General features: G+C 34.7%; 2 long non-coding RNA genes across 2 annotated transcripts in view; both read right to left on the bottom strand.

Annotated features, from left to right (window-relative positions):
- LOC127173969 (uncharacterized) overlaps positions 1-36,481 on the bottom strand; it is a 46,207-nt gene extending 9,726 nt beyond the window's left edge. Inside the window, exons 1-3 of the long non-coding RNA XR_007828823.1 lie at positions 36,390-36,481; positions 34,905-35,018; positions 4,151-4,305 (exon numbers count right to left, since the gene is read on the bottom strand). This is a non-coding gene — a long non-coding RNA (uncharacterized LOC127173969). The remainder of the gene's footprint in view (positions 1-4,150; positions 4,306-34,904; positions 35,019-36,389) is intronic.
- A 22,737-nt stretch (positions 36,482-59,218) lies between these two features.
- Positions 59,219-143,487, bottom strand: LOC127173968 (uncharacterized). Its single transcript, XR_007828822.1, has 3 exons — positions 143,040-143,487; positions 63,324-63,397; positions 59,219-59,852 (listed from the first exon to the last, which is right to left on the bottom strand). It is a non-coding gene; the product is annotated as an uncharacterized LOC127173968 (long non-coding RNA).
- Positions 143,488-144,179: the final 692 nt, after the last annotated feature.

Genomic DNA, 144,179 nt, shown 5'->3' with positions numbered 1-144,179 from the left:
TAGCACTGGGTTTCTGAGCCCACTGAAAATCCAAAGGACAGCAGGAGAGAAAGCGATTGAGAAGTTAGGGGGTTTATCTTCACACCATCTTTACTACTAAATCTGGCAGCCCACTGATTTTTACTTATTTTTAGTTTTTATCTTCATTCATTTCAAAATCATTAATAGATTAGGCAAGCAACTGTGACTGAGAGTGTTAACAACCCTAAAAACTCATCTGTCTTTCTGGGCACAAAGAACAGTTGGGAACTGCATGGTGGCAAACATAGGTTCACTCTAATGCCCTTGGCAAACAAGCTTGCTGGTATGAGCACGTACGTCTATCTCAGATTCATGCTGAGGAAATGACTGTGTGCAAAGCAACAAATGTGATCTAGGCTGAAGTTTTACTGTGCCTAATCTTTTTTTTTTTTTTTTAGAGGAACAGAGAGTCTTGATTCCCTGCTCCTGTCATTTCATTTCACAATATGAAACTTTCTGGTCAATAAAAATGATGAATTAAAGCTAGATTTTAATATTTTTAAAGAAAATTTGGACAGTGCTTAGCTATGCAAATTGTGGGCATACCCTCAGTGGAATTACGGCCCTTTTGCAATGTTCACTTCAGTGTTTCTGCATGTTTTACTGTCCATAAAACGTTAGAAAAGTTTTAAACAAAGACTGTTTTCACAAATATATTTGGCGGCACAACTGTTTTCAACATTGATAACCAGATAAGTAAATTTTGCAGACGAATTTGGCTTGAAAAAGCCTTGTCTTAAAGTTTGACATAGCTTTGAGAAGCTTAAAGTTTGAATTTAATTGTTAACATTTCTAAAGTTTCTGGTAGCATGGTAGCATAATTTAAGTTTAGCCACGCTGCTAGCATGATTTAGCCTAAATTATTATGTTGCTAAAATCATTTAATGTGAATTAACGTCATTAACACAATTTAACATTAATTAACATGTCGCTAGCACAGTTTAACACAAATTAGCTTATCGCTAGCATAATTTAGCTTGCATGTTTCTAGCATGATTAGCATGTTACTAGCATGTTGTTAACATGATTAGCATTGTACTAGGATGTTGCTAGCATGATTTTAATTCACTATTTAACATGAATAGCAAGCTACTAGCATTTTGTTAGCATGTTTCTAGCATGATTAGCATGTTACTAACATGTTTCTAGCATGCTTAGCATGTTACTAACATGTTCCTAACATGTTTCTAGCATGATTTTAGCAGGATTAACAAGTTACTAGCATGTCAACATGTTTCTTACATAATTAGCATGTTGTTAACATGTTTCTAGCATGATTAGTAAGTAGCTACCATGTTGCTAGCATGTTTCTAGCATGATTAGCAAGCTACTAGCATGTTACTAACATGTTTCTAACATGATTAGCATGTTAGTAGCATGTTGCTAGCATGATTTTTGCATGATTAACAAGTTGCTAGCATGTTGCTAGCATGACTAGCATGTTATTAACATTATTTTACCATGATGCTTACATGTTGTTAGCATGATTAGCATGTTACTAGCATGTTGTTAGCATGTTTCTAGCATCATTAGCATGTTACTAACATGTTTCTAGCATGATTTTAGTAGGACTAACAAATTACTAGCATGTTAACATGATTGGCATGTTGTTAACATATTTCTAGCATGAGTACAGTACTAACATGTTGCTAGCATGTTTCTAGCATGATTAGCAAGCTACTAGCATGTTACTAGCATGTTTCTAACACGATTAGCATGTTACTAACATGCTGCTAGCATGATTTTCGCATGATTAACAAGTTACTAGCATGTTGTTAGCATGACTGGCATGTTATTAGCATGCTTTTACCATGATGCTTGCATGTTGTTAGCATGATTAGCATGTTACTAGAATGATTTTCAAGTTACTAGCATGATTTTAGTATGATTTTAGCGTGATTAGCAAATTACTAGCATGTTGTTAGCATGTTTCTATGCCAACCCAGTTAAAACTGGCTGAAACCAGTTGATTCAGTAAAAAAGCAGCTAAAAACAGCTTAGGTTGGCTGTCTAGTCTTAGCTGGTTTAAGCTTGGCTGTTCTTTTAGTAGGTCTTCCAGGTTGACTAGCGAAGACCAGCCTGACCAGCTAAAAATGAGTCAAAACCACTTTAAAACCAGCCTGGGAGACCAGCCAAAGCAGCCATTCATCTTAGGCTGGTTTAGGCTGGCTTAGATGCACCACAGGTCTCTTCGTATAAAAGTTTTCACCCCCTTAATGAAATTCTGTGGGATTTTTGGTGGATTTGATAGTCTGGTTTTCAAAAACTGTCAGCCGAATCAGTTAGAAAAGATATAGCAACTAACTTCAGACCAGTCTGAAGATTCTCCATTGGCATTGCAAATATGTATTTAATTGCTATTACCCAGGTCTGAGATAAATCAATTAATAATCCCAAGGAGCACTGCAAATGACAATATAAAATCAGAAGTAGTTATGTAGTATAAAACTATAATTAATGTAATTGCATACAATATTTTTCAAGAGTCAAATACATTTGCAATGTTTTATTGGTTCCTGTTACCATGGTAACAATGACTCAACTTAATACATCTCACTTGAGGATTATGGGTAGTGTAGTTCTTTACTGTGAATTTGGCTACTAAACATTAAAAGAAAAAAAAACAATTATTAGGTCTGCTTGGAAAAATGCATACATTATTTCCTCAAAAAATCAATTCTCTATGGAGAAAATAAAAAGGATTTTACTTCCAGAACCCCACTGCTGAGTTCTATAGCTTTGAATCATCTCAATGAACTCCTTTTCCCATCCTTCTCTTTTCTTGCTGCTTTCAATCTCATTTTCGCTCAGACCAACGGACTCCCATTTCTGACCTCAGTCTTGCTTTCTTATGTTTGTAATTTCACCTCTTTACAAGCACAACAAGACCAAAACAACATTTGGTCTCCAGATTTACCTCCCTTACGATTTTCTCATCCAACCCGTGGCGAGCCAACGTCAGAGCGCCTCCTTGATTATCTCGTCCATGCTTGAACACCACAGAAAAAAACAGCAAGCGAAGAAACGGCCGAGAAATTGGAGAGAAGACGATTACTCAACCAACAAGTAGTTGCGCATGGAAAGGGATATCCTTTCACAGGTCAGTGCTTTAAAGCTGGCAAAATCTGCTCTGTTATTAAATCTCATTTAAGAACAGACACCATAATCAGAAAGCATCTGATAGTAATAAAGGAGCAGTGGAAAAAAGCTGAACGTGTTGGAGACCCAGATAATAACAACATCTTGTGCTTCACCAACAGAAAGTTGACCCGCTCTGTATAGAAAAAAGTATTCTAATCAACGACCGTAACTTGATAATTTTGATTGCTTCAATGATGACAAGCGTGACAGAATAATATTTAAGAACTAACTCTCTGATTGATTCAACAGAGTCGTTAATTCTGAGGACAGCAGAGGACATTAGCGTTGTCATATTTCGCTCCTGTGTGAAATGTACTGAAGATGGATTTCCTTTGCAGTAATTCATACTCTTGTTATGCAATTGCATTTTTATTTCAATGGTCAAAGTATGATATCACATTCAATAGTTTCATTTTCAAACGCTGAAAAGAAGGTCAACCAGACTGGTTGCAAATGATACATCAAACTCTAGATGTCAAATACTAGCAACTATAGGAAAAGTGTGGAAAATGCACAAAAAGTGTCAAGTAGCTAAATGTTATTGATGAAGTTTTTTAAGACTAAATGAAAAATGATCATTTTGACCATAATCAGACAAACTTAATGTAACATTGTGCATGTATATAATGGCAGTAGCTATTTGCACTATGTAAGAATAGGAATATTTTCCTTGCAATATTTAACTAATATTTGCAAAATTAGTTAGATGCTATTTATACCACTTAGTGCAATTAGATACTTGCACCTCAGTATCGTAGTACATTATAAAACAGCATGCAATAATAACGTTTTGAGTGTAAATTATTATTTTTATTAAAATTATTACATGAATGCTGCCTTGTTGCGATAATAAAGCCCTCCTTACACCTACCCTAACCGATAAACCTTTTTTGCACTTTTGGATTATTTTTTTAATTTCATTGAAATTAAATGCCTTTCACATCTTATATGTGATGTTATATGTATTAATTATAGCAGTCTATAATACCTGTAGAAAGTTTTTCATTCATAGCTTTCCTGTTCATCTCAGTGGCAGTTGCTTGGCTGGTGCAAAACCCCCCAGATGTTTGAGATACAAATTTGCCATCTTCGCTCACTTTTTGAGCCAATCACTTGAACGTCACGTGACCAGTCACTATGGAGCTGCAGGAAAAAAAAAAAAAAAAAATGCAACACTGATTAGCTGATGACACTGATTGACACAAGAACGTACAAATTCCAAACCATTCACTAGCACTGCTGCGCTGTGACATCAAAGTAAGCATACAGAGAGAATTATACAGTAAAAACATTTTCACTTTAAGAGTTTTGCAACGATCTTAGGAAACTGGTAAAAGAACTACGACACTGTATACTGTGTAGAAAAACTTCTTATTGGCACCAAAGGGGTGTAGTTACAACATCAACCTCTAGGGTAAACATACGGCCAAACACATGCATATGCATGTGAGTCCGTGGTACCCCCAAGTATCCCCTCCCTCAAGACGCCTAATGATGTAATTCTCATTTGTCATAATGATTGACAGGTAAGAGGGAGTTTGGGATGAGTGACAATCTCTCATTTAGCCCGGTTGAGTTTCGCCCCACGTGTACAAACCCCCCTCCCAACCCTTCTAACAGGACATCGCCCATCTGGGTAGGGGGGTGAATGCCAGTCCCAATTCATCCATCAGTCAGTGAAAGGGGTGTCTGATGGAGAGTTAGGGGGTCCTTTCAGTCCAGTGAGAGAGGGTGAGAAAAAGGTCATCTGCTTCTGACTTACAAAATGAGACATGATCCAAAAGCCTGACATGTGGCTGACAGAAGACCGGGGAAGGATGAATACAACGCAGAGCATGAAATATCTTCCTAAATATTTTGAAACGAATGTAAAGGGATATTCTGTTGCGTCTGGTTGACCGACAAACCGTTACTTTGAGGAAAGTGTTTCTGATATTTGAAGAAATAATGCAATCCAGAACTTTCTATGCCCCCTGTGTTCTGCACAGAATTGTCATGCATACAATTCCCATTGTACAGAAAAGATGAAGCATGTTCCCAAATTGACTTTTACAGATCCCGTGTTTGCATGGACTAGTCATCCATTTTCATTACAGATGGACTAACTGGTAGGAAGATGATGGACATAGTGAGGACCTGGCAAACAGACTGCTGTGAGACCCAGCAAGACTCTTTCTTTCACTCATGCACATATGCACATGCATCTGTTCCACATTAACACATTAAATGCCTCAAAGGTGTTTGAAAACACTGTGGTGATCAATTTCATCTTGAAATAATCTGTGGTTTCGACTGTGCCAAATTTAAATTTATAGTGTGTATGCAACACAGAGATTTAATTCAGAAAAGATACCATGCTGATGACATGATAGAAAGCATCTACAGGTTGGAACGCCTCATGAATCAGATGCATCTCGAATGTAAACTCATACAGTGTGTGAATGTCCTTACAGATTGTTTCACACATCACAGTTTGACAGGTAGTGTTCCCCGAAGAGCCTGCGACACCATTTGTCAAACGTCAGCTTCTAGCATGAGTTATGAAGGCCACCTAAAGCTATGTGACATTCGGTGCTTGTGGCCCTTTATGGTTGCTATGGCGAGGAGGACGAACAATGCAACCGGACGACAGCGATCTGTCATAGGGGTTAACATAAAGGACCAGAAAGAGGACCTGAAGATTTCACACCCATCATCAGTTATAAGAAAGATCAAGTGCCATGAGTGGTCATTAATCAAAATCACATTTCCGTCAATCCGTCCATTCCACGTCCATCAAACTCACTGTCTCCAAAACTTCTCATCCCTCATGTGTTGCACTGTCCACAAATAGTGATTGAATTTGACAGAATGTTAGGCACAATGCTGTATCACCTCCCACTGATCTCACATTCATCATTGTCAGCTTTGCTAAATGTACGCGCTTGTCAATGATGTGATAGTGGAACTCCTACACGCTAAGAAAAAAAACATTTGGACGAAATGAGTGACAATTTCACATGTCAAAAGACATTACAAGACAGACCTCAGATAATTTTCCTGTGTGTGTTTGCGAAATGGTGTTCCCGTGATGAATGAGGAGCTGCCTTGGGAGTTGATCCATCAGGGCCCCAGACAGTCCAGACAGGCCCACATGCTGAGGCCCACATTCTCACTGACCACCCTCAGAGAGGCAGGCCACAGTATTGACAGGAAATGACCTCAGCAGCAACCCTCTCAATTATGGTCATATCCATTATAATTGGCTTTTATAGCATGGCATCATCATTCCAGACATAACAACAGATGCACTTTAGCCAGATTAGCTACCGTCGTTGAAACAGATGGTGTAAGATGTGTACAGAACTATTAAAGTCGATGCATACTGTACATAAACCTAACATATTAAAATCATTCTTTAAGAGCATGCATGCTTTCAGAATATGTTACAAAAAGTTCTGAAAATGCACTGCTGGGTTAAAGCATCAGAGATGCTCCAATGCCCTTTTTTTCTCTCACAAATAAACTATTCAAACAATCAGTGAGATGATCAGAAAACAATTGGAAAACCATTAGAGAGAAAATGAGGTCAATACCCTACTGTTTTTTCTCTGTCTTAATGATGATGGCAATATGATTATGGTATGTGGGTTTTTTATAGCTTAATAGTGAGGCCGGATGACAGTATACCCCATTCAGTCAAGCATGAGCACTCCCATCTGCTAGTATGTGATTACTGCTTTACGCTGTGCCCTGACACTTCCACATTATCTCATTTTCAAAACAGCCCTGCAAATCTCTCACACACCCGTGATTGTTGCAGATTACGTGCCTTGTTTGAATACTGTACTGTAACTTTAGGAGAGGAAATCTGGGGCTGGAGTTCTTCCTCGACTCTGGCATCCCGTTGTCTCTTCATATTGCTGTTCTCCTGTCACTTTCTTCATAACCTCTTGAGCAGTGCCTTTGTTCATAAGTGGGCCTCCTTCAGCACTCCTGCAGGGGATTACCGCGGGGAACTACCGGGAGCGAACACTGATCGCTTCCTCCACTCTCCCAGAATTCCATTCCCATCTAATTGAGTCGGGTTCAGAAACCATCACAGGCCGCGCAGGATATGTGTACCCCCAACTCCATCACTTCTTCAAAAATGCCCCTGTGCGGGAGACGTCATGCCAGCCAACAGCTAACTGATCACTTCCATATGCTCTTGTTGTCAGGTTGGACCCAGACGTGCCCCTTTCCTCCTGACTTACGCACATGGATACTTCCACACACACGTACGCACTCCTTATCCCCCTTTCACCACACACCAGTGGAAATAAGAGGACTCTGGGAGCTCCCCGTGCACTTCGTATTCTCCTACTGCAGATGAAGGCTATTTAGGAGAGCCCCAACAGTTAAGGGCTGCCTCGTGGCTGAGGTCATTATCGTGGATGTTTTGTTTCCATTATTGAGATTATCAGGTATGTACAGTGGATATTAACCAAAAGAAACTTTAGCTGCCACCTCAGCCCCAAGTCTTAATCCAGGACGGTCTCCTAGGCTGTGCTTTCCCACGACAAAACACCAATATTCCCTGTGCAAACAAACGGAGAGGCCTTCCCCCGCTTCTGCTCAAGCTCCCCTTGACGGCAAATAATCACCACCATACACCTCACCCTTAATCAAAACACCCATACAGACTGACAATGGTAGGTCCTTGCTTGCTTTGAGGACACCCCACTACTCTCCAGGCTTTGAGAAAAAGGTTAGCGGTGGGGGGAGCAGGACTGAGGATTATCAAAGGAGACTGAGAGAATTCCACGTGTTGGTTTTAGAGAGGGACTGGCGACTCATCTGTATTAAGAAACCAGGCCGCACCCTCTGGATGTTTCCAGCATTTTCTGCATTCAGATGAAACAGAGATGGAGGGCATGGAAACAAAGACACGTACCCACCAGTTCCAGGCCAACAAATCCACCTGTAATTATGAAGATTTGATGAAGAAACCTGCCACCCAATAGTTCATTCTTTTCTCAAGCATATCTGCAAAGCAGCACCTCTTTTGGCCTCTTGATTTTGCTCTTACGCAGCAGACATAAATTTCAAGGTTTATCACTGTCAGATTATGATTACGAGGAAATCTTGGGAAGCAGCCACCACCTCAGCCTTTCATCTAACCATCTGACCATGTCGTGCTCGAGTTACTCCAATGGTTAAGTCACATTCTGATCGAGTGAAGCTGGGAAAAGACCCTTTTATTTTGAGCTCTTGCGTCAGCAGTCGCAAAGTATCCTGGCATGATTTGTGAAGCTTCGCCTGGCAACAAGCAAAGACGTTGCTGGCTCACAGACGGCACAGATTAAGTTTAGAGTCTAAAATTATGCTGGAGCACACCCAACGCTACCTTATCAAACCAAAAAGTCTGAAACTAAGTATACAAACTGTGTAAAGTCGTAAAGTCAACTGTGCTCCAATAAAAATGACTGACCTGGATTATGCCCTAACGATGAATCATCTCAGTTTGAAGGAACCTCGTATCATGTTGAGATTTCGTACTATGGAGATCTTTCAAATTGGCTCAGAGTATCAGAGGTGAAAGCCAGTCACTTGTTACGGTCCTTAATACCAGACCTTCACCACAGTTCAGTGGTCTGGCAATCGCCTCCATATTGGGGAATCAACTCATCTGGACTTACTCTGCATACAGTGATACAACATCTTTGAATCCAGTGGGGGATAAGGTTTCACAGAGCTCATTTGCAAGAGGGGTTCCACTGCCAAGAGAGAAAGTAGTTCGGATGCTGAAGCCAACAATGATTTTAATAGGAAACATCCGCATATGCCAGCCGTTCACCAACATTACACTAATTGCCCTGTTTTGAAATCATTGTCTTGAGCAATACTGCGATTAGGAAGGTAGAGGAAGAGAGTGCGGGAGCTCGTGCAGAATCGCAAATGCGAATTCTTAGTAGGGGAGGGCTGCTGTGTTTCCGAAGCATGCGGGATGATGTGGGAGAGAAATAAACTGACTGGAGGGGTGCTGAAAGCAGCAGAGGGGAAAAAAGTTAGGGAAAGCTGACGGAGACCTCATAGATAAACAAAGGCCAAACTCGCGCTTGGGCCGGTTAGTGTACCTTTGTGGCTTTGGATGCTCTGTGCGACCCAGTCTGCACTCCCTAGCTAGGTTCCAAGTCCCCTAAATCAGTCGGCGGTTTGGGATCTCACATCATTACCATTTTGAACAGCCTATAAAAGAATCTGAAATGGACGTCTTGAGAATAATAAAGAGCAAAGGGAAACAAATGCCATCAAGGAAAAAAGCTGTGAAAGAGTCCAACATATAAAAGCCCTTTTACATGAAGATGTGAAAAAGATGTGAGGACTAGGTTGGATGGAGACTTGTGAGATTAAGTAGTCCACCAAAGACAAGGTTAAGACCCCAAAAACCATCTCAGATGATGTCATTCTCCAGTGTCCTCTCACCCTGCGAAGTTTCAAGGTCCAGAAATGGCGCTTTGACATTCTGGATGTGGGGATCTGTTAGCCATGACTCCAAGCAGAGTCCTCACTTCTCCCCAGGTGTGTGGCAGAAGAACTGAGGGTTCTGGGCCCGTCATATGGTTCTTATCCTTCTATTTGCCATTAGCGTTGGACTGCAGCCCTGACACTTACTCTCTGATCTGCAGTTGATCCGACTCCAAAGGCCGTAGGGGCTTAAGAGCAGAATATGGGCTCTGCCTGGTAATGAGTTTGATAGCGTGGGGGGTCCACTATAACAGTTCCTCCTTACCTGCAAGCCCCTCATAATAAAGGTGCAAATGAGGAAACGTTGCAGATCACCACGCACATATCCATGTCATATGGAAGAATGCACTCCTTTTCTTCGGTACTATCACCTGATCTTCTCTGAAACCACTTCTGCTCAGACCTACTGTAGGGTTCTCAGAAAACCATTTAGAACTACTGAGAATCTCTGATTCAAAAGAACATTTTGTTCACAAAACTGGACATGGGTAAAATGAATAGCTGCAAGTGCACAAAGAGGGCTGAGCAACACTGGGTTGAAAAGAAAGAAAATGTGAATTACTTCAGATTGTGGTACACCAGCAGATGTCTGAATATCAGCATGGTAGAGAGTTCTTGGAGTGTTCAGGGTTAAGGGGCAGTCCCCCAAGGCCTGGGGCTGATAAAGCCATCTGACAGCGTCTTGGATAAGGGGAGTCTGCTTCACATTTCCACCATGTCAGAACCCATACTATCTTTGCTTTGGCTTGTTTGCAACTCATTGGCTCAATCATATCTCTATTGTTGTAATGACATTTAATGGCATGTTACTACATCTGCGCTAATGCTATGACTAGTCATACTGGTGTCATCAATTCTTCTGCTGAGACCACCATTCACTTGAAGCCAGTAAAACAGCATGAATACGATACACTTGAGGTTTAACATCTAAAATACAGATAATTACACTAAGGTCTGAACACCCTGCATGCCTTTCAGGGTGATTCATCATTCACTTACATCTCTTTGGAGACAATTATTTTTTGGCTCCCTTCTTGTGCTGAATGTTACTTTTAAAGGCACTTAACAATAGTGAGTGTATTGACAAACTGACCAATAGCAACAGTGTGTTTTGTTATTTTCCCAACCCCTCTGTGTTTCAGGCTCTTCAGTATGTAATTGCTAAAATAGTGTAGACTGCCCCTCGCTGCTGTTGTGCGTCAGACTGCCTCTGCAACCTCAATGGTTTTGGACGCTGTTGGCTCAGCCCATATGGAGCCACTTCACACAAGGGTTGGCCTAAGCCAGATCTATGCTCAGAAGACACAGCACCACCCCAGCCACAGACAGTAACTGAGTTGGCGTCCTAGTAATGGTCTGCTGGCTACCGCCACACCGCTGCCAAGAAGTCATTGTAAAGCACTACGACTCAGAAAATACGACAGGCCATGTTTTGGGTCCTTTATTAATCATTTCCAAACTCCTGGGAGATTTCCTGTTGCGGTGCTAGCAATCCCGTGTGAAAAAGTAGTGTGCTTAATTGTATTAAAAGCGCACTTTTTGTGCACTTCAAATCTTAAAAGTATACTTTTTAAAAGTGCACTTGCAGATTATATAATATAATTTAAATTAAAGGCCACTAAGTGTACTTAAAAAGAGTGCATTTTAATGACAATAGATCTTAACATACTTAAATGCACTTTTTAAAAATGCACTTTATGATAATGTCTAATTAAGTACATAATTATAATTTTATTGCGTTTTAAATAAGTACACTTATTTTAATATATTTATCAATATACTAAAGCACATGTAAAATAATTGATTTTAATTTCAACTTAAGTGTGTTCTCCAAAATTACATTTGTTAATGTATTTTAAATGTATTTAGTCTATAATATATACTATGTGCATTAATGCACTTGAAAGTTTTATTATATTTATTCTAAACTTCAATACACTTTTTTACTATACAGTGTACTCTGAGTATTGTATTTGTATGTAATAGTACTGTACTTCACATCTGTGTACAGAATACTTTCAATATCATTATGTTATTTTAAGTCATTTAAACACACATTGAATTGCATTAATTGCAAGCAAAAGTTTAACAAATCTAAACACAGTGAATTTGCATTCAGATATATTTGATTCTAATTAGACTAGGTTACACTGCACTGTAAAAAATAACTGACATTTAGTTAGGTGAATGAGTCACGAATGAGTCTGTGGTCTTTGGTCTAACTACACAATGAAGTAGAACAACTTGAACTTGAAGAAATGAAAAGCTTTAAATAACTACGTCAGTTTGAAAAATGCGCTGTGTGCACCATATTTGTGTAATCGCAATGCATGAGGAAACAAACAAGAAGAGAACAAAAGAGCGCCACATTTGGATGATTACAGAATCAAGTATATCTTGATATGAGCTTTCTTTATTCTTAATTTAGTTTTGCCATTCGTGTGGCTTTTTACTGTAATGCGACAGTTCTTGCTATATGGACTCGGTAAGTGAATTAATTATTAATTGTGTCCTATAATTTATCTATGACTCATCAACGAAGACAACGATGAAAAATATTCGTTAACATTTTTTCTGTGATGAAGCCAAGATGTTGATGAGCTAAATCTAAGATCTGATGATAAAAAGTATGACGAAACTTATGCCACCTCTTCGTGAACAAGACGAGACGGGACGAGAATGTTATTTGAGGACTACTGGACATTGAAAATACATCCTGTACTGTCCTCTTTCAAAATGTGTGTCTCTGTCATTAGATTGCAATCGGATAAGGGGCGTTTGCATGTCTAGTCTCAACATGGCAGCCGTAATGGAAAGATATGCTAACAAAACGTGAACTTGCAATCTGAAACAATGGCCTCAGCACCTGAAGGGTTAGGGACAGAATCACCAGATGTCCCGTTTTCCCTGGTAGTCACAATTTGTTGTCGAGTAACTTTAAGTTAGCAGTGGCGGATTAAGACTCTTTGGTACCCCTGGGCAATGGGAAATGTGAAGGAACATCTTCCAGCTTTCTACTATGATGTTGCCCTGATGATTGAGGTAATTCACCTTTTAGGCGATTCAGATGTGGTCACAAGTTTACATGCACCTTGCAGAATAAACTGCTTCATCAGAGCAGAAATTGCAATTTTTTTTTTTATTATCCTACTCCTCTACCCCTATTTACTGCTTAAATTATTAACATTAACATTACTTTGGACTGTAACAGTCTATTGCTTTCACTCAACTGAACCATTTTCATATGACTGGATATGTTTTATAACAATTGTCCTTCTGTTTTTGTTTTGTTTTGTTTTGTTTTTCTTCTTTCTTTCCTCAAGGATTTTATTTTCGGACTTTGCTGCCTCTTTGGAGCATTTCTGTTCACACATACTGTGGAGAGAGAGATGGTGTTCTGACATTCATGACATTTGAAGTTTACTTTAGCTTCTGGGACATTCACAGACAGCACTTCCCAGCAAGTTCATCTGAAGTTCTTTATTATTATTATTAATTTATTTATTTATATCAAACTTGCATTCAAGATTTTAGAAGAAAACTTTCAGTCCTGTTTAATGTTGGTGCTAGTAAAGGTTTGAGAACTTATGGCCTGGTTTCACAGACAGGGTTTAGACTAAGCCAGGATTAGGCCATAGTTTAATAAGGACATTTAAGTAATGTTCATTAACATGCCTTAGAAAAAAACATTACTGAGGTTCATCTTGAAACAAAACAAAGGCACTGATATTTGTAAGGTTCAGTTTCTTTCAGTTGAAACAGTTTAGAATTACATTTTAGTCTGGGACTAAGCTTAAGCCTTGTCTGTAAAACCGGGTGTACAATACAGTTTGGTCATTTTTTTTACAATAAGGTCTCATTTATTGTACATGGACTGATCATTTTCTAGATTTTTTTTTGTTTTAAGTCAAGCGTCACCTCTTCTGTGACTTCCGGGTCCAAACGCTATATCAGATGACATGGGAAAACAACAAACGGTACTAATTATAAACTCACAATGAGATATAATACTACCAAAAAATTATAACCCTACCCTTTAACTCCATACTGAAATCCCAGATAGCCATACAATGAAAATATAAATATAAATAAATAAATGTATAATTAGTGTGTTTGGGACGCTGTGAGCACGGAGACTATAGTGTACACCGTAAATTTAAAAACGTTTAGCTTAAAGGTTTAATATGATAAACTGTGCTCATAAACAGCTGCTAAGATAGTATTCTCAAGTGAGTGTAACTACTGAAATTATTAAGATTTTTCTTTTATATACAATTTTAAATGCACTGCATTTCAACTTCATTGTCAGAGATATATGACACTGAAGTACACTGAAATGACCTTGAAATATATTTTAGTTTACATTAATTGCTTATTCAGACGTACATATTTACCATATTTCAAAGTACATATAAATATACTAAAGTCCCAATTAAGTGGTTCAAAAATATCACTCAAAAGCTACAACTAATTGCATTTAATGTAATTTTAAACTGTAATATATTTGAAATCAATTACAAATAATATGCATTTAGGTGGTGGGAAACATTACATTTAATTCACACTAAGGTGTATTGTTAACTGACATCAAAGTATATTTTAGTTAACGTTAATTGCTTGTCAGTACATTAGTAGTACACTTTAACCACATTTTAAAAACACTAGAAGCAATTACGAAAGTACATTTAAAGATGTACTAAAAAAAGTCCCACTTAAGTGGTTTAAAAAAAAAATTAAAAAATCACTCAAAAGTTCAACTTAGTGCATTTAATATAACTTTAAAATGTGATGCATTTTAAATTAATAACAAATACAATGTACTTAAGCGGCGATTGTCGAACAGTTTAGACAGTGTTTCAGTACTACCACGCCCCTTGTCCAAGCAGTTAGCACAAGCTAGATTAATAGTGAATCTTACGTTGTAAATATGGATATTTTTCTTACAAAAACGCACCGATTCACTACAGGAGACCCCCAGGAGCCATGTGAGGCACTTTTCATTATGGATGGATGCACTTTATTAGACTTTATTAGACTCTGATTGCATTCACCTGAAAGAAGGAAGTCATATACACCTAGGATGCATGGAGGGTGAGTAAATAATACGCTGTGTTGAGTCCTATCATCAGCCTGCGAGATCACCGATAGGTGATATTACCATGCTAATTTATTTAATTATATCACATACTTAGTTTCATTGCCCGAAACCAGCTCCAGCATAAGGCTAAAAGCAGCCTAGCATTATCAAAAAACATTGTCACTGATCAGCCTAGCCTATTCTAGTGCAAGTTTATGCATTTTAAAAAACACTCACGTTATAAGTGAAGCTGTATGATGAATAAATCTCTTACCACACACTGCACACTTCCGCGCCGCGTTACGGCTCCGACGTGGCAACCAGAGTAGACCGCGGCTTTGGCATGTGTTTCGACCCCCTGTACTGCACACGTCTGTGGCGCGTTACTGCTCTGAAGCAGCCACTCAATGCTTGTGTTTATACCCGCCATGCTGCGGCTCGTTGAAGCGGTTCTCTGCGCTGCATCGCTAAAGTTTAAACCTCGTCCCTACCCACCCCCTAACAATTCGAATTTCCATAGGTGGGATTTAATTTAATAATATTCTAATGGACCACACTGTGACGTCATTGCATGCCAAAAAACAAACGCTGTAGTCCAAAGGAGCCGTACATTGTAGTTCTTGGAAAGAGATTTTTTAAAAACGAAATATCTCCCTTTGGAGTGGACTTTGAGGTTTGTAACTTTGTAGATCTTTTTAATGCCCAAAGATACACAACACACACTGACTAAAGTTCAAAAAGTGAAAAAGCATAATAGCACCCCTTTAAAGTATATTAATTCTGCAATAAGTACACTTCATAAAAGTATGCTTAAGTGCACTTCTTTTTCACAAGAGATTGGAGTAACAGAGCAGATGGGACAGGCGTTGTGAAACATTAACTATTCCAGTTTCTCAGTTCAGTCAAATTTGTGAATGTACAAAGTCACATCTTAAAATAGAACATGATATCATGCAAGTCTGAGGCACTCCCTTAATGTGTCATTTATTTCTGATGTTGTCTGCCTTAAGAGGAAGTGACTTTGTGAAAATTATTAACAGGCATTTTTGCGTGAACACCTGAATTTGCAACAAATTTGTATGCACATGCTGATAAGCCTAGTATTCCAACAGCATTGCATAAAGACGCATACTTCCTGTTCACCTGAGCTTCTCTTATGTGCAGCACCCCTCCCACCTTCTCCCATCTCAGAACATCAAATCATTTCTTAAAGGTACAGTTCACCTCAAAATGAAAAATCTGTCATCAGTGAAGATATCTAAACGACACTGGACCCCACTGACTTTGATTGTATGGACCAGTCGTTTTTTGGGTGAACTATCCCTTTAAGTCCCTCCATTATGAATAATCAATATTTGTCAATAACTTTTTCCATCCCCCATGTTTACAGCTCTAGCATGTAGCAAAGCGGTGAACGGCGAGGCTCTTGGCTGAATCCAGTGTCTTGGCCACTGTCTCTGTTTTTATAGGCTGATTAAGTCATGCCTTTGTTTCCAGGGTCACCGAGACATTTCCCATAATCCCAACACGAGGCTGAGCTAACCAGCTAACGAGGTAACGACGGAAACACTCTGACGCTCGCGCTTAGTATGCGTCCAGACCGAGCAAAGGTTCGTTGTGCAAGAATCAAGCAAATCCGGCTCTCTTGGGGTGTGTTCTCGCCACCTCGGTCTCTGCAGTGTGCTTAAGGAAGCATGTGTGTCCGCTCGAGTGGAGAACGTCGTAAAACATGGCTAAAGTGGTGTAAGAACAGTGGAAAGCATCGGTGTCCCTTACCAATAGCTAAACACCAAAGTAAAGCGACCCAAAGTGCTCCACCCCAAAAATGGGTTCCATATTTTTGCAAAACATCTAATTTCATGGGTGGGTGGGTGGGAAGGGGGTGTGTGCGCTCGCATGTGTGCGAGAGCGCGCGCATGCCAGTTTAGATGCATTAGCTGTCATATTTTCCTCTCTTGAAGAAAACAACTCTATTTGTGCGACGAGGCGAGAGCAAAGTGTACCTTTTCTTCAGGAGCCTGCTTGGTGTGACGCTCCACAAACCACATGGTTGTCATCACTTCCTGGCACTTCACCTAGAGCGCTTCCAAGCCCACTTTCCCAACACGCCTTGTCCAATGCCCGCCGCTGCCCTTGATTGAACGCAAAAACCATTATGGCCAGGCTTTGGCAGAAAGACTTCAGAATAGGGAGTCTTGGGAAATGGCAAATCAAATCAGCCTGGCAGCTACCACTCTGCCACTTCCCATACAGTAAGCATGCGCCCCTTCACCCAACACATACCCAGTCAAAACAGTGAGCTCAGTGCTTGGCGTAGGTGCCCGTGGGTACGGGACTCCCTTAGAACTGTCAGGTTTGTCCACTGGGCTCAAGCAGCAGAACTGAAACCCAGAGTATGGCCAGGGCCCGGCCCACTCTTTCCATTGCCACCACTCAACACAGAGGATGTTAAAAACAAGTTGATCGCTGGAGAAAACAAACTGCACAGAGACGCATTGTTCACAGGCCCGTTCTGTCATGAAGGAAAGGTCTGGGAAATAGGAGCTGTCTCCATTGAGGTTCCACTGCAAGCACGCATGATGCAAGCGGGCCAGATTCCGCAGCATTGATAACATCATTGATTAAGAGCACTATAGGAGAACCTGAGGCAAAACAAGCGGTCATTATACTAACTAGGCAGCTTTTCTATTTGCTCGAGCTGATGATGCACTTTCTGCAACAAAACACTTCATTTAATCACATCTGTTGTATAAACCCAGTTTAACAAAGTACAGGTACCTCAAATTTAGGTCAACTCAGTGTTTACAAAAGATGACAAAATATATATATTTTTTAATTAAATTTTTTAAGAGGTGTTGTTGCTAAGTGTGTACCTATATACAAAATACCTAAAGAACATGTGGGCTCAAAATTGGGTTCAAAATAGTTTTTTGCAAGGTTCTAGTAACTGCTTATTTAAACCATATTTCATTTGCACTTTTGATTTATGCTGCTCTATGGCTTTGATTTTTTCTTCTCGATTCATTCTGTATACATGTCATATGCTCAACTCTTAAATCTTATAGCCAACCTACGATGTAATACACTAATTAGAGTTGAACAATCTCTAAATTTGCAGGCCAAAGACAAATTACTAGTTTGCTGATGACAAGTGATCTCTTTACATGAATGCTACATTAGTACTGCCTCTTAAAAAAATATGTCAAAAGTTATAGTACATGCAATTTTTTATAACTGGGATTGGGAATCAACACTTCAATGCATTTTCTAAATGCGGTAGTATATCAGAGTGATAGATAGACTAAGAAATGGCAGCAAGTTACACACCCAAACATTCATATGCAACCGCATTATTCATATAATATACACTACATATAACGTAAGGCGAATTTGTGGTGAGCTGTATCACATGTAACTCAGACGCTGGTGGCTTCATTCGCCATAATAAGCTTCTCTTATAATTTTTTATTTTTTTTCCCTCTGTTACTCTATTATTACCCAATGATGCCAATTATTCCCCTCCCAAAAATGACAACCAATGTAACCACTACTGCGTAAATCCCTAGCAAATTCTTTATACCACTCCTTTGATTCGGTTTGATCTCCAGTTTTGACATTTTACAAAACCATTGGTTTGCATATGGATTTTCACAGAGGTCTTGTGGAAATTCCCCTTTCTGTCTGTCAGACTGGGTGTACAAATGATTGAGCGGTATGACGGCCAATGGGAAATTCAAATGTAGACGTATGTATGTGTGGGTGGATGGCAGTGCAGATGGATAAATTTTTAATGTTCTCCTTTTTCCATGCAATATCACCATTGTGGGTACAAAACGCAGTGGGATACTGTATCTCACTTTCTCACACTTCAGTTGTCAAACCTGTCTATAATGAAAACAAAACAGGTGACATCACAGGGCTGCAAGGTTCATTTATCTCTTTACAGACAGGTTTATGGGCTTTATGCAAAATCACTGTCCTCGTAAACACCGATACATCTGCAGCTTACTTAAGCAGTTTAAAAGAAAATCTGCAGCTAAAATGCATTTATATTTATACTTATATTATTTATATATTCAGCACCGGAAATAAATACATTTACTTATTTAATAAACTTTAGATATTAAAAATGCAATCAAATGTTACCTGACTTATCAAAAAGCATGAAATCCAGCATACAGTATGTCAGTAAGATAAAGCATACAGTGGTTTGCATCATATGTACATGTGAAAGAGTAGGGGATTATATGATGTGGTTGTGATGTGACATTATAGGTCCTGGGCTGTTTTTCACTCTCAGTCCGTCTCTTTTGCCAAACCACACTTACCGAGATCAGGCAGCACAGAATGAGTAAGTGAGATGTGACGCAACAGCCAAAGACGTCAGTCTGCAAGAGTACACAGACGACAACTAAACAAAATCACAAAACACATCAGACAGGCAGATAAACTCAAAAATGATTGCTGTGGATTGTAGACGTCCTGTACTGAGGTCACGGGTTCGATTCCCATGTCTGGATAAAAGCGTCAGCCATTGTTATGTTCAAACCTGATTTGAAAATAAATCAATGAATTTACTTATTGTATATTAAATGGTTACATTTTCCATAATAATGTAATATCTTTGATTTATCTTCATTTGAGTGCAATGGATTTGCATGTAGTGCAACATTCCTAATTAATCAAACATCAATAAGCACTAAAGTTCAACAGTGGGGCTTATTAAATAGCCGATAAAAGCAACAAGCAGAGACTTTAACATGCATTTTCAGTGACTGGATCACAAATAGCATCAGATTTGACCACCAAGTTGAAATGCTGATGTGTTTCATTATCTATATACACTACATACACGTGTCAGCAAATCATATGCTACAAATATTGCTACTATAACGGACCACGTCGTAAATTTCCCAGCGTCACCCGATTTACTGAACACGAACGTTCCGTGGATTATCCGACTGGAATACACCCGGAATCTCTCGTTTCTCTCCCCAAATCCTCACTGGCGTCTCTCTCCTAGTCTGTATTCGCAGGGGAGCTTTAAAACCTCTTTTTCTCCCTTTCAATTCTAATCTGCATTAGCATCCTTCGCTGTGGGAAACGCGGTCGACCAGATACCTTATTTTTATCTGTCAAAATGATGGAAAACATTCAGAACAGTTTTAAAATTTGATAAATGACGGAAATGTTAGGTTAGAGCAACCTCTGAAGTAATAGGTACGTGCTGTTTTCCATTTTGCATGTTCGCATGTCAGTGCCAGATGTAAAGAGGGCCGTTGAGACAAGTTTGAGTTTGGAGTTTTTGACTACCAACAGAATTAACTGGGGCTTTTATTGTTGTACTTGCACACACGGTATTGCCAAGAGGTTCTTTCTGCGCTGCTGTCAATAAACAAAGTCAATCGTAACTGATTATGAACTTAAGCACTCCACTTCTTCATGCTGTCTTTTTCCCCTCTCTCTGCTGCTTTTTCTCTTGGACGAAGACGAGGGACAGAAGGCAGATGGAAAAGTGCCCCCTTTTAAAGTGTATTCTCAAATTGGTTTTCTTGGACTGGGCTTCCCAGCGCATGTGTGAACATTAAACATCAGTGGCAGGCCGGCTCTGATCCACTGGCACCGCTTGTCACTCGCAGCACTGGCAGGCCCGAGCGTCCCAATCAAGACGCGGTTCTTTTGGAGCGCTCTCCCGTGTGCGGTTAACCCAACGTTCCCTGGGCAACGCTCTTCTTAGCGGACAGACTGCCAATCTCCCATGCCATTGCATAAGCTTTCCAATGCTCTGACGCAGACATGAACGCTAAATATGCAGCTCTGCTCTCACTTCCTCCGTCATACATCCCTGCACTGTCATTCATGCACTCCTAAACACAGGCCTGGTTTGTTCGCTGCCTAACTGCATTAAGCTAATAAGTTTGGGTGAAGATTTAGAAGAGTATGTAATTACATATGAGGCCTACCAAAATTTAGTCAGTTAAACTAAGTAGCCAAAACAATAACTCATCAAGACAGCCGTAATATATAAATCAGCAAACAAAATGGAAAAATTGTTTCCCAAAACGAAACATTCTGTCATTATTTACTTGATGCAACTCCAGATCCATATTTCTTTCCAACTTGCATGGAAAACACAGAAATTCTTATTTGAATTTTCAAATCATAGAAAAAAATTAAAAGGTTCAGAATGACATGTGGGTTGATAAATGATGAATTTTCAATTTTAGGTGAACTGTTTCTTTAAGGAAAGCCAAAGCTACAGATTTTAGGCAGGAGCCTTGAAAAGAAGATGCTAATCAGTCCCGCAGAGAGAAAGAGAGAGAGACAGGAAAAGAGGGAGGATATGGAGCGCTAAAACGAGAACGGATAAAGCCATACAAACCCGCAGAGCGGTCGGGGTTAAAAGAGTTACAAAAACACTGCGCTGACTCTAGGTGAGTGGCTTTATTAAAGGCTGAGCGTCTGTAGAAAGATCCTGGCAGTCGTCCATCACGACGACACGTATTCTGACGCTCACTGACAAAAAGACATGAGTGGGAATGCAATTACAGCAGGAATTTTTCAATTCTTTCACTGTCTGGGATTCGGGATTCTGCTGTGGAGCATGATATTAACAGTAGTGCTAGTGTTTGCGAGCTTAAGGCTTCTATACAACAAGAAATCTAATGGTTAGCATATCCATTTATCTCAGTTAATGATTAAATCAATGACAATCAATGCTGAAAATGACTGACAGTGAATTTAAACATCGTTTAGTAGTGCCTGCACAGAAAATATCCTGCTGTAATGTCACTTTACAGTAGTGAATAACCCATTTCTATGAACAAAACACATCTGAAATATAGCAGAGGACACAGAGTGAGCTGTTGCAGGAAGTGCATGAGCCAATTTGCCCTAAACATGAGAATGTTTTATATTAAACACTTCAAACAAAAGCATATAGTTTACAGTGGCTGTCAGGTGCTTTAATAGATGCGTGTACTGTTTAATGCATTTGAGATGTGTTTTCCTCAGTGCATAACTTACATTTTACATTGTATCTTTATATGTAAATGTCTGAAAGTCATGTGAATTGTTCCATTTTGCACAGCTTGTCCTGAAAGAAAGCTAAGCTCCTTTAAACAAACTTGCATCAAACAAATGGTAAAAAAGGAGACTTTGCTGTTAAATATGAATGACGCAAGTGATCTACTGTAACATTTTCAGCAGGTAAGCAGTGATGCTTACTACCTAATCAACTAATCAATTACTCTTTCCTGGGTAACATAATTAGGTTATAAAACATTGTGGGAACTTTTATTAGAAATGTTTCTAAAACGCTGAAATGTCCCATTTTCTTGATATGATTAGAATGTTATTTAAAGGTTTCTTACAACATTTTACTAACTCTATTTTCACCCCAAATGTAACATTTGAATGTTAATATTCTAAGAATGCCAAAACAAATGTCTTGCTGTGATTATAACATTATTTAAAGGTTACAAAAATGTTTTATAGAATGTTGAAGTACAAATAATATCACAGAGTGATATGAGAATGCTGAAATGAGAATGTTCTCTCAATTTTACAAGCATGTGTATTATATAAGCAATATCACGGCACGGCAAGGCTGTGATTCAGCCGTAAAGTGTGATTTTGCATTTATACAACAGTTTGGCGGCACGAGTGTGTAAATACATAAACTAACAACGGAGTGTCTTTAAAAGCCCTCTTTTGTGTGAACCACTTCCTTCTGCTGCTGAGCCCAAGCCTCCGTTACTAATTACAAAATGTCACTTTAGAACTAATAACAAAGGAACATTGAGTTCCTTCACTGAAAGCTTATTGTATTACTGTATTACTATATTAAAAGCTGTTTGTTATGTTTAGTATTGAGAGACAGATGGACTGAGCGATCTTGATTACTGAGCATTCATTCTTCAGATCAATCTCATATCGCAATAAATCAATGTCCGATAGGCTTGTACTATCCTTTTATCTGTTTTGGGTGATTCCTGATGACAGCGCTGCTTGGTGCATTTGTTGGCTGCGTACAAGCTGGTTTTGAAAGAAAAAAATACTTCCTTGTAAACTGCTTATTTTTCAATTTAAAAGTCCTTACTGCTGACTCGCAAAACAGTCTTTTGTCACGTCTAATGGCGGAACAATGCAATTAAAATCACCATCACGGGAAAAACACACACTAATACTAAATGCTACTATTATTTATATAAAATATTATTTATTGAATAATACAATTGAATAAACAACAACAACAGTCATCATTAAAAAGTTCTGAGGCAATTCAGTCAAAAGTACACAGGCTGCGATCTTATTTACAGCACTGAATTTACATAAATATGATAAGAGCTTGCCAAAACAAATCGTTCTGGAACAAATAATAGATAAATGAGATCAAAGACTGCCCGTTAGAACAAATTATATCTCATGTTTGACTACTATAGCGACATCTGAGCCAGCTGTACATTTCCGGAGACCCCGGAGTTGAGGCGCTCTCAGGCGAGTTCTTGAGCGCTAAACGGCCACGGACGCTCTGGAGCTCACATGTCCGAAAATGTGGACGCAAATTTTCAAATAAACATTTCTGGACAAAATCTGAGTCCATAATCCATAAAAGTTCATCCCCTGTTGTCTCTCACATCAAAATCCAGCCGCATATTTGTTTAGAGCGCTATTTGTAAACGGTGCTTGATCTGTGCATATTTTTCTCCCGATTCAGACCAGACCACTTTTTCCACTTTTATTATGGACTGAAACACATCTTAATAATGGGTTTGTTTCTTATAAACATGCAGCTTTTCGCTTCACGTGACGCTAACTGATGGACTGGAGAGGTGTGGATTACTTGTGGATTATTGTGATGTTTTTTATCAGCTGTTTGGACTCTCATTCTGACAGCACCCATTCACTTTAGAGGTTCCATTGGTGAGCAAGTAATGCAATACACCATTCTGAAGGTAGAAAGTTCAACAAACTGTATATTTTAAGTTCAAACAAGTACATTCTCACCTAAAAAGCTCTTAAAACTACATTCCGTGACACAAAACAGTATTATTTTTAACACTGTAGTAGATTTGGGCTTCCGCCATGACACACTGTGAGAAATACAGCAACTTCAGCAAGCAGAGTGATACAAACGGTGAAACGGCTGTTGCAGTTCTGTTGGACTGTAATATCAACATTCTTATCAGCCAATCAGATTCGAGGACCAGAAAGTGTTGTATAAATATTAATAATGTTATAAGAACATTCCATAAACATTGCTTTAAGAATGTTTTGTTCTTTAAAAAATGTAAATAAATTTAAAAACGTAGCTGGCTTGTCTGTCAGGCAGCATTTACACGGGGCAGGTGCAAATTAGCACAATGCTAATTCTCACAATACGCACAAAAAAATTCCCTCACTTGTAAATGGAGCATAATCCACTTTATTAGCTTTTTTTCACTTTCTAAGGGGATCCAAGCAGTCTGCAGGGACACTAGAGTGGGGCGGAAGATAGCCGACCATTTAGTGCGCTGGCTGAACCTCACATGGTGTTTTGGTTACAGCAAACGTGCCTGCCCCATGGAAACTCTCAGATGAGGAGCCATTGGGCCGAGCTCCAATCATGCCTGAACCACAGCTCCCACTTTTCACAGCAAATGAGGAGAAAACCATGCGTGCAGCTGTTCCCCAGGAATGGACAGAGGGAAATGGAGGGAGACAGCACTTGTCTTGCCGTAATATAGGGCAGATAAAGCTCTTCTCGCTCCCCTCTCTCCGGCGCACATCTAAAAGTTTCCGAAAGTGCCTACCCTCACCGTTGCACAGAAATGTCATGTTATTTATCCGCAGGTGAAGCTATGCCAAGGATAAAGCCCAAGTGCCTATAGCACATGGAACACGAGGACTCCGAACAAGTTTCCATTTCTTGACTTGGTCTTCACCTCAACTACTGCACATGACTTGGGAGAACTCATAAGTAAGCGCTGGCACGGTTTCCACTCCGTTGTGTATATTTGGGCGCTCATCTGAAAATATACATAGCGACCCTTGGCATGTCATTTCTGACCACATATTGACATATTATGGCATGACTGAGGTCAGCGCCTAATCAGATACGAAGACGAAGGTTTCTGATTACACCTGATAGTCTTTTCCTCCAAACGAGGGACTAATTAGCGAGCGTGTGGCTTTATCGTTCCTTTCCCTGGGTGTGTTTATTTCTCTGCACGGAGGCATGACTTTGCGCCGGTTTTCAGTCTCTCCGTTCTTCTATATCTCACTGTCTTGTTTAGGAATCGGATGAAAGCGAGGCGTTCCATTTCATCACGCTCCAAGTCAGACTAAAGCAAACAAACGGACGGCTCGTGCTTGTATAAACTACTGCCACCACTTTCTGTAGGGGTCTGGGTAGGGTTGCACCAGTCATAAAGAAAATGAAAATTTGTTGAAAATGTACTCGGCCTCAAGCCTTCCAAGATGTAGATGAGCTTGTTTCTTATAGGGAAATAGGAAAAGATTTGGAGAACTTTAGCATTGCAGCATTGTCTCACCAACGGATCCACTCCAGTAACATCAGTTAACGTCTTGTGAAATGAAACTGAGCGTTGAGCTGAGCATTTGTAAGAAATTAATCCATCATTAAGGCATTTTTAACTTTAAACTGTCTCTTCTAGCCAAAATCTAAGTCTATAATCCATAATAAAAGTCTCTCACATCAAAATCCAGCCACTTATTTGTTTAGAGCTGTTTTAGCTTGTAAACGGTGCTTGATCTGTGCATATTTTTCTCCTGATTCAGACCAGACCTCTTTTTCCACTGGGGGAACTGTTATTATAGACATAAAAATGTCTTAATGATGGGTTTCTTTCTTACAAACTTGATGTTAACTGATGGACTGTAGTGGTGTGGATAACTTGTGGATTATTGTGATGCTTTTATCAGCTGTTTGGACTCTTATTCTGACGGCACCCATTCACTGCAGAGGATCCAATGGTGAGCAAGTGATGCAATGCTGTAACTACACCATTCTGAAGGTAGAAAGTTCAACAGCGAGTCTAGCGTCTAACATTGTGAGCAATAGGAATGCGTTTAGGATTCAAGCACATACCTGAAACCCTCGCAATCCAGAGTCGGTACAATTTGTGCCGCTCTAACCGCAGGAAGTCATAGAAATTCCTTGGCCAACATCGAGGCCAGAGTCACCTAAGCCACCTCACCCATAATAATCATGAAAACACTCCCATTAAGCAGCACCAGACCACATTCAATCCTCCGTTTCTTACACAGACTAGACAGAGAAGTGTAATATCAGAAAGGGAGATAGGATCTCTGGATCTTTGCTGTGTTTTGACTCCACTCTAAACACTGGCTCGGATTTGCATGCTTCTCACTGGACTTCCTCACACTGTTTGTTTGGTCAGTGCAGCACCCTACATACCTGTTGCAAAACACACAGGCTCACATGCCATCTTTAAGAAGGGGAGCTGTGAGACCTTTCATGAATTTATGAGAAAAGGGTGTATATATGTACCTTAAAGATACATGTTAGAACCTAAGATGTACATATTAGGACCTAAATGGTATATATTTGTAACTTTTGAAAAGGTACAGCCCCAATGACAGTTTTTATGAAAGCAAAAAAGAAAGAGATTTAGGATTATGTGATCTTTAAATAATATCAGTTTTTAAATGCAAAATATTTAAAGTGCACCTGACATATACTTGCAATAGTTCCACTTTAGCACAATCAGATATATTTAAGTATATCTTTAGTTGGACTTCAGCACTATTTCCATACAATTAAAGTGCGTTAAGCACAAAATAAGTTTAGCAGATTTTAATTATACCATTTTAGTATACTAAATGTATATTTGCAGTGTATTTGAGTGTGTATATTAATAATATAATATGTAAATGTATTTGTAGAATACTTAGCATGAAATAAATGTATTTTAAATACATTTTAGTATTTTTTTTTTTTTTTTTTTTTTTTTTTTTTTTTTTTTTACCAGGGAGTACATGATGTCAATTACACTGGGGAAAAATGGTGTAGGATTTACTTTAAAACCATTTCACTCAAAGACTGCTAGTAAATTTCACAAGTAATTAAAGAGAAATGTGTGGAGCCCGTTTCCACCATGGAATAACAAATAAAAAAAGGTAACTGACTTATCTAACAATTTAATTTTATTTCAACAATTCTAAGTTTATACTGTTTTCTATTTTCTAGCCATTTTGAATTGTAAGACACAAACCCCTGGATTTATATAAATGTCTGGCTTTTTTCTCACAATTGTGAGTTTATATGTTGCAATTCTGTTTTGTTTTTTTTTCTGTTTTTTTTTTTTTTTTTTCAGAATTATGAGTTTATATCCCAATGTATAAATATCCCAATATTATTTATTTATTTATTACATAGAATAAAAAAATAAAACGGGTAATTGTCAGTCTTTCTCTCACAAAAAAAAAAAAAAAAAATCTAAATTATGAGATATAAACCCAGAATTAGAAAAAAAGGTCTGAATTAGAATGAGATAAACACACTATTACCTTTTTTTTTTTTCATTTCATGGTAGAAATAAGCTTCCATAAAAATGGAAAATAATACAAAGAATTAAAAATAAAAATTAGAAGTAGAAAGACTGAAATAGTATTTTCTTGTAAAACATACCAATAATCTTTGTTTCATTTATTTAAAGTGAACCACAGATTTTATTTATTTATTTATTTTTATTTTTTAGGGTTAGGGTTGTTAGGGTTAGGGCATGTAAAGTCACTAATCCTTGTACATGTTTGCACGATGAACGGGCAAATCCACTGGAATTGTATATTTAAGTGCACAGCAAACAAAAGCAATGTTTAAGACATGCAAGTCTTTTTTTCCCCTGTTTTTAACAGAAGAAAGTGCTTTAACAAAAAATGACATTTGCATTTTGGCCTCCTGGCACTATTTTCTTCCACTGTAAATTAGTAACTTTCTAAACAGGAAAGAAACAAAAATTGCGAAAGGACAACTCAAACTCTTTTCTGTGGAAATCAACTTCTGTCAGAAATGCTGTCGATGGAGCTTAAACCCGGAAGCCAGAACATTCCTCTGAAGCACTAATCATAGTAAGAATGCTGTAAACGGGTAAGATGGCTTCAGATTACACACTCAGCCCTGAGCCGCAGCACACAGACCGTAAAACACTCAGAGCACCAGTGTCTTTCTATATGAGCTTTCCCACAATCCTGCTTAATCTCACACCCACTGTGCCAATCCATCATGAACGTCAGCCCAGTGCATTACCTTCGACAATAACACCTACAACACTGCCAAACAGACTGTTGAGTCTGATGAAAGAGAGCAGCAATAATCATTCAGCTCCAAAAAGTACACTCATTTGTGCTATTTATCACGTTGTAAGAAAAACAGGAAATCGTGCTCAAAAGCACTCTGCCTTTTAAAAGTTTGAGGTCAGCAAGTTTTTTTTTTTTTTTTTTTTTTTAAAAAAAGCAAATCAATACTTTCATTCAGCAGGGATGCAGTAAATTGATCAAAAGTGACAGCAAAGACATTTATAATATTTAAACAAATGATGTTTTATGAATTTGTCAACAAATCCTGAAAAATACAAATGCATCATGTTTTCAACTGTTTTCAACATTGGTAATATTTAGAAAAAAATTCTTGAGCAGCAAATCAGCATATTAGAATGATTTCTGAAAGATCATGTGACACTGAAGACTGCAGTAATGATGCTGAAAATTCAGCTTTGATCACAGAAATAAATTATATTTTAACGTATATATACACAGAAAACAGTTTTTTTTTAATTGTAATAATATTCCACAATTTTACAGTAAATTTGATTAAACAAATACAGCCTTGGTGAGCAGAAGAGACGTCTTACAAAACTTTAAAAAATCGTACCCAAACAGCAGTGTGGATAAAAAAGCCAATCAGAATAGTTTCCTTTTAAGGAGCAGATTTTTCAACCAATGAGATTTCAAAGTGGGCAGGGCTAACAAGTAGAAAACAAAATGTCCTGCCATTTTTCTATCACATCTGGTTAGTAACTCTATTACCATAGAAACAAGCAGCTAAGTGCAAATTGTTACTCATTAAAAGCAGCAAGGTCATAATTATTCTAATCGCATCCATAACTCGTCACCAAACCCTAGCAATCTGTTATGGCTTTTTCTGAAGGATAAGTGTCATTTTATCCTTAACGTGAGAATAGAGATGTTTTACAGTCAATCACACCAGTTTGCGTTACCAGAACGGATTGCAGATCTGAAAAGCAGAATGTCTGGAAAAACGTCCAGAGTATCACAGACATAACTCACTATGTACTTCGGCCTGAAGTATTTGGACTCCAAATGCATCCAAAAAATCCCAGTCTGCCTTTGAAGACTCGCACCATCCAAACAAGCACCACGGCTCTCCAACCTTTCCCATAAAACAATGGCAAACCCATAAACTGTCATGTGTTTTAGGAGGCATCGGGAAGTTATTGAGGCTTCGGAAACCCAAAGACACTGATTTCATCTTCCCGATCGTCTCACGCAGTCGATCGCCGGCCAACTCTCATTAATCGCTATGCAAATCTCCAGTCCAATTACCACCCAGGCCGCACGAGTGTGTTTGTCACATAAAAAGCCTCATTATGAGAGAATTTTCCAGTGAAGTGAGAGCATTTGATTACAGCTTTGTTTTATGGCTGAACTGAAGTATAAGAAAACACTGCTGGCCCAGCTCAATTCCTCAACCTCTTTTTAGTTTCCTTTAAATGTACGATCTGGCAAAGGGTTAACGGGCTGCTGATCATATGAACATCACTTCTCATTTCCTTCTGTCATTCAAACTTCCCGACACGGTGGAGGACGGGTTTGCGGTCAGATGCTGTGAACAGAAGGACATCTAAGAAAATACAAACGACATGTGAGTTTGGCTGAAAAGATGTATTGATGACCCTGGCCAGTGCTTTAGTGATGTGGTTATGAAACACATCCTTTACTGAGGCCTAGAAACAAGGCAAGTTCCCTTTTGTAAAATTTATGGGGGGAAAACAAAAGCTAGCGATGCCACGCTCTGCTGGTTTAAAGCCGTAATGAAAAATGCACATAAAAGGCTAAGATTTGAAGTTCAGCACAATGATTAAGCCAAATCGGCTTTCGCATTCTTATTACATCATGAGCAAAACATCTTCGGACTGCTACATCATATAAAGGTGCACAAAATAATCCTAAATGTCAATTAATGATATATGAACAATTTTATGCATGCGTGTGTGTGTGTGTGTACTTGTTTTTGCTACAAGGATAGTTAAACCTGAAATTTTTGACAATGTTAAAAAATTATTAAAAATAGTAAATGATGTTTATCTGCAAGTGTAACGATGCAAACATGTTTTCTGTGAGGGCTAGGTTTAGGGTTAGGGTTGGGTTAGGGGATAGACAATATCGTTTGGTCAGTATAAAATCTATAGAAGTCTATGGAAAGTCCCCACAATTCACAAAAACAAACGTGTGTGTGTGTATGTGTGTGTGTGTAATGCATAAAAAAAAAAAAAAAAAAAATCAATTTTATGTAAATATATTTCTTTAGATTTAAAACAAAGAAATAGTTAAATGGTTCAGAAATATAATCAAAAGTTGTATAAATATAACAAAACTACATACAAAACTATGTAACTGTAATAAATAATTATATATGTAAATATATTTCTAAAGGATTAATAACAAATAACTAACTTAACATCATAAATATGCGAATTCACACATAAAGCATGCTTTTATCTATCTATCTATCTATCTATCTATCTATCTATCTATCTATCTATCATTATATTTTGGGTAAATACATTTAAAAAAAAAATCCTGTTTTATATGACTATATTTATTTAAGGGCTATCAAACAATTACTCGTGATTAATCGCATACAAAATAAAAGTTTGAGTTTGCCTAATATATGTGTGTGTACTGTGTGTAATTATTATGTATATATAAATACAAACACATTCATGTATATATTTAAGAAATATTTACAAATATATGTATGTATTATAATTTTTATATAATTTATATTATATATAAATAAAATATTTTGTACATAACATATTTCTCTTAAATATATACATTAATTTGTGTATATTTATACATACATAATTACACACAGTACACACACACATATTAGGCAAACTCAAACTTTTATTTTGAACGCAAATAATCACGATATATATATATATATATATATATATATATATATATATTATTGTTGTTGTTATTGTTATCATTATTATTATTATTATTACATTTTGTTTTTCGGATAAATGCATTACTTTTTTTTTTTTTTACTTTTTCTGTTTTATATAAATATATTTATTTTGATTTAAAATAAAGAAATAGTGAAATGGTTCAGAAATATAATCAAAAGTTGTATAAATATAATAAAACTATATACAAAACTATATAAATATAATAAATAATTATGTACATACATATTTCTAAAGTATTAATAACAAATAACTATAAAATACAGTTTTTTAATTATTTTAATGTCATAAATATATGCATATTCACACATAAAGCATGCTTTTATATAAATATCTTCATGTCCGTTTCTGCCTGTAAATCTAGATTTAATCCTCATCAAATCCATTGAATTTAGGCTCAAATCTGATTATTTTCATAGTGCATTTTTAAATGAGGCCTCAGATCTAAACTAACCAACAGAGCAAAACGACTGTGATTGTTCAGTACAAAGGGAAAGGAAACTTGAAAGCATCATCTGACCACTGTCTCACAGGTACGAAAGCTCTGAAAAAAAAAAGCACATGACAATAGCAGGCATTGTTTTCAAGAGAAACATGACACCTTTGTTCTGGAAAGTTTGTTTTCTTCAAATCATGAAGAACCAAAACCCAGAAACGTGCAAAGGGGAAGAGGGTTCACCTGGCACCATCCAGCCAGAGGAACGTCCTGCTGACGCTGTTAACGGCCCACAGTAAGCTGGAGGTTAACAGGTACTGCTCTCTCACTGCAGTCTGCTTTTTATAGTTTTCATAAATGTCCCCCTCACTCCTTAGCTAATGCTTTTATTCTGTTTGGTAACAATAGTACACATAATTGCTCTCTGCCTCCTGCCCTCTCTCTGCGGTGGCTCTGCAGTAAAACTCCTCTTTGCTGTTTTATTTTCTCATTTAAATTTCTTTCAGCAATAACACGACCCCCAGCCCTCTCTTTGCTTTCTCTGCTCAGTGGCACACTAATAAAACTCAAGGCAAATGCACTTTGCGCAGTTTGAGAGTACTAGCCTCTTCAATGAGTGTTTATGAGCACAGATCTGAACAAAAATACAGTTGCACAATTCATGACATTTGCCAAGTTCAATACACAAATAAACCAGCTATAAACTAATTTTAAAATCAAGTGCACTTGCACTCTGAGCAGTAATATATATATATATATATATATATATATATGCAAAACAAAACATTTTCAAAAATGATGTTTTTTATTATGCTATCATGTTTTTGTGTTTTATTGTGTTAGCTGTAATTTGTTTTTGTTATTTTTTACTTAATCAAATTAACCTAACTGCAGTTTGATTGAGATTAATTGGAATGCACAATGAAAAAACATGATTTTTGAAAACTGAAAAAAAAATATCTGTTTTTGCAAATGAACTCTTCATACACTGCCACTCAAAAGTTTTAGATTTGTAATAGTTCTTATAGACGTTTCTTGTGCATTTATTTGATCAAAAATACAGAAAAAACACTAGTATTCCAAAATGTTATTACAATATAAAATTATTAGTTTTTATTTTAATATATTATAAAATTAAAATTATTCATGTGATGCAAAGCTGATATATATATATATATTTTTTTTTTTTTTTTTTAATCAGCTGTTACTCCGATCCTAAGGGTTCAGAAATCATTCTAAAAAAAAAATCCAAAAAAAATATTTGGCAGCACGACTGTTTCTAACATTGATAATTCTAATAATAATTCAGCACATTAGAATGATTTCTGAAGGAGTAACAGCTGATAAAAATTCAGCTTTGCATCACAGGAATAAATTATATTTTAAAGTATATTAAAATAAAAACCATTATTTTATATTGTAATCACTTTCTGTATTTTTAATCAAATAAATGCAGCTTTGATGAGCATAAGAGACTTCTTAAAAAAAAAAAAAAAAAAAACATTACAAGTCTTACTGAAAAAAATACGTTTTGGACAAATACTGTATATTAAATATTTAAATATATTTAGATTTAAAATAAAAAAGGAATAAATATTTATTTATGAATTTATTTATTTGTTTATTTATTGTGTGTTTGACTGCAAAAATATTTGAAATACATTTTTAAACATCTTTTAAATACATTTTAAAATTAATTTTAAATACTTTTTTTAAAAACAGCACAGCTTAAGAAAATATAAATATACTTTTCAAAAAAAAATTGAGATAGACACAAGATAACATCAGATGCAAAATAAATAAATAAATAAAAATAAAAATGTACATATTTTATTTTGAAATAAAAAGAAAAAAGTTTGACCATAAATATTTATGTAAATTTAGTCCTGAAGGATGAATTGATGAAAAAAATTTCCCTCAATTTTTCCATATCAAATAGGATACGCATAATGAAAAGATAGAATTCAGGATAAAAGATAAAACAAACTTACAGAAGTTTTAAAAGATCTCAAACACTTTGCAAACACTCTAGAAAGATCACTGTGAGCAACCACTGGGTTTAATATGCTGGAAATCTGCTCTCAGTAGGAGGAGGTGAAGTGATTCAGGGGTTAAAACACAAAACGACCTCAAATACACAACACAATCACTTTTCCACTCTTGCTGATAGTTAAGTAAACTCTCTTATCGCTGCTCTGAGTCATTATGCCATTATCATTGACTGGAGTCAAGGCATTGCCTCATAATGTAGGCAGGTCAGTCTAAGGAAACAGTGCTGTTTGTGCGCTGTGAGCGTTCATATAACTTACTGATGCTGTATTTTGGTCATTTCATGATATATTTCAGTAAAACATAACTAAATGTACCCGAAATAAGCAACTTTGTTACCTGGTCTAACTCAGTTTGTTTATTTAATGTTCATTTCCAGAAAATAGTGACAATATGTATTCAAATATGTCCCAAATTTTCACAAAAATATTGCATATGTATATGCACTAAATGGACCATGCATACTTTTAAATGTGAATAAGCATATATTTGTTGACATATTTTTTCATCAATTCATCCTTCCAGAATTATATTTTTCCAGAATTATTATATTTATACAATGCATTTTATATTTTAATTATATTTTGACATTGTAATTATATTTTTGAAACCTATTTTTAATGAAATATATATGAATGAGCTTAAGGGAAGCTTTAGAAAAGGGAAGTTATTGATCAAACCTGTGCTGCTGAGTTGGTCTAAACACAGCAAAACTTACATCTGCACCTCAACACAAACATATCTGAGTCATTCTGATGTGAAAATGGCACTCCTCACTTTAGCCTGATTTGGGAACAATAAAAAAAATTAGGCTGGTAAGTTGTGGTTGCTAAAAAAAACCCCATGTTCCTCATTGGGACTGAATTTATAAGGCTGGAAGTGCTTTCACCGAAAGTGATTTCAGAGCCGGCGGCAGGAACAATATCGTTCTGTTTGTCCCTGTTGAATAACCATTACTCTTCCTGCCGCAGCGCTACCCAATGAAAATACGGGCCAGTGACGTCTTCCCGACCCTCATGATGTCACCTCATTACAGAGCTTGATTGGCTTTTATAGATGTTTGCTGCGACTTCAGCAGACGTTTCTTTTATAGACAACCGTCGTCTATGACGTCATAGCTTACGTGATCTCGGAATGATAACTGAGCTTTCTGGAGGGAGAGAATGTGCAGGAAATTGGAAAAGCAGTGTAAAACGTATAATGCGTAATTAAAGACGATAATTGGGAATGATGAAATAAAAGAGCAACGAGATCCAAAGTCTCAGACCACCGCAGCAACACATGCGTAAACAAGTCTGAAAGCGCACACACACAGACTGGCGTATTCAAAGAAAATGCATAATCCCACATCCTACTTTCAAAAGGCATCAAAAATCCCAGCCAAATTCAAGTTGACTAAACTCCAACAGTTTGTTTTTTCACCAAACGAGCACAAAAAATGGCTGCTTACCATTGTCCTTAAGAGCTAAATAAAGACAGTCTGGTACTGAGTGAGTCGCTTCCCTCCGGCGGCGCTGGGCCGACATGCCATCACCGGCGTGACGTTTGATAGTGCGCCTTCAGTCTAAACAAATCAAACGAACAAATGAGATACTGCCTAAAATGACATTGATTTGCAAGATAAAAATATCAAACCTGTGGGAATGACTGATGCTCAAATATGGTGGGAATTTATATCAAGGAGTTCAAACAGAGTTCTGTCCGTCTACGACTACAGGTCAAACGTTCGAAGAGACGCTCTCAAGGTTGCATGTATTTGACTATAAAAATACAGTAAAAACAGTAAAAAAGGTGAAATATTATTACAATTTAAAGTAGCCATTTTCTATGTGAATATATTGTAAAATGTAATTTATTCCAGTGATCAAAGCTGAATTTTCAGCATCATTACTGCAGTCTTCAGCATCACATGATCCTTCAGAAATCATTCTAATATGCTGATTTGCATTGAATTTATCATTTCTTATTATTACCAATAAAAACAGTCATAAATGATCAAAAACAGTAAAGATATTTACAATGTTGCAATAAAAATCTACATTAATTAAATGTTGTTCTTTTGAACTTTCTATTCATCAAAGAATCTGAAAAATAAAAATGTATCACAGTTTCCATAAAAAAGATGAAGCTTTACAACTGTTTTCATCTGTTTTCATCATTAATAATAATCAGAAATGTTTCATGAGCAGCAAATCAGCATATTAGAATGATTTCTGAAGGATCATGTGACATTGAAGACTGGAGCAATGATGCTGAAAATTCAGCTTTGATTACAGAAATAAATTACACTTTGCAATATATTCACATAGAACACAGCTATTTTAAATTGTAAACATTTTTCACATTTTTACTGTTTTACTGTATTTTTGTAATTGAACAAATGCAGCCTTGAGAGCATTAAATACTCTTTCGTAAAAAAAAACAACTAACATTTGACCTGTAGTTGTAGATGAACACAAAACTCCTTGAGGTAAAATTACATTTTACAAAATATTGACATAGAAAACATTCATTTCAAATTGTAATATATTTCACATTTGTACTGTATTTTTGCTCAAATAAATACAGCTTTTGAGAGCAGAATAGAATAGTACATATATACATACATACATACATATATATACATATATATATGCACATACATATATATATATATATATATATATATATATATATATATACAGTATTTAACATATGAAGTGGATCAAAAAAAAGTGATCAAAGTTGTATATATATATATTATTATATATTGTAATAATATATAATATATTATATATATATATATATATTATATATTATATTTTTTTATATTATATTATATATATATATATATATATTACATATATTACACACACACACACACACACACACACACACATACATATATATATATATATATATATATATATATCACTTAAGACCTATTGCTGCTAACCTGGTTAGTTGTTCCTCAGAAGCTGCACTTTTGGAAAACTTCTACTTATGCATCAGAAATTCTGCGAAGGGTCCGTGGGCGTCCCGTTGGAGGGTGCAAACCGGCTTGTGCAGATTCCTGGCAGAAACCCTGCTTGAAAAAAAAACACACAAGAAGGATATTTCACATTAGATTAGCTAGCAGTGCCCCTAAAGAAATGTTTTCTAGCATAAACTCCCACATAAACTCACATGCAGATGCAGTGAGGTGTGTCTCCACTCAGCTTAACATGCACATACAAACCAGCTTCCTCCAGCTGTGTGACCCTCGCGCAAAAAAGGTCAACGTCTTGTCCTTGCGGTCACCTGTTATTTCAGTTTCCGTCAACATAATGATGCAATTGGCCCACTGACCCCAAAATTAACCTTTAACCCGTGTTGCCTGACACAACGGAACCATCACCTGAAATCCCATGACCTTCTTTTCTGCTCAGGAAGAGATGTTTCTATTTTAGGAGGCCAAACGAGGCCAAGATGTTTTCTTGATACTGACAGTATATATTAAAAGAATAGCTGATCAAAAAAAACTAAACTTAGAAAGAAACAGCAAGTAACACATTAAAAAGTACACTGAAACAGTTTTGTTTTTTTTTTTTTTTTTTTTTTAAATATTTCAATTTTTTTTTTTTTTATTTATTTATCTCAGTTTAGTACAAATAAAATTCCACATATTTCACAAAATCCAAACTTTGCAACCAGTAGAAAGTGGTATTTTGAAACAAACTAATAAATAAACAAACAAACAAAAAAACTGTGTGGAAAAAAGAACAAAAAAGATTTTAACTGCATACTGCAATTTATTATGCAGAGTATTAAAGTGATGCAATGAAGCAAATAAATAAGCAGGAACATCTCTGAACTGGCTTTAAAAAACAGAATGAACATTTTGATTCACTGCTGGACTTCTAATAAACAACTTGCAGATCAAATGACAAAACGGAGCAAGAGGACAATCCAAGCAATTTCAGGGTCTTGCTGATAATAATCCGAGCAGCGTCGGCTTTCCGGCATGAATTTCAGCAGAGCACGACAAACAAAGCTTTCTTTGACCAGAGTTAGAGAACAATATCTGAATCTTCGTTTTTATAATCAGGGCCTGCTCTCAACTAAACAGACGAAACTTTGAAAATTATTATTTATATGCAAAAAATGAATAAATAAATAAATAGAAAAATTAACTAAGTTAAATATGTAAAATTTAAAAGTAAGTAAAATAATAATAAAATAATAATAATAATAATAATAACAATAATAAATCATGAACATAATTCAACATGATTCATGAACAATTTAGGATAATAATCTGACGAACAACAGACAAAGCTTTGAAAATTATTATTTGAATGTAAAATAAATGAATAAATAAAAGAAAAAATTAATTCATTAAAATATATAAAATGTAAAAGTAAGTAAGTATATTAAAAATAATAATAATAATAATCAATCATGAACATGATTCAACATGATTCGTCAACAATTTAGGATAATAATCTGACGAACAACAGACGCAGCTTTGAAAATTATTTTTTGAATACTAACTAAATAAATAAATAAATAAAAAAGACAAATTAAATTAATATATATATATATATATATATATATATATATATATATATATATATATAAAATGCAAAAGTAAGTATATTAAAAAATAAAAAAATCCAGTCATGAACAATTTAGGATAATAATCTGACAAACAACAGACGAAGCTTTGAAAATTATTATTTGAATACTAACTAACTTACTAAATAAATGTTGAAAAATAAATAAATGAAGTAAAATATATAAAATGCAAAAGTAAGTATATTAAAAAATTTAATATACAATTTAGGATAATAATCTACCAAACAACAGACAAAGCTTTAAAATTTTTTATTTGAATGCTACATAAAAATTAATAAATAAATGTAAAAGTATATTAAAAATTTTCAAAATAATAATAATAATAATAAAATCATAAACATGATTCAACATGATTCATGTACAATTTAGGATAATAATCTGACGAACAACAGAAAAAGCATTGAAAATTATTATTTTAACACTAAATAAATAAATAAATAAAGAGAAAAATAAAATCAATTAAAATATATAAAGTGCAAAAGTAAGTAAGTATATTAAAAAAATGATTTGTAAACAATTTAGGATAATAACCTGACAAACAAAAAAAAAAAGAAAGAAAAAAGAAAAAAAAGAAATATATGAAAATATATAAAATGCAAAAGTAAGTATAAAAAAAAAAAAAAAAAAAAATCCAGTGATAAACAATTTAGGATAATAATCTGACAAACAACAGACAAAGCTCAAAATTATTATTTGAGTTATAATTAAATAAATGCAAACAAAAAGAAAAATTACAATATCTAAAACATAAAAGTGCATAAGTATATTTAAAAAAATAAAATAAAATCCAGTCGTGAAGAACTTAGGATAATAATCTGAGCAGCGTCAGGTTTGCAGCATGAATTTGAGCAAATCAAGACAAACAAAGCTTTCTTTGACCAGAGCTCAGCGTTCGTTATAATATTCATGGCCTTTTAAAGGTCGGAGAGGGCATCCTGAACACTCATTGTTTGCGGTGTTTTTTGAGTAGTAGCGGCCATTGCGTTGTTGCACACTCAGCTGACTCTCCCGGAAAAACACCTCCACGCAGGAGGGCGGAACGGATGGATTATGGGATTTATCCAGGAGTCATTTCTTACCGAGTAACAGGACTCCGTGGCAGGCGGACAGGCGAAATTGCGGAGAGGTAGACGCTAAACGCTGGAAAATTAGGGAGGGGTAACACTATCTACCCACTTACAAATGTCCGATAATCCGGTACATGTGCAGGCCACTGAGGAGATACTCTGGCTTTTAAGCCCTCTTGTCAGTCCCAGCAGATCTTACAGCGTTTGGCATGGAACACAAAGTCTCATGCAATTAAGTTCCCGATCCTGACAAAGCCTCTCAGGGGACGAGGGAACCACAAAACTGGGAAACTCCTATTTGTTTGGTTAGCAGCGAGCAACGCGAGACACGGTGATTCAGAGTGATGCAGCAGAAGTGAGCATTAGCCCTTTTAATCCAGGCTTTAAGCGCTGGCCCTTCTTACACATGCGAGCGGAGGATAAAATCACAAATAGCTGATGGCTGACTGCATCTCTTCATTAATCAAACGCCTCTGACGTCAATCGCATGCAGTAATACCATCCAACAAAGAGAAGCATCAATCTGCAATCATTAAAAAGCCATGCTTATGTAATGATTTATGATACTCATCTGTAATAACGTATGATAACACTTCTGCATGCTCTGTTATAGATTATTACAGTGTGGGATGAAACTAAATAGATGTTCGGCATCCCACGAGGCTTATTTTTATGCAAATGTTTGTCAAATAAGCCTTGCATATTCACTGCGGTTACGGTTCGCTTTGAATATCGTGTGTTTTCAGAACGGTCAGCGGCAGGGAGGCTGCATTTGCTTTCACAGGTATTCGTTTCGGATGTTACGACAGACTTAGAATTTACAGCATCTAACATGCACTTTTATGCATGTATAGATATACACTATGAAGTACAGACACACGTCACAAATCTGAAAATCCATAGCAGGATTCTCATTGATTTATTCAAGACGGCCAAATGCACTTAGAAATTAGATTTTGATAGGACTAAAATAAAGTCATTTCATAATTTTAAAACATAAAACATGTAAGCAATCTAGGGAATTTCATTAATTCAGCTTTCAATAAACCATCATTTGTACCACGATTTGTTTTCATTTTAGAGACGGTCAGTTCTTTGTCTATGCAAACATATGAAAATGTATGAAAAGCAACATGCTCATGCACTCAGCTAAGACATTGAAAATTATTGTATGAAAATGTAATCAAATACATTTTAAAAGAAAATTATATATATACGCATACACACAAATCTAAAACAAAATAGATATATAATATAAAAATAAAAAATAAAAAGTTAAACAAAAATGAAAACAAAACAAAAAAGATAAAAGGTAAATACATTAAAAGGAAACGTTAAAAAGTAAATAAAATGTTAGAAAGTCAAATAAGGCAAGGATATAAATACATAAAACATAGAATTTTGTAAATTCAATTTTCTATAAACAATCACATGTACTATATGCAAACATGAAAAGATATGCTAGCATCTAGCTAGTACATTTATTTATTTATTTGTTTGTTTGTTTATTTGTTTATTTGTTTGTTTGTTTAAAAAGGTTACATAAAGAAATAAATAAAAAATATATATTTAATAAAAATATAAATTTTATTTAATAATAAAATACATTTATTTTCAATAAAAATGAAGAAAATAATCTAAAAGTTGAAAAAGTATCGGGTAGGGTTAGGATAGGTGTAGGGAGGGATTTATCGTCCCAGTAAGGTGGCATCCATTTAATAATTTGAATTAAAATTATAATTTGCACTCAAAACGTTACTGCATACTGTTTTATAATGTACTATAATACTGAGGTGCAGATAATTGCCACTGTTTGCAATAATTAGGACAATTAGCAGAAAATCCTGTTATTTTAACAATGTAAATAGAATTTAAAGCTATTTACACAGTATAAATAGCATATCGCTAAGAAAATATGCTATTTTCATTTTGTTTAAATAGCATCTATTAAATAGCTACTGCCAGAAATATATAAATGGTAGATAAATAAATGTAAAAATAAAATGTTAAAAATAAAAGTTAAATAGGTATAATAAAAACAAGAAATTCTATTAATTCAATTCTCCAAAAACCATCACTTATACTATAATTTGTTTTTGTTTTAGATGCTGTCAGTACAAACAAATGAAAATGCTATGCTAGTACTCTTATTTATTTGTTTATTTTTTACATAAATGAAAAAAATAATAACACAAATAAATAAAAAGCAAACATGAAAACAAAATAAAAAACAAAGAAGGAAAGAAAGAAAGAAAGAAAGAAAGAAAGAAAGAAAGAAAGAAAGAAAGAAAGAAAGAAAGAAAGAAAGAAAGAGATGATTTTAGGCCTTTTTCTGTTTATTTTCTGACTGACATTTTCTTGATCCTGCACCCGCATACTGAAAACACAAGCACTGACACTGCAGCTATAGCCTATATTTATACTCTCATTACTCTTTATGCTTTCCAATTCTACATAATCTTCACCAAAATGTCTCAAGTCCTGTCTGTTTTAGTTTTTGCAGCATAATTTAAATCGTCTGCCACCTAAAAGTCAAAAACACAAGGACATCACATGCTAAAGACGCCACGGCGCTGGAATATTCTCGAGTGTCCACCTCAATATTAAATGTGACTAAACTGCAAAAAACAACAGCTCCTGTCCTGCCCGGAGGGAAAGTCTGTCTCTATTTTATTTTCCGTGTGCCAGGTGAAGAAAGAGGGCTAAATGGGAGTCATAATGGCAGTCATAATTTACCACCGGCGACAGAAGAGGACAGGATGGAGTGTGTCATGGGTGATGACAGCGGCCACTGCATCCTCAAGAAAACACACGAGGATGCTTGCATCAGAGAAAAGCAGCTGGAGCTGTCCACACGTGTGACAAACATTGAACAGAAGCAGGATATCTGGTCAGTGTACGTGCATATGCGAACAGGTCACCCGTCCACCTCATTCATTACCATGTGACAGTTCCACACTATACTAAATGAGGCTTGACCGGCCGCCTGCGTGTTTATAGCTCATTCAAATGTCTTGGGCATAAGCATAATTCACCCAAAAATTAAAACGTGCTGTTAAATTACTCACCCTCAGGCAATCCAAGATGTAGTAACTTTTTGTCTTCAGTAGAACAGGATTTTTTTATTTTTTATTTTTTTGGTGAAGCACCTGGGTGATTCATAAAATACAAATCAGCTTATCTAATATATTGAGGTCTTATGAAGCAAAACGATCAGTATGTGCAAGAAACTGAACATTATTTACAGCGGTATTACTGGTCAGGCAAATATAGTAAAAATACAGTAGTCAGTTTTTTTTTAAAACATTAAGTATCTCAAATATTTGTAAATATTTACATGTAATATTGAAAGTCACTATCTTTATTTTATTTTGTTACGTTATGTTTTGTTTTGTTTTATGTTTATTTATTTTATACAGTTGAAAACCTTGGTTCCCATGTTGGGACAATCATGTGTGTGTGTTTTTGGGTGAAGATCCCTGGTGATTCATAAAATACAAAACAGCTTATCAATATATTAAAATATATTAAAAGCAAAACAATAAGTCTGCGCAAGAAACTGAACAATATTTACAACATTATTACTGGTCAGACAAATATAGTAAAAAAATACAGTAGTCATTTTTTTTTTTTTTTTTTTTTTTTTTTTGAACATTAAGTATCTCAAATATTTGTAAATATTTACATGTATTATGGAAAGTCACTATATTTTTATTTTATTTTATTTTATACAGTTGAAAACCTTGGTTCCCATGTTGGGATAAATGTGTGTGTGTGTGTGTGTGTGTGTGTACTTGTTTTTGCTACATTGTGGGGACCAAATGTCCCCACAAGGATAGTAAAACCTGAAATGTTTGACATTGTGGGGACCGCAGGCCCCAATGTTAAAAAATGATTAAAAATAGTAAATGATGTTTATCTGAAAGTGTAACAATGCAAACATGTTTTCTGTGAGGGCTAGGTTTAGGGTCAGGGTTGGGTTAGGGGATAGACAATATCGTTTGGTCAGTATAAAATCTATAGAAGTCTATGGAAAGTCCCCACAATTCACAAAAACAAACGTGTGTGTGTGTGTGTGTGTGTGTGTGTTTTGTTTGTTTTTTGTTTTGTTTTTGTTTTTTGGTGAAGATCCTTGGTGATTCATAAAACACAAAAACATCTTATCAATATATTAAGGTTTTATGAAGCAAAACAATCGGTCTGTGCAAGAAACTGAACATTATTTACAACATTATTAATGGTCAGGTAAATACAGTAAAAATACAGTAGTCATTTTTTAAGCATTAAGTAGCTCAAATATTTGTAAATATGTACATGTAATATTGAAAGTTACTATTTTATTTTATTTATATTATTTTATACAGTTAAAAACCTTGGTTCCCATGTTGGGACAATTGTGTGTGTTTGTGTGTGTTTGTTTGTTTGTCTGTTTGTTTGTTTTTTGGTGAAGATCCTTGGTGATTCATAAAATACAAATCAGCTTATTAAAGCATATAAAGGAACACAAATTAATACACATGGCTCCTGACAATATATTGAGGTCTTATGAAGCAAAACAATCGGTCTGTGCAAGAAACTGAACATTATTTACAGCATAATTACTAGTAATCCAGAGGATCAGGCAAATGAGGAAATCTAATTCTTTTCTGTGAACTGGTTCTTTCGGACAGTTCGTTTCAATGAACTGGTTTAAATAAGTGATTCACACAATGACATCACATATAATCACTTATATTAAAGCACCCAATAATGATGTGAAATGCATATATTTTACATGTCTAAAGTATATAAAGTCAATAAAGTTTCATTTGGATTTGGCTCCTCCACTGAAGGATGCAGATATCATTGGCTCATCAGTCTTCGGTCCAAGTCAAACCAGTATTTTGGCTCATTTCAATTTAGATTGCTTGTCAGGGGTCTAAAAGTGAGTATTGTTTGAGTAACTTGTAGATCTGTGCTGCTCGAGCTGCAACCTGTTTCAGACGCTTCAGTCCGATTTGGTGAACTAGTTCACTGAAAAGAATTGGTTCAAATGAACCGGATATCACTCCGGATCGTTTGCCTGAGGCTCTGGACTACAGGTAATGATGTTGTAAATAATTTTCAGTTTTTTGCACAGATCGATTGTTTTGCTTCATAACCAGGGCTGTAAGCACCATATCCACCTTATTTTACCCATAAGAGTGGGGGCAGCCATTTGTAATTTTTTATTTTATTTTATTTTTTTTTTTTTTGTGCAAGGCTTCTTGTCTTATCTGCTTCCAGATATTTTTAGCTGTACAAAACAGCTCATTTTGCTGCTTGATATTGCAAACTGGTGTGTCTTACCATATTATTTTAATTCATTAATTATGAATTATTATCTTAATTATGAAGAAAATGATAATGCAAACACTTTTACCATTTATTGGCACTTTGTTACTCTTCTTGCTATTTCCCTGCAGCGCCTAATGAACTGAAATTCACAGAAAACACCTTAACTCCATGCCAAAAAATAAGGTGGATAGACGTCTGTGCATCTCTCTCTGCAAACAATAGCTGGATCCAAAGTCTCAAATTTAGCTTGTCTGATAACTGGAATATCACATAAAACATTTGTGAATAAGCACCGTTTCCATCCAATGAATCAAAGAGAGCAAAATCATCACTCCCAGATAAACTGGCAGTAAATATCATTAAGAAAAGTTGGAGACAGTGTTGCCAGACTGGATGGACGATTTCCAGTCCAAAAGTTCTGGAACAAAATGACAACAAAATAATATAAATATAGATCATTTTTCCAGGTAAACAGATCAAATCAGGGCAAATAAGGAGAATTGTCAAATATGATTAAAATATGCAAGCAGACATTGTCAAAAACGGCAATCAAGAAATAATCCGATACCCTAAAAAAAACCACACATGCATCATTTTCAATTTCAATAGTCAGAATAAGCCAATTTAAATGCAAAAAGTGCCCAATATAAGTGATCGAAAAAAGGCAACTTAATTGGCAGGCATTTCATTCATGCACACACCATTACAGTCAAAATGTCATTCATTACTGTACAATAATCTGACAGTTAAAAAATAACAACAACAACAACAATAACGTGCTTGCCTTTGTGTCGAATTTTAACTTCAGAAACAACTAGAGTCTTTCTTGAAGTACATAATGTATAACATAACAGCCTGCGGAACTTTGTCATCAAAAGTAAGCAAGTCCTGCAGCTTTCAAGGAAATAGCCTACCAATCTGGACAATTTAGAAGATAAAAGACAGGATTGTGTAGACCCAGATATTTAGATTTGATTTTGATTAATTTATTCAACTGTGCTCTGATTTCAGACTTGCAGTGATATTAGAGCATTTATCTTCCTCCTATAGCCTAATTCATGTTTTGAGAGTCATTACTTTCGGAGGTGGATGCCTGCTGTTTGGGAAACCAGTCATGTAAGACAGTTCTGGGAGGCAATTATACAAATATACTTTGACGACAGACTTTGCTTGGGCATTTCAGAATGACCATAACATTTCAGAAAAGTTCACTGATTAATCAGGTTATGCGTCCCATACTGCAAGTCACCTGACTTTTTTATGCGCATGAAGGAATATATTTGCAAGTGCATTTCCATCTCCCATTATTTGCATGACCCTTGCACAAGCAAGTGTAATTATTTATTTTATTTTATTTTATTTTTTTTCAAAATGTCACATTTATGATGTGATACTTCAAAATGCACTTTAAAAAAACAGGGTGATGGAAACATACTATAGCTAATGAAGCTGTAAGTTTAGTTGCTTTAAAAACAGTGATTTTACCTCTCTTTACTTCTATCCAAGATGTTCATGTCTTTCTTTTTTCAATCGTAAAAACATAGTTTTTTGAGGAAAACATTTCAGGATTTCTCAACATATAGTCAACACACTTTTTGACGCTCAAGGACCCCTTACGCGCCATTTTTTGAATTCACAAACAGATTGCAGCAAAAACAGGATGAGCTTTACGGTGGATGGAAACGGAGATCGCTTTTATTCTTCTTCTCACTAATCAACCGTTTTGCCATTTTTTTTTTTTTTTAATTAAACTGTGACTGTAGTTGTATCTGTCTGTTATCTTGTGTTTTATTAACAAATGGTTAGGTTTAGGGGCAGGGGTTGGGTTATGTGCTAATAAATGTGTAAATATGGTAATGTAAATAAAACTGTTTTGACTGTTTACATTGAGAAAAAAAAAAAAAAAATCACACATCAATATATATCCAATAATGGTGATATTATTACCCAATATATAATTTAATTATGATGCTAAACTCCCAATTCCTTTCACATCAGCATATTGACAGCAAGAGTTTTTTTATTTAAAGCAATGGAGGACCCTGAATGTCAAAAAATAACGCTAAAGAGGTACCTTGAGCATCAAAAAGCGATGCCAAAGGGGTCCTGACCAAGCGTCAATATGTGACGAGTTGGGAGTGAGAATGTGTTGATATAGTGGACTTCTATGATGCCCCTGAGTTTGAGCTTCCAAAATGTAGTTTAAATGAAGTTTCAAAGGGCTCTATATGATCCCAGCTGAGAAAGAAGGGTCTTATCCAGTGAAACAATCGGTTATTTTCTAAAATGATTATATTTGATATACTTTTTAACCTGAAATGCTCATCTTGTCTAGCTCTGCATGAACTCTGTGTATTTCGGTTCAAGAGAGTTAGGGTACGTCTAAAAACTCCCATCTCATTTTCTCCTCCAACTTCAAAATCATCCTACATCGCTGTAGAAGTACCGACCCAAAGTGAACACACAAAGAAGATCAAACGCCCTTTACAAAAAGGTAAGACAGTGATGTAGGGTGATTTTGAAGTTGGATAAGGAAATGAGATGGGAGTTTTTCCGACATACCCTAACTGTCAAGAACCGGAGTTCACACAGTGCTAGACAATACAAGAATTTGAGGTTAAAAAGTATATAAACTGGAGAGAAATCCTGAAATGTGTTCCTCAAAAACAATTTCTTTATGACTGAAGAGAGAAAGAGATGAATATCTTAGATGACAAGGGGGTGAGTAAATTATGTGTACATTTTTGTTCTGGAAGTGAACTTCTCCTTTAATGCACACCTGCATTAAAGTTGGTTCCCCCCCTATTTGTTCAAGACACCTTGATATAATGTGAAGTGTCACAGGTATTATTTTAACTATTTCACACTTGAAATACTTAACCCTGGGTTCTATCAAATCTTGGTTAATCTTGCTTTCACACTGCTTATACTTTACCCAGGATTAAAAGCTACTCCTGGACATTCATAAACTGATGTTTTACACACTACAGTGCTAAACCTCAGGTTAAAATTCTTATTTGCAATGTCAATGTCACTGATTGGACAAATGCAACGTGCAGTTTTTATGTAACGACTCATCATGCGCATCCACATATTATATACTGCTCACTGTATAATCAAGTTCTCCAGAATGGATGTTTGGACCATAAAGGTAAGCATGAAACTGTCTCTTCTTCACCTCAGCTCACGTGTTTTCCGTCATCATTTGACATTTTTTTCCCTCAAACGCTGAAGACTGTTTACACAGAGTGTGGTGTTCCTGTAACCGCCCAAAGCACGTGAACACGAGGCACACAACTTGTTGTCTGTTGCTATAGCCGTAACAGCGTTAATAGCGCTCCGTTTCATACTGTGCAAGTTTGGCACCGCAATGTGGTGTTAACACCTGTTTTGTAACCCCACTTTTAAACTGCATGTGTGAAATGTTCCTTTGCCCAGGGTTAAAAACGGCATTCAGAATAATGATAGCCCAGGTTTCTGTGCAATGTGGAAAGCCCTACAGAGTATGGGAACGTGACATCAGCAACGGCATTCTGGGACTTTCGGACACGGACACTATAGTCTAGACTGGGTAATAGCGAAGGTAGATGTTAAAATTTATATTGTACATTTAAAAACATTAGAACGGAGAACGCTTGCTGTTACACAAACTGCCATATCTGCTGTCATGACCGGAGTGGAGAACGGATCTAAAATGAAGCGCAATTTTATGCTTTTCATCTTGAAACAACACAATGGCGAAAGCAGCTCAATGCAAATAAACAACTTCAAAATCTGGCTTTGTCGTTTGCATTTATTACAGATTCATAATTTCCGATCCACATGAATTTGTAAGTGCTTACGCTATGAATAACACGTTTGGAAATGTAATTTAATCTGTGACATGACTCGTTGCAATCACTGTCTTTGTTCATCAAGCAACTCAACTCAGCCCCGAATGTTTTTGTATCTCACTATGATTTCCGAGGAATTCATGGAATTTGAATTTGAATTCATGAAGTTTGAATTAATGAATCAAAAGCTGGTCATTACACTTCAATCAAATCGCAATATTGGCTAGTATCTACAGTACTACTACTACTACTGCTGCTGAAAAATTAATAAAACTTTGTTACACAATATTTCTTCCATCTTTTCAATTTTAAAAGTACATTCCCTTTATTTGCCAAAAATAAAATTTAATTTTCATTCATTAAAGCAGGGGTGCTCAACCCTGCTCCTGGAGATCAACCTTACTGCAGAGTTCAGCTCCAACCCTGATCAAACACACCTGAACCAACTAATTAGGATCTGAAGGAGCACTTGATAATTACAGACAGGTGTGTTTGATCAGAGTTGGAACTAAACTCTGCAGGAAGGTTGATCTCCAGGAACAGGGTTGGGCACCCCTGCATTAAAAGATAAATTAATATTTTATGCCTTTATTTGATAACCAGAAAAATTTAAATACACAACACAGAATTTCATAAGGCTGTTGTAGAAATAAATAAAATTTGTTTTATGCATTCTAATGAATAGACATGCTAAAACAAATTTGGTAACAATAAAACATAAGGTGAGAAAAAATAAAACATTTCACAAACTGAATTTTGAGAAAATAAAATGGAATTTGGTAAAAAAAAAAAAAAAAAAGGGAGGGGGGCTATTTTTGCAGGCAAATATATATTTGTTACCGTTGTAAATACATTTTCAAATGTATTATTGTATTTGTGTAATGTATTTTTGTAAAGTCATAATTTTGTTATAATACTTTGATATGTTTGCTATTTGCAGTAATTACTATTTACTATTTTTCATAGTGTAACAATGTTGTTTTGTGCCACTGCTTTGGCAAAGTATCTGTCAAATGAATTAAAATTGAAAGCACAGTCAGGTCATTGATCTTTTTTGAGAAGTGGAAACCAGTTGAATTTTACTTTACTTGGGAATATTCATTCATGGATTTGCACTACGACACCATCCGCATCGTCTTCACACACAGACTAAACTAACTAGAGAAGCATGACATAATATACTTCTGTAAATAAATGCAATTTAAATTCATGTCTTGCACACTTTAATGCTCATTGAATGGAACATATACACTGTCTTCAAACAGTAATCAGGGAGGAATATTTCAAGCTCGCAGGGCACTTACTTTTGAATAAAACAGACATCTGAGATACACACAAAATGTGCAGAGCGCTGGTTCACTTACACAATCAACTGGCTGAGATCAAGCTATGGTGTGTTTATTTTATCGGGCAGATATATCAGTGCCACCTAGTTATTAAAAACAGCAAGAGAAATTAATTCGGTCCTGTGTGTGGTACAGTAGACGCATCCGTATGATTTCTGTGAGTGTGTATGTGTCGTGTTCTGGCCACACGACTGAGTGCTCGAATGAACGCAATGGATTCCAATATTAGTACATTTATTCAAAGCAAGTGCAAGCAGTCGTTTTTTCCTCTAGTGATTTGTATTTATTGTCATTGTACGCTATTTAGCGTGTCCTAAAGCATGGCGGTGGCTACCCAGAATGCAATTCCCAGTGACATAGATTTCCATGCTCTATTTTGTATTCCTTGATATGCTTTTTTTGGATCCGCAAAGTGACTAATGCAGCAGACTTGCTCCAAGGAACACAGTTTCAGCTAAAACTTTTCTCACATACATCTTGGATGCCCTGAGGGTGAGTAAATTAATAATTAATAACTTTAGAGTAAACTATACCTTCAGTTGCCTGCGGAGTGCATCACGCAGGATGCGAAGGCCTCGGAGCGAGTCCGGCTGTCTGGGTGTGGCACATTTGCGTGTGTGTGTGTGTGTGTGTGACAACTCTGCCGCCCATCATTTATAAACGGCCGTCCCTCCAAACCACACCAAAGGCTGCGGATCTGTGGAAGCATAAAAATGCACACAGCGCTCATAACATTTTCCACCATGTGAACTTTTGTTTTGTTTGACACGGCTGTTGTAATATGTGTGCATGGCTTATTTTCATTTGGAAATTTCTCTGGCTTGTTGCTCGCATCGGGTTTGGGGATTTTTTTTTCCCATTGCCACAGCGCTGACAGAATTCACAATAACTGAGGAATGTGGTAATTATAGTGATCAATACTGCAGTGTAGGAGTTTATGATTCAAATGTACAGCTGAAACCACATCAGGGTTATTACAGTTAACTAAAACTAAAACTAAAAACAAAAAAAAAAAAAAAAAAAAACTTTCTTTAAAATGTAGTTACTTTTATTTACTTTTTTAGCTTAAAATAAAATAAAAAAATATATATATTTTTATAATATAAAAAAAGAAAAGACATTTATTTTATTTAAGCTATTTGCCAAAGCAACATTTCTCACTTTCATTTAATTTAATTTTATTAAAACTAATAAAACTTCAACTAAAATTAAAATGAAAATGGAAAATTTAAAAATAAAAACTAATTCAAAATATTGACTATATATCATATCCATTACTAATTTTTTTTGTTTGTTTTTTTTTTTTTTTTACATTTTTGTCTTACAGTTCAGACTTTTTATCTAATAAATACAAGTTTTAAAATCACAATTGCAAGTTTACATCTAGCAATTTTGACTATTTCTTACATTCTCACATTTTGGCTTTTTGTTTCCACTGTGCAATAAAATAATTCAAAATCGGTCAAAGTCAGAATTGTGAGATAAAAAGTTGCAATTACCTCTTTTTTTATTCTGTGATGGAAACAAGATTCCATACAAAATAAGTGAAACTAAAAAATAAAATAAAATAAAATAAAATAAAATAATGAATAAATAAATAAATAAATACACAAAAAAATTGCTAAAACTTTAACTAAAATTAAAATCAAATATAAAAAATATAAAAATAAAAACTGTAATAGTATCCCAGTGATACTAAAATATTACTGACTTGATACTGATTACTGATACGGTTTAGCTAAGTAAAAGAATCAGAAACAGAATCTCACAATTTTGTCTGTTTGTTTCCACTATGCAATAAAAACAATAGAGGTAACTGCACCTTTTTTATTGTACGAACTATTTTTTTTTTTTTTTTCTGAGTTGCAATTATGAGTTTATATCTATGGAATAAAAAATAAAATAAAATCAGAATAACAAAAAAAAAAAAAATCTGAATTCAAAAGTCAGAATTGTGAGATAAAAAGTTGCAATTAACTCTTTATTTATTCCTTGATGTAAACAAGAGTCCATATAAAATAAGTGAAACTAAAAAATAAAATTAAATAAATAAATAAACAACAAAATTGTAAAAACTTTAAAATTAAAATCAAATATAAAAAAATACAAATAAAAACTAAATAAAATTTTGATAAAAACTGTAATAGTATCCCAGTGATACAAAAATATTTCTGACTCAAATAAGGTTTAGCTGAGAAACCGAATCAGAAACCGAATCTCACAATTTTGTCTTTTTGTTTCCACTATGCAATAAAACAATAAAGGTAATTGCTCCTTTTTGTAGTACAAACTTTTACCTCTTTTTTTATTCTGTGATGGAAACAAGATTCCATATAAAATAAGTGAAACTAAAAACATCCAACTAGAACATACAACACAATTGCTAAAACTTAAAAAAAAAAAACTGTAATAACTGTAATAGTATCCCAGTGATACTAAAATAGCACTGACTTAAATAAGGTTTAGCTGAGAATGGGGCATTTTTTTTCCCAAAATAAAACCTCTGAAAAAAATAGAGAAACAGAAAGAAACAGAGTGAAAAAAAGGGGGATGAAGGTATCTGTCTGAAAAGAGAGGAAATGACAGTGAGGACGATCCCGCTCAAGAGCCTCGCAGCTGTTTCTGGGTAAAGAGACGAGCGTTAGGTTAAGCCCATTTCCCACAGGCAGTAATTGCTATAGCAAATGTCTCTTAATGCAATTGAAGTAATGCATGCTGGCCTCTGGATGGGCCAGTCTGGGACCGATTCACTGCTCATGAGGAGTGACAGACTTATATTCCATTACTGCTATTAACAGCCATTCTGCTTTTCAAATAACAGGAGAAACCGCTGTAAACACTGGGACTGATCAGTCGTGTGTGTGTGTGTTTGAGTGCAGATAATCACGTATTTTCCAAGTGTTTGACATCACTCAGTAGACCCGGCCAGAATGAAGCTTAAAGGTATTTCATGGGAAAATTAATAAAAATGGGGTAAGACGCCTTCAACATCTCAATCCAGAGACAAGAGAGAGAAAGAGCGGCGTAAAAAAGAGCAGGAAAACTCACAATTTGGCAGCAGTAGTGAGGTTGGACAAAACAAACTTAGCTGAGCTCTGTGCGCCATTATTGACATACACTCTCTGTAGAATTACAGCCATTTATTTATTAATCAAATAAACTACATTAATTGATTAAGATAAAATAAAAATACTAACATCTACATTTTACAAGGTAATTCACTCAACACCTGAAAAATACAACATGGGGAACTGAGGTCTTCTATTTGTATGTCATTAACAAAATAAATAAATAAATAAATAAAATAAATAAATATAATATTTACTTGGAATAAGGTATAAATGTAACAAATATTTCAGATATTTCACTAAATAAATAAATAAATAAATAAACAAAACCAAAATGAGAAGAATTTCTATTGAACATGTTAAAAAAAAAATGTTTGGATGCATGTAAATTTAACATATTTGAGATACTTTACTTTGCACTTGGGAAAAAAGAAAGAAAGAAAAAAAGTCTGTCTATATATCTATTAAAAAAAAAAAAAAAAAAACTCAGTTCTCCATTTTTGACTTTTTTTCTTTTTTCTTGGGATACTATTACAGTTTTTATCAAGGTTTTATTTTTTTTTTTTTTAGCTTTTTTTAGTTTTAGCAATTGTGTTGGTGTTGTGTGTTTTAGTTGGTTATTTATTTATTTAATTTAATTTTTTATTATTATTTTTTTTAGTTTAGTTTAGTTATTTTATATGGAATCTTGTTTCCATCAAGGAATAAAAAAAGAGGTAATTGCAACTTTTTATCTCACAATTCTGACTTTGACAGATTTTGAATTCAGAATTTTTGGAAATTCTGACTTTATTTTTTTATTCCATAGATATAAACTCAAAACTGCAACTCAGAAAAAGAAGGTAACCTTCTTCTGAGAAATATTGTAAGTTTGTACTACAAAAAGGAGCAATTACCTTTATTGTTTTATTGCATAGTGGAAACAAAAATACAACATTTTTAAACATAAACATTTTAACAATGTTAAAAAAAATAATAATAAAAAAAAAAAAAAAAAATCACATGATTGTTCCAATGTAGGAACCAAGGTTTTCAACTGTAAAAATAAAATAAAATAAAATAAAATAGTAATTTGGATATTACATGTAAAGTTTTTACAAATATTGAGATACTTCATCTAATGCTTTAAAAAAATAAAATAAAAATAATCGCGCCAACATGGGAACCAAGGTTTTCAACTGTATAAAATAAAATAAAATAAAATAAAATAAAATAAAATAAAATAAAATAAAATAGTGATTTGGATATTATATGTACATTTTTACAAATATTGAGATACTTCATTTAATGCTAAAAAAAAAAAAAAGATTGTCCCAACATGGGAACCGAGGTTTTCAATGGTATAAAACAAAACAAAACAAAATAAAATAACACAAAATAAAACAAAACAAAAAAATACATATAAAAGTTTTCAAATATTTGAAATACTACAGTAAAATAAAATAATTGTCCTAACATGGGAACCAATATTTTCAACCAAATAAAATAAATTAAAATAAAAATAGTGACTTGGATATTACATATAAATTTTAACAAATAACTGAATTTACTCAGTACTACTGAGTAACTGTATTTGTCCAGAAGAAAGAAAGAAAGAAAGAAAGAAAGAAAGAAAGAAAGAAAGAAAGCATGATCTTGAATCCATATGAGTGGATGATGAGTCCGACAGAGCGGTTGTTTTGGCCGGGGAGCTGAGACTGAGATTCAGGCAAATATGATTTGGCCTGCTAATTCCTGTCATGTGAATGAAGAGATTAATTAGTGGGAACACTGGGTTCTGATACAATCGCTTCAACCCTCCCCCCAAAATCTTTTCTCTCGTCCTTCGCATCCGCATTTCCGTAATTAATTCAGCCGAGCACTAATTACAGAAGCCTTTTCCAAAACACCGTGAGGGGGAAGGAAGATAATCAAGTCCCATTGCTGCGCAAAAACACTAAAAGAAAAGAGAAAGAATGTCGTTTCGGAGGAAGAGAGGTGGAAAAATCTAATAAACAAATTCGTTAAGTTGATTTCAAACCCCGGAGGGCCAAAGCCGGGAAAACTACAGCCTCTCCGTCCCGTTCCAGAGCAAATTGATATTCCTGTCCACACCTCCCGGCCCGATCCTTTCACTCCGCTCTCTTTGATGAAGTTCTGAGGGACAGCCGGCCGACACTGACATCACGGCAGCACAATGCATCGTGGGAGGAGAGTACAGGCATGGAATTAGTGAAGAGAGTCATGGGGAGTCGGCCGTATGCAGATGAAGAGCGGCGCGCATCTCATTTACTCATTCCCATGTTCTCAGACGGCGCATCGCACTGCGTTTTCCAACTCCGAGACCAATCCTGCACAGATTCTTGGGAAAACGTCAAGTGAGGGTTCTGGGTTTGATTGCACAAAATGCTTTCATTTGTACAATCTTAGAGGGGAAGTTCATCTGAAAATAAAAACAGAACATTAACAAATATTTAAGATCCTTCACTCAATACTTAAAGATCATATGATTTCCCCAAAATGGGGAACAGTTTTTTTAATTGTATTTTGAAAATAAAAAAATATATAATAATTTAAAAAATTGTTTGTAAATAAATTATTAAATAAATCTTTTGTTTAGTTTTTTTGTTTGTTCGTTTTTGTGGATATTTGTGATACTTCACTCAATACTCGAAAACAAACAAACAAAAAAAAAAAAATCATTTGATTCTCTAAACATAAGGAACCACTATTTTCCTGTTACATTTGTCAGTAAATAAAATAGAAAAACAAAATAAAACTAAAAAAAAAAATTAATTTTAATAAAAAAATTAAAAAATAAAAAATAAAAAATAAATAATTAAAAATTAAAATAAAATAAAATAAATAAAATAAAATAAAATAAAATAAAATAAAATAAAATAAAATAAAATAAAATAAAATAAAATATGTTTGTAAATAAAATTATTAAATAAATATTTTGTTTTGTTTGTTTGATGTTTGGGATATTTGAAATACTTCATTCAATACTTGAAAAGTTTTTTTATTTTTTATTTTTTCTCTACACAACCAAGGCATGGGAACCAAGACTTTTTATTGTATTTTTAAGTAAATAAAAATAAGAATAAGAATAAGAATTATATATATATATATATATATATATATATATATATAGTAACTTGGATATTTCTGATATTTCACTCAATACTGAAAAAAAAAAAAAAATCATTTGATTCTCTGAACATAAGGAACCATTATTTTCCTGTTGCATTTGTCAGTAAATAAAATAAAAAAAACAAAATAAAACAAAATAAAATAAAACAAAATAAAATAAAATAGAAAAAAGATGAAATTATTTTGCAAAAAATAAATAAATAAATAAAAATACATAAAATTAAAAAATGTAAATAAAAATAAAAAATAAAATAATGAAATTAAAATAAAAAAAATAGTCTTGATATTTGCATAAATTTGCAACAGTAAATTACATGCTTTCATCTGTACAAGCTCAAAGGGATGTTTCATCTAAAAATGAACTTCCATGTCAAATCTGTACAACTTTCTTCTGTTGAAGATATTTTGAAGAGTGTCCGATTGTTTTTTGCCCATACAGTGAAAGTCAATGGGGTCTCAACGTTGTTTCAGATCCTACCGACTCTTATAGCGTAGACAAAAACATTCTTCAACTTCTGTGTTTCACAGAAGAAATAAAGTCATGCAGGGTTTGTAAATGATGACAGAATGATGATTTTGGGTGAAGTTTCCCTTTAACAGCCGCCTGTTGTCGTCTCTTTTTCTCAGTCGCAAACACACAAACATGGCGACCCAATGCGGTGTTGTTGTTCAGGGCAACGCAGCATCTCAGCAAGCGCGAGTGAAGGGAAGCCTGTGATGTCATTGTTCCGGGGGCCCGGCAAGGGGCCGTGTGTGTGTGTGTGTGTGTGTGTGTGTGTGTGTGTGTGTGTGTTTGTGCATGCGTGCAATCAGATCCTACTGGAATGATGTCACCTTTTGTTGCCCGTCTCCATTCAGCGCAGCAGATCTGGCCTGAATTGAGTCCTGAGGAGAGAAGTGTGAGAAACTGCAGGCTAAGGTAGAGGACATGCTAATAGCGCCGCTATAAAGATGTCATCAAACTCAGCTTAACCTCCACAAATATCAGACGCCGGCCCTTTAAACCGCTCCTGCATAATTGTGAACTTGGTTTTTTGAATGCACAATGTAATACTATAAGGGAAGATTTTCAGTAGCTTTGTTTCTGTCCAAAAAGTGGCAAATCAAACTTGTGTGAAAAATATTGCATAAAACATTTGCACAAAAAGCCTGCTTGAGAAAACAAAATCTTCACTTCTTGGGAAACTGACTCTTTTTCTAACAACAAATTACTTGCATGCAGATGGAAGATGATAATAAATGCTGTCATGATGTCTTGTGTTCAGATGCATGACGTTCAGGAACGCAATCATGTAAGAAAAAGTAATTATACAATACATAATTCTTTCTTCTTCCTGACAAATACAGCATACAGTCAAGATTTTTTTTTTAAGTACTGAGTAAATTATCTCAGCTATTTGGGAAAATTTACATGTAATATCCTAGTCACTATTTTATTTTATTTTATTTTATTTTATTTTATTTTATTTTATTTTATTTTATTTTATTTTATTTTATTTTTTTAATTTATTTTATTTACAGTTTAAACCTTGGTTCCCCCGTTGGGACAAGTCATGTGATTTTTTTTTTTTTTTTCCTATTTGACAAATACAGTAGGTCATTTTTTTTTAAGCATTAAGTATCTCAAATATTTGTAAAAAAAAAAAAAATAAATAAAATACTTGTAATATTCAAGTCACCATATTTATTTTTTATTTTATTATTATTATTATTATTATTTATTTCATTTATTTATTTACAGTTGAAAACCTTGATTCCCATGTTTTTATTTTATTTTATTTATTTTATTTTATTTTATTAATGGTAGTTAGCCCAGTTATCCAATCACAGATTAAATTTAAATTTTATTGTTTAATTTAATTTTATTAAATTTTATTTATTTTACAGTAGAAAAAATAATTTAATTTAATTTAATTTAATTTAATTTAATTTAATTTAATTTAATTTAATTTAATTTAATTTAATTTAATTTAATTTTCTAATAGAAAACCTTAGTTCCACATGTTGGGAAAATCAGATCAAATTTCTTTGAATGTGTTTCCACCATAGTTCATGCACAATTTCGTACAAAATAATTTAAATTTTAAAAAAATATATACCTTTTTTCTGCTATTACCAAGGTAACATTTCTCAGTGTAACCTGATGTATTAAAGTAACTAAAATTAAAATTAAAAATTAATAAAAACTATATAGATCAAAAAAACACACAACAAAATTACTAAAACAAACTGAAATTAAAATGAAAACAGAAAATCTAAAAATAAAATTTCTAAATATTAATAAAACTACAACACTAGCTTAATGACACAATAGTGCATTTTTATGTGTTTTTATGCGTTTTTACGCAATATCCCAAAATTTGCATGAAATACATGGACTGAAACAGCTACTAAAGGTCAATAAGTTTCTGCTGTGAAAGGCACAGACTCATTTCTCTCTGAGCTGCTGGAGTTGGTTATAGTTGTTGCTGTTGTACTCACCAAGAATGAATCGATCCTGCTGATAACCTTATTTGTTTGCATGCGCCTTCTGTGTTATTTTAACACCTCAAAGGAATCATGCAAATCAGGCAACGCTACAAACATGTCCAAATATCTGTTCTGAAAACATCAAACATGTGCACACAGTAATTGCACCATCATAAGTGCGGGAAGCGTACAGTGCAAGGTCTGAAAATGAAGCTAAGGAGCCTAATTTAAGCAAAAAGGAATCATGTTTGGGCTGAAAAATAGCAATGTATCTAGTATGCATTTAGCATTTATCCTAAGGGAATAATACAGTGATTTGCAAAGAAATACATAGCATAAAAATGGCCTGTTCAGCAAATTCACTCCTTAATGTGACGCAACAACACAATGTATGAAGCATTACTACATTTACTAATGAAAAACTGGTGCATTAGCAAACCTGACCAATATTTCAAGCTTTTCATAACTACTACTTACAAAGGATGTTTAAAAATATACTTCAAACTGACTTATTGTTGCCTGCCAGTAGTTTGTGGGATGATGTCAACATCCAAAATGACAATCGGGCATAATGATGATCCAAACCGAATAAAATGATGGAAACGATTTGATTTATTGTGCCTCATCGACCAAGAATCTCAAACATTATGGTTGGTGAAAACAAATTAACCAGATACAAAGCCACAAATGATGATGCTTTTGTATATTACAATGCAACCTACAAACATTCCAGCTGTGTTTGCAATGACAATTTGCCATAAAACCTTCGAAGATTCAACTTCAAAAAAAAAATTTTCAAATAGACATCGCTTCGCTTCGTTGTCGCATTTGATGCAGGAGGCCGTTTCGGAAACGTCCTCGCCAATATCTGACTCACGTATTTACAAATTCTCCAGCGTCCAACGTAGAATCAAAGGTCTGACGTCAGTCGAATTTGCCCCCAAACGTCATCCTCTACAGGTTAGCTGACGCTGTATCTCTCTTTGGGACGGTCGTAGGGGATCAACGTATAGGAAAGGGCTTCCTCATCACAAACGACCCATGCAAGACACTTAAAGTGCAGCGCTAAAGCCATCTGGACCCCGATACAGCCAGCAGCAAGAGTTTGAGAAGCAGCTATGGGCCAGACGCAGCCAAACAAACATAAACCAGATGGACTGATGTGGGATTTTTTGAGAAGAAAGGGGGGTCTGAAAAAGAAAGGGGTGTCTCTCTCCTTACACCATCACTATTACAAACAACTGGAGGCGCATGCAGATGTTCAAGCGCTTCCAAACCGCCGCTCGTCTCCGCATGCGGCTGACAGTCGCGCGGAGGCCGAGGACCGCCGCTCGCTTTCCAGATGAGCAAATCTCTCTTTGACAGTCTCCGAAGTGTTACGTCGGATAAAAAGATCTCTGCGGGATAATGAACACCAGGGGTGTTAGAATAGCCGCTGTGTTGTTCCAGATGACTGGCACAGAAATGCTGGTAAAGGAGGCCATGATGAGGTTAACGCAGCAGGACAGGTGTACGACACCTTGAGCGATGCTCCCCACGTGACGGATGAAACCTGCACTGCATTCCGCTACCTGCAATGCAGAGAAAAGCAGAGGAAACAGTGAGGGACAATCTGCATGCTAGTTTCAGACTGTGTGAATGTGTGTTTGTGTTGTTGTGATACTGCGGTTGGGTTTCGTGATATCAATCTTATCTGAAACGCTTTCGCCAGTGTGCTTTTGGTACACAGGTGTTTCTTCAACTATGGGAACTTTTATGTCTCAGCAGCTGATTTTAATTCAGACCAGCAGCTTTTCATCCTTCTCTGTTTGAAATATTGTCAAACACCATTGCAGTGTTTACTTGTGAAAACATTTGTGTAATTTTACATGAATTGCATAAAAAAACGGTAAACAACACTATCAACAAATATTTTGATATTATAATTTTAAAATATCAACAATTTATTCCAGTATTTACAAAATATTATTTTAAATAAATTAAAAATGGATAAATAACACCATCACCAAATGTTTGCACTGTGTGAGAATATTTAATGTGACCTTAAAATATCATAAATTCGCCCATATGAATTTAACACACTACTTATTTGTTTGTTACATTTTTGTGTATCAAATGATGCTAAAATACTTAATTAGATTTTTAAATATCAAAAAAAGTAAACATAAAAATAATCTATATTAATTAACATACTGTTTATTTATTATTTCCATTGCAACATTTATTGTGTGGAGAATTTTACATAAACTAGAAAACTAGAAAAAAAGGTAACAAATTAATAAATATTTGCATTATGTGCATCAAATGATGCAAAAAGAAAATAATTACTTAAAAGTAAAAAGTAAATGTAAAAAAAAATTAGTCTATATGAATTTAACGTAATATTTTATTTTATTTTATTTTATTTTATTTTATTTTATTTTATATGTATGTATGTACGTACCTACGTATGTTATGACTGCAATATTTATTGTGTGGGAAAAAATAGGTAAAATTTTACATAAACTACATAAAAATTAAATATTGCATAATGTGCATCAGATGATGCAAAAAATATGAGAAAATTCATTTAAAATTAAGAAACAAAAATGTTTTTACAAAAATACTCTGTAATTTCAAATATTGCATAATGAAAAAAAAGAGAGAGAGAAAATTCATTTAAAAACAAGAAACAAAAAAGTTTTTAAAAATTACTCCATAATATGAATTTATTGTTTGTAACCATTGCAATATTTATTGTGTGGGGAAAAAACTAAATATCACTTTACATAAACTATAACAAATTAACAAATGTTGCATCAGATGATGCAAAAAAAATATGTGAATATTAATTAAAAAAAATAATTGATTTATTTACTTATTTGCAGAATGTTACTTTCTAATTCAATTTATATACAAATACACATTACATGTGTACATATGCACAATGTGAATTTATATAAAAATGTTATTTGGTATTCATATTTTCAATAAATAAATAAACAAATGAAGTTATTTTAGGACAAAGAGTTCCTAGAGTGTCAGAAACACCCACACATGCTCTACAGCCTCTCAAACGTGGGCCGACTTGCTGAGTTTCACACTGCAGGACTCTCATGCTCCACAGTCAAACAAGCACTTAAGAGAAGGCCTTGTTCCAGTTGGATTTCTTTTGTCATGCTAACTGTAACCTTTTAAAGCGCATTGACTGCAGGTAGCACAGAGAAACAATGGGATACAGTAGCATCCTCCTCTTGAGTTACCGCACAGCGCCGCTGACCTGCCAGAATCCTCCACTCCCACAGTCCTCGTCTTCCACTCCGTGGGGGCAAATGGAGCCGTCCAACTATGACATCACGCCCGGCCGTTTGTTTTCTGTACATCGCCATGGCGATGCGACCGTAACCGGCGAGATGGCAGCGACCGCGGAGATGAAAGACGGCATTAGCGCGTCAGGACGGAGGCGAGCACTAAGATCTGTCAGATTTTCTTTTCATTTTGGCCTTTGCTTTTCACATAAGCTCTACTGAAAAGATCGCAGAAACTATGAAAAGTCACGCTGACCTCCTCCTTTATTGTGAACTCCCACCGGGTCAAGACCAACATGGTTCTCCACCAATTAATAAGGTCAATCTCATCATTCTCTCTCTATCAGTTCATCTCCACACTGTCACATTTTCCACACAAAGGATCCATTTAATTTTTGTTATGCAACTGTTTCTGTTGTGTTTCTATGGGGACTAAGAGTTCATTTCAAATAAAAATATCAGATTTTCACCACTGCAATATTTACTGTGTGAAAACAGATTTTGTACAAATTAACAAAAATTAAATTAAATGATGCAAAAAGTGTGAGAATATTTAACTCAATTAGTTATTTCCATTGCAATATTTATTTTGTGGGGAAGAAAAATGTGAAATCTTACAAAAACTATATACATAAAAAAGTAACAAATTAACAAATATTTGCATCATGTGCATCAAATGATGCAAAATGTAAGAAAATAGTAATTTAATAATAAAAAAATGAAACGTAAACAAAACCTGTCTATATGAATTTAACATATGTATTTATTTATTTATATTGCAATATTTATTGTGTGGGGGAAAATATAGGTACACTGAATTAAAAAAATGCAACCGTATATTTTCCAGTTTATGAAACTTTATGAGTATCAAACACTAAAAAATGCTATTTTCTTGAAACTACATAAAAAACCCTTTGTCAGAACAACAACATTACCCCAAATGTTGTCTCGAACAGTCAACACTATACACTAAAAAAATGTCATATTGTTAAAAATGTAAGGCTTTGTGAGTTCCCAGCATGCATTGCAGCATGAATAAATGATGCATTTACGGTTTTTGGATTACTGTTTTACTGTTTGCTGACTTTAAACGTTTTTGTTGTTGTTTTGTCATTATTGTTAGTTATTTGTTGCACTGTAATGTAAAGAGCTCATCTTTTTAGCATTTTTTTGACATTTTTTTGACATTTGATTGTTGACATTTGTTCTATAACTTGTGGACTGAAGTGCCAGTTCACATCAACACAGATGTTTGGCACAAAATGTGCATGTGATTTCTCATTTGAGACCAATGCAAAGCAAAAACAAACAAGGCAGACAGGGTTAATGAAAATGCAAATTCTATGCAACTCAACTGTACTTTGTATTTATCCAGCAGTCAGTGATGACTGATCCAGCAGAGAACAAACTGTTCTCCTCCTACAGTAAATCCTGGTATAAATGAAGGTATAAATAAAGGCCTCAGGTTGAAGGGGCTGTGAGACAAGGCAGGATGAGGATGAGCGCTGTAAATGTCAGGATAACATTTGAGGCTGATGCATTCTTTCCCTCGGGTTCACGGTTGGACGGATTTTATAGTCGTGGATCATCTTCTCCCCTGTGCTGAGTGAGTTCGAGATAAATTCAGCCTCTGTAAATCTATACAGCTTTTATTTGCCGTACAGATCCTCAATAATGCTATCCAGAGCATCCTGCGAGACCCGGCGCATGTGTTTATGTCGGGGATTTTATTTGATGTAGCGATGTGATTTTTACCAGACAAATGTCACTCCATCTGAACAGATGACAACATGCAGCGGCGTCCCATCGGATTTGAGCTGATGATGCATCTGAAACAAAACAGAAGTATTGTAGTCAGCACTGTGGCAATGAATCAACACGTAAAATGTTTGTAAAAGTCAAATGTCGAAGACGTTTAGGTTTTGCTCACACTGCACATAAATACAATTCGTTTCCATATTTAATCCTGAGGACTGACAAGTCATAAAATCACATCTATCTGGTACGTCTAAACTACTGTTCAATAGTTTGAGGTTGGTATGGTTTGTGAAAGAAGTCTATTCTGTTTACCAAGGCTTTTAAAAATTATGAAATATTATTACAGTCTAAAATAGCTGTTTCCGACGTGAATATATTGTAAAATGTCATTTATTTCTGTGATTAAACTGGCGTTTTCAGCATCATTAATCCAGTCTTCAGAAATCATTCTAATATGCTGATTATTATCAAAGATGAAAACAGTTGTGCTGCCAAATATTCCTAATATGCTGATTTGCTGCTCAAGAAACATTTCTGCTTATTATCAATGTTCCCCCAGTGTTTTATTTGAAAAAAAAATTATATTATAAATTATAAATGTCTTTACTGACAATTTTGATCAATTTAATGCATCCCCTCCACTAATACTGGCACCGTTTGTAAATATGAGCAAAAGCTGCTGTGAAAATAAATCTGCATTATTTATCTTTTTGATCTTTAATTACAAAAAATACATAAAATTCTAACCTTTCAACAACTACAAGTGGGGAAAACTCTAATGATTAAATAAATGTTTTTCTCCAATGCATGTTGGCCACAATTATTGGCACCGCTAGAAATTCTTATGGCTAAAATATCTCCGAAATATATTCCTTTTCATATTTATATTATTTTTAGCACATCACAGCATTCTAAATATGAGGATCACAAAGGCTAAATTCTCTTAATTAACCGTCACAAGGAGTAAAACCAAAGACTTTAGTTCTAATGTGCGGAACAAGATTGCTGAACCTTGCAAAATAGAAAGTGGGTGTAAGAAAAGAACTAAAGCATTGAAAATCCACATTTCCAAGAATTAAAGTTCACTTCCAGAATTTACTTGCCCCCTTGTCATCCAAGATGTTCATGTCTTTCTTTCTTTAGTCATAAAGAAATTATGTTTTTTGAGGAAAACATTTCAGGAATGTTCTCTATATCATGGATTTCTATGGTGATTGCGAGTTTGAACTTTCAAAATGTAGTTTAGGTACAGCTTCAAAGTGTTCTAAATGATCCCAGCCGAGGAGAAAGCGTCTTATCTAGCAAAACGATTGGTTATTTTGTAAAAAAAAAAAATAAATAAATAAAATAAAATACAATTGATATACTTTTTAACGTCAGATGCTTGTCTTGTCCAGCGAAACGTGTTAAAAAACTCCCGTCTCAATTTCTCCTCCAACTTCAAAATTGTCCTACTGTACATCGATGTTTTACCTTATTTTGTAAAGGGCGTTTGACCTTCTTTCCTCGTTCACTTTGTAAACACTGGGTCGGTACTTCCACGGCGATGTTGGACGATTTTTGAAGTTGGAGGAGAAAATGAGATGGGAGTTTTTCGACCCACCCTAACTGTATTGAACACGGAGGTGCACAGACTACGCATGCACGTTGCAGAGCCAGACAAGGTGAGCATATAAGGTAAAAAAGTATATAAATTATCATTTTTTATTTTAGAAAATAAGTTTCGCTAGATAAGACCCTTCTACCTCAACTGGGATCATTTAGAGCCCTTTGAAGTTGCATTTAAACTACATTTTGGAAGTTCGCACTCGCGGGCACCATAGAAGTCCATTATATGGAGAACATTACTAAAATGTTTTCCTCAAAAAACAATTTCTTTATGACTGAAGAAAGAAAGATATGCACATCTTGGATGTCAAGAGGGTTAGTGAATTGTAAATTTTTGTTCTGGAAATGAACTTGGCCTTTAAGAAGTTTCAATCAACTAAACATTTGACATGCGTATCTACCTAGAAGAGGACATGTGTATGTATTGTCCTAATGCAGAGTGAGTAGGAAAGTTGTCCAAAGACTCTCCAAGGATCACAACTGGAGAACTGCAGAGGTTAGTGGAGTCTTGGGGTCAGAAAGCCTAAAAAAAATGATTGAACAGCCCAAGGGTTACAAAAAAAAATCCTCCTAACTCATCCAAAAACAAAGTCCAGCATATTCAGTTGTTAGACACAACTGGAACTGGAGAGAGTGATTTCAACACACCCACCAGATGGGATAAAAAGTACATGCCCATGGGTTAAATATACTGCTGGATCTTTAATGCTGTGGGCCTATTTTCTGATGGAGGTCCTGGACGTCTTGCTCAGATACCTGGCATCATGGATTCTATCAAACAGCAACATATAAAGAATCTAAGCCTGACTGTCTCTGTTAGAAATCTTATAACGGGCCATGGTTAGATCTTCCATCAGCACAATGATCCAAAACGAAAATCAACACAAAAAGATATCACTGAGCACAAAATAAAGCTTCTGCCATGGCCATCCCAGTTCTCTGACCTGATCCCTATAGAAAATGTGGAGTTGGGAAACTGAGGGATCTGGAGAGATTCTGTATTAAGAAAGGGTCTCAGATCACTTTTCAAGTATTCTCCAAAGACTGTTATCTTGGGATTAGGATGTTGCAGTACGTGGGTGCCAACAATTGTGGCCAATGTGAACTAGAGAAAAAACATTTATTTCATAATAAGACTTTCTCCCCACTTTCCATTGTTTTACTTCAATGAAAGGTAAAATTCTGTGAATTTTTAAATAAGTTAATAAGGATAAACAATGCAGATTTATTTTCACAGCCACCTTTGCTCATATGTGACCCTGGACCACAAAACCAGTTATAAGGGTCACATTTTTTAAATTTATGAAGTATAAGTCAAATGAAAGCTGAATAAATAAGCTTTCCATTAATACTATGGTTTGTTAGGATAGGACAATATTTGGTCGAGATACAACTATTTGAAAATCTGGAATCTGAGGGTGGAAAAAAATCTAAATCTTGAGAAAATCGCCTTTAAAGTTGTTAAGTTATTAAATTAAGTTCTTAGGAATGCATCATACTAACCAAAAACTAAGTTTTTATAGCCAATATTAGCCAATATTAGTGCAGGGCACTGTAAAAGTATCAATTTCTTTGATACTTCAAAAGAAAAAAAGTAACAATATTCTCGGAATAACTTTAAAAGGCCCAACAGAAGGCAAGTTTTTCATTGTTTGTCTCTTGACACAGCTGGAAAAAGTCCAAGCACTAACGGCACAATCTACTTCTTTAAGTCATCTTATCAGCCAGACTGTTTGTTGATAACTTGATAAACACAATTAATTAGCATTTTACTATTACTACTACCCTAACACAAAATCATAGATCACGTCTCGCCCCTACAATCCTCCAGATCCGTCCAATCTTTCTCCATCTCTGACATCACAGCTGTCTCAGAGACAACAGAGCCTCCCTCTTTTATTCCGAACAGATGGAAAAACAAATAACAGATCCAGTATGATTCTGAAGCCAAGCAGAACCAGCCCTCCACTCCCTGTGACATGTCAATTATCACCGATAAATATCTCTTTCCTCTAATCGCTCCAAACAGAGGCCGCTCTCATAACGTCTCATCCTCGCAAGGCTTTTTAAATGGCCACGGCTGTTTACTTCCTTACCTGAATGAGGGATATTTACCTGGATAAGAACGAATCATTATAAAACACCGGATTCTTGTTGCTCTTAGACCGCAAGTATCAGTAATAGTGTTCTGTAGGAGCATTCTAGGTGAAGTTCAACCATGGACAGCGTCCAACCACCAAACCACTGAACTTACAGAAGATCTCCAGAGGGTGGAGGAAAGTGTACAGTAAGTGAAGACAATAACCGCTGCTATTCAGAGCAATAAAAGCAACACTAAACATTATCGGAACAGAACACAGTGTCATGCATTTGATAGAAAATAGAAATTAAAAACACCTCAATGAACTACACATGCTAAATGTCATTAGACATTATATTAAAAAAATATGAAACATACAAGTTAAGAGTTTGCATACATGTACTGGGCGGTTGCATCCACAGTTGCAAATATCTACCAGTATAAACTACCATTCAAAAGTCTGGGGTGAGTAAGATTTATTTATTTCATTTTTATTTATTTATTTTAAAAGAAAACAATACTTGTCTTCAGCAAGGAAACATTAAATTGATCAAAAGTGACAGTTAAGACATTTATAATATTATGAATAAAATAAAATGCATCACAGTTTCCACAAAAATATCTGGCAGCACAACTGCTTTCAACATTGATAATAATTAGCCTATTAGAATGATTTTTGAAGGATCATACGACACTGAAGAAATTATGCTAAAAATTCAGCTTTGATCATAAAAATAAATTACATTTGAACACATATTCACATAGAAAACAGCTACTTTAAGTTGTAATAAGAACACAATTTTACAGGTATGTTCTGTATTTTTGACCAAATAAACGCAGCCTTAGTGAGCATAAAGGGTCTTCTTATAAAATCTTGCCAACGTCAGACTTTTGAACAGTTGTATATTACAATATGTCAGATTATGGATCACCAAGTTTTGGTTCTCTGGATTCATTTAGAATCATTTTCATTGGCCGAGACAAATATACAAATAAACTGGCCAAGTTTGGCCTGAAATTCAAGTTGCTCAATATTAACAGTACTTTTCATCAAACTGTGAAGCAACATCGCACCCGCAAATCAGAACATCTTGCGATGCATCATATGTATAAACAAGGCAATATCTTATGATATAATGCAAACAAAAAAATTATTCTACACACAGCAGTTATACTCTCATATAAATACTTCATCACTAAAAACTCAGAATAACCATTTACTGGCAGCAAAATCATCTCTGTCCACACTTACATAAGCGCTGCGTTTAGCCCAATCACCTTCACGCCCCACTGGCAGATGGTGTTTAATGCCTCATTGATAAATTACAGTAATTTTAATAACTATCTTCTGTAAGAATGCACATTATTCCTGGAAACAAATGACTCACCTCATGAGTCATGAGGGGAAATGGCAAAAGTAGTTATCAGAGGGAAAAAAAGAAAATGTCAGACACGTTAATAAGACAATGAAAAAGACAATGAACATGATTTGGACGCCTGGCTGTGTCTCCTGGCTTCTGACAGTCATCGCAAATGGGAGTTAAATAACACAATCTGATGAATTCTTAACAGAAAACAGGATTCGCTTTTTCAAGACAAAAACAATGTGAAGTAAAACTGGCGCACGTAAGCGAACTGCTCGCCCAACTGCAGATCAATGACAGAAGACGCCTTTCCGATTACCGTCTCACTACAGAAAACTCTAGTGAGTAACTTTTCAAAAACATCAAATTGAGAAGAACTTTTCGATGTCAAGAACATCAAATACAATGATCCTTTTGCAAATGTGCAGTCATATAATTCATAATTACTTCCGACTTCTTACTAGGTAATATTTGACAACATCCCGTGGTAACTAGGAATTGCGCAAGCTTCAGTCTGGATCCGGAACACCTAAGAAGAGATGATGCCAATCCCTCAGAGCACCTCAGATGATGCCAACCTGGAAACAACAGCACTACCAGATTTTGTTACAAGTTGTTTGCAACATATAATTCATTACGGTTAAAAGAGAAGTCCACTTCCAGAACGACAATTTACAAATAATTTACTCATCCCCTTGTCATCCAAGATGTTCATGTCCTTCTGTCTTCAGTTGTGAAGAAATTATGTTTTTTGAGGATTTTTCTCCATATAATGGACTTTATTGGTGCCCCAATTTTGAACTTCCAAAAAAAGTAGTTTAGGCGAGGAAGAAGGGTCTTATCTAGCGAAACGATCTGTCATTTTTTTCGAAAAATAAAAATATGTATACTTTAAGCACAAAAGCTTGTGCAGCACAGGCTCTGGGATGCACGTTCACATACTATTGAATGACGTTAATAGGTCAAGTGGACGTAGGCGGAACCACAGACCCAGTGTTTACAAAGTGAACGCGCAAAGACTAAGAAAGTGCAAGTAAAGTAAGTCAAACGCTGTTTACAAACAAAAAGCTACAACGATGTCGGACGATTCTGAAGTTGTAGGAGAAAATAACATGGAGTTTTTCGACATACTCTACCTTTTTGAGCCGGAGTACACAGATGTTGAACTTACACGTGATTCGTCGTAGTGATGAGAAGTTCGGATCATTTTACCGACTCGGACCTTCAGTCTCGTTCAGCAAAATGAACAAATCTTTTTTCGAGTCATTTCGCTCATTTTAGCAAAATCAGCATCACGTGACAGCCCCATAAGATGAACGAACGACTCAAAAAACCCAAAGACACGGAACAGGTGAACTAATTCCAGTACAGAACCTGATGACTGAACCAGAACAGGATGTTGCGCATGGCAGAACCTGATTTTACCAAGTACGACATGTTCCTGGATCCACATCTTTGCTGACCCTGGAACAACACTGTGATTAACCAATCAGATTTGAAAAAACAGTTTATAGTTTTTGTGAAGCTTAGGCTTACAATCAGTGTTTGGTGCTTGTACATCAGTGTCATTCATCTATCATTTCCTCTGATTTTAGGGATTACTCATGGGTAAGGTTAGGTTTAGGTGTAGGGATGTGGTCAAGATTAAAATGTTGTTCCAGGGTCAACAAATTATGTTGACCCAAGAACACATCTAACTCTGCAAAATCAGGACGTGCGTTGTGCGGCTGAACAAATCACTCCCCGAGATGACTCGTTCTTCCCGAGTCACATTAAAGATTCGTTCAAAATGAACGAATCGTTCAATAATGCGCATCCCAGAGCTTGTGCTACACGAGTTTGGTGCTTAAAAAGTATTTTTTTTTTTTTTTTTTTTTTTCTAAAACAACGACTGATCGTTTCACTAGATAAGACACTTCTTCCTCAGCTGGGATCATTTAGAGCCTTTGAAGCTGCATTTAAACTACATTTTGGAAGTTCAAAATCGGGGCACCAATGAAGTCTAGTATACAGAGAAAAATCCTGAAATGCTTTTCTCAAAAACCATAATTTCTTTACGACTGAAGACAGAAAGACATGAACAAGGGGGTAAGTAAATTATTTGTGAATTGTTGTTCTGGAAGTGGAGTTCTCCTTTAATAGTGTTCATTGTCTGTTTAATTATGTCATTAACTGATTTTAAGTATTCATCTCTGCCATATGTACGTCAACTTAACAGTCACCACTAGTAAGCCACTACTAAATATATTGTAGAAAGTTTAATTTTCTGTAAAGCTGCTTTGCAATGATTTGTATTGAATTGAAAGTTAGTGATTTTATCTTCTGCTTTAAAAAAAAAATAAACAAATTCTGTTTCAGGCTACATGGATACATTTAAATTCGGTTTAAGATTTCCTGTGAATCAAAGTTCACTCATAAACTGCTAGTAAATTTCACAAATACTTGCAAAGAAATAGAAAAAAAAAAATCACATTGAATTAAACGTGAAATTCTGATGTAGAAAAACGGCAACAGTATTTTCTTTAAAAATGTACTCTGAAACTCTTTTAATGTTTTAAATACTACTTAAAAATATTTTTTATGATTTGTAATTGTTCTCATAGCCTTCGATTTGTTTAATGTTTGGAGGACAAAATCAGGCCGTATAACATTTTTATTTTTTTTATTTGTCTTTTTATCCAATTAATCAACTTATTTAATAATCAAAATAATCACCGGTTGCTGCCCAAGTTCAATTATCTGGATTGGATTTGCAGCAAAACCATTTCATTTGTAGAGAATGCCATAACAGGTTGCATCCAAAAGTGGAAGTACAATGAGTACAATGAACAATGATTCATTTGTTCCATTCCTCAAACTCTGATGCGTGCGATCACAACATTGTGATCATGTTTGGTTCCTCCGTGCAGTGTACGATCACACCAGTGTGATTTAAACATTAAAAGCTGTGTGGGTGCTGCCGCTGACCTAAAGAGAGCCACTGTCATGTATATGAATGAAACGGTTCACAGTCTTTTCAACCAAACAGTTCATTATTTCTGTGTTACAAACATTCAAATAATCACAAAAGTACTGGGATAAAAGTTTATCGTTCGGATATAACCTCTGATATGTATGGCAGACATCAAAAGAGAGTAAATCATCCTTTTGAAAGTAATTTGACGTTCCAAATAGTGTTAAAGATTTATCGATTACGTGGTTATGCTAGTAGGTGGCAAAAAGGGGCTGTTAATAATGTATTTGTGTTTGATCATTCACTCAAAAACACTGATTCATCCAGTAATGAACCAAATAAATTTCCATTCCAATTAAAAAAAAAAAAAAAAAAAAAAAAAAAAAACAACTCAATTTATCCAGAACCACTCTATTTGCAAACAGCTTTTAAGGGAATCTAGTTTTTATGTAGCCTGTTTATTTTTCTTCATGGTATTCAGCCGTAACTAAACGTTTTGCACAAACATTTAATCAATGAATCAATTTATTTATTAATCAAAATAATCACTGGTTGCTGCCCAAGTTCACTTATCTGGATCGGATTTGCAGCAAAACCATTTCATTTGTTAATAATGTGGGGCTGTTAATAATGTATTTGTCTTTGATCATTCACTCAAAAACACTGATTCACCCAGTAATGAACCACGTAAATCTTGAGTGAGTCATTGAATCATTCCATTCCAATTAAAAAACAAAAAACAATAACATAACTCAATTCATCCAGAATCACTCAGCTCTATTTTGCAAACAGCTTTTAGGCGAATCCAGTTTTTATGTAGCCTGTTTATTTTTGTTCATGGTATTCAGCTGCAACTAAATGTTTTGCAAAAAAGGAAACAAATATGCTTGATATCATTTTTCAGTCACATGGGAATCGAAACTGGGAATCGAAAAGAAACAGAATCGAATTAAGCAAAACCCCTAGCTCTACACAATCCCAGCTGAGGAATAAGGGTCTTATTTAGCAAAACGTTTGGTCAAAATCATATTCATATTACATACAAATTCATATTCTTTTTAACCATAAATGCTCGTCTTGCACTAGCTCGACCTCATGTATTATGTGTGACGTAGGCAGAAATACCAACCCAGTGTTTACAATCCGGATGTGCGAAGAAAGTCAAGCGCCCTTTACAAAAAAATGGTAAAACAACAATGTCGTCCGATTTTGAAGTTGGAGGAGAAAATGAGATGGAATTTTTCCGCCCTACACAACTTTTTTGACTGAAGTACACTGATGAAGAACTAATTGCTCGAGACATTTCCAACATGATTCTGCAATGTGTGAAGAAGCGCAAGTGCATCACAGAGCTGGTGCAAGATGTGGTTATATAAGTATATAAATTTTATTTTTTTTAAGAAAATGATTGATTGTTTGACTAGATAAGACCCTTATTCCTTGGCTAGGATTGTGTAGAGCTCTTTCAAACTGCACTCAAATTGCAATTTTGGCCTTCAACCTATTGGCCACCATTGACATCTATTACTGTATTATTGGAATGTTTTCCTCCAAAAAAAAAAAAAAAAAAAAAAAAGTAATAATTTTTTTGCAACTGAAGAAAGAAAGACATGAACATCTTGGATGACATTAAGGGTGAGCAAAATATCAAGAACATTTTATCCTGGAAGTAAACTTCTTTAAACATGAATAACTTTGAAAGTCACAAAAACGCATTTTTCCACAGACCCCAAGCACCTCCTTACAGCCTCACAGCAAATACCAAATCACCAGAACCAGATGGAAATTTTGTCAACAGATTTGGCATCATCCTTTTCACTTGTTCTCTAAATTATGTCAGAGTTTTCTTAGAAAAACAATTTTGAAACACAAATGGTGCTGTCATATCTCTTGGTCCCAAAGCAAAGCATCTATAGTTATCTTGATTGGTAAAATCCCAGGAAGATTCTATTTGAGAAACATCTAATGAAGTCTTTTTTTACTGGTTTAATAAAATAAAATAAAATAAAATAAAATAAGCACTACAAATTAGTGCTTATCTAGTATAATTAATCATAACAATTAACATTAATAAAATTAAAAATTTAATTTATTATTATCTCTAAAGTAGTTAGCACTACAAAGTATAATTATACAAATAAAATAAAATAAAATGCTACAATTATTGTAAATTAAAATAAAAAATATTAAATAATAAATTAAATTAAATTACAAGCATTGCAAACATACCTCTGAAGGATCCTAAAACAAACTGACAGACATCTATAGAATTTATAATTTATAATAATTCAGTACAATTATAGCGTAAAATAAATCAAATCAAATCTTTGAAATCACATTCTCTGAAGGCCCCTTAAACAGACCATCAAACTTCATCTCACTGAAACCTTATCTCCTCACTGTCTTTCTTAATAATGTCTGATTTTGCAGTGCTGATGTACGTGAGTTGTCGTAACTCTGATGAGGGCGTGTGTTTAATCAGTTTCCATTTTCCAACTTTATTAAAATCTTCTTCCACAAACTGACATTCTTACAGTTTTTGGAACAACTAAGCGGGTTGCATCTTGGGATCGGGGCGTGTAGGACAACAGGGTTTTAGTGAATTCAGTACTTTAACGAAAGAATTCAATCATTCAAACAAGCTTTTATAAACAACCAATATAATGTGGATCACAACATAAACCATCTTTTGTCTGCGTCCACGTATCCTTCTATGAAGTGATTAATCAAGTCTATATTCTAGTCTAGGCTTGTTTTTGAGAGCTGAACAAGTTTACAGAGAGCGTTATTACATAATGCAAATGCATATCACAAAATAATTTGCATCCGGTGTTCATGAAAGGCTGAAAAAGTGCCCATCTCATTATTAACAGAGAAACTGTTGACATTTGTCTTCAAATCGAGTGTAATTCAAACACTTGAACATTACATTCATGCGACATTTACTCAATGTTGATTACAACCCAATACAAAAGAACTTACCCCAAAAATTTGGAAAAAGTACCACTCATCTTGTGCAACACATTTTTGTTAGTATCTCAAAAAATGTTTCATGACCCTTTAAAAATGTGGCGTGTGATGAAGCTTGAGAACATTGAGAACATTGAGAACATTGTTATAGTCCCAGCTGGCTGTGGTTCACTGGAATCACATAATGAATTGATAGGGATCAATCAAAAAAAGAGTATGTGCTAATGCTATCTGCTACAGCAAGATCACGCACAAACGGAAATAAGTACAGTTTGTGTGTCTAATTGCCATTTCGGCTGCTCAAATACACGCCATACAGTACGTAGGAGAAACCAACCCATGAGAGCACTAAACGATAGTCCGTCCTGATGGCACGGCACCAGACCGGATCATCCCAGAACGCAGGAGAGCGAGCGAGACTCCTGAGCATTGTGTTGGTGTTGCGCTCTGTGATTAAAGGCAGACCTGTTGGCCTCAAATCAAGCCTCCAGCCCAGCAGGCTGTTGCTGTAGGAGCCGCGGACGGATGGACGGACAAACGCTGCCAACGCAGATCGAGCTGGCAGGGGGAAGAGATGCCAGCCTGCAGGAGAGTCTGTTAACCGTCCTGAGGAGCCGTAGGCACGTAACGCTCTGGAGGCTTGGTGAAACTTCAAAAAAAGGCTTTGGAGGAGAGGGTTGTTAGCACTTGAAAGAATAATGGGTATTGTATAGGTAAGATTGCTTTGAGGGGGGAAATGCTGATGTATTATTGTGCACATTTTGTACAGTATCAGCCTGTAACTGCTCGGATGAATGTAAAGTAAGTTCAATCTTGCGCCAAGCTCTTTCTCAACTAAGAGCAAGGGATAATGTACCTACCATGTGATTTATAAAATGCAAGTCTGCGGCTACCGTTACTTTGAGAGTCAAAAAAAAAAAAAACATCAGGAAAGATAAAATGAATATCAGTGGCTCTGATATATTGAGGTCTTATGAAGCGAAACAATCAGAATGTGCAAGAAACTGAACATTATTACCTACAATCTATAGCCTAATATTTCATATTTATTTAGCAACAGGCACAAAAACAATGAGGATCTCAACTACAATATTAAATAGAACAAATTAAATATAAAAAATTAATTGATTTTTGTATTACATAAATTAAATGTCAACAATGCACACAATTAAAAAAAAAAAACAAAAACAAAAAAAAACATAATTTTTACTTAGTAAGTAAAATATTATATAATTTTGTAAAATAATATTTTCTATGTGTGACCCTGGACCACAAAACCAATCTTAAGTAGCATGTGTACATTTGTAGCAATAGCCAAAAATACTCAAATGATCAATTGTGCCAAAAATCATTAGGAAATTAAGTAAAGATCGTGTTTCATGAAGATATTTTGTAAATTTCCTACCATAAATATATCAAAACAAAATTTTTGATTTGTAATATGCATTGCTAAAAACGTCAATAAAAAATAAATAAAATAAAATAACATAAAATAATTACAAAATGTAATGTAATGATATTAAGTAAAGATTGTGTTCCATGAAGATAATTTGTAATGTAATATGCATTGCTAAGAACTTCATTTGGACAATTTTTAAAAGCGATTTTCTCAATATTTTTTTGCACCCTTATATTCCATTTTCATCTCAGCCAAATGTTGTCCTATCCTCTTAATGAATCATACATCAATGGAAAGCTTATTTATTCAGGTTTCAGGTGAAGTATACATTTCAATTTGACACTAATGACTGGTTTTGTGGTCCAGGGTCACATATAACATCTTTTTATCAATAGGTTTCTATATACACATTTTTGTAACACTACAAGAAAAGACACCATAAAATGCCTTAAAAGCAAATGGCTAAATCATTTTGTTGAACCAATTTATTTAACAGAGTGTCTACTTACAATAAGTGCAAATAGCCCGGCTCACGGGTTGTGTTTGGGTTTATCAATATTACAAAAGACGACTGTCAAATAATGGCTCCGGTGGCATAGAGTGTTTTTGACATGATTGACCCGAGTACGAATCCGCCTTTTGTCAAACTCGTTCTTCTCCCTTCACATCACATATCAAATCAGAAATGCATTTACTTTCAATAAAATGCAAGAAATAAGGTGTAGGGAGGGCTTTATTGTCCCAACTATGCAGCATCCATTTAAGAATTTTAATAAAAATCATAATTTACACTCAATATATTATTATTGCATACCATTTTATAATGTACTACAATACTGAGGTGCATCCACCAATTGTAGTAAGTAGTATAAATAGCATCTAACTAATATTATTGCAAAGAAATACTACTATTTTTACATAGTGTAAACAGAATACTGCTATTTGCACTTAGTGCAAACAACATATAAGTTATAAGTTAGTCCAAAAGCAACAGTTTTATGAAAGCAGAGTTACTGTCATGCTACTGAAAGTTAGTATGACCAGAAGTGTTAGTTAGCTATATACTGGTTCTGCCTTTGCTGTAACTCATTGTGTTCATTTCCTCTGCAGCAGATGGAAAAGACAACAGTCTTTACATGCTATCTGTATGGCTTACGTCTTCTTGTAGAAATCTTCATTCCCTCAGCTCTCATACAGGAGCTGCTGATATTTAAGATGACAGGTTGAGAGCATGCAATCACAGAAACAATCACATGCCAAACAGCATCCTAATGAGGAGGAAGTCCTCTGTCTGAGCTAATGTTTCCTGGCCAGAAAAACTATCTGCAGAGATTGTCTATAATGGATTCTCCCCAAACATTCAACCCAGGCTCATGTGCCTGTGGCGATATTTCTGAAAAATGATATTATGTTGGTTCTTGCTCATTTCACAGTACTTAAAACAGATTAAATCTGGCAGAATTTTATTCCTTGGGTTGTTGTATGTGTCATGAAAGTTCAGAAACAAAATGCCTGCTAAAAGCTTAATACTCTATTGCGTACGAAAACAACATACTAAACTTAAATGTGACCCATTATGGCACTTTTTACAAGTCTCAGGAATCCCCAGAATGTGCATGTGAAGTTTCAGCTCAAAATGCCCCACAGAGCAGTTATTATATCATTTTGAAAATGCCTATTTTGAGTAGAAGCAGAAACATGCTGTTTTTGTGCATGTCTCTTTAAATGTAAATGAGCTGCTGCTCCCCACCCCCTTTTCCAGAATTGAGCTGTGCCTTTACAGCTCGTACCTTGGATACTCTGCCAAAAAACATCTGTTTGGTTTTAATTATGTCTATTGCACTGAAACCATGCATTTTAAACCATATTAGTGTAAACTTCTGATATACGGTTTTCTGAGAGCAAACTTCCGAAGCAAATGCACAGAAAGCGGCTGTGAGCACCAAAACAGCATGTGAGCACCAAAAACAAAGTTATCTTTCATGTCTTATTGCGCTTGAACTGTCAAATACATGCAAGTTTGTTAAAAACACACGAGTTACAAAAACAGTCGATTATGTCTGTGAAAGTAAACAGCTGGGAAAGAAATGGCATGTTTACATTAGATCTGTGTGGCAACAGTGTAATATACAGTAAATAAATAAAAAAATCCACTGCTCTCTTGTCTCCTCTGAGGCTGGGAGTCTATATGGTGTTCTGTGCTTATCTGTGCAGCCAACGACAGAACAGTTAGCATGCTTTGCTCCAACTTTTGCCATGGCGTTAGAATTGCTACACCATTGTCGCTTGTAAAAACACAATGAGTTAGTGGATGAACCAGATTTTCTTGATATTTCCCCTTTAACCCATAGTGTTAACAAAAACAAACATGGTTTAAAAAACAATTGCTGAAGCAACCATGCCATTTTATCTTGCTTCTACAAGTCTTTGAGCTTTCAGCATTACTTGTGTTTCATAAGAGCACTTCAGTTTACAAGTGCAATGCTGTACCGGGTGCGCTACCGAGCAAGTTTACTACGTCACAAAAGCCAAACATATGGAGCTAGTAAAGCGATGCAAAAGTCAAAATGTATTTGTACAAGTGTTTTAAGGAGTTTTCATAGTATTGTATAAACAATAAGCAGTGTTGGGCATATTACCTTTAAAAAGTAATTAGTTACTGAGTTTTCTGAGTATGTCAAATAACTTGGATACCCCAAACTTTTGAGTTTACTCACAAGACTAATATTAAATATCTGATATATTTGAATATCTGAAGATATATAAACACACAAACATATACACATACATACATACATTTTATATATATATATATACACACATATACACAGTGGGTACGGAAAGTATTCAGACCCCCTTAAATTTTTCACTCTGTTATATTGCAGCCATTTGCTAAAATCATTTAAGTTCATTTTTTTTCCTCATTAATGTACACACAGCACCCCATATTGACAGAAAAACACAGAATTGTTGACATTTTTGCAGATTTATTAAAAAAAAGAAAAACTGAAATATCAAATGGTCCTAAGTATTCAGACCCTTTGCTGTGACACTTTAAGTCAGGTGCTGTCCATTTCTTCTGATCATCCTTCAGATGGTTCTACACCTTCATTTGAGTCCAGCTGTGTTTGATTATACTGATTGGACTTGATTAGGAAAGCCACACACCTGTCTATATAAGACCTTACAGCTCACAGTGCATGTCAGAGCAAATGAGAATCATGAGGTCAAAGGAACTGCCTGAAGAGCTCAGAGACAGAATTGTGGAAAGGCACAGATCTGGCCAAGATTACAAAAAATTTTCTGCTGCACTTAAGGTTCCTAAGATCACAGTGGCCTCCATAATCCTTAAATGGAAGACGTTTGGGATGACCAGAACCATTCCTAGAGCTGGCCGTCCGGCCAAACTGAGCTATCGGGGGAGAAGAGCCTTGGTGAGAGAGGTAAAGAAGAACCCAGAGATCACTGTGGCTGAGCTCCAGAGATGCAGTCGGGAGATGGGAGAACGTTGTAGAAAGTCAACCGTCACTGCAGCCCTCCACCAGTCGGGGCTTTATGGCAGAGTGGCCCGACGGAAGCCTCTCCTCAGTGCAAGACACATGAAAGCCCGCATGGAGTTTGCTAAAAAACACCTGAAGGACTCCAAGATGGTGAGAAATAAGATTCTCTGGTCTGATGAGACCAAGATAGAACTTTTTGGCCTTAATTCTAAGCGGCATGTGTGTAGAAAACCAGGCACTGCTCATCACCTGTCCAATACAGTCCCAACAGTGAAGCATGGTGGTGGCAGCATCATGCTGTGAGGGTGTTTTTCAGCTGCAGGGACAGGACGACTCGTTGCAATCGAGGGAAAGATGAATGCGGCCAAGTACAGGGATATCCTGGACGAAAACCTTCTCCAGAGTGCTCAGGACCTCAGATTGGGCCGAAGGTTTACCTTCCAACAAGACAATGACCCTAAGCACACAGCTAAAATAATGAAGGAGTGGCTTCACAACAACTCCGTGACTGTTCTTGAATGGCCCACCAGAGCCCTGACTTAAACCCAATTGAGCATCTCTGGAGAGACCTAAAAATGGCTGTCCACCAACGTTTACCATCCAACCTGACAGAACTGGAGAGGATCTGCAAGGAGGAATGGCAGAGGATCCCCAAATCCAGGTGTGAAAAACTTGTTGCATCTTTCCCAAAAAGACTCATGGCTGTATTAGATCAAAAGGGTGCTTCTACGAAATACTGAGCAAAGGGTCTGAATACTTAGGACCATGTGATATTTCAGTTCTTCTTTTTTAATAAATCTGCAAAAATGTCAACAATTCTGTGTTTTTCTGTCAATATGGGGTGCTGTGTGTACATTAATGAGGAAAAAAATGAACTTAAATAATTTTAGCAAATGGCTGCAATATAACAAAGAGTGAAAAATTTAAGGGGGTCTGAATACTTTCCGTACCCACTGTGTATATATATATATATATATATATATATATACACACACATATATATACATACATACGCACACACACACACACACACACACACACACACACACACACATATATATATATATATAGAAGCCGATAGTTCTTAAAAGCTGAAGAATTCCAGAGGAACAGGAAAATAGAGCAAAGAATATCGTTTTCATGTAGCACATCAATTCTTCCTGGTATATAAGACTCTCTTGCTCTGTATCTTTCTTTGAGTGTGTGAGACAAAGCGACGGCTAGTCGCTAGAGTTTACGGTTCGTCAAACAAAGGTGCACTGCACATCCATTCAGACGAACTGCAAAATGAAATTATAATAATATTTAAATTACAGTAACGCTGCATTTTATGGTCAGTAACTGTAACGTGTCTAATTACTTATTACTGAAAAAAATAATTATTCCCATAACCGATAATAAGTTTACTAATTGGTCATAATCTGTGTGAAAACAAAATAAAAGTGCTTTACTGACACTAGTGTTCATTTCAGCTTAAAACTGCAGTAAATTGCCTGCATAGGTACGTTTTGCAAAAACGTAGGTAGAGTCATGTTTTTCCAATAAGCCTGGGTTGCAAAAATTTCCTTTTTGTTTTTGCTTACATTGGCAGCTTGGCAGTAAGCGGCTTAGAACTTCGCCAAAAGACGGTATCTTAGCAGGCAGCATAACTAAGTTTCCGACCTTTTGAAACAGATCTCACATCGGGAGCGCATCTAGGATGCCTCGCTAGGTTTTGGAACAGATCATTCCTCTCTTGGCGATCCTCTCAGCTTAGTAAAAGACATTTCAAAGATCATGTAATTGGTAAAACGAGCCCCATCCTACTGCGCACGTGTGCCAGTGTGCGTCCACATGGCGAGATCTTCAGTGCGGAGCGTTAGCGAGAGTTTATCCCTGATCGGGTTTTAATGTTAGAGGCTTGCATGGAAAGTGGAAGAGGTGGGGGTTAGAAACAGCTCTGTGGGAGTCTTTTGCAATTAGTAACTATTCCACACATCTGGAAACATCTGTCACAGGGGAATTATCTCTTGCTTCTGGGAACAGACCTTGCAGGCCAACCGCATATGTTTTCCAAATGCACGTGCGCACAGATACACACACACACACAAACCACATAAATACATAACTGCTAGTCAGTCTGACATAAATTCATATTTAAGTACATTTAGCAAAACATGTTGTCGGAATAGGTTAGGGTTTTATAAATATATACGATGCATACAAATTTACTCGACTCTATTTTTTTTTTTTTATTTGGGAACGCAAAGCCACTAAAAATATTGCAAGTGCCAACTTTCTCTCACTTGCATACACAACATAGACAAATATCAACTCATTATAAGCCTGTTATTCCCAGAAGTGTGTAAAATAAAGCAAAAAAAAGCCATGATTACTTTTCCTTCCCAGTCCTTTTTTAATCCAATTTTCAAATTATAAAAATCTGGTGCCATGATGTTTAGGATATTGGGGCTGAGGCATTCAAGCCTTTTCATTAAAAGTTAATTAAAGTGTTTATTTATTTCCATTTGGCTCCAAACAGAAGAGACTTGAACCAGGAATCAATGAATTTAAAAGCCTAATGATACTGCAAATCAAAAGCAGTGTTGCACTCGAAGATCTTGAAAAGATCTGATAGAAGGGCCACAGACGAAATACGAGGGGAAGATAAATATGCATCTCTTGGGCAGCATCAATCCCGCTAACTGACCAATATCCTCTAAACGTGTCCAGCGTGGGCTCAAACTCGCTCGCTCCACTACGGAGTGACCTTTAACCTAAATCCTAAAACGTGGAATGTTTTGATACGCGATCGAGGCCAAAACTGAATGTTGCACACGATTATGCAATCCGATCTAAAAAGAGTCAACTCTTTTACATGATCCTGCTCTCTCCTTTTTCCAAACCCCAAAGCCAGAGGCTCCACATGAGTACAGATCGGTCCTAATGAAACTCTCCCCCCGGAACGCTGTGTGTGTGTGTGCGCTTTACTGGACCGGGATAAGGCCTATTCTCAGTATGCATGTAAATGAGTGGGTCAAATTCCAGGCCCAGGGATTTGTTGGAGACACAAGGGTAAGGTCTGGCCAGGACTATGTCAATAATTCAACCCCGACCACAAGGTCTGTCTTCCGCCTCTCGACTGCCTGTTTAAGACGGTTCTCTCGTTCTGACCGCCATAACAAACAGACAGGGTGTGAAGTACGAAAACACATACAAACGAGAATTAACACACATGCACATAAACAAATAGTGTTTCGCTTCTACGCAAATACCGCTTTAGACACCAAAAAAAAAAAATGGAATGAATTGTCTCACATTGAATTTCTATGCCAACCCCCAAAACATAAACACAATCCCACATACACACGCCGCAATACCTCATTTGAATTGCAAGAATCAAACAAAAGTGTACAGGGACAAAGAAGGTGGTCTGCAAAAAAATGTTTCCATCTGAAGTAATGTTTCTGGTCCTAATAATATAATGTAATATAATATAATATAATATAATATAATATAATATATCAAGTTACATAGTATAGATAGCATTACTGCTGATCTGAGGCCAGCTTTATACAGCCCAAGCTTAACCATACCAAAGACTAGTCATTTAAAATATAAGGGCAACTTCTATTACAATCGCAATCAACAAACCAAAACAAAACATTTAAAAAACAAAAAACAAAACAAAACACCAAGCAATACAAAACATAAAACAGAACACATGAAACAAAACACTACAGCATAAAACAGGAAACAAAACAAAAACACAACACAAAACATGAAAATATACACAATATGCACAAAGTAAATACAAAAATTATGCAAAACATGAAAAAAAACACACATAAAACAAAAACCAACCAACACACATAAACACACATGCACATACACGCGTGCAACAGCACACAACAGAAAGAAAGAAAAAACATGAAAGAAAAAACAACACAACAAAACAAAACATGAAACAATAAAACAAAAACAGCACAAAACTGGAAGGAAAACTAAAACATGCAACACAACAAAATAGAGAACAAAAAAAACAAAACAAAAAAAAAAGTCAGAACATGAAACTAAACAACAAGACGTGAAAAACATGAATCAAAAAATAACAAATGAAAGAAAACAACACAGAACAAAACAAAATACATGAAACAAAAACCGACAAACACACACACAAAAAAACACAACAGCACAAAACAGGAAGAAAACCCAAAAACAACAGCAAAAAACACAAAACATGAAACAAAAACAACACAACAGCAACAAAACAGCACAAAACAGGAAGGAAAACAAAAACAACACAACAATCAAAACAAAACTAAAACAAAACAAAAAACAGCAATATGTGAAAAACATCAACACATGAAACAAAATGCAAAACATGAATAAAAAACAGCAACACATGAAACAAAACAACACAGAGAACAAAACAAAATGCAAAAATCAACAATAACAGCACAAAACAGGAAAGAAAACCAAAAACAGCAACAGAAAAAAAAAAAAAAAAAAAAAAAAAAAACACATGAAACAAAACAAACACATGAACAAAACATCAGGAATCAAAACAAGACACAACATGAAACAAAACCATGCGAAAAAAATTGCGAAAAACAACACAAAGCAGGAAGTAAAACAAAAACAACAAAACATGAAACAAAAAACTAAACAAAAAAACAAAACATGACACTAAACAACAAAATGTGAAAAACATCAACACATGAAACAAAACAGTAAACAAAAAATAACATGAAAAAAATAACACATAAAACAAAAACCAACCAGCACACACAAAGAAAAAACAGCACAAAACACAAAAAAAAAAACACACAAAACATGAAATAAAAACAATACATGAAACAAAACATAACTGGAAACAACACAACAAAAGACAAAAAAAAAAGCACAAAACTGGAAAGAAAACAAAAACACATAACAAAAACAAAAAAAAACAAGAAACAAAACAACAAAATGTAAAAAACATCAACACATAAAACAAAACATGAATCAAAAAATAACAAATGAAGGAAAACAACACAGAACAAAACAAAATGTGAAAAAAAAACATGAAACGATACAAAACAAAACATGAAAAAAAAAAAAAAAAAAACATGAAACAAAAACCAACCAACACACACACACAAAAAAACACAACAGCACAAAACAGGAAGAAAACCCAAAAACAACAGCAAAAAACACAAAACATGAAACAAAAACGACGACTGTTGTACTATTACTTTCTGAGAGTGAGGGTGGACTAACGTGCATCTACGCATCTGGATTGAGTGTTTCTCTCAAACTGAATCAAATTAAAAGGTTTATTATTTAATATGACACCCAATTCAAACTGAAAGGCTAAAAGAGATTAATATCCCTCCAGCCTGTAAAAAACACACACATGTACTCTCAGAGCGAACGCAAGTACAAAAGCACGTGTGTGTCATTTGTCAGTCACACGTACGGACAGAAGCATATACACAGATGCACACTCCTGCAGGTCAGTGTCAAGTGCAATTTCTTTCCACGTCTAGACTAAATACATATTTATACGCATGCACGCTCTAACATCGGGCCCAAAGCAAGCAGACTCCTGAAACCAGAGCCTGCAAGGTGCAAGAACGTTTTCCTGGGGACACCCAAATGAATAACCAAATAAGCAAACAGTAATTCAAGCTAATGTGGACTGAAGCGCAGAGCTCAGCCGCACGTCTCCATATACCGCAAATAAACTCTTCTCGGTTACAGCAGCGAGGAAGGTAAGGAGGTCTAGCAGTTGTTAAGGATGTCTGTTCTCCCCTTGAGCCACCGGATCAATGACTATCCCTCTTCGCTCTGTTTGATTTGGAGTCCGACTCTGGACTGCAGATGCTGATGAGACCGGGCTTTGAGCTGGACCCAGAAACCTGCAGGAAACCGACAGGCCCTCCTCGCTGCTCAAATCATGTGTATCATGAGGTTTTGTTGTCTTGAACTTATTAAAGTTGACAGGTTTTATTTTACTTCTTGTCATAAACACAATATACACAAATCCGTTTGGTCAAGATGCTCTGCCAAAAAAGTAAGAGGTAAATTTCAGTAATGTGCTAAAGCAAAACACTGGGTGAAACTGTGACCTTACTCTTTGTGCCTATTGTGCTTGTGCAAACCATGAAACCTCAACTCACACACAAAGAAAATGCATAAGTACAAGGACTTTGAAATATATGCGAACAGGGACGTTCATACGGACAGTCATTCCCACAACAAAGCGACTCTTCATCATTCATTTTCTGTGAGAGTTGTGTTTCTCAGTGACAGAGACCGCTGGCACAGAGACAACGCTGAGCTCAATTTTATGCAAATGAGCCAGAATATTGGGAAAATGATGGTTTTGACCTAATAATAATAATAATAATAATAATAATAATAATAATAATAAATAAATAAATAGAATAAATAAATTAACATGTAAATAAATAAATTAATAATAATAATAATAAAATGTAAACAAGTAATTTTCTTGTTTATGTTCAGTTAAGACATAACCAATTGTTAACATGAATACTCACCAAAACCATAATTTTGCCATATTTTTGTGTGCAGTTAACTGTTTAAGTGCAATAAGCCAAATAAAATAAAATAAAATAAAATAAAATAGCTGGAATACTGGGAAAATTGCATGTTTTTGAACCTATCTATGAATTTATTAAATAAATAAATACAAAATAATAAATAAATAAATGCATTACAGTAACAATAATGAATGTATATGTATATGTATATGTATATATATATATATATATATATATATATATATATATATATATGTGTGTATATATATATATATATATATATATATATATATATATATATATACACACACACATACACACACACACACACACACACACACACACATATATATATATATATATATATATATATATGTGTGTGTGTGTGTGTGTGTGTGTGTTTTAGACATAACCATCAGACATAACCAATTATGTTAATGTAACTGAGACCATAATTTTGTTCATATTTCTGTGTGCATTTAACTGTTTAAGTGCAATAAGCCACAAAAATAAAGTAAAAATTTAATTTAATTTAATTTAATTTAATAATATTAAATGCAAGTATTACTAAAATAAACAGCATGCATGTTTTCATTCACGTCTTACTGGAAATCAATGGGTTAAAATCGCTTGAAAGTTAAAACTGGCATGGCTTAACAACACATGCAAAGAATAAACTTTCATGATGATGCAACATCACATGAGCAATTCCTAATGGTTTATCCCATACAGCAAAAAATAAATAAATAGAATAAAATAAATAAATAAAAATAAGCATTTAACAACTGACTAAAAACCTTTTCATTGCCATTAAAGTGACATTACTAAAAGAAGCCTGATAAATATGTTCATTTAAAAGAGAAATCTCAGACAGATTAAGAGGTTTTATATATATAATGCTAAATATATTTGCTAAAATAAGCTACAATATATATTTATGTAAATAATTATGTAATATGTTTTTCGGTCCTGTTACCTGGAGATTTGGTTTGGTCCTCACACTGCACACTGCATATATATATATATATATATATAAATAATTAATAATAGTAATAATAGCACTACTGCGCTTTATTTAGTTGGATTATTTTTTTAAATAAAACAGCAAACAAAATAACAAACAAAGTGTGATAATACTATTATATTTAAAATAAAAAAAAATAAAGAATATTAAAGAAAAAATATTTTATACAATACTAATTTTTGCATTTTCATTTATCTTTTTTACTTTTTATTTTTTATGTGAATTTTAAATGTTTTCAAACCTAAAACAAGCTTTTATTTAGGCGGGTTTCCGACAAGTAAGCACTAGTGTTGCCGTGTTTAATGCTTATTTTTTATTATTGTGCACCAGTTATAAGCACCCCTGATTATGATAAATATATTTATATTTATATATATATATATATATATATATATATATATAATTTAATGAAACATATTTCATTGAGCTTCACTGTTTACAACATTTTTAAAATATATTTGGGCCAAAACTTTTTTTTTTTTTAAACAAAAACAAACTCCAAATGAGGAGCTTAATTTAATTTAAGATGCTATTAATGGATGCTGGATGATGTTGTCCACCAATAAGTCACACAACCAACAAATGACACAAGTGAGTCACTAAAGTCAAGCACGCTTGTCAGTCAAAAGGTAAAAACTAGCAAACTTGAGTTTCATCATGAGGAGGGGGGTCACACTTCCAGAGACTTGTCATTACGGTTTAGATCACAGTTAGGCCACATCTTTTTCTCTTTCTCCCTAACGGATTCCAGAACACTCTCAGCTCTAGCGTTGGCAGGATCTGCGTAATACATCTGAGTTTCTAGTCAGCATGCGTCTCGGTACGAAGCGCTTTCGTCTTTAAACAGACAGACAGACGGGGAGAGAAGGAGTGAGAAGTATACGTTAGAAAGGACGAGAGCGTTGTGTAGGAGGAAAACGGAGGCCAAAATCCCACTTATAGCAGGACTCGTTATCATCCAACAAACGTGAACGCTTCCAGCGAGATCCTTCCCTGTCTGCAGGCCTCTTCTCTTTGTTATGGAGCAAATCTCCTGCCAGGCCACTTTGTTTATTGTCGGCATTCGTGCCCATTTGGACAAAAAAAGGTTAGTCTTTTAAAACACCTAATCCTTTCCAAATCACACTTCACCAGCTATCCATCTCACACTTACAGCTTTCCATCCCATCCCATCTTTCCATTTCCTCTCACATTTCGGCTGTTGTCGTATCTCCAGGACGACGCACACGCAAAAGCTGGATTTCAACATGTCAGATATACGATGCTCCGCAGAAGATCTCTCAGGGTGTCGAGGAGCCCCAGTGCTCTTTCCCGCTGAGATCGCATTTGCCAGGAAGACAGAGAACTTCAAACATCTTGCATTAATAATCGTAATCGAGTGGCTCTCATTAGGAACGTCCCATCCTGAACCCTTTCGAACAAAAAGCAGTCGTCGTGTCTATCCGTTTCTATCCCTTTCTGGTACATCACGTCTTCATTCACACTTTCTACTAGATGGCTTTAACTTTTACACACTTACGTACATACATGTTGGTGCACTGTAATTACAGTAATAATCTATAGTTACACTATAAACTTTAATTTTACCATGAACAAACTGTGGAAAACACCTAATTGTATTTATTATTATTATGATTATTATTATTTTATTATAAAAATGTAATCAATAAAGAAATATCACTATAATACTATTGATTATTAAACAACAATATTAATAAAGTTACATAACAACAACAACAACACAAATCAATATAGGAATACCACTATAATATTACTGATTATTATTAATAATATTAAGAATGTTTAGTTATATAATAATAGCAACAACAACAACAATAATAATAATAATAATAATAATAATAATAATAATAATATTACCATCATCATCAACAACAAGAATATTAATTTAAAAATTAAATTAATAAAGAAATATTACTATAATACTACTGATTCTTCTTAGTATAAGTTATATTATTAATAGTAATATACTGTTGTTGTTGTTTTATATATAGCAACGGACAACAGTACAATTACACTTCCAATATTTAAAACCTGCCATAAAATGTTTTTATGCGCATTATTTAAAAAAAAAAAAACTGGCCAATCAAGTTGGGGCAAACATCTAATTAACATTCTTATTCTTAATAAATTATACAAATTATAACTGATTATACTGTAATAATGTTAATAATGTTAAGTTATATAACAACAACAACAACAACAACAATAATAATAATAATTATTATTATTATAATGAAACAAATCAATAAAGAAATACTAATGTAATAGGATTATCATTATTATTATCATCATCATCATCATCAGATTATACAAATTAAATCAAATATTGCTATAATACTACAGATTAATAATAATAATAATAATAATAATAATAAGTTGTATAATGATAACAACAACAACAACAATAATAAAGAAACAAATCAATAAAGATATATCAATAAATATACTACTATAATAGCAGTGATGATTATGATTATCAAATGTTAAAAATTAAAACAGATAATTAAAGATATATTAATATAATTGGGAAGAGTTGCACTTGTTGATCTAATGTAATTACATTTACAGTAAAGTACTTGCATTTTAACATTTAAATTGTAGTTTGTTTGTTTTTTTTTTGTTTTTTTTGGTGCAACAAATTAACAACAAAATACTCCTGTAAACATCTGTACACTGAAAAAAGTGTGGATAATTATATGTCTGCTTAATTTTTCTTTTGAGAGAGGTATTATTTTTTCGATTTTTACGCAAAATAGGATGGGTTTCACACCAGAGGTCGCCCTCGTGCAGAAAATCCGCATATGCGTCAAAGCAGTATCACCGATTAGGTTTCGTTCCAGCCAGGAAATCTCTAATATGGATAAAGGCATCGCTATTTCTATAACTGAATAAAAACAAGATATAACGTTAAACATTTTGAATGATGCAATGCAAGGACACTAAACGTGTATATTTGTAAGCCATTGCTAATGGACATACAGTATAGAATTTATTGTCTGCCTCATTCTATGATAAGAAGTCACATCAGATCACATAAGGAAGTTATTTTAAACACTTGACTGATGTTGTGAAATAAAAACAAGTTATAATGTTTTTTATAACTTTTGTTTTTATAACTCTTTTGTTGGACAACAGGTTTAGAAAGGCTTATCATTGCATGTCATTAGAAGGAAAGATGCTTTTTCAAATGTAAGCGGGGAAGCGTTTCCTCATTTCAGCACGTGAAATCACGGTCACACACAGCAAATTCAGAAATAAAACAACAACATTATTTCAATACAAAACCGAAAAAACGCAATTCACAAGCGCGTACTGAACCGTGGATGTCGTACCGAACGGTTCGATATTATATTGAGTATTGCGACATCCCTAGTAGTTACACTTTAAACTTTAACCTTAAACCTTGCTCTAATACCCCATTTGTACAACCATAACCCACTCTTTACTCCTAAACCTAATCATAACTCAAACTCATTAGTAGCACAAGTGAGAATCTTCCAGAACACCACTTTAAATCCATCGACTTTAGTAAAACAGTCGATGTTAGTAAACAGTAGTTTAGTAAACAGGTCACCTAATAATAAAGTGTGACCTAATCTTCTCTCTGTCCTCCCTTTTTCCTACTCTGACTGCTGCAGTACTTAGTGAGCGTAGTAATAGTCATATCTCAAAATGAACACACTGTCCTTTACTCTGTACTAAATTTAGACTTTTTCCTCTAGTAAAAATTGACACACTGCAGTAGGTGACTAAAGCGCCCGCCGAAACCCACGTCACTGCTTACGAGGCGCGAGGGCGTGGTGCCGCCGCGGGCCGCTCCTGCGAGACCGAGCATCTCGCTCCTGGAGACGTAAGAAAACAGAAATAAAACCCGATGGAACATTTCTTTCCACTGGCTTGTAGGAGGGTGAGGACATGGAGTAGCAGGTGACTATCGCTTCTGGAGCGCCAAAGCAAGTGTTCCATGACTCACAATTAGATATAAAAGCGCTAAAAAATCCATTTCCCAAATTTCATTTACGGTTATTCTCGTAAATAATAAAATCGAGTACGGGCAAAGTGCACGTCGGTAACGCTCGCTACAAACCTGCCATGTATCATTGGTGACAAGTACATGGTCAACGTCAAACAAACACAAAAACATTGAAGCAAAGCAGTGAATCACATCGCTGTCGTCCGAATGAAATATTGAAAGCTTGCGCCAGTCAGTCTGCCTGGCTGCATCCCTGGAAGTACAATTATATGAAAGCATCGAGGGATTGAGTGGGTGACTAACGGGCCGCTAACAGACGGAAGGGGGAATAAGTAGCGGAACGGAGGGAAAAAAAGCGAGGGAATCCTTGGTCCAGTGCGTTGGCATGCCTCGGAGGAGCGGAGGAAAGGGCAGAGGCGGGCGGGTTAGTCATTACGCCTGCCGAACGGCTACCACGTCTTCTCGATAGACGGTGGCAGGCGTGAAAGAGCAATAAATGGATGAGTGTGACTCAGCAGAAAACCACTAAGGCCTGCAGAAACACTAAATCCTGTTACTTTGAGAGGTACAGAACCAAACGGCTGCTTGTTTATTTCGCTACTTTTCAAATGCTTTTTATGTCATAGATTTATTGTTTTAACCTAGTATCAGACCCTCATTCAATTGTGCGTCAATTGTGCGTTACCCTCATTCAATTGTGCGTTATAAAAATCAACTACAAAAATTAAATGTTCAAAACTATTATGATTTTTTTTTGTTTTGTTTTTACAAAGTGCAATAATCATAGTTGACACTTAAAGGGATCATCGGATGCAAAGTTCACTTTTACATTAAGGTGTGTATGGACACGTCACACCAGCAGAGGCCGCTCCCACTATAGCTGATTGACATTAGCATCTTACCTCAGACCCGCCCTAAATCAGCTGTAACAGTCAGACCTCCACCGTTTGGATGTCAAAGCAGGGATGTTAGACAAGAATATCTCTGATTGAGCGATTGAGGTGGTGTGTTGCTGGATGTAATAATGAACATAGTGGTCGTCATTTACTCGACATCTGAGCCGCTGAAGATGCAGTGGATTACGTTTGTTTGTGAAGGGAATGCACCTCCCGATCTACATAAATGCATCTATGTTTACGCAAATCATTTGTGATCCAGCTTCACTTACAGCAGAAGTGAGTATAAGGGTTTTTTAATGAATCTCTGCAATCACCTTTCCTAATAACGTACTAGTTAGCAACTTTCGCAGCTAAACGTGGCTAAAGTAAACACGCTCGCCACTCCACAGAGAGAAGAGAGGGGCGGGGCGAGCAGAGCTCATCTGCATTTAAAGGAACAATCCATCAGAATGGATTGATTTTTACAGAGCTCACAAGGTAAAAAGGGTGTTGTTTTTACACAACCATTGAGAATTTGTAAAAAAAAGTATATTATAAACTTTTCATTAAGACCCTACGGAATCATATCAACTTGCGGAAAATGGGCATCCGATGACCCCTTTTCCATGTTTTTTTTTTTAACTATGAATGGCTAACATTGTTCGATGCCATTTTTAGTGCCATGTTAAAAAAAATTAAAAAAAAACAAGACTAAATCGTTGCAATTATGGTTATAATATTTTGAGAGTATAGCCTATATTGTGCACGCAAATGTCCTGGATTGGGAGCACTAGGAGAAGTTGTCAGGGCACCGAAATTATTTGAATATATGTGGGATTATCAGCAAAAATCATACCATGTGTTAGGAAAAAAAGAAAAAAAAAAGTAGCCTAATTGAATGATATTAATGTCTCATTGTAATTGGAAAGATGACTGATTCACATGCTGCTTAAACTAAGGCAAATACAATGATGTCATGCCACATTAAAGACTGTGAAAAACGCATTATTGTAATAGACATATTGTTTGTATTTAACTATAAAACTGACAGATTTTGGAAGCTGAAACTGGAATATCTCCCGGAGCTCCAAATCCGGGCCATTTTCATGTGCAAAAGGCTAGAATATACTCTTAAAATATTATAACTTTAAGCTTGTAATTGCTACGAATTAATTCTCATAATTTTGCCTTTATTCTTGTAATTTCGCCTTTATTCTCGAAATATTTCAACTTTATTCTCAGAATTTTGACTTTTTTCTCTTAATATTTTGAATACTGAATAAAAAATAAAAAATATGGTATTGTGACTTTTTCATCTTACAATTTTTAGATATAAACCCGCAAATGGAAGCTATAAAGTCAGTCAGTCATGAATGATTCATTCAATTTGAACTAATCTTTAATATGACTCATTTGTTCATTTCGTGTTCACCGTGCATGCACACCATCCTATTGGATCTTTACAGGAAACAGAAATGAGTAGTTCACCTCTCGAGTCTTCAGATTCGGGTTCGAGTAGAATGTTCAACCCATGACAGCCCTAATGTGTAAAAGGTAACAATGTGCATGTTTAAACTGTAATGAATTATGTTTAGTGATTCTCATTTCTTTATTGCAAAACACTAAAACTGGCTCTTTTTAATCTCTCATTTTAACCCACCTCATTTGAACTCTCCTACGAGTTTATAATATTTCTTATATTTTTTGCACTGTTCTAAACATTAATATTTTATGTGCAACAAAAGCATGCTCTAGATAGATAGATAGATAGATAGATAGATAGATAGACAGATAGATGATAGTCTTGTTGTTTCTCTGACATTGAACCCCAGCGATATGTAGTCTAGAAGAACAGGAAGCTCACGCCAGAGTCAGTCAACAAAACAGTGGGGGAAAAGCCCATACACATGCAAATACACACACAAAACCACTCCAGACTCTTTGAGCAACGTCATCAATTGATATTGGACCCTGCGAGATGGCGTGTCGAGTTCCAGTATGAAGCAGAGCCCCGCTGCTAATGAATCGGACGGATCATTCAGCCGTGGATCCTGCTGCACTCAGTGGCTGCTAAAAGACATCCATACTTAGTCTGCAGTCCTCACTTCCCCACGTCCAGAGCGGGACAAATGAACAGCGAGCAAAACGGGGAGTGAGGGGGGGGAGGCTGGCACCCTGAAGAAAATACCACTTTTCTTGGAGTACCTTCAAAAACTGCACTGCTTTTCCCTCCGAAGGTTTCCTAAAACTCCCAGCTGTTTTCTTTGCCTGCAGTTTTTGCCAAAGAGTTAATCATAATAATCACACTACTATTAGTTGACGTCAATACGAATAACATCTAAAGATGATTGGTGTAAATCACTACTATAATGCCCCCGGTACGGAGCGATTGGATGCAGTTTGTGTTCCTTCCTTTAATAATCCAGTGGAAAACAAGTGGAAACGAGTTTATAAAAGACAAAAGTCAAAGGACCTGGTTCTGATTCATTTTTCCCCACATGTAAAAGTCAAGACGGATTTGCCGTACACGGCATGTTGCGGTTTCATGCGTGTCTGCTGACCGCTGCCGAGATGAGTCTTGACAAGGTAGGGTAGTTACGGCTGCGCTGATTTGTTGTGGTATTTCAATAACAAAGCGCTTTGACAAGTCGTGGAAGAGATTACGGCGCAGGAGACAACGCACCTTTTCCACCTTCGTCCTCCAAAGTGTGTCTTGAGCTTTTAGATGACAATAACTATTACGTCAAAAGAAATTCATACGGTATAATAAAATGTCAAGCAGCTAACATGACTTTAACGAGAGCCATTATAGCTTATAGGGCTTAGCTCTCTGAAAAGCATTCAACAAGTTGAAACAGCAAATGGTTATTGTAAACCTGACCTAAAACAGACAGGTCCTTGTACAAAGTCAAGTTCTGGAAGCAAAAATCCCATTCATTTTTTCCACAAGCAACTTCTTTTGAATTAGAAACTGTTCATCAATGGTATATGCTTTTGTTGAAGCCATCAGCAGAATCCCTGGTGAAAAACTACATTACCCATGATTCTGCACGAGATATCCACCAATCAGAGAATCCGAAGAAGCAAACCGCCACCCACTCCCATGAAGCATTACAAATGGCGATCAAAGGTGTCATATCTATTCGTAGGGCCTTCAAACTCAACATGTTTGCTCCGTTTAGATTGAAATCTCACTTAAAATGATGGAATACTGTGTGAACTCCACAGTCCACTTACAGTCGAATGGAACGCACCTCAAGTCAGTCTCCCTATGCACTCAAATTCCTTAAACATTTATACATGTTTTAAGGCTTTGACTTTGTCCAATTTTTAAATACTTTTTGTGCATCAAATGAAGTTGCGATTCTCCTTGTAGCTGGATGGTTTGGTTCAAGGCTTATAACTCTTTAACGAAGACATTTTTGAATTCCCTTTGGGGAAAATGAATAGGAAAATAGTTTCTGAAACCAAGGCCGCTTGAAAAGTTTGCAGGACTTTTTGTGCTTTATTATACACAAATATTTGGCTGCAGAAAGCTGAGATCAATCAGAATCATGCGTACAGGTAAGTCTTATCAAATCTAATCTTAAATAATAAAAATCTAATTTAAAATGTGTAAAACATCGGTTTGGAGAAAAAAAAAAACTTTAATGTTTAAATGTCATGTGATGTTTTTTAATATTTTCCAAAGTAAAAGGCATATTGACCCCCTTAGTAAATATGAGCAAAGAAAGCTCAGAATGCGCATATATATATATACACATATACATATTCTTTTTTTGAAAGAAGTAAATACTTTTATTCACCAAGGATGTGTTAAATTTATACAAAGTGATAGCATAGATTTATATTGTTAGAAAAGATTTATATTATGAATAAATGCTGTTCTTTTTAACTTGTTATTCATCAAAGAATCCTTATTAAAAAAAAAAAAAAAAAATCGCAAGTATTTGTCAGCACAACTGTTTCCAACATTGATCATTCTAATAATAAATCAGCATATTAGAATGATTTCTGAAGGATCATGTGACACTTAAAACTGGTAACAGCTGATGAAAATTCAGCTTTGCATCACAGGAATAAATTATATTCTAAAGTATATTAAAATAAAAAAACATTTTATATTCTAATAACATTTTGCAATACGACTTTTTCTGTATTTTTGATCAAAATAAGTGCAGCCTTGATGAGCATAAGAGACTTCTTTAAAAAGTCTTACTCACCTTTCATTTCAAATATTTTTTTCATTTTTTGGGGAGTCACACCACATGACATTTTACAACCTGACCTAACCTTTCCTTCTCATCAAAAGGTCAAATTATTTGATATTTTAAGAGACTTCTTGACCCTGACACACAGTCATGAGTGTCTCCAGGGGTTCTTCTCCATGACATCATTTCCTGTTTTATAGGTTTTTGTGGTCGCACTTCGAGAACCACAAGAAATAATAAAAGACTGTGCCAAGAAATACTAAAAGATTGTGCCAAACTACTTTTTGTCCATGGGATTGTATATTAGAATTCCATTTAACTTTAAGACACTGGCCTGATCAACTCACCACACAAACATGCACAAAAATTCAGAGCATAAATCTGACTGAGATTGGTCACAGCACATAAACACACGATGAGAAGACAAGTGCCTTCATAGGAATCATCCCCTGGGCTGAGTTTATTCTGTCCATCCGCATTCAGCCCAATAAAGAAGACTTCTGCCTACCAAACGGGTTTGAGTGTGTTTTTCTGTGCCAGCATCACAGCAGAAGAAACCTATTACAAGTAACTCCGAAGACAACAACAGCAACAACAACATCACTGACAGAAACCATGAGGCCTAACACCATAACATAGACTCCAATTACGCCTTCTAACAGATCGCAAAACGAAGAGGTCCTTGTGCTCGTCTTTGAGCGGTTCCGTCTTTAAATCCCAGCCGCAGCTGGTACTGAAGCGCTGTGGCACCCCGTCGCCAATTAAGACCCAAAACAAACGACAGAATCTGCCTCTTTACGAGCTGTGATTCGAGTCCTGACCTTTTTCCAGCTTTGCCATCCATAATCACAACAACAACTTTAAACAGACTGAACAAAATCTTTCATGTGCCGTTTTACAGCTTTTTTACAGTGATGGAGAGGAAAATCCCATAATGCGGGTTCTTCTGTTTTGATGAGCTGATGTTTGATGGGAAAATATGCCGTGGCGATCGAGTTCACTTGCGTCTGATGTGGCTCGAGCACATTTGCTTCTCTAATGTGTGTGTATGTGTGTGTTTTAAACTGCGGTAACACAGATGTACTTGTGGCTATACACGCATGGATTTGCAAAGAAGAAAATGGTACTTACATAGGAAACTGCCCAACAATGTTACCAAGAACATAGTGTTGCCTTGTGGGTCCTCTGCCATTAATGTGAAAGAGCTGAAGAGTGAGAAGGAAGCATTTCCTCCAATGACACGATAACCTGTCACTCGAAAGGAAGTAGTGCATACACGCAAGTACAGAGAACTATATCTTAATATTTAATTCAGTTACAATAGTAAGACTTAAGTACACTTAAGCACAGAAGCTGCATCTGAAGCGGCATTTAGATGCATTTACACAGGTAATTTAATGCAGCTTGGATGTGGCTTGAATGCATTTACAAAAGCATAAATAAAGCTGTGTGATTTTTTAATGAACATTAAGTTAAACATACTAAAAGTGTCATTCCATCTTACTCCAAATATTCATTTTTAAGTAACTTAAACCACCAGTAGGTAGCAGCAACTCATTGGATGTGCCCAAAATTGACAAAAATAACGAAAAAAGAGAAGAAGAGTATGTCCGAATTTACAGTATTCATAAAACAGTACGCCAAAAGTTGCCAGATGACTTACTACATCCGGTGAGATACGCATGCACATGTGGTGAAAACTATACTATCCCATGAGGCCACAGGAGAGGATTTATGAATGGCAGTGAAGCGACGCAACTGACACTAGCAGGTCACATGACAATGAAAACATGACGCATAAAATATGCCATGATTACATTCATACTACACACATTTGTGCTACACAGAATGTCAACTTTTAACAGTCATGAAGTTGTTAGTAATTCAAAAAAAAGTACCTACTTAGAAAGTATGAGATTTCAGAAGTAGCCCTTGTCTTACTGAGTGAGTCATTGAATTATTCACTTAACCAATTTGTTCAAATGGCTGATTTGTTTGGTCACTGAATCATTTGTCAAACAGATTCATTCAAAACAGAATTATTCACTAATGGATATTTGATGCAAAACAGTATGCTGTGGTTTCATTCTTAAATTTTCATTGACAATAAGAAAAAAAAAACAGCAACAGCAATATTGCGTCTAAAACGTAAATGACATTTGCAATTATGCTGATAATCAGGAAAAAGTCACTCTTGCTTAAGACTGCTTAACTATGTCACTTGATTTAAACAAAAAGCTCATGAGGGAAAAATGGCGCTGAATATACAGTTGAGGTCAAATGTTTACATACACCTTGCAGAATCTGCAAAATGTTAATTATTTTAACAAAATAAGAGGAATCATACAAAATGGAATCAAACAATTTTTTTTTTTTTTTAATACTGACCTAAATAAGATATTTCACATAAAAAGATGTTTGCATCTAGTCCACAAGAGAAAATAATAGCTGAATTTATAAAAATGACCCTGTTCAAAAGTTTACATACATTTGATTCTTAACACTGTGCTGTTACCAGAATCCACAGCTGTTTTTTTTTTTTCTTTGTTCATGAGTCCCTTGTTTGTCCTGAACAGTTAAACTTCCTGCTGTTCTTCAGAAAAATCCTTCAGGTTCCACATATTCTTTGGTTTTTCAGCATTTTTGTGTATTTGAACCCTTTCCAACAATGACTGTATGATTTTGAAATCTAGCTTTTCACACAGAGGACAACTGAGGGACTCATATGCAACTATTACAGATGGTGCAAACGCTCACTGATGCTCCAGAAGAAAAACAACAACAACAATAAAAATGATGCATTAAGTGCCGGGGGGTGAAAACTTTTGACCCTTAATGCATCGTGTTTCCTTCTGGAGCATCAGTGAGCATTTGAACTTTCTGTAATAGTTGCATATGAGTCCCTCAGTTGTCCTCAGTGTGAAAAGCTAGATTTCAAAATCATACAGTCATTGTTGGAAAGGGTTCAAATACACGAAAATGCTGTAAAATCAAAGAATTTGTGGGAACTGAAGGACTTTTTTTTTTGAGAAACAGCAGGGAGTTTAACTGTTCAGGACAAACAAGTGACTCACGAACAACTCTCTCCAAACAAAAAAACACAGCTGTGGATCATTCAGGTAACAACAAAGTATTAAGAATCAAGCATATGTAAATTTTTGAATTTTTATAAATTTGACTATTATTTTCTCTTGTGGGCTATATTTAAATGTTTTTATGTGAAATATCTTATTCAGGTCAGTACTAATTAAAAAAATAACATGCATTTTGTATGATCCCTCCTATTTTGGTAAAATAATGAACATTTTGCAGATTCTGCAAGGTGCATGTAAACTTTTGACCTCAACTGTATCTATTTTGAATTTGATTAGGCTGCGTCATCCAATGAAAGCGTGCACTCTGAAGTAATCGTGATCAATAATGTGGTTGTTCACACATGTGGTGGAGTTGGAGCTGATGTCATCAAAGAGCTCAGAGCCCAACCTAAGCAGGATTTCCTACGGCCAACAATCCCCCCTGGAGCTCATGGGACAGCACAGGCCGTCTGCTCGATTTAAGACTGGCCAGCATTACGTAACAACAACCCATAACGTCATAGGCAAAAGTCATGAGCTGATGCAAGTGTTGTTTAGAAGTTGTTTACTGTCCCGGAGCTGAAAAGTGGACACCAGGATGACGGTGCAGAATGTACCTGGAACATGTGCCAGCCAGTTGTTTGCTTGTTAACATGATTTATAAAAGGGTTTGTGGATACCCTGATGATGATAATAAATACTGAGCGCTCACAAGTGAATCCACTCAACATTTGTTGCACTTCATATCATATAAAATTTTCACAAGATGCTGATTTAAAAGTTTAATGGAATTAAATTAAATTAAATTAAATTTTAAATTGAATAAAATAAAATAAAATAAAATTTAATTTAATCCAGAAAGACTGCACTTTAAATGAATTATATTATATTATATTATATTATATTATATTATATTATATTATATTATATTACATTATATTACGTTATAATACATTACATTATGCATTTAAAGAACAGTTAATCTTCCATATCTACATCCACAAAGGATGTTACATGCTACAGGAGGATAATTTAATTTTATTTAATTTTATTTTATTTTATTTCATCATCACTTGTGCTAAATTAACATTATACTTTGTAGTGCTAACTACTTTAGAGATAATGATACATTTAATTTAATTTTTACATTTTATTTGTTATTTTTTATGATTAATTATACTAGATAAACACTCTAATTTGCAGTGTTAATTACTTAGGAGATAATGTTGCCAGAACTGCCATTATTTATTTTATTTTTATTTTTAAATTAATTGTACTAAATTAATGTGTAGTGCTAACTACTTTAGAGATACTGTTATTAGAGCTGCCATTAATTGTTTATTTTATAGATTTTATATTATACATTTTATTTTATATATTTTATTTTATTTTAGTAGTAACTTGGCTAAAAAAGCATCATAAATCCAAGTCCAATTCTTGAATACTCCTCTTCTTAGATTAACATGCTTTTAATTTCTTAATTATAATGATCATATTATTTATTATTATTTAAGTGTATCTAAATAATAAAATATTATTATTATTTTGCTTTTTTATTTTTATTATATCATTTTCTTGCTGATGTTCTGATATAATGAAGAAAAAAAAACACTAACTGCTTATTAATGAATTTGAGTTTGAATTTGAATGTGAATAAATGATGACAGAATGTTCATTTTTGGTTGAAATGTCTCTAATAATCTGCAGAATGAAGTATAGCATGACAAAAGAAAGACGATTAAGTCTTTAAGAATCAAGCACACAAATGAACACCTCTCATGCTTATATTGTTTCTGTACGCAGCCCTACATGGCTAGAGCTGTACAGCTCCCTCTCTCTCCATCATTACTCCAGCGCTTTTACACAAAAGCCTCTCATTAATGGATCTCGCAGTTCCAAGTGGTCAAGCGCCAGCGCTAAGACCGGGAGGAAGCGCATTCCATCACCAATGGTTTCTGGCAAAGCCGTAAGCTACTTAGCACGGGTCCTTCTCATGCCCTGTGCGCGGTAACTCTACCCCGTGCGCTGCGGGAGCCGACTAACCTAGACAGGACAGCTCACTTAAATGAATAGTTCATGCAAAATAGAAAATCTGTCATCATTTACTCACCCTCATGTTCCTGCAAACTCGACTTCTACCATGCAACACAAAAGGAAAATTTTTTGAATTTCCGGATAGAATGTCAAAAATATGTTCGTGTGTGTTCCATGGAAGAAAAAGTTACATGGGTTTGGAACAACATGAACCTAATCACACTTTTTAAACTAATAACCTTACATACATAGGAAAAATAAGTGTGTGAGTTTGTTCTAAAAGTGCAAGAAAATGTACCCTTCACCCTCTCTGCTCCTCTCTGGTGGAAGGAGCTGCCAACCTTCACCCGAACTCCAAAAACCATCACAACTTTCAAGAAGCAGCTGAAGACACACCTTAAACTCTCCACAATCCTAAACCAATGCACTTGGGGGGAATCTTCTCTCTTCTCTGCATTTCTCTCTAGCTTTTTATTAAACGTGGCCTATGTAATGAATTTTTTATGCTGCTCTATTGTAAGTTGCTTTGGATAAATGTGTCTGCTAAATGCATAAATGTAAATGCAATACGGCAAGATGAGGCACATCTTCTGCCTCTGATACGGCCGCAACACTGCTCTGATTAGGGGGTTAAGCTGAAGCACATGCAAGGAGCACCTACAGATGGATCTCATTCTCTCTGACATCCACACACACACACACACACACACACACAGTAATTTAAGGTCAGTGGAGACCACATTAATACTGTTGGCCAGTAACAGGATGGACATATTGATGTACTTATGAAGTGGTTTACAAGAGCCTAGACTGCTGCAACAGGCATGAAGACTTCTGTTCTTTTCTCTCTCTTCATATATCTCATTTACAGCAGGGCTACACTTTGCCATGGCCGACTTTTTGTCCTTTTTTTGACTTTTTGTCACTCTATGAAAAAGGCGGCTGGGATGCATCTAATACTGAGGAAACATCAGTCAGAATTTCAATATTGGTGCATCCCTATAAAAAAAACAGGCATACTAAAGACAAAGGACAATACTAAATTTCTATGCTATTTTGACAGAAAATAAATAAATAAAAGCAAGTGCTTTAAATGCTGCAAGCTAATTTAGGCATCACAATATGATGTACAGCATGACAAATGGATGAAGACCACATTCAACAGTGTTATTAAATTTGTGTTTTTAAAATGTTTTTCAAAGATTAACTTTAGTTATTAGTTAATTAGATTATTATAAGTAAGGACAAACATGTTTATTTAAATATCAAGTCTCAGCCAAAAAATACTGACTGATTCAGATAAAATGGGAAATAAATTGTTTATAATTTATTTTATAATTGTACATATATATATATATATATATATATATATATATACACACACACACACACACACACAGACACATACACATACATATATATATATATATATATATATATACACATACACATACATACACACACACACATACATATATATATATATATATATATATATATATATATACATACACACATACACATACATACACACACACATATATATATATATATATAATTTGGAATTTTTTTACAAGTATGCATAATGTGTCACCACCATCTGAGATGGAATAAAATAAAATACATAAAAAAAATGTAAAAATAATAAAATGTATAAAATAAAATAAATATATTAAACTAAACTAGTGTAAAAAATAATAATAAGTAAAATAAAATAATTTTAAGATTTAGCTCATCAATTTAGCACTAATTTGAAAGTCAAATAAAATAAAATAAAATAAAATTTTGGGAATTTTAAGATTTAGCTCATCATCTAGCACTAATTTGAAGGGCCAATTAAAAAATAAAATAAAATAAAATAAAATAAAATAAAATAATAGGTAATATTTAGGCAATGGTCTCAATATGTTGTGCATCTCTAAAAAAACCAACAAACAAAAAAACATTTTTGTGCTGGGTCGGCACTCATAACTCATAAGAAAATATAATGGATGTTTTTTTGGCAATTTTAAGATCGAGCTCATCATCTAGCACTAATTTGAAAGTCCAATTGAATTCAATTGAATAAACTACACTAAACTAAAATTTTATAGGCAATGGTCTCAATATGTTGTGCATTGCTTAAAAAAAAAACAAGAGAGCTCATCATCTGTAAGACTTAGCTCATCATCTAGCACTTATTTGAAGGTATAGCAAAACTGAACCCTTTAAGTACATTTTCCTGTTACAGGTTGTGCATAAAAATCAGGTAAGCACATTTGCAAAGCTCAGTATACGTTCTAATAAAAATCACCAAGCAAAATGTATTCCACCCCATGACAAAGTGGCAATTTCAGTCTATTTACTGCTCATATAAAGTTATACAGCAGACTAAACCTGGAACTCCTCGAACTTGAAAGAAAAACGCTACCATTTCCCATAAATCATCTTGATATTAAGTTACCAACTCATGCATTTATCCACTGACCCGTATGAAACCCTGGGCCTGACAGATATAATAGACGTTATCAAAATAAAGTTCATTTGAGCCCTTGAATAGATCAGCATGACTTGAACAGTCTTCAGTATCAGTCCTAAACTCCCTACAGTCATTTTTCACTGACATTGAAATGCAGAACATGTTCAGATTCCTTCGCTAAAGCCAAACTCTGCATGTGTATATTTTCTCCCGCTCTGAAATAACGAAGCAGCCGTGTTTCTGTGTGTCGCTAGGGTTTGTGTGGGCTCCGCGAGCTGCCGAAGGCTGTTTTGTGGCCACCGTGACCACCTTTGTGAACATCAGGCCTGTTTGTGGTGGTTTAGACACAAGCTTCCTGCCAAAATCTGCTCCTGCTCTTTTTCCTTTTCAGTCCGCTTGCCAGATAAATTTATATCCGTGCTGAATGAGCGACGCTCATGACCGGAGCTGCTCAAAATCAAGCCTGCTTTCCTGCTCGATTATGTTTATCTTTTCTTGATCTTCTCGTGTCTCTGTTCCACCTGAAACAATCAAGAGTTTACTTAGCGGTTGCTGAACATTCAGAAAAAGATTGTGTAATAGCGTTACCTCAGCTTTTCCAATGTCCTTTAGTACACGCTTTGGTATCTTAGTGTGTGGCGTGGTGGATGTGGGACAAAACGTTCACAATATGTGCACGCGTGTGTTTATGCGCATGTTTTACAATGCTGAATCAGAAATTCTTTCAACATAAGCATCTTCCCTGTTGCTGATCCTCAGGCGGAGTCTTGAGGTAAGACACTTAAAAATAGATAGAAAAAATAGATACAGAAAAAAAAAAATAGATATCATACTTCAGCTACTTAATTAAACGCAAACATTTTTTCAGAGGTTTTATGAAATGTTATTTTTATATATGCAATGAGGCATTATCTAATTTAATTTGCACTAATTTGCATCAGATTTATTAGAGTCAACCAAAAAACTAAAAACTAAAAACTAAAAAAAGGTTACTTAAAATTAAGGAAACATTTCTCATTTTCATTTAGTTGTACTAAATTATCTAAAACCTGAAAAAAAATAAATAATAAAAATGCAAAAATGAAAATAAAACAGAAAATAAGAAAATAAAAATAAATTCAAACTATACTAGTATCTCAATCCTAAAAAACGAACAAAAAACTGATTTGCATGCATTTCTAAACATAAGTTTGAAAGCCAGGTTCAGAATTTGTTTATTTTTGTTGAGATACATGTACTGTCATTGAAATCTTCAGACACACAGATAAAATAAACACTTAAAAATGTATGTTGGATGCTTTCTTTCCACTAGTCTGAAACAACCCCCAAATAGCCCAAAAGCTCAAAATTGACCAATACATGAAAAACAATGTTTTTGCCTGTACTGTGTTGCTTTTAAGGAAACATGAATTTGTTGGTGTGTGTTTGAGCTCTCATTAGGTGTGAAGTCAAATTCCAAGCATTTCCCAACTCAGCAGCCTCCAGCGGCTCCATCTGAGCTTCCAAGAGCTACAAAAACACACTTTCCTAAAGACCCAATGAAACGTCTTGCCGAGTGCAATTTTCTTTCCTGTGTTGATATATTTGCTATAGTGAAAGGAAGTTGAAGCAGGTTTAGCCAATAGGCTTTAGCTACATCAGTGTAGCGTTCGACACTCTGAATAAAATAAACCAACTGCTTTGCAAACTTTTCAATGTTTGGAAACGCTCAAAACTGCACCCGCTGGTCAAAATGGTGCAAGTGCAATGAAAACTAATTTATAATGACAACTTTTACAAACCAGTTGCACATGTTTTGTTGAAAAGTGCAATTATAATATATAATCTACAAATTAAATAGGAAGTTTCTGTAAAATTTGTGTTGTTTTGCCTTGGAATTATAAGGTTCTATCTGCATTCTGAGCAGTTTTGAGATATTGAGCTTCAAAGTTTTTGCATTCCATGTAGCAAAAATGATATGGGACACAAATCTCTTTCATACATGAAAATGAAAGAGACAATATCAAAATCTTCTCAAATTTGTAAATGGGGATTTTGGGAAGAAGTCATTTTCCACTTGGAATTATATGGTTCTATCTTGCAAAACATTAATTTAAGCAACAATTTTCAAGAAATACAAACAGTTTACTTATAATTTGTTTTAAAACATAAAATTAGTGTTGTAACAATGTGTCAACATGTATGAGAAAAGCAAATTTAATGCTTCCGATGATACATACACTACCGTTCAAAAGTTTGGGGTCAGTAAGACTTGTAATAGTCTTTAAAGAAGTCTCTTATGCTCATCAAGGCTGCATTTATTTGATTAAAAATATAGAAAAAAAACAGTAATATTGCAAAATGTTTTTACAATATAAAATAATGTTTTTTTTATTTTAACATACTTTAAAATAGAATTTATTCCTGTGATGAAAAGCTGAATTTTTATCAGCTGTTACTCCAGTCTTAAGTGTCACATGATCCTTCAGAAATCATTCTAATATGCGGATTTATTATTAGAATGATTAATGTTGGATAATATCAACAGTTGTGCTGCCAAATATTTTTTGGAACCTGTGATTTTTTTTTTCAGGATTCTTTCATGAATAACAAGTTTAAAAAGTACAGTGTTTATTCAAAATATAAATATTTTATAACAATGTAAATTATTTATTATTGACTTTTAATAAACTTTTAATTATTAACTTAATACGTCCTTGGTGAATAAAAGTATTAATTTCTTTAAAAAAATAAATAAATAAAAAAAATAAAAATGTACTGACCCCAAACTTTTGAACGGTAGTGTATATATTTGAGTAACTATTGTAATACATCTGACGAGGACTTTATTCCACAGAAAGTGGGACAAAATTGCTTTCTCTCTAAAGATCAGTATGTCTGAGATAACCTGCTAACTTTTATTGTTGTAATTAAGACCCCATCAATTAGACAGTTGACTATTTGGCTTTAAGGCTTAAAATTGTAAAATTTGAGACATTTTAAGATTTTAAACTGCAAGAAAACACGCAATGCTTTGTAGATGGAACCTTTTTTGTTTTCTAAATAAAAAGTCCTACCAGATTTTGGTAGCCTGAGATGAATTTCAAACCTTTAAACCATTCAGTCAAACATGCTATATTAATTTAAAAAGTATTAATATATATCATACTTGTCTTAACTGTTTAGATTTTTAGAAGGCACATTACCTTATTTCACATTAACATCTCTACATCTTTGCTGCATAAAAAAAAAAAAAAAACATGGGTCGATATTAGCATTGGTCTGAACATAAACAGCAGAAGGGCTAATTGAAAATTAATTCTCTGCCACTAGGTGGGGCTTTTGGAACGGCAGAAATAGCATAGTTTTCTCAGTAACGGTTGAAACAACTAACAGGTGCTTAAATTTGATAAATAATATGCTGTCTGCTACTAAAACCTTTAAAGGTTTAACCCATTCAGACCCATTCACAGGTTATGCACATCTCTCTCCTGCTGCACCAATACAAATGTGAATGCGGATTGCTCATACTTTCTTTGCTTGACATTAAATGAGTGGCTCTGGAATATAAATCGCAGCACATTTCAGTTGATAAATGCAACTTATAATTCAGAAAATGTGACCCTGGACCACAGAACCAGTCTTAAGTAGCATATGTAGCTATAGCCAAAAATGCATTGTATGGGTTAAAATTGTCGATTTGTCTTTTATTCCAAAAATCATTAGGATATTAAGTAAAAATCACATTCCATGAAGATCAAAACTTACTTTTGTGGTTCTTATTTCAATTGGACTTTAAAGGTGATTTTCTCAATATTTAGATTTTTTTAACCCTGAGATTCCAGATTTTCAAATAGTTGTATATCGGCCAAATATTGTCCTATATTTTAATGGAAAGCTTATTTATTCAGCTTTCAGATGAGCCTCAATTAAAAAAATACCCTTATGACAATGGAGCAGCTCTAATGTGGTATTAAATTAAATATGAAATACCATAGAGCAAAAAAAATAACAGTGAAAGCTTGTACAATATATTTTAAGTATGAAAATAACATAAGGAAATATCTATTTGCTGAATGAAGCCACATTATTCATAGTTTTTTGGTTTCTGTACCCAATTTTTTTTACTAAATTTTTATTACAAATGCAATGAAATACAGGTATCGTTATCAACAATACTAAAAATAAAAGTATCAGTATCAGACTTGTTCTGGAAAAGTGGTATCGGTGCATCCCTAAACTCATTTTTTATTAGATTTTTTTTCACGTCGACTTCAATAGATGCAACGACTGAAGCATAAATCCTTATATTTAACCATATTCATGAATCAGACTTAAAACAAACACAGTATGTCAACTATTGAGCATTTTTAAACAAATACAGATATTGTCAATGAGAAATGCAGTAAAAAATAAGATCAAGTCACAAAAAAATTGTTTGTATAATTTATATATATAATATTAGATATAGTACATTACATAAAATAAATGTTTAATTATACATTTTTATGCAGAAGCGTGTTTGTTTGATCAGGCATTACGAACAGCAACCCCTCTGACATCCTAGGTGGATTTGATTCACCAAGTGGGCCAAATTCAGGTTCATGACCTGTTTCCTCTCCTTTATGCCGTCTTTGAACTGTAATTCGACCACATTAAACCACTGCAATTTGATTTAATGAATCCATTTTTTATCTTTCCTTTTGCTCTTTTTGGCTAGACACCGCTGCCATGACAACATAAAAGTCCTGAGCAGAGGGATTTGTGGGAACGCGGGGCCGTTATCTGTAAGGGAGTGTGGCGTGGAGCTGCGTGAAGGCCGTGGGATCCTCTGCTCTTCTATCTCCCACACGACCACACTATGCACCCAGACCCTCAAGTTTACTTGTTGCTAAGCGATGATAATATTGCTAATTCTCTTTCTTGCTTAAGCTGCTATGATTCATGTCGGGTTCGCAGTAAACGGCTGCGTAATTGCACGTTGCCGTTCCAGACTCCAGAGGTGCTGAGTTCTGCTGGGTCGACGTGCTATCGCTATTAGCATGGCCACTTTGGTCAGAAACGCGAGCCAAGTCCTCGTTCCAAGAATGCAGTCCGAGCTCAAATAAATACGCTGTAGCATATCATTCATACTAAATCAGGGTCGATGGCCTGGACCGCACCACATGACACCCTAACCAGTGTTTTGATGAGCGAGCTCGACGAGAAGTGCTTACAAATTTCCTCGATAATAAGAGCTTGATATAATATAAATATCAGAGTTAAACACGTCAGGCTTTTGTTTCTTTGCACGGAGAATATTTTTATAGAAACCACTGCGGTTTTGTGCCACAAAGGCAAGAGAGCCATAATAATGGTGAGGTCGATTTAGGAACGGAGAAATAAACTCCAGACTACTCCAAACATACATCTGCATTAGAACCCACAGGGAGGAAAGGCGGTGGAAAACACACTGAATTGTCATGGTTAGACAATCTATTAAAGGTAAGACAAACCGTAGGAGGTACTGGCGAGCGTTCAGAGCAAGTCCTGCTGCTCGGGATAATCTTTACATATTTGATTTACCAGGTCATGTGCGCCTTGACAAACCCAGAGACGTAAATAATCTAGCTGAGCCAGACTGTGCTAGTCTACGGGTGGCCCATATGAACCTCCCAGCTAGATAACCAGACAGACAGACACATAGACAGAAGTTTAAATAAATAAACAAATAAATAAACAAATGTTAGTATGAAATGTTCAACCTAGCAACCTATCCTAGATAGATCCTAGGAAATTGTCTTATGGTGTGACTGTTTCGAACTTTTGTGAATTAAAAAGAAAAGCCTAAAAATGTTAATAAATACTTCTGGCATAATGGAACAAGTGTCTATTTTAGTAAATGAATAAAAAAATGATTTGTTTTTATTTTTTAGCCAAATCTCAAAATTGTCCTATGGTGTGACTGTCTCAAGCATGAGACGTCAGTTCAGTAAACTACAACTTTTATAAATAAAAAGAAAAGCCTAAAAATGTTAATAAATACCTCTGGCGTAATTTAACAAGTGTCTATTTTAGTAAATGAATGAAAAAAATGAATCATTTTTTCCATCCATATATTTCTGAAAGTGTAGGAACTTGATACATTTTGTCTCTGAAAACCATGTCCTATGGTGCAACACCATGCCCTGATTTTAAATTGGCTAATTCCAGAGAAAACTTTAATTAGTTGAAGGAGCCCATTCACAGTTGTGTTACAGAAGCCCCCTGTGAAGCCAGTGAGGTGCACAATGGCCAATTTTTCTTTCAAAACTGTTCAAATATTTAACTTTTTTGTAACCACTACAAAAGTGTTGTGTTTTGTTGTCCTTTGGTGTGACATCCCTAAATTATATTTTTAAATTAAAAACTGTTAAAAACTATGTTAAATTACATTATCATGGAAAATTATGCAAATGTGTCTTGCTAACCGCTAATAGGTTAGATCGAAATAGCAATTACATTAATGACACAAAACTGTCAAGACTGAAATGTCCTTTGGTGTGACAGATAATGTCCTCCGGTGTGATGCCTGTACTGTCACACCACAGGAAAAGATGTCATGCTTTAGCATTTTAAATAATTAAACAAAATTTGTTTAACTCATTTTATTCTTTTTGATAATTGTCAGTGTTCTTAAATGCAATAATTAAATTACATTAAACTATTTTGATGTTCTGTGTCGGCGCCAATAGCCTTGTGGGCAGTGCGCCGACATGTGGTGCAGTTGCACCTCGGGTGTCCTGAGATCGAATCCCGCCTTGTGGGCATTTCCCCACCCCACCCCTCTCTCTCTTACTCACTTCCTGTCTCATCTCTACTGTCCTGTCAAGAAAAATAGGACAAAAAAGAAAACTTGTTTTGTTATAAAGTGTCATGAAAATAATTCAACTTTGTTTTTGAAACAGAAAAACTTGAGGGAGAAAAAAAATAGTTGAAGACAGAGGACACGGAAATATAGACAGAAAATCAACAGGGATCCACCAGAAGAGAGGAGATTTCAAGAGAATGATGCAGAAAGTAAATGGAATCAAAGAAATCATTCACATCTTAATGAACATAGTCTGAATATCAATCAAATTTAGCTGTGCCACACATGCAGCGAGGGGGGCTAAAACACTGATTTTTGTTGATGAAAATTATTTTGTTTTGTTTAAAAAAAAAAAACATGTTGACATTGTTTGTATTAAAACTAAACTTTCTTTCTCTTTTGACATGTTCAAAATGAAACAGAAATACTTTAATAACTTTAATAACTACCATTTCTGTTCTATGGTGTGACACACATAAGAACCACATATTTGTTTTTATCTCAAAACATCTTTACAGTTGAGTATTACAATAGGGGCAATGTAAATATCACTCATTTTAAAAGGGGTCATCGGATGCCCATTTTCCATAAGTTGATACGATTCTTTAGGGTCTTAATGAAAAGTCTATAATATACTTTGGTTAAAAATTCTCAATGGTTGTGTAAAACAACATCCTTTTAACTTGTCAAAATGAGCTCTGCAAAAATCATCCTGTTCTGGTCGAGGTTGCTTTAAATGTTAATGAGCTCTGCTCGCCCCGCCCCTCTCTTCTCTCTGTGGAGTGACGAGCCTGTTTATTTTAGCCGCGCAACTTGCTAACTAGCACGTTATTAGGAAAGGCGATCGCAAAGATTCATTAAAAAAACCCTTATACTCACTTATACTCACTTATACTGCATCTTCAGCAGCTCAGATGTCAGGAGTAAATGACGACTACTACGTTCATTATTACATCCTGCAACACAACACCTATTTTCTTGTCTAATTTATATCCCTGCTCCGGCATCGAAACAATGGAGGTCGGATTGTTACAGCTGATTTAGGTCTGAGGTAAAACACTCATGTCAATCAACTATTGTGGGAGTGGCCTCTGTGGATGTGACGCCACACCGATAGGCATCTGAGAATGGCTCAATTTGAAAAAGGGGCATTATTTTAATTAAAAACCACTGCATGGATTTCTAACAACATGTAAAAGTAAACTTTGCATCCGATGACCCCTTTTTTAGCAGTTTTGAACGGATGACAGCAAATGTCTTGTTGTCAAGGTTTGTCTTGAAATAATGTTAATTATAATTTCATATTAAATAAGTAACACTATATGGAAATAATTGTCTAACAATGAATATAAAAAAACATCCATACTATTTGTATATTATTAAGTTTTTTTTTCTCTTTCTCTTAAATTTTGCTATGTCACATCATAGCAAAATTTAAGATTTACAATTTTTGGTACAAAAAAAAAAAAAAAAACAATGAAAGAATTGACCGAGTTAGTGACCCTTTATATTTTCTCAAAAAACAAAAATGGTCTTTTACTTACTACCTATTTATCAACTACCCACATATTATAATTAACAAAAATTTAGTTTTAAAACATTTTTCTTATAATATCATATTTTTCCTCTCACAGAGTATAAATGGGTCTGTATACATGAAAATATTCAGCTGCTTTTATTAACTCTTTCCCCACTAGCATTAAAAAAACAAACAAACAAACAAAAAAAAAGTTACCAGCCACCGCCAGCATTTTTGATCATTTTCACAAAATTTTCATGGCCCCTAGAATATTTTGTTGCATGAATACCTGAATATGCAATCTTTTTATCAACACTTGAATATGAATATAGTAGATTCATAAAAAAGAAACAAACCAAAATGTGCAAAAAAAAAAAAAAAAATTAATAACAGAGAAAAATCTTTTTTTTTTTTTTCCACAAAAACTACATCTGGATCAGATTCAGAACAATGAACAAAACATAGATTTAGTCAATCACTTCCATCTTCGCTGTGTTTTGAGCCAGACGTTTAATATTCGTTCTAAAGATGCATAATAGCACCTCCTACCGTACACCACTGAAAACACTGAAAGCCGGAAAATTCCGCCAATGGCGGGGAAAGAGTTAATAATAATTTTTGAGGGTGCTTGGCATTAAAACAGTCCTCTTGTACAAATATCTGCTGTCCACAATTCTCCCTGCATTTGATCATGCAGTTTTCTATATTAAGTTACTGCACCAAAACCAAAGGAACACCACCCATCTAAACAGACATCATGATTTCAATCAAACCAGACCAATCAAACTCACTTAAAATAACATCCCTGGATTGAAGAGCATATCTCTGAGAAATTCCAGGCCATGAGTGCTTTAGCTTGAAGATAATGGGGTCTGTTTGCACATTTATAGAGCGAATTCGAGAGAACTTTTCCCATGATGTCAAAGAATGGTCAGAGATCTGCGCTCCCCGCTGACCACTTCTGCCTGCTCATTCACACAACGGACTCTGGGGCCGGTTTTGTCAGAAAGCATGACTTCATAGCCGTGGCAGCGTGGCAAAGGTCTAGCAGAGCTTTAAGCCTGGATAAACAACCCAGTGGGAATACCTCTCCTTCCTCTGTTTTTTCAGCTCATGCATTGGTTACTACTCATTCCCACTCGATCGAGCAGCGGTGCGCATGCTGTCAAACCAGTTTTGGCCAGTCGTGCCTCCACAGTTGACTGGGATGGCACCATGGAAACTTAAAACTAAAGCGCCAAGGATGGGAAAGAGACATTTTGGGTAAGAATAACAGATCTTGATCTTAATTAATTGCAGTGACATGAAATGTTTGCATTGGGATAAATGAAAACACAGTATCTAATCTGGGGTCTCATTATGTACTGTATTTACAGGAAGTTCCAAAAGCCGCTTCAACTGAAAGCATAGGCTTTGTGGACTCTCACCGAGATCAAAGGAGGATCAACAAACAGTTGTGTAAGGAAAGTCTGAGGGGGGAAAGTGGAAAGTCTTTCAGATATCTCTCCAGATTAATTCCTATGGAGGTGAGGAGCTCCCTACTGTCAGTAACGCTTCAGGAGAATAGGAGAAAACACACACCAACTCAAATTAAACTCTACTCATCTGGGAGGATTGAGGGGGTGTTTACATTACATTTTTTGAACTAAAAATGGAAAACTTTTATGTGTTTTGGCCTTTCATTTACATGACAATAGCATTTTGGTACACAATACAGTCTTCATGGGTACATTACACATAAACACTGAAACATTTTTCATTCCCGTTTTTTCCACTTATGGACGACAACATTGTCAAAATGATCCCCATTCACACAAATCTGTGAAAATGAAATGCTGTATTATGGCCAGTAGTTGGCAATGTCATTTTGTAAAGAAATAAAATACATGAACGCATACAGCCGTGCGTGTTTTCACAAATAGAGTTTTTGAAATCAATATTGGCATCATTTTTTGTTTTTAGTTAAAAATGGTGTCATGTAAACAACCACCATGTAAACTATGAAAATGTGAATTTGTGAAACAGTGACATCATACACATGCATATTACGTGTTTAGCATATATTCGCATATATATGCATATTATGTGTTCGGTCTATATATACACAACTATAGGAATGTGTATGTGCACATGCATGTAGTGTCTTAACAAAGCGACAGCACCAACTACTGGCCAGCCAGAGTGAGTCTCCAGTCAACAACTCACCGATTAAAATGATTTGGCCAGAGCGAGTCTACAGTTGACAACTCAGTGACTCATATGATTTGGCCAAAGTGAGTCGCCAGTCAACAACTCACTGATTCAAATGATCTGATCAGAGTGAGTCTCCAATTAACAACTCACTGATTCAAATGATTCGGTCAAGGTGAGTCACCAGTCAACAACTCACCGATTCAAATGATCCGGCCAGAGCGAGTCACCAGTAAACAACTCACTGATTCAAATGATCTGATCAGAGTGAGTCTCCAATTAACAACTCACTGATTCAAATGATTTGGCCAGAGAGAGTCTCCAGTCAACAAATAACAGTTTCAAATGATCCAGTCATAGTGAGTCACTTGTCAACAACTCATTGATTCAAATGATCCGGTCAGAGCGAGTCTCTATTTTGACATGCAATTATTAGTTAATGAGACCCACTGTGTAATCAGTAGTAAATCTCCAGCAGGTGCTTTCAGATGAAGCACAGAGCCGTAGTTCACTGAAAAGCTACGCTATATTGTATTATTATATACTGTATTATAAGGAAAATTATAATAAGAACTCGGATAAACCATAGATTGTCGTAGTCATGTGTTTATTAGTCACGTTGAATCAATGAAAGCAGTTAAAGCTTGTGTTTACTCATCTGCAGCGATCGTGATTTCCTGGGTGTTTTCTTCAGGCGTATTTGGAGTTTCCGCGCAAGAACTCCCTCTGGCCTTTGCGATTTCAGTTCGATTTATCGTGCAGCCCTACTTCTTATGTAATAAAAATGACATGTTGTGCACACATTGGCAATGCATTTGAATAAAGGTTAAAAATGCGAAATATCCAGATGTAAAGAGTGCATTTGACAATAGCGCACAAAATGTTTTAACGCTACTTGGTTCTGTATGTTTTTGAAGCCTCGTTAACAACACAATACTTAATCATTTTCCTTCATGCTCAACAGCCATACAGGTTTGGAACAACAAAGGTTTGAGAAATAATGGCAGGAAATCAATCTTCAGGTGAACGACCTCTTTAATGGTTATGTCAGCCATCATGGATGTATGGAGTGATAGTGGGATAATGCAGTAATGTGTTAAAACCGCACTGCTGGAAAAAGCCCTGCCCAGGTTTAGATTGGAGATTAAAGAGAGTATAATAGGATTTACTGAAAGATCATACTGCTAAACACTGCCTGGTAGTCATGGAGAAACTATCATAAATATAAATGTCACTACTGCATGGTCCTGAGCCAAATCCTCCAGACTTTTCTCTCACCTGAAACGATCGATCCAAGTCACGTAGGCACCGTGTCTTTTGACGACACACTTCATCACTGCAGAAACACACATGTACATAGACAAACGGAGTAATATATACTTTTCCCTGACGCATATTTCCAGTAAACTACTCTGCCTTGCCAGTAAAACAGTATTCTTGGTTGCTACCGAGCTTTTTTTTTATTATTATTTCCTTAAAAAAACATCCTTCGGACCTCTGAAATCTGAACTTTTTGGAAAAAGGCAGCAACTGTCAAAGGAGAAGTAACTCAGGTTTGGCTGATAGCTTCATCATGTTTTCCGACCGTGTTTGACTTGATCCGGCGAGCTATTTTAATGTACAAACTATTTGCATGTGCAGCCATCAAACTTATCAAGCCCGAGCAACTTCTCAGCACTCTTTTCAGAGCGCAGGAAACGCGATTTCATCACTTGTCCATTAGCGCTTTTGGCCCAGCTCTATGGTTTCACCTCCTTTTGTGTGCTCGCTCAGCCTTTGAGACGAGAAACTACAAAAAAGACACTTTCCCAGTTTGACATATTTGACATCTATCCCGGTGGTTCTCAACCTGCTTTGCTTCAAGACACAGATTTGAAGTGGCAGCAGAGTAAAATGTTTTTCATGTATGAAAGTAGTTTTGAAATTTGTATTTAAAAACCTCTATATATTGTATAGAAATTCAAATAAATAAATAAACAAATAAATAAATGGTCCTGTCAAAGCAGTAATGTCAATTGTATGCCACTGGGCCAAGCACTCAATTTTAGTGGTCAACAGATGTCTTCCCTAAACCGATATATCGGACGATATTTAACATTTTTTAATTATTAGCAACAGAAGCGGGAATTTTATTTAGAAAGTCCTGCAGACAAATGTATTAGATTATGAATGCAGTGCCTAGTTTTCTATTTGTGTTTTTAATAGTTTATTTCTTAAAATATATTATAGAATAAATTTTTCTATATATAGATCTGTTTATTTTATGTCAACTTCAATTTGTTTTTTTGCATGTGTTATTTATAATATTTAAATTGCGTAATATCATATAAAAGTGGGACTTTTATTTTGATAGTCACGCAGACAAATTTAGCAGATTACCCAGTACAGTTGGGGAAAACGCCCAACACCTTTATTTGTGAAAAAAATAGTATAATACATTTATATTACAGAATCAAAAGGTTCTATATATACACATTTATATTACAGAATCGATACGTTTCTATATGTAAATCTGTTTATTTTACATCAACTTTAATATTTTTTTAATATTAATTAATTTTCAAATTTATTTCTAAAAAGAAAATGTATACAATTTTATTGCTAAACTTTATGCACGTGTTATTTATGATATTTAAATTGTGTAATATCACATAAAATCAGGACTTTTATTTTGATAGTCATGGACACAAATTTGCCAGATTACTGAGTGCAGTGGAAAAAAACCCCCAACTTTATTTGCGAAAAATACCATAACACGTTTATATTACAGAGTCAAAAAGGTTCTATATATAAATCTGTTTATTTTATATCATTTTTTTTTAATTAATTCATTTTCAAATAATTTATTTCTAATTATTTTAGGAAATATAGTGTAAAAGAATTAACATTTTATTGCAGATCTTGTTACGCATGTGTTATTTACAATATTTAAAGAGTGTGATATATATATATTTAAAACTATAAAATTATATAACTTTTAAATGGAACAAAGAAAACTTGTCTGATATTTCTTAATAATAATAATAATAATAATAAATAAATAATACTAAAATTTTATTTATGTATTTATTTATTTGTTTGCAAAGCACATTCTACTGTACAATAGTAGTGTATTTCTGTCACAATTTCTTCAAGTAAAACCAAACATTTATTTTGCCGGGTTGTAGCGAAGATCTTTTCTTTTCTGTGCTAGTTTTATCAATTGAAATCACTTGCAGAATATGCAGACTTCATAGAAAGAGAGAGACAGAGAGAGAGAGAGAGAGAGAGCAGTAGTAGTAGTTGCAGTTGCAGTAACAAGGTTTCATTCATAATGAAAGGTTGCAAACTCAGGTATGTTTGGCCACCAAAGTAGAAAGCATCTCACATACCTGAGCCTCAAGGTATGTGGTCCATTAAACCTTCTGAAATGTCACTCTCGCTCACACACACCCACATTCCCTATGGTCAATTCTGGGAGAAGCAGCATGATTAAGCGAAACGCTTCTCTGCTGAAAACAACCGCCGACCTGAGATCCTTCTCCAGCGTTTTTCTGCAGATCCCCAAAGACTGTGAGGGAGTGAGACCTTATTTACTGCATTACATTTCCACCACAATCCCTTACACTGATCAAATAAAGCAGGAGCCGCTCATAATTCAGCCAAACCCAGCAATTCATCATATCAGTTAAGAGAGCATTTCTGTCTGCTCCACGATACAGGCAAAACATCTTAGTTACACACTTTGTTATTATTGCATCCGTGTGTGCCTCTGTGGCTCCTTCTTCAAGACATGCATGTTGTATATTGTTGTGCATCAACTTTTGTGGTTTCAAATTGTGGTTCTCAGATAATAAAACCTAGTTCTCATGATCGGTTTAACCCGACTCATGTGTTCTTTTGAAAATGTGGTCAATATATAACACTACGCTTGGAATTTCCAGCATTCTATTTGGATAAGTGCTGTAGAACAGACAGAAGATCAACTTGGAGACTCGTACGGAAATCCCCAAATCCGATATTGTCTTTATGAAGTCACATGGCCATCGTGATACCCAGGAAGATCTTCACACCAGGTAGTTCCCACCAAATTCACAACAAAAATCACTGAGCTGATTTAATGACGACTAAAACCCAGACATACATTTTAGGAGCATTCGAGCAGTTCCAGCTCTTTCAAACTGAAGTCGATTGTTTTTTTTTTAATGGGTTTTTGGTTAAATACCTGAAATTTGTCTGCGTTTAACACAAGTTCATCACACTTTTACATTTTATTCCACGGCATAAAATGCCGAATGAAATATAAAATACTCACTAGTGCACTTTTACAGTGTATAAACTGCTTTCTGGCAAACTATTCCAACTCAAAGTTTCCAACTCGTACATTTTAAATGAACATAAAATAAATATTTGTTGGAAGTTTAGCAGCAGTAACAATTGCAGTCATGCAACTGTTGTTTCTCTTTTATAGCCTAACGTTAGCTTTTTATTTCAGGTGATTATATTTAAGCTTTGTCTTTCATAAAACGTGTGTTTATTTGTAAAGATTATCTTGATGAACAAAACATGTACATACTTATTTTCTATAATCATCCAAACGGCAATTGAAAACCCATCTGGTTTTTGTCGAGGAAACCAGGGTGATGCAAGCTTCTGCGCTGGCCTACAAAAATACGTCATTTTGCAGGACTCCACAACGTCCAGTCAGACCAGATTGATGGTGCAAAAATGACAGTCTTGACTTTTAAGCAAGAAGATATAAGGGATCACTGTATTGATGATAAAAAAAAGAAAGGTAACAGTGTTACTATGTTGCAAATTGTTGCCATGACTACTATATCGACCAATCAGAGGCCAAGGCTGGAACTTTTCAGTTTTAAACATTGTTATGATTGGCACTCAGAGATGGCATTTAGGAATATCCCATTAAAATGCAGTTCAGCATCTGTGACATGAACACACATTTCACATCAGCCGCAGGTCAACATTCGATTGTAAATGCTTTTTCTCACACACAAACACGGTGCTGCTGTGACGCCAAAATCCTCTAATCTCGGGTTGTGTAACTCAAGAGGTTTTTTTTTGTCTGTTTATGATGCAGGAGGTCAGTTACAAAAGAGGACCGTCACTTTACATGATTAACCTTTTTAATTCACAAGGATTATCATCTAAAATTAGCAACAAATATGATTACATGCTGCTGGAGGTAAATACGAGTTCAGGAAAAGATGCTGATGCAGCACTAGCGTTGTCAAAATTACACCGAAAGTGAAATATAGTCCATTGCACTGCATGTTTCAGTGTGAAGTGTGGCACTGTGTTTATTTACACGCTAGCAGCTCATGATTCGTTGTTTCCACTGCAAATGCTGCAAAATGTAAGTGTTACGCTTACACATTTGCATAATTTCCAACATTCTTGTGTACTGTGTTTCACTAGATTTTGTAATGAGAAGCATAAACCTGTGGTCACAAAAAAAACTTAAAGGCTTGCCTGCAGTTTTGGGGTTTTAAGTATTGCAGGTGAAGCTAATAAGACATAAGTATTGTAATTTTACTCCTGCAGTGTAAATGTATTTATTTATTTACTTATTTGTATTATTATTATTATTACAGTATATAAGCTATTAAGGCATGAGTATTGTAATTTAAAATTAAGTAAAATAATGAATATACTTACTAATATACTATTACTAGATTTGCTATATAATATTTACATTGTAGTTGTTTTACAAGAGTAATACTTCTGTCTTAAAAATAATAATAGATGATTGCAATTTGTATGTTTTAATTTTAATAATATTTACAATAAATTGTATTATTATTTATTATTATTATTATTATTAGTTGTTATTACAGTATATAAGCATACGTAAGACATAAGTAATTTTAAATTAATTAATTGTAATTTAAAATTAAATAAAATAATCAATATACTCACTAATATATTACTATATATATAATGTACATTGTAGTTGTATTACAATAGTAATACTTCTGTCTTAAAAATAATACTTCTTTTTCTAGTATATAAGCCATTAAGACATGAGTATTGTAATTTAAAATTAAGTTAAATAATGAATATACTTGAATATACCTAATATACTAATATACTTTATATTTACATTGTAGTTATATTACAACAGTAATATTTCTGTATTAACTATAATAAATAATAAATGATTATAATGTCTCATTTTATTTTAAAAATAATTACAATAAATGGTATTATTATTATTATTATTATTGCAGTATATAATATTAAGAAATAAGTAAAATAATGAATATAATTATATACTATTATATATACATTGTAGTTGTATTACAACAGTAATCTTTGTCTTAAAAATAACAAAAAAAGATTAGAATTTTTTCTTTTTTTAGTTTTACTAATAATAATTATTATTATAAAATATTATTATTATATTTTTGCTGTTATTATTACAGTATATAAGATATTAAGACATAAGTATTGTAATTTCAAGTAAAATAATGAATATATTTATATTTTTATATATACATTGTAGTTGTATTACAACAGTCATTTTCTGTCTTAAAAAATAAATGTTTATATTTTTTTTTTTTTTTGTTTACTAATAATTACAATAAATGTTATTATTATTATTATTACTACTACTACTATTATTATTGCTGTATATAAGCTATTAATACAGAAATATTGTAATTTACATTTAAGTAAAATAATGAATATACTTACTAATATTAGTAAGTATATTTATATTTACATTGTAGTTGTATTACAACAGTAATATTTCTGTCTTAAAAATAATAAATAATCATTGATTATAATTTTTCTTTTTTGTTTTTAATAATAATTACAATAAATATTATTATTATTATTATTATTATTATTATTATTATTATTATTAATTATTATTATTATTATTATTATTATCATCTCAGACAACAAAATAAATGAATAGATAAACATTAAAATTTTGTCTTAATGTTGTGGAATTTTACAGTTTTAAGTGAAATTTCACTATTGTGACAACATTACACAGCACCTTCATTGATTTTGGATACTAAAGCAGCGTAGAAGCATAAGGTCTCACCTACACTAACTCTAATCCCACAGTAAGACCGAAATAGATCGAATACAAGAGGAAGCGCTCTTTTTTTGCCATCGTTTCTTTTTTGGTACAGCGATGGCACGAGGACAAAGGACGGTCTCCTTTCCGTCTGTCAACGGGTCATTTACAGGAACAGAGAAAGATCCGTTATCGCTCGGTGACTCTTTTGATTGCATCCAAAGCAAACATGGCTCTCTTTCAGGTCGCCGGTTTTTCTGAGGACGACATTTTTTGAGCTCTGGAAGCACGTCCGCTCCCCTCGTCACCTCCCTCTCGGATCCGTTCCCGGAGAGCTCCTCAAAGTCACAGCGCGTGGAAGAAACCTGGAATGAATCAGCTAAAGCTTACATACATTTGCCATTTCATCTGCATTGTGAAGGAACTGTTGAGTAACAAGTTGCATAATCATCGCTGGCTTCTCCCATAGATGCGCGCAGAAGGCCGGTGGCGTGCGGCTCAAGCGCAAACGCTGGCCAAATTTCAGCCGTCGCGACCCCAGTGTTTACCGCATTTTTCATCCATTGTCTTCGACGGTTTAAACGAAGGAGGAGAAAGACGCGGCGAAGGCCGTCATCAAAGCAAATGAAAACCACGCTGTCCTCAAATGCTGCTCGCTGGGAAGTTAAAATTCGGAGGGCCGAACGGGAGAGGATTCGCATTTATTTTGGTCTGCTGCGGTTCCTGTGCGCTGGTGTCCGCCGCGACGGGCTCTTTCCGTGGGAAGTGGGTTGATTCGGGGCTTCTGTCCCACTGTGGATTACTTCCTTTCCAGCTATTGATGACGGCTCCGAACGGCAGGCCATCGAGGAGAAACAGCAGGCAGAGGAGCTGAATTCTCATTTAGTTATCACTCTATACTCCATTTGGGCCCACCTCAATATTCATTAGCGAAGTTTGGCCGCCAAGATCTAGTTAGCCGTTGCGTTTGTGCACACGGAGGAGGAATACCAATTCAAACAAATATATTCAAATAGGACTTTTCGAGCTCAGATCGCATAATCCCATGACAAACGCTTTCAGGTGCCAGTTTTTGGCATTCTGGGAAACGGCGGTACAGTCATACACCAGCGCTGGCTGTCTCGACACGTATCTAGCGGCCGCTGCTAGGCAGGTCCTCATCCAAAACATAAACAAAGGAACATTATGTCTGTCAGCCTACGCTGAAACATAAACAGCAATTTATCTCATCCACATGGGAATACGCATATTCTTTTATACCTCCAAATTCCCCCGCTTGCTTTCCTTTCTGACCTGCAACCAACAGAAATAGGATGTGATAGATGAAGGAACTCGAAACTGGCACCGGCAAGCCTCATTAGATATGGGAGAGGATATGAAATCAGGCCTGAAAAACTTGAAAGGAGGTGTTTAACCCTCAGAAAACAGTGATCATTTGAAGCCCTCGGTTTGTTTATGAGGTTCTAAATTATTACGTCAAACGTCAATTAGTTCATTATCATTATCAACCCATCTATTTGTTAAAAACGTTGGAGAAAGTCCAAAATCCTTTCAAAAGTTTAGGGTTGGTGAGACTTTTTAAAAATGTTTTGAAAGAAGACCCTCTATGCTCATCAAGGCTGTATTTATTTGATTAAAAATACAGTAAAATTAGTAATTTTATGAAATATTATTTCAGGTTAAAATAACTGTTTTTTTGTTTCACTATATAGAAAAATGTAATTTATTTCTGTGATCAAAGCTGAATTTTCACCATCATTACTACAGTCTTCAGTGTCACATGATCCTTCAGACATTGTAATAAATTATTATATTTTTTTATAATAGTTACAATAATAATTATTATTATTGTTATTATTGTATATTAAGACACAATTATTGTCATTTAAAATTAAGTAAAATAATGAATCTACTTACTAATATACCCATGTTTATATTTACATTGTAGTTGTATTACAACAGTCATATTTCTTTCTTAAAATAAATTATAATTATAATTCTTCTTTTTTAATAATTTTTAATAATAATTACAATAAATTGTATTATTATTATTATTATTATTATTATTAGTCCATAATCTTATCAAAAGTTTAGGGTTGGTGAGATTTTTTAAAAATGTTTCTGAAATAAGACCCTTTATGCTCATCAAGGCTGTATTTATTTGATTAAAAATACAGTAAAATCAGTAATATTATGAAATATTATTTCAGTTTAAAATAACTGTTTTCTATTTCAATATATAGTATAATTTAATTTATTTCTGTGATCAAACCTGAATTTTCAGCATTATTACTCCAGTCTTCAAAGTCACATGATCCTTCAGAAATCGTAATAAATTATAAATTATAATTTTTTTTATTTTTATTCTTAATAATAATTATAATAAATGTTATTATTATTATTATTATTATTATTATTATAGCATATAATAAGGTATTAAGACATAAGTAATGTAATTATAAATTATGTAAAATAATAAATATACTTACTAATGTACCTATGTTTATATTTACATTGTAGTTGTATTACAACAGTAATATTTCTGTCTTAAAAATAATAAATAAATGATTATAATTTTCTTTTTAATAATAACTGCAATAAGTGTTGTTGTTGTTATTGTTATTGTTATTGTTATTATTATTATTATTACTATTATTAGTTGAAAATCCTTTCAAAAGTTTAGGGTCGGTCAGATTTTTTAAAATGTTTCTGAAAGAAGAACCTCTATGCTCACCAAGGCTGTATTTATTTGATTAAAAATACAGTAAAATCTGTAATATTCTGAAATATTATTAGAATTTAGAATAACTGTTTTCTTTGTGAATATATAGTAAAATGTAATTTATTTCTGTGATCAAAGCTGAGTTTTCAGCATCACATGATCCTTCAGAAATTGTTCTAATATGTTATTTGCTGCTCAAAAAACATTTCTAATTATCATTCATGTATGAACGGTGATACTTTTTATTCACAGATGAATAGAAAGTTCTAAAACACAGCATTTATTTGAAATTTGAAATTCTGAAAGTCTGTCATTTTTGATCAATTTGTAAGTCCTTGCAATTCCTTTTCTTTCAGAAAAATAAATAAATCTTACTGATGGGAAACTTCTGAATGGTAGTGAGGTTTTCATAGTTTATTATTTTATGCCAGGTGGATTTAGGTAAAATTGCCCAGGTCTACTGTGATCTCACTAGGGCAAGCTGTTTTAATGTGAAGACAGAAGATGATGGCTGTCTTTTATTTATTTATTATTTTTGCTTTAAGCTCCAAACCCTTCAAGGAGAGACCATCACATTTATTGGCGAAACTTCAGCATCTCTTTATCCTCCAGCCAGAGAGCATCACAACCCCAAACCAGCCTCTTTCCAATGTTTATCACATTTTTCATCCACCAGCGCTGATTGTCTTCCACAGTTTAAATGAACAAGCGGAAAGACATGAGGAAAGCCAACATCAAAGCAAATGAAAACCACGCTGTCCTCAGGAAGCTAGGTTCGTCATTTTGCGGATTGAAGGAACTTCTGAGTTGCCAAGGTATGAAAAAGTCGATTGAGAGGTTTCACGTTTGTTCTGGGTTATTCTGCTTTTTAAGGAGAGATAGGTAAGATTGGAAATTAGCGACATACAGAAAAATAAACAAATATTTATATATACCCTACCTTTCAAAAGTGTGTCAGCAGACAGTGACTTTTTAAAAAGACTTTATCAATTTAATGCCTCCTTGCTGAATTAACAAGATTTAACGTTTCAAAAGATTTCTATTTCAAATAAATGATGATCTTTTGAACTTTCTATTAATTAAAGAATCCTAAAAAATAAAATGTATCACAGTTTCCTCAAAAATATTGGGTGGCACAACTGTTCTCAGCATTGCTAATAATCAGAAATGTTTGCTGAGCAGCAAATCAGTATATTAGAATGATTTCTGAAGGATCATGTGACACTGAAGACTGGAGTAATGATGCTGAAAATTCAGCTTTGATCACAGAAATAAATTGCATTTTAACATATATCCACATGGAAAACACTTATTTTAAATTGTAAAAATATTTCACAATATTACTTTTTTTCTGTATTTTTGATCAAATAAATGCAGCCTTGGTGAACACAAGGAACTTCTTTCAAAAACATTAAACAAAACTTACATAAACTACCTGTCTAATGCATTTCCAGAGAAACAATAATGCATATATTTTATGCTCTGTACATGCATCAAGCAACAATTTCATAGAAAATACACACAGTACAACTGGGCCAAGCTAGTAGTCAGCTACAAAGCCTTCGGAGACTGTTTTTGGCCAGTGCTGCTTCTCCAAACTCATTATCGCTGCTGTATTTTGAGTAACGGTTTTATCAGGACACCTTTCACATCATCTGAGGCCACATCAGACACAAGGATTCTCTGGTAACAGAAGTGCTGCTCAACCGAGCGTTGGAGGAAAACCCTTAATGAGTTTTTAACATTTTTTAAAACGTCTCTTGTAAACCATAAATGTTTCACTTTATTATACTGAATGTTTGACATGTTTAAAAAATTCCTCCACATAAAGTATACAATGTGTTTCTGCAATTCAGGAAGACCAGATTAGATGGCCTTGAATAGCCTGGCTGTGGTTTGTACCAGTAACTTTGTAACATTATAAACTACGCAATGTGCTGGAGGAGTGAAACAACAATATCAGGAAAGGACATTCTCGCCCAAAAATGTAACAAATGCATACACTGACCGGCCTGTGTGTTATATTTATTCTTGAAGTACTTGCTGTTTTACACAAATAGATGGTTCTCTACTAATGCACTTTTAAAAATGATTGTTCCATGAAGAATCTTTAACATCCTTGTAATCTTTCCGTTCCACAAAAGGTTCTTTATAAAAGGGGTCTTCAGATCATTCAAATAATCTTCACACTACAAAAAAAGGATCTTGGAACTTTTATTAGTAACTAACGGTTCTATTTCAAACCATATTTTCTTAAAGATGCAAAGTTCGCTTTTACATGTAGTTTGAACATTAATGTGTGTTGTCAGTGTATGTACAAATCTACTCTATAATGATAAAAATCCATGCAGTGGTTTTTAATTAATCTGTAAAAATAATATCCGCTTTTTCAGATCTAGACCTTTTCAGATGCTTGTTGGTGTGGTGTCACACCCACAGAGGCCGCTCCCATGATAGCTGACTGACATGAGCGTCTTACCTCAGACCCGCCTTAAATCAGCTGTAACAGTCCAACCTCCATTGTTTTGATGCTGGAGCAGGGATGTAAGTTAGACAAGAATATCTCTGATTGAGCGATTGAGGTGTTGTGTTGCAGGATGTAATAATGAATGTAGTGATCGTCATTTACTCCCGACATCTGAGCCGCTGAAGATGCAGTGGATTATGTTTGTTTGTGAAGGGAATGCGCCTCCCGATCTACATATATCCGTCTATGTTCACACAAATCATTCGTGATCCAGCTTCACTTACAACAGAAGTGAGCGTAAGGGGTTTTTTATGAATCTTTGCGATCGCCTTTCCTAATAACATGCTAGTTAGCAAGTTTAGAGGCTAAACGCGGCTAAAGTAAACAGGCTCGTCACTCCACAGAGAGAAGAGAGGGGCGGGGCGAGCAAAGCTACTCAACATTTAAAGCATCCTCAACCAGAACAGGACGAATTTTGCAAAGCTGATTTTGACAAGGCAAAAAGGGTGTCGTTTTACACTATCATTGAAAATTTTTAACCAAAGTATATTATAGACTTTTCATTAAGACCCTAAAGAATCCTATCAACTTGTGGAAAATGACGATGACCCCCTTAAAGAAGCATTTTAATGCTAAAATCATTCTTTGTGTTACAGTTTAGGGTTCTTTATAACACAATTAAGATTCAAAATACAGGGATGCATGCAACTTTTTCAGTCTTGTTCTCATGAGAGCACTTTTGGTACTCAGTGTGATCCATTAAATATAACTGGAAAAATCAATACATCAATACATTAATAGTTATCATTGACTTTTAATTACTTTTTACAGACAATAAACAAAAAAGTGTGGTAATAAACTAAAACGCAAAAATAAAATAAAAGTACAATTATTTTATAGTGCACTTAATGCACTTAAAAATGCAACACTAATATTTAAATTAGGACTGGCAACAATTATTCGTGATTAATCGCATACAAAATAAAAGTTTGAGTTTGCCTGATATATATGTAATTATTATGTATATATAAATAACACATTTCTCTTAAATATATACATTAATTTGTATTTATGTACAAAATATTTTTATTTTTATACAAAATAAATTCTATAAAAATTATAATAAATGCATATACTTGTAAATATTTCTTAAATATATACATGAATGTGTTTGTATTTAAATATACTCTCAAACTTTTATTTTGTATGCGATTAATCATCTGCCAGCCCTAAATTAAATTTGTATTATTTTTTTTTTTTTTTAATTAATTAATTTATTTATATTTCTCACACAAATTTTCATAATTTTCTAACTTTCAAATTGTTTGCTGACAAGTATGCCTAAATAGATTTATGCTTTCAGTTTGGATGAAAATCTGGGGGGGAAAACACAATTTGTTGAGTCAATTTAAAATAATTTGTTACCCTGCTGCCTTAAATTTTTAAGTTGAATCAACTCAAATATCTAAGTTGTCACTAAGTTGTACAACTTAGTAGACTTAGCCGGGTAATAAATTATTTTAAGTTGACTCAAATCGTTTTTACAGTGTATAATAGTTCTAAAATTGTGATTGTGCATTAACAGCTGTCAACCATGTCAGTACACAAATAAGTGATCTGAACTTATTTACCCAGCATATTTCTTGTTTTGGTCATGCATGGACTCCTGCGCACGACTTACGTGCATCCCTGTTTATATAGCGCTATTAAAGCATAGCTCCTTATGGAACCTTATAAATAAGAGTCTATTCCGCACCAAAAAGGGTTCTGCTATTGTTACAAGCTAAAGAACCCTGTCAATGGGAGGAGACCCTTAATGTTCAGATCAAACCCACATGACAGGATTAAACCAAAATTAAAATAAAAATGTAGGCCTCTTTTCAGGGTTGCTTCAATGTAAAATGTTCGGAGATCAGGTCTGAATTATTCGCACTAATGTTAAAACTGTGCAGCGTGGGTAAAAGAGAAAGCCTGACCTCAGTCCAACCTAGAGAGACACTTTTCACTGAAATGCCACTCCAAAAACTGCAACTCAGACATTTTCCAGAACTAACAACAATGTTCATAAATCAGATTATTTACAGAACATTCCAGACACTGTCCATAAACTGCAGGAGACTTTTTGAGAACTGTGCACTCTGTGGGTCTCATCATAGATTTTAGATAAAGTTTACACCCTTAAACGTTGCTTGATGAAGACAGATGTGTCTTATGCCCTGCTGTGATCATGTGCTTCATCATCCTCACTCACACACAGCAGTAAACAATGCTGCAAGAAATAAAATCCAAAACAACACAAGGGAATTTATGGGTTCACAGGAATAAGTGCCCAAATTCCTCACCCAAGGCTGGACGGGACGCCAGCGCAGGGTTCAGAGAGGCCAGAAAGGGCTGGAGGGGCAACACGTAATCGCATTATTTGCATTGTTTCTTTTGATACAAATAGAGCTTGTGGATCTTCAAGAGTTTTTGTGGCTCTTTTTATCCTCCAGTGGCTTCAGCAAAACCAGATTCAGTGTAAGTTTGGGTTTAGTTCAAATAAACTCTGTTTTTGGGGGGCTCAAGGAAACAGATTGGACCAATCAGCTGTGAATAAAGTGATCTGTCATAATAAAGCCACAGTCATGAACAGTGATTCGCTATTAGGTGGTATTGGGGGTGGGACATTCTCATTCTACAGAGTATCTGATTGGACAAAAACCTGTGTAGTGTATCATAAGTCGTTAATATTTTGGTCTGCTTGCCTGGAAGAGAAAGTCTATTTAAAGTTAAAAAAAAAAAGTAAATAAATAAATTAATAATTAAAAGTGAGCTCAGTTTAAAACATTCAGTCAGGTAGTTTTTCCTCCAATCAATTATATATACCATTACTCCATTAGTTTTGTAGTAAAATTATAGGAATACAAAAGTATTTTGTAGTAAGATATTCTTTAGATATTGTAAAATACATAGTTACTATACTTTATTGTTACTATATATAACCACCTAACCACCCACTTTTTTAAATAACCTAATTGATTATTAAATAATATTAGTATAAATAGTTTAAAGTGCAACTTATGATCAGACTCAATCATTCATTTAGCTATGTTTTCATCACAGAAATTAAAAAAAAAAAGCAATTAAGTGTTAAATTATTTAAAATTAATTTAAAATTAATTAAAAAAAAAAATTACAATTAATTACAAGCTAATGGGTTCCAACATCTCCATAAATGAAACAATCCACTGCCATGGTGACTGCGCTAAATAAATAAATAAATAAATAAATAAATAAATAAATAAATAAATAAATAAATAAATGGCTGTCAAAATTTAGCATAATTAACCACATACAAAATAAAAGTTTGAGTTTGCCTAATAAATGTGTGTGTACTGTGTGTAATTATGTATATATAAATACACACAAATTAATGTATATATTTAAGAGAAATATGTTATTTACACTACCGTTCAAAAGTTTGGGGTCAGTAAGACTTGTAATAGTCTTTAAAGAAGTCTCTTATGCTCATCAAGGCTGCATTTATTTGATTAAAAATATAGAAAAAAAAACAGTAATATTGCAAAATGTTTTTACAATATAAAATAATGTTTTTTATTTTAACATACTTTAAAATAGAATTTATTCCTGTGATGAAAAGCTGAATTTTTAATCAGCTGTTACTCCAGTCTTAAGTGTCACATGATCCTTCAGAAATCATTCTAATATGCGGATTTATTATTAGAATGATCAGTGTTGGATAATATCAACAGTTGTGCTGCCAAATATTTTTTGGAACCTGTGATTTTTTTTTTTTTCAGGATTCTTTCATGAATAACAAGTTTAAAAAGTACAGTGTTTATTCAAAATATAAATATTTTATAACAATGTAAATTATTTATTATTAACTTTTAATAAACTTTTAATTATTAACTTAATACATCCTTGGTGAATAAAAGTATTAATTTCTTAAAAAAAAAAAAAAAAAGAAACAATAAAAATGTACTGACCCCAAACTTTTGAACGGTAGTGTATGTACAAAATATTTTTATTTATATATTGTATAAATTATATAAAAATTATAATAAATACATATGCTTGTAAATATTTCTTAAATATATACATGAATGTGTTTGTATTTATATATACATAATAATTACACACAGTACACACACATATATTAGGAAAACTCAAACTTTTATTTTGTATGTGATTAATCGCGATTAATCATTTACCAGCCCTAAAATAAATAAATAGCAGCATAATACAGATATTTTTATTTTAATACATTGTGTCCTAGTCTCCATTGGTTTCACAGTAAAATTCTAGAATAAGAACTGACTGTTGAATATTGTAAAATCTGAAATATTTAGCATTTTACGCAACCTATAAAACATTAACCTGCGCTATTACGAGATGTGTGGCCCACAATAATCCGAACAAATAGCTGCCAATGGCAATAATACATAATTAAGATAATAATGATTCCAGACCCTTAATATCCATGCATCATCTTATTTGTCATCTTCAGTAAACAAGCAAAAAAGTCACATGATGTTTTGCTGGAACACTATCTCATAAACTTGGTTGATATTCATAATTATACAGTATACTGCTGTAATAAAACAGATTAAGTTCAGAATCACATTAAATTCAGTCTGATTCAGAGCAGCAGAGCTTTCTCCTCTCAGCAGGAGGCAGGCATGCAAAATAGCAGGTAGTGTTAGTGGACCGGCAGTAAACATTTACTATGAAATCTGGAGAACTTTTTTGGTATGGTAATTACACTGCCTTCAAATTCCCTGATGTAATGCTATGAAACTCTGAAACACAAGGGCATGCAAACTGTTACACAAATGTTACATTAAACACATTTTTAAATGTTAAAAAAAAAAAAAAATCAATATTTTATATTAATATCTTCATATGCACATAAAAAAAAAAAAAATTATATACATTTATTAAATTGTTCAATTTAATTTAAATTAATTTAATTTAACCTCATTTAAATTAAAATTATTTTTTTAATTATTATTCAGTTTTTAAAAGTATTATTCAATTTCATTCAGACCTCCAAAGCGTACAAAGTACATTTTCAAATATCAGAGACCTGAATATTTTATTTTTTTCCATTTTACTGACTTTACAAGGTAATTAAATTATGATCTGACATCCGTTCCAGTGTAAACTTTTGTACAAACTCATTTGTCTTTGTGAAGAGACTTTTCATCAGTCATTATAAAGCAGTGTGTTTTATTACAAACACTGCTGAAGATGGACGAACTTGAGTCAAGTGTGAAAACGGTCGATGATCAGTTTTATAAACAATCATATTCAAATGTCAAACAACTACACAATAAGCTGCTGATGAATTAAATGTTTCACATATTCAGGCAACAGGTTTTAGTGTAATATCTGATGTGTCTTTGAGCCGTACAAATATATATATAATATTAATATAATTAAACAGCTTTTCTCAAAATATCTCTTGATTTCATTAGTCAAAAGTTTCGAAAATAAAGTTAAATTTAAATTTAATGTATTATTAAACCTTTAATTAAATATAGACTTATATATGAAGTTATATGTGAGTGTTTTTTACATTCTTGTTTACATAATTAAAAAAAAAAAAATAGTGTGTCTATATAGTAAAAAAAAAAAAAAAAAAAAAAAAGTATAATAAATATATTTTTATTTATTTTTATAATATTTTATAGTTTTTTTTTTACACACACCATATACACATAAATAAATAAATAAATTTATATATTTATAATTTGTATATATATATATATATTTTTTATCTTTTTTCAGTATATATTATACCATCTAAGCAAAATTTAGTAGACATATGTTTTATATATATATATATATATATATATATATATATACACTTCAATAAAGTATGTTACAGTACATTTTTACTTGGATTATACAGTCCCAAACTTTGAAAAAGTGCATATGACTAGGAGGAGAGATTATCCCATGCTGTATAAATAGTATAAATAGATGTATTCAACAAGAAACTCGAAAAAGAGTTCAGCAATAAACATTCTCCAGACTGAATTAATTTGGTGCATGCCGACCAAACGGGTCTGAAGGCTATGCTCACCACAAAAGGTTTACGTTTGTTTAAGATCCTCCCAAAAGCGTTCACCACCATGAAGGAGACGTGGAACGCTCTCGTCTAATTTACTCGGGACAGTTTATACGAGCCGTGATTCGATTGTTCCGTCACACGTTCTGGATTCCTTACGATCGGGAGGATCTATAGCAGCACGATTAACGACTCGCAAATGAGTTCCAGAGAAAATGATTAGACGACAGAGAATTAACAAGGATGTTGATATTTCTGGCACGAGGATCAGTGGAGACGCGCACAAAGCGAAGTGGCCCAATTAGCGGGTGTTTAGCTGGAGGTGGAGTTTCGAAAGGGGGCTCGGTCCCCGGAGGGCCAGTTGTCATGGGTACTAGCGTGTCACCGAGGGCCCTTTCTCTTTCACGCTTTCATTCTCCGTTCTGTTCTCCCTCTCAATCACCACGACAATTAGACACAAAAACACAAGTCTCCCTCCCTCTCTTTCTCCAAGGCCAAACTCTCCATTTCAGTCCCTGGAGGGAAGGCTGAACGAAGCAGAAAGTGTGTTTTTTATGAACACTGAGTTGAAGTGGAAAGAAAACTTTGAATGTTCTTTTCATTGTTTGTTTTCTTACCCTCACAGTTTTTCCCCTCCTCTAAGCTGATCTGTTCTTTTTGTCTAGAATTACATAATGGTGCCATCCATCCCCATTAAGAGGTGTTGCTTCCTAAAGCGGGGAACGGAACGAGGAGTCTCCGTGTGTTTTCCAATCTGGCAATGTTTTCGGAGTTTCTATACGTACTGTAATGTCGTGACATATGCATGTGGAATAAATGTCATAATTACAATAGATGTCAAAAGACATCTGGAAGTGCAAAAGATGTAAACAGGGCCAAACTCACCAGCCCGTGTTAATACTTAATCTGTACAGATCACATTTGAAAGTGCTCAGATCACTACTTCTTAAGGTCAATGATGCATGATGTCACTAAGTTTAATTTGCATTCTGCCTAGTGTCAGCCCTCAGTATTTGTTGTGTGTGCAAATACTGCACTGTATTTTAAGTTGAATTCTCAAAGTTGTTCTCATTAATTTGTTTTTTTTTTTAAAGTCCAACAAGCCGTGCCAATCTCACGCCACCCGTGTTCACCATGCAGTGAAAAACACATCACAGAGCAAAGACACTGACAACACACTAACAGACAAGACAGAGCAGGTAATCTTTGGTATTTTTCAGCTTTCAATTTTTATCATTTTGTAAAAAATTCAAACAGTAAATACCGCTTTGTGGCTCTTTAATGTGTCGTGACAGATTGCTGTAGCGCCTCAGATCAAGCAGCATGTGAACTGATCTCTTCCTCTTTACTAGTTATAGCATGAAATAAACATTAATGCACATCAGAGGGTATCTTGTTTCAAGCGTGGAAAGATGTCAATACACACCATTTATCAATTTCAAGTCCACCGATGCCACAGTAAATTAATCGCAATTTGTGAATCGATTCAGATTTAGAGTCCCCCTGTAGTCAAAATTTTTATCCCTTAAAACTGATCTTTGATAATCGAAATGACATATTTAAGTGTTTTTTCTTGTGAAAATAATTTGCTCATGCCTTAAAACAGCTTGAATGTAACTCTACCCCCTTGCCTCATTTACTATACGTGGATCTATGAATATGCAAATTTGCCCCGCCCCCACGCGGTCACACCAGCCAGAGCCCCCTAATCCACTAACTAATCTATAGTAAACGCGATATAATGGCGAAACACGGACAATGACTGATAAAACTCTTTTTTCTAACGGATGCTAAGTTCACATTTTCATGTTGTTTGAACATTAATGTGTGTTGTCAGTGTATGTACAAATCTACCCTATAATGAGAAAAATCCATGCAGTGGCTTTTAATTAATCTGTAAAAATAATATCCCCTTTTTCAAATCGAGCCACTCTCAGATGCCTGTCGTTGTTGCATCACACCCACAGAGGCCGCTCCCACCATAGTTGATTGACATGAGTGTTTTACCTCAGATCAGCTGTAACAGTCAGACCGCCATGTTTTGATGCTGGAGCAGGGATGTAAGTTAGACAAGAATTGAGCAATTGAGGTGTTGTGTTGCTGGATGTAATAATGAACATAGTGGTCGTCATTTACTCCCGACATCTGAGCTGCTGAAGATGCAGTGAATTACATTTGTTTGTGAAGGCAAATGCGCCTCCCGATCTACATATATATTCGCGCGAATCATTTGTGATCCAGCTTCACTTACAGCAGAAGTGAGTATAAGCGTTTTTTTAGGAATCTTTGCGATCGCCTTTCCTAATAACGTGCTAGTTAGCAAGTTTAGCGGCTAAATAGGGCTAAAGTAAACAGGCTCGTCACTCCACAGAGAGAAGAGAGGGGCGGGGCGAGCAGAGCTCATTAACATTTAAAGCAACCTCGACCAGAACAGGATGATTTTTGCAGAGCTGATTTTGGTAAGGTTAAAAGGGTGTTTTTTTACACAACCATTGAGAATTTTTAACCAAAGTATATTATAGACTTTTCATTAAGACCCTAAAAAAAATCATATCAACTTGTGGAAAATGGGCATCTGATGACCCCTTTAAAGTTACTTACTTGACGATGTTGTGCCCTCAAAATGGATTGCAGGAGCGGTGCGTCTGACTCCGGGCTAATTTTACACTGTTGCCGCGGGTTATTTTTTTTTAAGTTAGCGGTTAGCACCTAGCAGTTGTGCTCTATTTAATGCTCTATATGCTCTATTAAATGCTTTATTTATTATTTGGTTTTGTGCTAATAATCCTATTGGTATATTTTGCATGCTAATGATAGGAATCTATCCTTTGACGTGATTGGTTACTGAAGTTTGTGACATAGTAAAAAAAAAAAAAAAAAAGGGCTGTTTCAAATCACATTTCTGGGACAGCCTTTGGAAAACTACAGTTTTAAGGAGAAAATACTCAGCAATGGTGTTGATTAATGGACTGGCACATGCTTTGTGTAAAAGCAACACCACATAGACAAAAAAAACAACATAAAAATCTTGATTTTCACTAGAGGGGGACTTTAAGGAATGCATTCTGAACTCAGTTTTTAACAGCAGATGGTGCTCTAATCTAGTTTTTAACCACACACTTAAACCCACTTGAAGAAGAGCACTACCTAAGTAATAAAAGTGCTTAAATGTACTTGCACCTTGGTTTTATAATGCAAAATTTATGTAAACACAGACCACTGTGAACACCCTGGTTATTTGCTTCAATCTTTTCAAACTTTATGAATGATTATTTTAGGTTGTATAGTGAACTGGTTAAAAACTAAGCTAAGAATCGCGATGCATTTTGGGGGAAAGAAAAAATAAATAAATAAATAAATAAATAAATCACAGAATCGATGCAAAATCCAGTCTTGTTTGTTTGTCAGACAAAAATGGCAGATTCTGCGTTATGATTAGTCAGATCACTTGTCAAACTAACTGTGAAGAGTTAATTCTGATGCAAAAAAGACAGACTATTTTCTTACAGTTGCTAGATCCATTTGATCTATCTTATATGGAAATGTCTTTTATAATTATATAATCTAATAGTTAATATTATACAAAGAGTGATGTTTTTTCTCCAAATTTCACATAATTGCAAATGTGATATTCATTTGATAAAACAAGAAGTTAATATTAAGTTTTTGTTGTATTTCTACAACAAAAATGGTTCCAAACAGAGCCACAGCAGAACGGTTTTGCATCTGTCAGCAACACACAACAATTTTTTTTTTACTAAATCAATCAGCTGTTTTTAAATGAATCGGATGAATAAATGACTCAATGACTCACTCATGCAATGATTTGCTGACACTGACTGGCAATTTTATATTTATATTTAAAGTATACTTTCCCTATTTCCCTTTTTTTTTGAGAAACCGTTTATGCGTGGTTTAAAAAAATAACATTTTTAAGTCTGAAATAAGGCCATGATACACATAAAGAACAAGGACTGTGTACAAGGTCACTTGCCAAAAATGGAAATTTTGACATAATTCTGTGAGAAATGAGTAAGAAAGCTTCTAGCAGTTTTATAAACACTTGTACATATTTATTCACCTTGCAAAAAAAGGAAATAATATTACATAACACAAAATCTGCCACTGAAGCACAACTACAAGAGCCAATACAGGAACCCAAATGAAACCTGTGATGTATTTTCTTTATAACTTCTTTATAAGAGTTAGACTGGGCTCTTGAATATAGCATTTTGTGTCATATTAACTAATCATTCTGAGCTTTACTGTTACAGTTGAAGCTGTGATCATGTGTAGAAGTCCAGAAGATCCCATAGTGAAACGCTGCACAGAAATAAAGCATTTAAAAGCAAATTACAGTCATTTTATGATGCACATAAGTGCTTAGTCTAAACTGACAAATACTGATAAATCCACACATTTTAATATCAATGATCGCAATTTCGCTTCCAGCAGCAGCAGATGACAGTGAAAAATGTGTACAGCTGCGGGGAGCAGCAAGCCTTCCGCTCAAACACGCTGAATAGTCTGCGTTTCAGGAGTAAAAGTAATGCTCTACTGTGCTTTATGGACCTGGTTAGCCAGTTGGCTCACCACAGCGCAGATCCACGCCTGAAACAAAAAACACTCTGGAGCCTTACAGAAGGAAGCCCTCATGTCTTACATCTGATGCTGAATCACTAGCCTGAACATTCAATCACGTGTATTTACTCTATAAAGTGGGATGGCAATCTGACATCTGTGACAACAATGAGAATAAATAGTGCACAAATGGACACTCCTGAACATCCCATCGACATCTGAAACAGTTAGACTTCAATCAAAAGACAGATTTCCAAAATTTCAAAAGAGTTTTAGGAGAAACATCTGAGACAAAGTTGATACTAAGGAATTGTTCATCCAAAAAATAAAAATGTCCTCACCCTCAGGACATCCAAGATGTAGGTGAGTTTATTTCTTCATCAGACTTGAATCAGGAGAGAAATCTGCACGGATCAAACAACGTTTACAATCCAAAACAGCTCTAAACAAATATGTGGGTAGATTTTGATGTGAGAAAACAACAGGAGATGGACTTTTTCACCTGAGGAAGCGTTATTATGGATAACGGACTTGTATTTTATCTGGAAGAAACAGTTTGAAGATCAAAAATGCCTTAATGATGGATTTGTTTCTTACAAACATGCAGCTTTTGGTTTCACAAGATGTTAACGGATGGACTGGAGTGGTGTGGATTACTTGTGGATTGTTGTGATGTTTTTATCAGCTGTTTGGACTCTCATTCTGACAGCACCCATTCACTGCTGGGGATCCATTGGCGAGCAAGTGATGCAATGCGAGATTTCTCCAAATATGATGAAGAAACAAACTCATCTACATCTTGGATGGTCTGAGAATGAGCACGTTTTCAGCACGTTTTCATTTTCGGATGAACTATTTCTTTAAATGAACCACACATGAGTAAACCTTGAGTCTTAAAATCATTATATACAACCTGAATGTCAAAGCAATCTCTTTTGAGGAAAGAAACAATTCTCTGTTTTTACTAAAACATTCAAGTGTAGGTGGTTATGTTAGTTACATCATGTCGAAGGCTTTCTTGGCTCTCCGGCCTTCATCTATCTGGACCTTTATTTAGACTCTACCTGCTTCATGTTTGTGCAATCTAGTCCTTCATTGGTTATATAAGCCACCCAACGGCAGGGAAAAAAAGTGCATGAAATATACAGAAATGTCTTGTGGGAATCAAAATAATGCAATATTTTATACTTAGTTACTGAAAGTTGCACATCTGCAGCAAAGGTTACAGAGATTTGACTTTTTAATTTGTTCCTGAAGGAACAATTTCGCAGTAGAATACTGTCACATTACATTACATGTGAGCTGGAAATACCCTTTGAAAGACTGTAAACAACATGATGCCTCTCCAATAGTTTGAAGCTCACCTGACATCCTAGAAGCAGATCTAGCTGGCGGACACACAAACAACCCTGTAGTCCAAAGCCTAATCCTATTAAAGCGGAACTAGGTATTACTGAGATCTAAAACCAAACCGCCCTCACAAAGCTGCTAACAAATGAACACCAAAGTTAAGAAACACCTCCAAAACCTTCTGGACAAAAGGTTAAAACCACAGATTTGTAATAAAATATGGTTGGAACACCGCATATGGGATAAACAGTTGCACATGCATTAGATAAGAAATACTGAGATTTTCTGCACTAAAAGTTTTAGCAGTTGGCACATTTTCATCAGTACCATTAAAGTTACTGATAAAATATTGAACAATAATCGACCTTTACAGAAAGTATATCAGAATGAATTCGAAAGACATTCATATAACAGGGGTCTTCAACAGGGGATCTGGAAGTTACATTTTTTGTTTAAAAGTAACATTTGAAAATGTTTATTTATTTTTTTTATTTTACAGATTCCACCACTAGCCTGAAGAGGGCAGTATTTTTGCAGAATTATTTGCATTTACTTACACATATTTACACATATATGTGACCCTGGACCACAAAACCAGTCTTAAGTCGCTGGGGTTTATTTGTAGCAATAGCCAAAAATACATTGTATGGGTCAAAATTATTGATTTTTCTTTTATGGCAAAAATTATTAGGAAATTAAGTAAAGATCATGTTCCATTAAGATATTTTGTAAAATTCCTACTGTAAATGTATAGAAACTTAATTTTTGATTAGCAATATACATTGTTAAGAACATTATTTGAAGAACTTTAAAGGTGATTTTCTCAATATTTTGATTTTTTTGCACCCTCAGATTCCTGATTTTTAAATAGTTGTATCGCGACCAAATATTGTCCTATCCTAACAAACCATACATCGATGAAAAGCTTATTTATTCAGCTTTCATATGATGTATAAATCTCAATTTTGAAAAAATGACCCTTACGACTGGTTTTGTGATCCAGGGTCACATATTATATATACATATTCATATTTTTTATTATTTTTTTTTTTTTTTTGTGAAAGTTTGTGAAAGCTTTGTACGAGGGTAAAAGTCAGCCTTTTGATTATTTTAACAGGTTTTATTTGAATGAAGTCTGCCTAAACTGGTAAGCTTAAATGTAATAATTTAATCTTTATTTGGTTAAACTTCAAAACGTCTTTGCAATATGTGTGTGAGTGACTGATTGCCGATGTCAGGTTCACATCTGCACGCTGTTTCAGCACGACTGCTGAGCATAAACTAAAACACTGAGATATTATTATAATCCAGAGGATTTAAGAGTATGATTAAGATCTGACAGATGTGGGTGAAGAAACTTATCACTGATACCTGTAAACACAAAAGACTGAGATGGCAGTTCATCTTCAGTAAAAACACACTTGAATCCAAACAGCTGAGGAGAGACAGTTTTGGTCAGATTTTGAATATGCTATGATCTACCGATGTCACGTGTTTATTTCGAAAATTCAGATGTACAAACTTGTTGCTTGTGTACAACCTCCTGCTTGAATTGTTTTAGTAATAGAGCGCTGCTGCCATCTTCTGGCTGCGTTTGGAACAGATACTGCTGAACACTACTAAAAGTCAGTAAAAATAGGGCTCTGTGTACTTAAGTACATTAGTGTTATTTTGTATTGATTTTTCACAGGTGTTTTAGTCATACTTTACACTTTGTGTTGTGTTTTACATTAATGGAAATGTCCGTAACTCAATGATTAATAAAACCTGTACATTTTCAGGTTTTTTTTCTTACATTTTTTATAGCATTTTAATTGCATTTGATACAGCACAAATTGTGCAATAATCAATATCTGAATTGCATTTGGTTGCATGTTTAAATCTCATGTTGTGCTGAAAACCCTTGACCTAAGCTGGTGTTCCCAGTCACTAATGACCAGCCAAAAATGTTACATTCAAACTTGTTTTCTTTTAATTAGCACAGGTTTTGTATTTCTCTTTTGGAATTGACAGGTTGTAGGCTTCACTGATCTGATCTTATGCACCTCTGTTTTTGAGAGGGGAAAAATGCATTATTTGTTTATCATTTTGACTGAATATGAAGTGCATGAGCTCAGATCAGTGAGGCCTACGATCAATCAGTTTCAAAAAGAAATATAAAATTTTTGCTATTGAAAGAAAACAAGGTGAAAAAAAGATTACACCCAATATGGTAATAATATAGCATAACGAGAAATTTATAAGCGAATTTTTGTAGGTCAGTCACTTTTGACTATAGGTCCACAAAAAAAACGTAAAAAGGTGGCGGGAAATCCAAAAACATACCAAAATGATCAAATTCCATCTCATTAATAATATATTTTGCATTCAAATTTGTGTAAAAATGTCTCAACATTTGTGAATCTAATCCAATAATGAGTTAAGAGATGATAAAATTGTGGATAATATTATTTCTGGTTCATTTGTCACAACTGCAAACTAAAAGTAAATCATAGTTGAGATTAGAGCTGCAAAACGATTAGTCCAGATTAATCGATTCAAAATAAAAGTTTGTTTACATACCATATGTGTGTGTACTGTGTATATTTATTATGTATATATAAATACACATATATATTTGTGTATTTATGTGTTTGTTTATAAACACTTGTATATCGTTTATATTATATATAGATATTTTACATATAAATCTAACATATTTCCTTAATATATACATGTATGTGTATACACAATAAATATACACAGTACACACATATTGTATAGTATGTAAACATACTTTTATTTTGAATCGATTAATCGCAACTAATGGTTTTGCAGCTGTACTTGAGATTACCATGGTTTAGTGGAGCTCATTGAAGAGGTTCAACTGGTTGGTTTTTGCATTTTTTTGACCACTCAGTGGACATTCAGCATTGAAACACTGCCTTCACACTGCCAAGTCTTATTCAAAGAAAGTGAAGCTCACATGACTAAAGAAATATGAAGCTTTTTAAAATATTTCAAAGAGTACACATGGAAAATATTAGTTAAAACATCAGACCGATTCATATTTGAAAACTCTCCAAACCGTGTGTGGAAACACAATCCATATTAGCCTATGAAACGCCGTCCTAATGATCAGTATCAGTTACAAATAGCGCAAGTCTTTACCTTCATTATAAGACCACAATACTGGCACAGCCGTGATGTTTTGACCTCAGGTATTTTAATGATGCTCAGCATCTTCTGAGGGCATTAGTTCAAGAAAGTCCTCATGATTAATAATCTTACGTGGACTAAAATAACAAGAGCGAATATTTCACATTGCGCACGACAGCACTGGATCGCGTAGGCCATGATGAAAAGTGCATATGACCAAGCAGAGCTAACAGAATATATGTCATTGTCACACATTAACTACTTTTCTGACAGCAACATACCCATAAATTACACAAGTCTCACTCCTTTAGTAGTAGCACATCAATGTACTCATTCAACCCCAAGGAAGAGTGAAATCACACAAAAAAAAAAAAAAAAAAAAAAAAAAAAATCAAACTATGAAACTACCAGCAGATGGAGACAAACAGACTGGTGAAGGATCATCCCAAAATCTGAGACAAATGACTGCACCACTGAAAGAGACCAGCAGAGACCAGCAGAGACCAGCTCAACTCACAGTGTAAAGTCAATCAGGTTGATCTGTTGCCCTACACTTGAACTTTAACACTTCTGGTATCTCATCCAATCAGTGAGCGAGAAAGGAGAAAACGGTTTCTGATTACACCAATCAAACAACTGATGCAACTTCTGCCAGCCAATCACTGGGCTCCATTTATTCTACCTGTCATTTCACACATCTGTCAGAACAGGTACAAGTACATGTGCTTTCTGTTTTAGTTCTGAAGTCCTTCTTCCTAATCCAGGGAACCCATGGCATTAGTTTTTGCATTGTTTACTGGGATGTTGAAAGACAAAGTTATCTACTTTAACTTTTTAAGGTATTAATGTATAAACATTGGTTAGTGAGAATTAAAATAACACAAAATTATCTAGTCACTTGTCAGCAATATAAACCTTTATGCCCGACCTATAAAACTGAAAATACTGATCTCAAATCCTCATAAAAACCAAAATATACAAATGACACACTTTGCCACTAAAATCCCTTATTTTTAAGGTCCAAAATAGTCCTGAATTAACTTTTAAAAATTTATTTTTGTATTTATTTAAATACTGTTATTACTACTACTACTACTACTAATAATAATGCATGTTTTATTAAAAAAAGTTTTGAACACTTCAGCCAAGACAAATATATATTTCTTGAGACATGCTAATCAACAGCAGGACATACACATCATACTGCACATTGTCACACTTTATGGGGTAAGTTGTCACAACGAAAACTGCCATTTAACAGACTATTAGATTCAATATAGCAGCAAAACAATTAATTATGAAAAAAGGAAAAGATTCATTTACCCAGCTTAACATGAAAAGGTTTCAGCTACAACAATACTTTTCCTTCAGTCAGATCTAGTACAGATCTGCTATAGAAAACACGTAATTAAACAACCTTAAAGTTACTGATACTGTATCTAACCCTTGTCTCTCCACTATAAACAAACTTCATTTAATGAATCACAGCATCCTCATCAGACAGGCTGTTACTCGCCTGACAAGTTTCACATATGAAGACATTTATAAATCATATGCAATACAATGCAAACACCTCTATCATAACATAGCGGCAGTTTGCGCAGGTGCATCACATCAGTCCACGACAGGACACAAAGTTTGTTTCATCCGATATTCAAGTCATTGAATAATAAAGTCAAGGTTACGCTTTCAGTAGTGTTAATAATACTGTAGTCTGGTTCTCGCATGACTTTTAAGATGCAGTAATGCTCTTACCTTGGCAAAGCAGCGATGTTCTCCATTCACTCCTCCAGCGTCCAGTGTCTCTTTACAGAGCATTTAAACTCCAATGATAGTCCATAAATCGTCTCATAGTGGCATGACACGTCTGTCAGTAAAGCGTCTCATATCTCTCCACCAAACACTGACTCTCCTTCAGATATGAATCGGTTTAAGTGGTGCGAGTGCAATAAAGACGAGTCTTCAGAGACGCTCCATCCTCACAGTAATGTTATTTATTACTCGTGCACGCTGTTAACGGTGTGTGTCCAACGCGTAAAACGCAAAAGACAATCCACATAAACTTCAGAAAAGAAAAACACTGCCGTAGAAGTGAAAAATAGGCATAAATCCATGTTGCCTGAGGATAATCATGATGAAGGAGCTCCGCGTCCACAGTGAGAAGTTCAAGCCTCTGAAAGTTCCCAAACTCAACAAGTGCGCCCTTCATTCCACAAGCGCGCATACGCGCTCAGAGCAGCGCAGCGGCATCATGGGATTTGTAGTTCGAGGCACACTTAAAAAAATTAATAAAATAAATATTTATACATCCTATATGTGACCCTGGACCACAAAACCAGTCATAATGGTCAATTTTTTGAAACTGAGATTTATCCATCAAGGTTTCCATTGATGTATGGTTTGTTAGGCTAGAACAATATTTGGCCGAGAGACAGCTGTTTAAAAATCTGGAATCTGAGGGTGCAAAAACATCCAAATATTGAGAAAATCACCTTTAAATGTGTCTAAATGAAGTTCTTAACAATGCGTATTACTAATCAAAGTGACTGATATATTTACAAAATATCTTAATGGAACATGATCTTTACTTAATATCCTAATAATTTTTGGCATAAAAGAAATAATTTTGACCCATACAATGTATTTTTGGCTATTGCTACAAATACACCTGTGCTACTTCTGGTTTTGTGGTCCAGGTTCACATATAATATATATAACGCTATATAATATCTTATTAACTACTGGTATGTCTAAAAATAATGGTGTATTTACAAATTTTAACCAGTATTTTCAAATTGTATTATAATGCTGTACTTTTTAATGAGGCCAAAATAATTTACAGGAATTTGAACCTTAAAAAATATTTTGCACTGCAGGATAATTGAAATGAACTTG

Source organism: Labeo rohita, chromosome 12 (assembly GCF_022985175.1).
Source record: "Labeo rohita strain BAU-BD-2019 chromosome 12, IGBB_LRoh.1.0, whole genome shotgun sequence".
NCBI classification, from domain to species: domain Eukaryota; kingdom Metazoa; phylum Chordata; class Actinopteri; order Cypriniformes; family Cyprinidae; genus Labeo; species Labeo rohita.
The sequence above is the reverse complement of the archived record's forward strand: the minus strand, read 5'-3'. Positions and strand labels throughout refer to the sequence as shown.